We start from the raw sequence: 144179 nt of genomic DNA, 5'->3' as shown, positions 1-144179 counted from the left end.
CCCAAATTCTGCTACCAAAGGTGACTATCAGGATACATTTGTTCTTATAGGCATCAAGTAATAGTGTCGGGGACTTATGCCCAACACGCCTAGCAAAATCTTGATGCCCAGAAATTGCACTTTGGAGGCCCCCCCCCCAATTTTTAGGTAAAAGAAGTTTCCAACTAAGGTCCGCATTAAAGAGCAAAATCAGGTAGGGAAAACCCTTGGCTGGGGGTTAACAGCATTTAGTTTTCCTGGGACCCACCACCGTAGAATGTGATTTTCTAAAATTTGTTGATAGGTCTAGACTACACATAAAATCAACAAATGCATCTACCAAAGGTTGCAGGCTCCTTGCCGTGCAGGCAACTAGAACATTGGAATGTTGGGAGCTCCATTGAAAACAATGGAATGCTCCAGGCTTGTAATGACCGGTAGAATCCCAGAGTTCCAACACTCCAATGTTTGTTGACAGCTCTTTTTCTGTGTACAAAAGGCCTCACAGAGCCCGAGGGGATTTTAATCCCCTTCGGCTCCATGAAACCTTTGTTTTACAAATTAGAACATTCTGCCCCTTAGAGCCCTCTGTAGCAGGCTCTGCCTGCCATTAAAGGCCCACTCCCTTGTTAATTAACACTGGAGTGGGCCTTTAATGGCCGGCTGAGCCAGCAACGTCGGGCTCTAAGGCTATAATAAAACCGCATCGTTGGTGTATAATAAAACTGGTATAGCTGTTCCCCCTGCCTTAGAAACGTCTGCTTTAATATCAATTAAAACCACCTCTAGATGATTAAAGTACATAATAAATAAGAGGGGCAAGAATACAGCCCTGAAAAACACCTTTATTTATTTTAAAGGGCTGAGTACATTCCCGATCTTGACTAAATATAAACACCCCAGTGAGATATCTTGCCCTGACAAGTACTAACACTCCATCAAAAACACAGGAGAAAGGGTGGTTTGTTCGAGCTTGTTCAAAAGCTCTAAGGAATTGCGTAACTCCCTACAAGAACAACCAAAAGACAGGGATCAGATCAATCTGTTTCTTAAGGCATATGCTGTGGCCAAAAAGGACAGCGAAAAGGCTATAAGAGAAGAAGCATGGGAACAATCGGAGATGGCGGCAGCCTCCAAGAATTTGAAAGACTTTTGGAGAGTGATCAACGCTTCTTATTTTTAAAAAAAGTGACCCGTCTCTAGATACTCATATAAGCGAAGATCAATGGATAGCCCATTTTGAATAGATTTTTGACTCATAACATTTCTGGGTCTAATGGTCCTGATCTTGAAAGACCAATAAATGAATATCTGACCTTTTCAGTACTGGAGGTTATTAGGTGTTCGGTAAGTGTACTAGTGGAAAGGCTCCAAGCCTGGATGGCGTCCCCATAGATTTCCTTCTCGACCACCAGGACTTATGGGCCCCTCTAATAACTAATGTTTTTAATGATGTTGCAAAAACTATCCCACTAGCCTCATGGAACACTAGCATTACTGTTTCATTCTATATATAACAAGCTTTGAAAATTCAATAGGGCTCGCCTTTGATTAAGTTAAAGCCATTTGCTTTGCTAATGGTAATGTATAGCAAAGCAAATGGCTTTAACTTAATGAAAGGCGAGACCTATTGCATTTTTAGGGCTCGGGCCTGCCGTACACTGCGTAGCAGTGTGGGCGTGGCCCAGAGTCCTCTTCTGGGCGATCTGGATTTGGACCATGCATTCAAGAAGGCTCGTGCCCTTCTGGAATCCATGGTGCACTTTCATAGGCCTTCCGGTGCGTGCTGTTTTTTAAACAGAACACGCAATAGGCCATAGGTGGTCATGTAGCTCCGCCTAAGGCCTATTGGTGTCTGTTACGCGCACTGGAAGGCCATATGTTTTGTATTATTGCGGCTTGACAGCCGAGATAATTCAAAACATATGCTCGCAGTGGCGCGCGACTGGCACTACTCACGAGCTTCTTTGTTAGGTCTCGTTATCTGCTTGTTTATATAACAGTACTGAGAAGGAGGGGTCCCAGTGTGAATTGGCAATAAACACAAAATTATCAAAAAATTTAGAAATACAATAGATGAATCTGCATTGTTTTTATTCACAATGTAGATATATTTGTCAGATATAGTATCTGGTGGTACAAATTTCAAACGGTTGTACAGTGCCCCAAGGGAAAAGGGGAAGTGATAAGGTGAGGATAGTGTGGCAGGGAAATCGTGACAGTAAAATCAACCAAATATCAAAGATGCATTTGTATGTCAATTTCAATATACAAAACAAAAGACCATAGGTTCAATGCATCACTGGAAACGAATCATGCTTCACAAAATACATTAATGTTGAAATATTGGTGTGAAGCTGATGGACAAGGAGCAATTGTCAACGTTTCGACCCTCAAATTGTTGCAGGAATTAGTGATACCCTTGCTGTGGGGTCTTCATCAGGACAGGGTGCGGAGCAGGCAACCTAGTCAATATTTTTTACAGGGGTTACTTAACGTCGACAATTGCTCCTTGTCCATCAGCTTCACGCCAATATTTCAACATTTCAACAAGGAATTCCAGGGTACCAGCTTCTGCCTGTCTTAGGTTGTGCATCAGGTTAAGATATGAGCCAACGTTGGAGGTTTCATAGTTAATTAAGTTCAGCTCTAGTCTGACCTGTGCTGGCGAGGAGGAACTCGGCAGGTGAAGCAATTTCTTGTAGAGTTTGGTTGTTAGTTTATTTAAGGTATTGTTCATTTTACCCTTAAAGATCTCTATGCCATACGAAAGTGTAGGCCCGATCTTTGCTCTGAGCACTTCCAGTAGAGGCAAGACAGTGGGGCCTGAGAGTCTCCTCGATAGCTTAGCCAAGGATACCATTAACGCTGTAGCCTTGGCTGCAATCACAGTGTTCTGTTTGGTGAAACTGCCCCTGGAGTCCAAATGGACCCCTAAGTATTTGTAAGATTGGCCGATTTAGATGCTTTCTTTATCTATTGTCCAGCCTCCGCCACTGTAGCGTTTTTTGCCGAACGGAACAACCATGGTTTTTTTCATGTTCATTTCTAGCTGAGAGATTTGCAGACTCCCTGTACCCAACCCAGGACCCGCTGCTCTGCGACTACCTGGAAAAAAAATGCAGCTTATCAGCGCTGGGAGCTGTGGCGTGTCTCGGAAGAATGCACAAAAAGCGCAGAATCGAAGTGCGCGTTTAAAATGACTAAACCTGCACCGAGAAAAAAAGACACCCGAATCTGCAATGGGAAGAAAACGTGCTGAAACGGCACCGGAGTAACATGCATCCCAAATACAATGCAATCGATTCTAAACTGGGAATCCATGCAACTGAGTCCGTACCAAGACCAAAATACAACTGAATGGCATGCAAATAAAAAAGCGTCTTCATGTTCACTATCAGTAAACGGCCACTTCATCTGTGCAGGAGGCAAAATGCAACAGAATCAGTGCGGGGAATAAAATGCAACTGGCTCTGTGCGGGGAATAAAAGATATCTGAAACCGTATGTGGGAGTGTGATGTTATGCCGGCCCCAGCTTAACTGGCGAATAAATGTAACTGAATGTGCACTAGGGAACAAAACACTACTGATATTACATGGGATATAGGTACGACTGAATATGAACTGAAAGAGCAATGCAATTGAATATGAAACAAATTAAATACAACATCTACACCACGGATCACCATTGATAAAATGCAAATCACTCTGACAATCACGGTCAGTACAAAAAAGCAACGTAGTTTGCACAAGCAAAGAAGTTCGAGAAAGACTGCACAGAAAGTAAAATGCATCATGATAAGATACAGGGGACGGCATGCTGCACAATCTGTACTGTGTGCTTAGGGCAGGGTGCCAAGAATCCGTGCTGGGGCCAGAATGCACTGCATTTTGGGCATGGGACAAAGTGCACATGGGTTTAGATTGCGGACAGAATGCCAAGGGATCTTGGGGGGCAATAACCTGTGGTGTAAAAAGACTGCAGCAAAATTTGTGCAGCGGACTAAATGAACTGAAATCTGTGAGCCCCCTAAAATGTGTTCTGGGGATAAAATGCACACAACTGCGTAGTCAGGGGACAGAACATACAACAATGTGTGCAGTGTACGGAATGCACTGCAGTGTCTGCTGGATCAGCAGGGCTCAGAATGCACCTCGGTCTGTGCCTGGGATAGAATGCACGGAACCCTGTGCAGGATTCAGACTGCACCACTGTGTGCATGGGACAGAATGCACTGAGATCTGTGCAGGACTCCGACTACGCCCACTCTGCTGACCCCGGAGCAGCATGCTTGGAAGAAGCCTGGCATGCATGCCACCAGTGACGACAGCACCCTTCCCCCCCCCCATCCCCCCTCCAGTGCCATAGGCCCACACCTACCGCTTGTTGGTGGTATGATGGTGGCTGGTGCTGGTGGTCCCGTGAATTGAGGAAGGCCAGGACATGCGCAACTTCTTGAGGCCAGGCCGGTCTGACGTGTCCATGGCGTCTGCCCGCTCCATCTGCTGGTGAGGGTGCCGGTCGGTGTCCGAGTACCCCCTGTGCATGATCTTGATGGGTGTCCGGGGTTGCCTCCACAGGTGTTTGGGGGGGGGCTTGAGGGTGGCCTGGCCCTCCCGGGGCACGGGGAACGAGAGGGAAAGCCTCTTCTTGCAGCATGGCAGTGGTGCTGGGGGTTCCATCATAGTACAAACTTTCCAAAGAAAAGGCAAAATATAGATAAAAGGCCACTAAAAAAAACAGACTAAGATCCTCAAAAATAAGCGATAACTCTATAAGCAATTGACAACACCAGAAGAATATAAACTATATTTCACCTCATGCGCGCCGAAGGTGCGCCAAAGGTAAGCCCGTCTACGCCTGGACCGCGCCCAGCGCCATACCCCCTGGTCCCCGCCTTACCCTGCCCACTCGCCTCTCGTATGACGACGCAACTCTCCTCGCCTTAACCCCGGACACACACCACAATGCTAAGTAGCTGCCATGGGACGTACCCACGGCCCCTTCGCCTGTCGCTCCTGCAAATTTACCAACGATGAGACCCATACCACATCCACTAACCCCAAACACAACTCCGACCCTAACCACCTGAAGTGCATCCTGCTGAACACCCGCTCGGTCCACAGACACGCCACTGAACTCTGGGATCTACTCGACACTACATCACCGGATGTCGCCTTCCTTACTGAAACATGGATGAACGCATCATCAACACCCGACATTGCCATTGCCATCCCTGACAATTAGAAGATCATCCGGAAAGACCGCACCGTCCAAACAGGAGGAGGCATCGCCATCGTCCATAAGAACACCATCAAAATCACGACCAGCTCCGACGATAACCTTACAACCGCCGAACACCTCCACTTCCAGATCCACACCGACCCCAGAACCACACTTAGAAGCACCCTCATCTACAGACCACCTTGAACCCGTAAACAATTCAGCGAAGACATCACTGACTTCATCAGTCCACATGCCCTCGCCTCCGAGAACTACATTCTACTAGGAGACTTCAACTTCCACCTGGAAAAGAAAAACGACAACACCACCACCACCCTTCTGGACAACCTGGCCAATCTCGGCCTCAAACAACTTGTTGAAACCCCCACCCATGTAGCCGGACATACGCTCGACCAAATCTTCACCTCCAGCAAACACATCTCCTTCGATCACACCACAGCTCTCCACTGGACGGACCACTGTTGTGTTCACTTCAGCTACAAAATAACCTCGACCCACAACCCCCCACAACCTATCCCCCGGAGAAAATGGAACAAAATCACCACCGACCAACTCCTCACATCGCTCAACCAGAACCCACCCGCCCTCTCATCGGACCCAAACCAAGCTGCCATCAAATTCAAACAGAGGATCACTCACAGCGCTGACGAATTAGCACCCTTGAAAAACCATCACACCAAACAAGACAACAAAAAGGCCCCCTGGTTCAACGATGACCTCAAGATATCCAAGAAGCTATGCCGTACTCTCGAGAAAACATGGAGAAAAAACCCAACCACCGACAACATGACCACCTTCAAGTCAGCCACCCGCAAACACCACCAGCTGATTCGATCCACCAAGAAATCAGCATTCAAGAATCGACTCGACAACAACGCCCATAACAGCAAGGAACTATTCAACATCGTCAAGGAATTCACCAACCCCACCGCAGCTTCAAACGACATCACTCCCTCCCAAGACCTCTGCGACTCATTATCCTCCTTCTTCTACAACAAAATTGCCGACATACATAACAGCTTCGGAAACAATTCCAACGAACAATCCTCTCCACCGCCCTCAGAACCTAAACCGCCCTCCAACCACCTCAACGTCTGGAACCCAATCACCACTGAAGACACCATCCGTCTAATGAACTCCATCCACTCTGGCTCGCCAACCGACCCATGTCCCCACCACATCTACAACAAAGCAGACTCCATCATCGCACCCCATCTCCGTGACATCTTCAACTGCTCCTTCAACTCTGCTACCTTCCCAGAAAGTTGGAAACATGCCGAAGTCAGCGCCCTCCTGAAGAAACCCACAGCAGACCCCTCTGAACTTAAAAACTACCGCCCCATATCCCTCCTCCCATTCCCGGCCAAAGTCATTGAGAAAGCCGTCAATAGCCAACTCGCCACCTTCCTGGAATCCAACAACTCCCTCGATCCATCACAATCCGACTTTCGAGCCAAACACAGCACCGAAACCGCCCTCATCGCAGCAACAGACGACATCCGAACACTACTGGACAACGGAGAAACAGTGGCCCTCATTCTACTCGACCTCTCCGCCGCCTTCGACACTGTCTGTCACAGCACCCTCACACAACACCTCAGCAACATTGGCATAAAAGGTAAAGCCTTGGACTGGGTCATCTCATTCCTCGCCGGAAGAACCCAGAGAGTACGCCTCCCCCCATTCAAATCAGAGGCCACCGAAGTCATCTGCGGTGTACCACAAGGATCATCACTTAGTCCCACCCTCTTCAACATCTACATGAGTCCACACGCCTCCATCGCGCGCCAACACAACCTCAACATCATCTCCTACGCTGACGACACCCAGCTGATCCTTTCCCTCACCAAAGACTCCAACACCGCCAAAACCAATCTTCACGAAGGCATGAAAGAAGTAGCCATATGGATGAAAAACAGCTGCCTAAATCTTAACTCAGACAAAACGGAGGTGCTCATCCTACGATCATCCCCCTCTGCCTGGGACGACTCATGGTGGCCTTCGGACCTGGGCTCCGCACCCATACCCACAGACCACGCACGCAACCTAGGCTTCATCCTAGACTCCTCCCTCTCGATGACCAGACAAGTCAATGCCGTCTCATCCTCCTGCTTCAACGTACTTCGTATGCTCAAAAAAATCTTCCATTGGATCCCCACCGAGACAAGAAAGACTGTCACCCACGCACTGGTTACGAGTCGACTAGACTACGGAAACACCCTCTACGCCGGAATTACAGCCAAACTACAGAAAACACTCCAACGCATCCAAAACGCATCGGCGAGACTCATTTTGGACATCCCTCGCCAAGATCACATTACCGGCCACCTGAAAGACCTCCACTGGCTTCCCGTCAACAAGAGAATAACATTCCGTCTCCTCACCCACGCACACAAGGCCCTCTACAAACTAGGACCCGAATGCCTCAACACTCGGCTATCCTTCTATACACCCAACCGCCAACTAAGATCCGCCAATCAAGGCCTCGCTGCAGTCCCGCGTATCCAAAGGTCCACCATGGGAGGTAGATCCTTCTCCTACTTAGCGGTCAAGTCCTGGAACTCACTCCCCACTCACCTCCGCCTCACACAGAACCACATCTCCTTCAGAAAAGAACTTAAAACCTGGCTATTCGATAAATAATGAACCCCCTCCCCAAGCGCCTTGAGACCCTCTGGGTGAGTAGCGCGCTATACAAATTCTTGAACTTGAACTTGAACATATATTCCCTAAACAGCGGTAATAAAAAATATGCAAATTGGAGGCATGTGCCACCGAAGTTAGGACAAGCTCACAGTGTTAAAGAAATGCAAGTCTGCAGGGAGGGTCTGAAAAACAGACGCCGGCAGGAAGGGGTCATCGAAGAAGGCAACAGTGAGGCTGCGGGCGTGTCGGGGTCCAAGGTGATCCCGGCAGGTGGGGCAGCCGCCCCCGGGGGACTGCAGCAAGGACGCGCCCTGCGGGTCCCAGCTCCAAATCATTGCCCGGAGCCAAGGCTGGGAGGGTGGGGGATGAGCTCCTTCTCTGCCGCCCCCTCACGAAAGGCTTAAATTATTGCTAATACAAAATAAGGGGAGGGGGTTTCAAGCGAAAGTGGTGGTCAAATCTAGCAATAACAAGTGCAGCCGTGAAAGCGACGCGGCCGTGAAAGTGAAAGGCCACAATAATTAAAACAAGATGGCGTCGGACTGTCCGTACGTACGCATTCATGTTCATCTTTGGCTGAATCGATCGCAAAGGCAATCGCATGGCGAGAGCAGCGCATGCGCCGCTGACGCCAGGCGAGACCTAAAAAGGGCGACAAACGAAAACCACAGAACTACAGACCCATTTCATTATTGGATACTACAGCTAAGCTAATGGGACGCCTACTATTAAATAGGTTAGAAGAGTGGGCTGAGGAGAATAAGATCATGATGCAGGAACTATAGACCAATGCCTCAACCTAGCTATGATAACTGATAAATATAGCAGAGCAAAACAAAGGCAGATCTTTTTGAGTTTAATGGACCTAAGTTCTGCCTTTGATTGCGTAAACCACTCTCGCTTGTGGGAGATAATGGAGGTGGACCCAGAACTCACCCGTTTTATTCAGCAGCTGTATACAAATGCGTCTGCCAGTGTCAGGTATGGGAAGGACGGGAAGTGCACACAAGGGGCATTAGACAGGGGTGCGTTCTCGCTCCCTTCCTCTTTTCTTTATACACAAACGGGATTGGTGGCGCATTGACTGGAGATATATTAGATGTGCCCACTTTTGACTCCCAAACCACACCGATTCTCGCATATGCTGATGACGCGGTATTGATAGCTCGTATGGGGGTGGCTCTTCATATGGCTTCAGTTGGTCTAAAAGTAAATAAAGCAAAGTCTTTTGTTCTTATAGTAGGTTTTCATGTGGTAAAGAGATCGCAATCTTTTGCCCTAGGCCCAAGGAGACTAGAGGTGATTGACTCTTTTTCATATCTTAGGGGTCCATTTTTACAAAAAGCAGTCCTGGTCTATATGGTGGAAAATAGAGCTCTGGGAATGGAAAGGAGCATGGAATCTATAAATTCTTTCGCTAGCAGGCTGGGTACAAAACATATACCAGGCAAAGACACTCTGCAGCCACATACGGGGCACCGATATTGGGAATGGTCCTGGCAGTGCAACTCCAAAATCTAGAGGACTGATTTTTTAAGAAAGTACTTTCTCTCCCCAGATCGTGTTCGAACTAAATTTGCCATACGGAAGCAGGAATACCGTATATAACAGAAGTTATCAAGATCGCCCCAATTCTTTTGTGGCACTCAATATGACGCAGACATACTGTAGATTTAACGCAGCTTATAAGTAAAAATGTATTGCTTTGGAAAATGCATGTAAATTCCCTTGGCTTCAGTATGTGAGTGTAAACCTAGCTGTAAATAAACAAAGAAATGTCTCCACCCAGAATCAAAAAGTGGTAATAAAGTCACTAATAATAAAGTTTTCCCTACTTCAGAAAAAACAATAACAAATAAATATTTATGGAATAAATGGGTTCTTTAATCAATTCTCATATATACAATATAATTAGCACCAAAAAGGACATGAAAGCAAAAAATATATACATTCCCCTACAATGTTCATTCACATTCACACTCAAACACTCAACATATGTTTCGCATTCATGCAGTAACATCCGTCCTGGTCCTAGTGGATCCAGTCAATCACACAAATATACAAATAGAGAATGGCGGCAAACCACATAATTCATGGACGATAATATACTTGTAGAACCAAAATAAACAGTTTCCAAAATTTGTATCAGATCTAATGATCTGGGAGATAGCTGAATGGAATCCAAATAGTTAATCAACTTCAGCGCAATAACAGAATCGAAACATCAATATATACAAGCAGGATGGCTGATTTGGCACAAAAGCAAGTGGTAGGTTCCGCCAAGTTCTTTCAGTAGTAGTGTCAATTGCCGACATACGTTTCGGTGACAGACCTATTACGGGTTTCACCTTCCTCGGGGCTGAGCTCTTGGTAAGGAACAGTGAGGGGAAGATCTGTAGGTGCTAAAGCTGGGACACAAACTAATTCGATGGAAGGAGCCAGCTGAATCTCGATATATGGCTCCACGTCAGTGTACACAGACTGATGAAATGTCAACAAGGATTAGCTCTTAGGAATACCTGTAGGGCACGGTATGGTAAGAGCAGGGTTTCGAATTCCCGGAGAAAATAGGATAGCCGCGTTAGAGTGTGGTCCCCCTGGCAAGATATTTAAGATGGTGCGGGGGACACCCCTAGGAGACTTTGTGTGGGTCCCGGGGATCAGTGGGCCATGGAGAAAAAATCTGTGTCGAGGGTCCGGAGGCTTTGGCCCAGTATGGGCAGTGAGTTTGTTTTTCAGTTCTGCTGAGATACACTTCCTCCAACGCGTTTCGGTAAATGCCTTCTACAGGATTTTCTTTACCAGTAAATACTAGATTTGCAGGTATCACCGTTTCCTACTTCTTGGTTTGCTCCAAAATTGATAGTTGACCATTTAACGGACCCTCCAAGGACCCCTGTTTTTGTATCTTGGCCACGATGTAATGGCGATCTCAGTTGCTACCTCGGACCAGCTTTTCCGTTTGCCAAACGGAAAAGCTGGTCGGAAGTAGCAACTGAGATCGCCATTACATCGTGGCCAGAAGAAATCAGTGATGCTATATCTCCAACTACCACCTATAATTGTAGGGGATTTCTCCTACTTGTATAACATTGGACATAGACAACACAGATTTATTTTGATGAGATTCTGCCTAAACTTATTTACAGTGATGTTAAGTTATCCTTCAAGAAGGTATAGGAGCTCTGGCCTGTTGTTATGCCCATGTGATAAGGAGTCGGTGCAGTTGGACCTTCATATCTTTTTTTCTGTGGGCTCTACAAGAAGGAAAGAGATAGATTAATCCTCTCAATCTTAAAGAAGCTAAAGTTTAGGCAGTGCTGCCCGGTATTATAAAAAAAACTTGAGAATCCAAATACCTGCTTTGTGACAACCTCTTTCTTGCTAGTCTGTCTTAGAATAAGGAAAAATATGTCTCTCACTCAACATGAAACATGCTAAGCTAATTAATTTTAATGGCAAACCATATATGGGCTATTTTACGACCACATGTGAATGATTGATTGTCACGTTGTTCTGATTATTGAAATTGTTATCTAATAAGTTTACTTATCTTTAAGTGGTTTTTAAAGGACTTAGATGATGATGTGATTCTCTTTTAACTTGACTATTTAATTTGTCAGATTCTAACGAAATTAGATTTATTTAATTCAATATGGTTTTAAATGTATTTATATCCTCTTGTACTTTTATGATCTGTAGATTACAAAATAGATATCTTTGTAAATCTCTCATAAACATTTGTTTGAGTCGGGTCCACCCCCAGGGACCCCAGCTCAGCCCATAGCCTGTTTTTATTGACACAGTCAATGGCTGAGCTGATATCTGTGAAGGCCAGATGAACCAAGCCCCCGTTTGCCCTTGTGTACATATGGGCAAAACGAAACATATTTAGATTTTGTTCAACAGTGCCACACCCTGATCTAAAGCCTTTTTGAAGCTCAGAGAGGATCCTTTTCTCATTGGCCCAATTGGAAAGCTTCTCCAAAACTACTTTTCCCTTTTATCTTCACCTAAATATGGATTAACGATGTTGGTCTGTAGCATGTGGGATCTTGCCTATCCCCCTTTTTTTTTAAATAGGATTATTACAGAACACTTCAAGGCGTCTAGGGGGTGGGCCTCTGATAGCCGTATTTATATGTAATGTTGGAACAGGGCGCCGTAGATCCACCAACGATTTCAGCAAGTCATCCAAAACACCATTAGCACCAGGAGCTTTATCCTGAGGGAGCACCAGAATAGCCTCTTTGAATTCTGGCCACTGAAAAATAAGTGTAGCAGAATCGGAGGTGGAGTTTAATCCCAGCTTGTGCTGGCAGAGAAACCGCCTGTTCTGAGAGCAGATGATCCTTAAAGAAGGGATGGTTTAAGACTGCCAAAACTTGGTGCTATCATTGGAGGCACTAGCCTTTACAAGGTCTGACCATTGCTCCTCCTTAATTTGAAGTTTCTTAGTTTCAACTGCTGATTTATTGGCCAGTCTACACGTTTTAATTCCACTACTATCTCTGTGGATACATTTAAGAAAGGACAAAGGCTCTCTCTTTGCCCTTGTACAATTTTTGTCGAGCCACCTACAAGGCTTGGGTCGACCTATGGGTCTGGAGCGAGTGAGGGCCTGCTTGGCATACATTTAAAGCACTTAATATATCCAAATCTAGGGTCTCGTCATCAAGACAAAGCCTAAACTAATCCTGACCGAGCCTTCGCGTATTAACATTAGGTTCCCCCAGAATGATGACCCTTATCTTTATTATAAACTAAAATATGGTACAGAGCACATATACCCCCGGGCTTTCCCCCCTCCACCCTTCCACCCCCAAACACACACAAAAGAGGCAATCAAGGGATTGCAACACTGTGCAGATTCCATTTTGGAGTGTAATCTATCAGGGAGGAAAAAAGCCCCATAGATACTAAAATATAATCAATTAAAGATCTCGGTCCCTGACCTTTGAAAGTAGGGACACCATCCGGCTGCATAAGAGCTTGCAAAGAGAGTAGGTTGCATAGGTTAAAATTAGCAATCAGATCATTTAGGGTAGTCCCTTGGGGGGGGGGTTTAACATGCACCTGGTCAACTAGGAACCCTTCAGAATCCTTAGGATCATATCAACATTGGGGAAAGAGAGAAAGGCATCAAGAAACTTCCCAATTGATTTAGATCTTTATTTCTGTTTCTGCTGATAATGGTTTATGCCTTTCCCATGGAGACTCATTAACATTCACAGCCCCTCCAGATTAGAAGCACAATACCAAAATGTTCAATTTAGGAGCACCCAGCGTCTCTCAAATTTAGGTGAGACTATGGCTCAGATTAACAAACATTTTGCTCTGGGTTTACCTGTGCAAATTGATTTTTTTAATTTACTTGCCAGTACAAAACTTCTTTTTTGCTGGAAAATTATCACAAAGCCTAGTGACTAACACTGATTTGTGTTACTCTGCGTCATGGGGGCGTTCCATGGGTGGTACATGGGTGTTCTCATGCAACCACCCATGGTTTTTGATTCCAAACTCTACCTACTAACAATATTATATAGGGGTTTGCGCCAAAAAATACCACCATGTTGAATCCTGCGTTAAAAGGAGAAATGCTTATATTTCTCTTAACTTTTTTTCACTTTGGATGTGTGCTGCATAGTACAGCACACATCCAAGGAGGAAAACGTTGTAAAATTAGTCTAAGCATCGTATTTTGTCTTGGAAGGATTCCCTTCCAGTTCAAAACCTATGCTATATTCAAACAGACACCCTTGCACTATGGTGCAAAAGTGTGTTTGTGGGGCTTGGCAGCCTGATTGTATGCAGGCACTAGGAAGGGAAGAGATTGCCATATCTCTGTAGATATGAAGCTTTCCTGCTCTCACTTTGTCACACAATGTGCTGCGCTGTGTTGGGTGACATTTTTGATAAACTGGGCCCTGGCCTTCCATGTAGTCCTATCTTTTGGTGGCATCTTGGTCTCATGTTTCTATCTGTTGTAATATTGGAGATGCACGTACAGGTGGAGAACAGAGACGCTAACCCAGTTCATAACATCTCGAGAAGAATTTTAGGCAAACATGAAGAAAGCGTGTTAGAGAAGGGATTATAGTTTGTTCCAGTTCAAAAAACAGATATCCCCCAAGTAAGGGTGGAACTCACACAATTCTGCAAAATGCACCTGCATGAATTCTTTGAGAGAATGGATCCTAGCCCAGGAAGGAGTTGACTGACCTCCACAAAACGTCCTCCTATCCAAAAAATGCTTTTGAAAAGACTGTTTTTAAGGAATTGGATAAACGCCTGAAGATTAGTAAATATACCATGTTCTACCGTCTAAAGCAGAGACAGAACACCACCCCCGTTGTCTAAAATATTCATGCAATATTATCATCAAACCAACTGACTAAGGAGGAGCTATTGTGACCCAAGGTTAGGACAGCTCTGAACAGGAAGTGGAAAGAAAACTGAATTATGTGAAACATTAGAGAAGGATTAGTTATGACTCCAAGAAAGAAATCTTGCTAGAGATTAAAACACTGATTCAGAGTGTGAAGAGTGACTGCTGGCTTTCGAAAAAGAGATAATGTACTTGCTTAAAGAGAATGCATGAACCTCAGTGTTGTACACATTTCCAAAGATATATAAAGATCCTGTAACACCACCTGGTCGACCAATAATTTCAGGGTTCAATTCAATCTTGGAACCTTTGACAAAGTACATTGATGTCTCTTTGAAACAATTCATATTGATGTACCTTCCAATGTCAAAGACACAATGAATACAAGTACCCAGATTCAAGGTTTCGAGTACAAGAGGAATGTAAGACATTGGTAACCATGGATGTAGACAGCCTCTACACCAATATACCACACAATATAGCTTTAAAAACATTGGAGTGGTATTTGGAAAGTAGACCCCACCCGGTACCAACTGACTTTATTTTAATTTGGTGAGGATCTGCTTGTTTTAAAACAAATTAACCATTAATTGTATATTCAAACTAAAAGCACCGCAATAGGATATCCTTTCTTCCTGGAGCTAGCCATACTGTTATGGCTAAGTAAAAAGAAAGGTAGGTCATACCAACCACCCCTTCAAAGAAAAGATCTCAGTCATTATGGCGGCGTTACATTAACAATGCGTTGTTGATTTGGAAAGAGGGCATGAATGAACAAATGTAATTCCATGAATGGTTCAATTGTCATATGGCCAAGATTAATTTTCTAGACTCAACAATCAAATATCATGGGGAAGAGTTTTTTTAGTGTTCAATACAAAATAAGTGAATAAATATTTTCCGTTAAACGGTATTTTTTTATAAGAAATATTGAAATAAATATTATTAGTGTACTTTGATAAATATAGATGAATTAAATATGTAATTCAAAATTAAGTTTATAGTGCTGAAGCATTTTTTTTGTATTTTGTTCTACATTTAAAACAAATATATACATTTACAATATTATTTAACATAACAATTTTTGGGCTAAATCTTTTTAAAGTTTAATACACTTTTTTAAATGTCCCTATACTTTACTAAATGGACATTTCTGCCTGGTGTTTGCAAAGTATACTAAATGGACATTTCTGCCTGGTGTTGGCAAACACTGTCTACATGTGAAACGTTATCAGTAGTAACTTTACGCTATTAATTTAATTTTAAATAAAAATGTTATTCATTTAACCATATTACTTTAAATTCATTTCTTAAAGGTGTATTTAAAAATCCCACCTAAAGTAAAATGTTTGTATGTACTTATTATTTTTCTAAATTACAAAATGTTAAGTATAGAGCTAATTTAAATTAATTGTTTTAAAATATTTTAACATAAAAATATATTTTTTTATTATATATTTCTTTTAGCATGATATTAATTTACATATAGTTTTAAAAGGTTGAAATTAGTAATGTTAACATTACTTGATATTTGGTTCTATTTTAAGTCCCTGCCTCTATTATTTTGTATTGTAGTACTTGTGGTTGGCCGTGTGTGGTTTTGGACTTACTGCAGGTCTTTTTTGACTGTAGTAACTTTACAGGCATACATGTGGCTCCATCCCCTCATCCAGGGGGTGGAGAAATGTAAGTCTACACTTTGTATTAAATGTATACTCCGAATTAGTGAATAGCCAAAATTAGTAAATTTACTACAAAGTGAAAGAGCACATTTACACATGTAGTTTTACTCCAGTGTAAAGTTACATTAGTGAATAGGCCCCACTGTGAGGTGATCACGGTGTATTTCTATGAGCCCACACAATTTTTGTCTTCTCTGTGCACTGCTGTTGCCACCATTACACAACCATTATCCTCCAAACTGTGCAGCTATCTCTCTGTACTATGAACTGAGACACACACATTGATGGCATCAGTGGATTGTGATTTAAGCCTTATTTAGCTTGCATGTGCGCTGTGATATTTCTAAAAACACACTTTGCTCCCACTGGGGCTTACTCCCAGCCTTAATTTTGTAGTATGTTTAGTTGCTTTACAATGGTACAAATAAAATACAACAAAATGCTATACATTTTAATTTACTAAAAATGTAAGTTCAAATGTAATTGTGATGTACAAATCAGGTAAGCAGACAACTTGCACATTTATTCAATGTAAGTGCTTCCGATTCCGGTAGACTTGCTTCCTGGTGTGTGGTGGCACTAAGGCAATATGTGTGCCAACAATTGCTCCAACCACATGTGGTTGGCGACCATAGAAATCGCACTTCACATACGCAAAATCCTCATGTCGTGGAAACTGGATGAAGCTTTTGATGAGTCTCATCATTGATGAAAGAACTTCTTGTATCACACCACTGAAATTTGGTTGTGACATTTCACCAGATACTGCCACAGTGTATTAGAAATTATTGGGTGGCCACAAAATGAAGTACTGCCATGAGTTTGACAATTAGCGTAATAGATGTGGGATTTGTGTTGTGCAGCAGAAGATCTTGGTCCAGCTGCTGACATAAATCCAGTATAATTTGCTTGTTCAATCTGAACTTTTTGATAATATTCCGTGGTGATAAGGTCTGTAAATGGGTGGTACACTTGAGCCTGTTGTGTTGTCACTCTCCCAGGGTTCAAATGTCTCCATTGGAAAAAGTTTAAACATTTTCCACATATTTATTTTTGATTATTAACACAAATGTAATGTTGTGCTAAAAAAATATGGTTTCTCAACCTATTTTAATCTAACATTTTTTTTTCTTCATTTTTACTCCTCATATAATTTTTTGGTGTCAATATTATAAATATGAAAGAATGTGTAAATAATATATTTCTAATGTATTATTTACACATTCTTTTTTTTACGGTCTTTCATCCAAAATACCATCAAAGGAGGTGTAAACAACATCGCACAACTATTGCACTTAACCACAGTAATGCACTCCATATTATTCTTTTTTAAATACATGAATGTCCTTTGAAGTTTGAATATATAGAAAAAATAGCCACCATTTTGAGTCGTGCTGATGCACTTAACAGTCACAAACACACTATGGGGTCGATTCCGATTCGGGGGAAAAAGCGTCCGTACGATTTGTATCCGGAGCCCTCTCTGTACGAATCGTACCCGTCCGTCTGAGTCGCGTGATCCGTATTCCGTGAATCCGTCCGAATCGGCGCGATCCGTACGTATTGCAAGGCTGAAACCGTGAACCGTACGACTCGTACACATGCCGTATGACTCGTACACATGCCGTACGACCCGATGAGTACGATCCGGACCGGGGTATGAGGATGCGATTCGTACGGTCCACGTCCGGTAAGGGCGAGTCGTACGGAAAAGCACACAAACACATACACACCATACGGTCCGTACACCCCATGATCGCAGGGGTACGGTGCGTACCCCTGCGATCATGGGGTGTACGAGCCGTACCCCATGTACGATGGGTGTACGAGCCGTACCCCATGTACGATGGGTGTACGAGCGTACCCCATCGTACATGGGGTACGGCTCGTACACCCCATGATCGCAGGGGTACGCACCGTACCCCTGCGATCATGGGGAGTACGCACCGTACGCGGGGGGCCGTTCCGTACCTGTTTCGGTGCGAACTCTGCTTTTACGGCTGCTTTCAGCTCCCGTAGAAAAAGGGTTGTACCATGCGTACCCGACACGTATCGTACTTGCTGGGTCGTAAAAACCAGCCGCGAACCGCACAGATGTCGCGTACAGCGGATTCCGAGGGAGAATCGTACGGAGATTAGAGTCGTACGGTCTCTGTACGTCTCGTACAGAGTACGGCTCCTGGTACGAATCGTACTTCGTTGTACGTACGGGGGACGCTGCAGGGTACGATTCAAATGGGAAAAACGCTCCGAACGGCTATTCAGAGCGGTTTTTCCCGAATCGGAATCGGCCCCTATGTGTCCTTTTAAAATGGCACAGCCATGGGCTAACGTGTGTGAAAGCAACGTATGAAGGCCAATGGCTGTGTCCGTCTACGCTGTTGACGGTGTACACGGCTGATCGAAAAAAGCTCACTTGCCTCCTAACACTGCAGCCATCAAGACCTCCTTCACTAATGCTGCTGTTTATGACCTATGGGAGGAATGATGCCACTACGAGCTTCGCGCCAGAAGGAGCTGGAGTTGCTGCTAAAGGAGGTCCTTTCCCTGTATATCCAACTCTATGGCTCACCAGAGGAATAGATACATGTTTGAAATGTATATGTAAATCTAACAGTTTTTTCCATTAACACAGGCTACAAAGTCCCTTTAAGTTCCTGAGTGAAGTGTAGTTATTGATGTAAAGTGTCATATATTTTGTTCCTTATATAGAACAATGGTGTTGAGGATTCGGGAGTACTTTACAATTTTAAAAACAACATTAGCATATATTGTGTGTTTCAAGCTCTAGAAACTATTTGGTGTGTATATAGAGATGTAGCTATGTACATGTTTGAATTACAAGTGAATTGTAGAAATCTCACATCATGTAAATTAGAAAACATATTATATAGTCTTTACAACTGTACATATATAGGTTTTCTGTACAAACCAAATGAAAATGATGTTTGCTATGTGTATTGTCCCACAAATCACTCAGCCTAGATCAGGGGTCTCCAAACAGTTGATTGGGAGCTACAATCGTGCTACAATCGTAGCTCTCAGACCCCTTCAGAGTAGCAAACAGCCTTAAGGTCAGTTACTAGATGGGTACAAGGTCATTTTTTCAAATAAAAGTTTAGGGAAGGCTGTGTTCATTTGAAATCATGATTATCAGGCTGCAGGGCCTGACAATGAGCAGTGCTCAGTCAGAATCATAGGTCTGGCTGGGGCTGAGTCACAGGACAAACAACTGAAGCACTGAGGTATATCGTTCATAAAAATATTTTCATGTCAACTCAAATTTGGAGGTGGGCACAAAAATATGCCCCTGAATGTTTTTAAATGGATTACAATTGAAATGGAGAGTTACCCAACTTCATTTCATTTGGCTCCCATTTCAAAGTGTTTCTTTAAGTTCCCCCACATCAAAAGGACATACAATTGTATGTTTGTGTCATCCATGTAACAGTGCCACATATGGCACAAGGTGTGTCCTGTGCTACAAGTACATACCACACAGACTCTGTCACATGGGCAATTAAATCCCATTCATACAAACACATGTTCATATATCCCCAAAGCATACTCTCAGTGTCGTACATGGCAGCCCTTTCATGTATCAAACCACGGTTTCTGGCTCTTTGGACTTTAGACATCAAGTCAATGAAGGAGGTTGTGGGGGTGTCTAGTAACTATGCAAACGTTGTTTATCATCAGTAGCTCACAATGTTTTTGCACTGATCTGAAGTAGTTCACTTCACAGAAAATGGAGGAGCCCCCAGGCTAGATGATGTCACTGGCCAGGATTAATGTGTTTCGGCCATAACAAGGTATGAGGGTAGTCAACAGGGCTCTACAAAAGTGTGTATTAATATATTTGTTTTGGTCAGCATATGAAAATACACATGTTGTATGATAACTAATGAGCCATGCTTGTGATACATATAGTAAAATTGTGTAACCTTAATTCAAACAAACAAAAAGTCACAAAACCATTCTTAGTTTTTTTCATCACTTGTATCTATACAGGTTAACATCCATGAGAAGCGGGATATCTGGAAGGCCATCGACAGGAAGGTGCAGACCTTGGTGGGATACAAGTGACGCAGCCTCCATTGAAGGAAGAAGTGGGAGGACCTGCGATGCTGGACCAGAAAGTCAGCCTAAGACCAGCTCTGGCAATACTCCCAACGTGGGAAGCTGGTGTGCCGTACCCTGCCTTTCCTAATGACCCGCATTCTTGCCGTAGCCTATACCCAGCTTCTTGGGCAGTTGAGAGCCCAACAGCAGCAACAAGGGGTTCTTATTTGTGTTTCGCATGACTAGTTTTTTGTTGAAGCCAGCATTTTTCCCATCAATATTAAGGGTGACTTATGTCCAATCCACAAGAAGAGTTCTTGAAGATGTATGTTTTGCGCAATGTGTATGATAATGTACTTTGTCTATTCATTTGTTGGAAAGAATCCCACCTGATTCCCGTTCAATACCAAAGGACTGTTCTGAGCAGACACATGGCTGCCTAAACTACACATAGACATCTGGTTGTTTGATGTCAAGATGGACAGTTGTACCAAACAGGCCACAAGTCTATGTTGTCATGTATGATGCTCCTTCCCTATTGTGGATGATGTAATGGTAGACCAATTACATGTAACATAACATACTATACACTTATGATACAGTGGATGTTCCAAACGTCATATTGGTAAGTTGGGATTTTACACAAAAGTGAGCATGTGAGCCAAAATCACTAGTCAAATCAGAATTAATGGCTACATTTTTGAGTCTACACATATAGCAATTGTGTTTTGCATCAGATATACTGTTTCATACATGGTAAAAATGACAGATTTGTATGATGTCTTACTCCTTCACAAATGTGTATGTAAGCCACAGTGTGTTTGTACCAATACTTGTGATATGCATACAAGTTTTTATAGAAACTCAGACAGGAATGTGTGCACAAACGTGACAGAGTAGCACAAACCATTTTTCAATGTCCTTTGTTATATCCAGATGAGAACTCGATGACGGAGAAAAATTGGATACTTGAAGAGATTTTGACATATTGCATGTTCCATGACACATTTGTTGGAACATCCCACCTTGAAGACTCAAACTCAGGCCAACACCTGATTCAATTGGAAAAGGGTGTGATCCGTTTCATTTTGTGAATTGGATTTGATTCCTTGATGTGGATATCATATGTGAATCAGTGTATGTTATATTTACTATGATGTGGTAGTACTTTTTGCCCATGGTGAAAGCCACCATATCTCATTAAATAATTTCACAATTGTGAGCCAACCTTCAATTGATTTGAGATATTTCGGAGTTACATTTGAATAAGTAGTTGCTCTGACCTAAGTGGATTCGAATTGTGTCAAGTCCTATGTTTTTACTTAAGCTATAGGGGTCAATTGTCAATTCACATTAACAATATGTATAAACCTATTCAACAGCATAGGAAAATACATAGGGCACAATACATTGATAAGGTACTTCAGTACTGAAACCATATATTGTACATTTGTACTATACTAGAGTTACTTGCGTTAAGTGTTACCATTGTAAAATAGGCAAACACAGGAGACAGGCTTTCAGTTTCTACAAATATTGGTACAACATTACAGTATTTGTTGACACATATTGATTCATGTGCTACTTTTAGTGTATGTCGTTAATGCAGCTTTTTTGACTTTGTACACTCAGTGGCCAAAGTAATTTTTGGTGTACATCCTTATTGGTCACATAAGTTCACTATTCTGGAGAACAAAGGCCAACCATACAGAGTTGTTCAACAGTTCCTTTATAGTAATAAATATGGTTAAGAGACAAGAACATATATGATGTAGTAGCTATCATAGGGAATTACAAAACTGTGACCAATGGTTTCTGAAGATGTTCCCTAAATGCATGAGATGATGTAAAGAACCAAAGTTTGTGAGCCTTGTAGCAGGTGCAATGTGGAAACTAGGAAAATGTTTTGTGTTCAAAGTTATTTCAGTTCTATTCACACAACTTCAATAAAACTATTGTATATGTCTTTTCAGCATCATCCGGTGCAGGTGAAGGAGACGTTGGCCACATAGGCGGGAAAGCAGCTGGGCACTGTATCTCATCCGACCCCGAGGAGCACTTTGCCACAGAGGGTGAGGGAACTAGCATGAAGGCAACCAGATCAACAACTTAGGAGGCCTTCTCCAGTGACCAGCCCCTAGTGCTCCAGTTGCACCGTCATCTTTGTCCTCCCCTAAATATCCACATCCACACCCTCCCTCTTGCTTCCCCCAGTTGGCCAACCCAGCCCCCCTAATAGCTGGGGTCTCCTTTGCCGCAGGTACCTCACCCCCTGATCCCGTCCCCCAGCTGTGCTGAGCTGAGTGAGCAACATTGCTGTAGGCCAGACTGCACTCCTGAATGTCATCCAGGGGCTTAGCTGTCATATGCAACAAATGTTGGGTTAACTGGAAGGCATTCATAGTGGTATGTCTGGCCTACAGTGGTCTTTTCAAGGTCTAGTCTCCTCACTGACCACAGCCTTCCAACCATCCCAGCCTTGTGCCTCACCTCCCACCCCTTCCCCATCCTAGTTCTCTATTCTGAGCCCTGTCTCAAGCACACTCACACCTTTGCATGCACCCACTCCAACACACACAAGCAGTGCACACACACACACATGAACTTAGAGACAGCAAAAAACACAGGCACACACCCAAACATACAGACATGAAGCCCACTACCACGCCCACATGCACCACCACCAGTACACCCACAGACACTGCACCCACACCCACATGCACCATCACCAGCACACCCACAGACCTTGCACCCACCACATGCCCCTCCACCAGTGCACCTGCAGACTCTGCAACCACCACACTCCGGCATGCACCATCACCAGCACACCCAGACACTGCACACTTCACCCATCACCGCACCCACATGCACCACCACCAGCACACCTACAGGCACCACACCCAAATGCACTACTACATCCACATGCACCACCACCACACCCAGGACCTCCACAGCAACCAATCCATACACACACATTAGAGTCCACGCTCACAAAACACAAACGCCCACAATCACCCAAACAACAGATTTATTTATTTTATTTTATTTTAATTTCTTGTATCGCGCAGGAATCAATCCCATAAGGGTATCTCCGCGCTTTGCTAGCCAGGACGTTGTCGTAATCTTCAGGTGTATTAATGGGACTGAAATGCTTCCTGAAAGAGGAGTGTTTTCAGGGCCTTTCTAAAGGCCAGATGATTGGTGTTCAGCCTCATTTCTGTAGGAAGTTTATTCCATAGGGCAGGCCCAACCGACGAAAATGCTCGGTCTCCCTGTCTCGCTCTTTTTGTTGCAGGGGGTTTCAGGAGTGCTTGGTTGCTTGAGCGAAGTGAACGGCTCGGTTGGTATGGTTCAACAGATTGGGAGAGATATTTAGGGCCATCCCCATATAAGCATTTGTGGACCGTGCAGCATATTTTGAAACTGATACGCTGCCGTATCGGGAGCCAGTGTAGCTCCATCAACAAAGGCTTAGAAGGAGTCCTAGCTGGCGCACCCATGACCAGCCTAGCCGCCGTATTCTGGACCACCTGCAAACGACCTACTGCGTCAGCGTTTGCTAGCGTCAGCAGGCCGTTGCAGTAGTCTAGGCGGCTAGTAACCAGAGCCTGCACGAGTGTCTTCCTGTAAGTGTCAGGAAGATAAGGAAATACTCGTCTTAGGAGGCCAATGGTATAAAAGCATAGTCCTGCAATATGATTGGTATGCTCCTTGAGCGTCAGTTTTTGGTCAATCTTAACCCCAAGATTTTTAACATGAGGCTTAGGTGTAGGGACTGGGCCCAAGTCCAGCGGCCACCATTCAGGAGACCAGAGAAGACTCGCTCTGCCGAAGAGCATAACTTCAGTTTTTGCAACGTTACATTGGAGGCAATTTGCGGCCATCCAATGTGACACTGCCCTCATACCCTCAGCAAAATTTGCCTTGACCATAGGATCAAGGGAGCTGAAAGGGTAGAGGAGCTGGGTGTCGTCAGCGTAAGAAACTGGTGTGAACCCATACTTCCGCACAATCTCAGCAAGGGGGGCCACATATACATTAAACAATGTAGGGCTGAGACATGAGCCTTGTGGCACCCCCTTTGTGAGCGCCTTCGAGGTGGAACAATAGGGGCCCAAGCTGACAGATTGCGATCTCCCGGAAAGGAAACTCTCCAGCCAAGACAGTGCTGAGCCTCCAATTCCCACTCCCTGCAAGCGGCTGAGAAGGATATTATGGGACACGGTATCGAAGGCCGCAGACAGGTCCAGCAGCACTAATATCATAGACCCTCCTCTATCCTGTGACATTTTGATCTTATCAGTCACAGATAGGAGGGCTGATTCAGTGCTGTGGTTGGGCCTGAACCCAGATTGTGATTGGTCCAGGCCCCCTGTCGCCTCGATAAATTTGGAAAGGATGGTATTGACGTGTTTCTCAGCCAGCTTGCTAATGAACGGGAGAAGGGAGATAGGGCGAAGGTTGGAGAGTTCTGACCAGGGAAGAGTGGTGTTTTTTCGTATAGGGTTCACTACCGCTTCTTTCCAAGGTTGTGGAAGTTGTCCCTCGGCAAAGGAAAGATTTATAAGTTTCCGAATAGTGGGGCCTAATGATTCCACCAAGGGGGAAGTCATTTTTGCAGGGATCAGGTCAGTGGGGGAGCCTGTTTTCATGTTACCAATAAGGGTAGTTAGATCTTTTAAGGTAATTTTTGGAATTACATGGAGCGTTTTGTCAGGGGTTGTTGGGGGAGAATCCTAGGGGCCAAGATCTCAGCAGGACCTGTAACTTTCATGATTTTCTTGTATATCCCCTCGATTTTTTCTTCAAAGAACTGGGAGATATTATTGCAGAGTTCTTGAGTAAAAGCATCCGGACTCTCACATATAGCAGGATTGGTGAAAGTCTGTATGATTTTAAATAACTCTCGAGTGGAGTTGCCTGCCTCAGTTATTTGGGAGGTGAGACTGACTTTCCTTGCTCTTTTAATATTTTTATAGTAGATGTTCATAGCTGTTAGATAACGATCTTTATCTTCCTCCTTATGTGAGCGTCTCCATAGTTTCTCCAGCTTCCTGCATCCCTGTTTTTCTATTTTAAGGGCCTCTGTGTACCATGCTTCCCTTTTAGCTATGGTAGGTTGTTTGACTGCTTTCTGGGGAGCCAAAACATTAATGGTTTCCATCAGGGAGGAGTCAAATTTTTTAAGAGCTGTTTCGATGTCATCAGAATCTGTAAAGACTGGCTGTTTCCAGACCTGAATAAACCCATCTGGAGTGACTTTGTGCCATGGCCTACGTTTGACAGTTTGCATAATGGGGCGGTTAGTGGGTTCAGGTAGATGGAGGAAAGAAAAATCTAACATTTTGTGGTCCGACCAATAGATATATTTAGGAGGGTGACAATAGACATTAGGGAGAGTGGTAAAAATTAGGTCCAGAGTATGGCCACCTGTATGAGTGGGGCCATTATTACGAAGATGAAGGCCCAACAAGGCAAGATCTGCCAGAAATGTGATAGTGTCAGGATGGTCTGCAACATCAATATGAAAGTTAAAGTCTCCCAGTAGGATAAAATTTTCATTTGTTTTCATGTGTGGGGCTAAAAATTCAGTCAAAGCTAGGGAAAACCCAGCATTAGATCCGGGCGGGCGATACACTAGTGCTCCTTTCCAGTGAACCTTAGGGCTAACTTTTAAATGAAAAATGATTATTTCCATAGTGGGTAACATTGCTTGTTCTAAAACCCTAATGTTCAGACTGTCTTTATAGACAATGGCGATCCCGCCTCCTATTTTCTCCAGTCGATCTTGGCGGAGAATTTTATACCCCATAGGTATTCCCAGGGTGATAGTTGGACTAGTTAGACACCTAAGAAGCAGCACCAACCCAAATGTGCACGTCCTACACCTGACCGAAAGGCACCTGCACCCTCAACAGACACATGCACATCAAACACTGCAACTCCATCTACCTCCCAAACCCAACTCCCTGTCGAACATACTACAATTTTCCCTCTAGATGTTCTTTTTGCCCTTGCCTTAACCCCTTCCAAACCCCAACCCACCCCCACCAAAGGCAAAGCTAACCTTTTCACATCCCAACCCACTCCTCCCAAAACAGAAACCACCCCTATTAAAGCCAAAAGTACCTCTCTCAAGCACCCCCCTTCCAAACCCAAGGCCACCTTTCCCAGACCCAAATCCCCTCTCTCAAGTAAGATCTTTCAGGTGCTTGGTCTGCCAACTAATGCCTAGTCCTGAGGAGGTTCTCCTTGGCAGTGAATTAGGAGACAAGCTTTTTGCCACCTGTAGGAAAGAGGCTTTCTGTTGCAGTCACCCCCCCACACACTTTTTGTCAGACTACCGATGCACTTTCACTTGATGTGCCCTGGGTCCCTGCCGATCAGGTTCCCAGGGCCTGTGTTCTTTCCCCAAAACTAACCCAATTGGCATCTCTGGCCACAGGTCAGCCCCTGGTAAATGGTATCACAGGTACCCAGGGCACTGTGACCAGGCAAGACTGCTAAGGGCAGCAACACGTATTGTGCCACCCTTAGAGGCCCTGTACCTTTATACCTTTACAGGCTGCGTGTTTTGGTGCAGAACAAAGTGAAGTTGACATGGCACACATCCCTGTCTGCCATGCCTACAACCCACTGCCCTGGTATAGATCAGTCACCCGTCTAGCTGGGTGCCTATGCCAGAGATAAGGGTACAGGTGCATGAGCCCTGTACCCCTACAGTGTCTGTCCATTCTTAGACATTGTAAGTGCAGTGCTGCCATTAAGAGTATATGGTGCTGGGAGCTTGTCATTACAAACTCCACAGCGCCACAATGGCCACACTGAAAACAGAAGTTTGGTATCAAACTTCTCAGCACATTAATCCCACACTGATGCCAGTGTGTGATTTAATCAAAAATGCACACAGAGGGCATCTTATAGATGCCCACTGAAAAATTACCAGCTTTTGGTGGGTTCCCTGACTGGTACACACAAGCCTGCAACAACGAGACATGTTTCTGGACCCCTAGGGTGGGAGCCTTCACTCCCTGAGCCCAGAAACCAAGCCTCTCCTGGGCGGAGGTGTTCACACCTCCCACAGTTCAGGAAGAGCCATCTGTGGCAGGGGAGCTTCAAAGGCCTGGCAGCCTTTGTAATACGACCCCCAGCCTCTCCTGCAATCCGGAGCAGGCCCCCTTTCTGTCTCCCCTCCTTTTCGGCGGGAAGACAGGCGGTAAAAACTAGCCAGCCCTCAGGTGGGGGAGGCAAGGTGAAGCCCACTCTTCAGTGCCCGCCATCTTGCAGATGGCACTCACTCCCCAATCAGGATTAGGGATTGTGCTCACTCCCCCACATGGAGTGAGCTCACCAAAGGTGTAGTCACCCTAAGGTCAGTAGCCCATTGGCTACTGACCTGAAGACCCCTAAAACGCCCCCTAAATACCGTATTTTGGGGGCAGCCCTGAACCAAGAAAGGAGATTCCTGCAACCTAAGAAGAAAAAGGATGAAACAAAATGCCCAGCAGAGGAGACTGTAGAGATCAACTGACTTGTCTTGTCCTGCAGCCAGCGACCTCCAGAACCCCTAGGAGGACTGACTGTCTTCAACAAAGACCGGATCTCCTTTGAACAGCAGCTCTGTTCAGTAGAAACTCCAAAGAAAGAATCCGAGTCTGCGGAGGAAAAAGAAACCCGACGCCTGGAACCACCACTGCACCTGTCCCCTACGGCCGAGTTTGAATGGCCCAGGGATCCCAGGGGTCTCACCATCGCTCCAGAGTCCGAGTCCACTGTGGGTTGACCCCTCCAGGCCTTTCTGACGTCACCTGCAGCCTCTGCACAGTAACCCACTCAACCGCGAGTGGCCCGGTAAGGGGAAATACGACCTCAACAGACACTGCTGCATCCAGCTGCCCTGCGCCCTGAAGTAGAGAACCTGAATGCACCTACATCCCCGAGCACTCCAACTTACCTGCCCAACTGTGGGCTCCTCCTGGAAGTGTTCCTGGACCGAGCCTGCCGCTTAAAACCAAAACCGAAAATCCCCATTGAAAACAACAGGGCACCCAATGCCAAACCATCAGCCTGCACCCAGCCGCCCCTCTGCCGCTGCGGGTGCACTTTTTGTGCTAAACAGGTTGCCCTTTTGCCCTGAGCCTAACACCAGGAGCTTGGCTCCCACAGCCTTGTGGCCTGCTCGTCAGCAGCCACCAACCGGAGGCCCACTATCCCCCATTGGATAACAAAGGGCCTCAGCACTCTGCCGCCCTAGTCCCGCTGAAAGTGTAACCAGAGTGCATCCTTGACCCTGAGGGACCCCTGAATCTACCCCCAGAACTTCAACTCCCACTACCAAATACTTACCTCAAAATCGATAACACTATTTTCCTCCATAGGATAACATTGACTGTTTTTCTGTGAAACGTTTCTAAGTGTGGCGTTTGAAAACCTAAAGCAATTCTTTAAAATTGTACTGTTTAACAAAACCGATTTTACTTACCTGTTTACAGGAAATGTCCCAGAGTAGTATCCAGGTATACTACTCTGTGTAAGAAAAGTCAAGCCAAGCAAGATGGCCGCTACATAGGAGCTCCGGTGAGAGCTCCTGGGTCAAGGATAACTATTTCTAGTTTAAATCCTTCTAAACCCAACCAAAAAGTCATCCTTGCCCCCTCCCAACGCCCCCACAACACAAGGAATAAGTAATAAGCGTCAACATACCTCGGGTTGACGGGTGGGGAGAGACGAGTGTCTACCACGATTGACCCCTGCTGGACCGGACCACCAGGGCTGCGACTCGACTGCCTGGACGACCGACCAGACTGCCTTGACGGAGGACCGACGGCCTGGAGGACCGAATGCGGCGCTTCCATGCCCATTGACTCGTGAGGGGAAGTGGACAGGGGGGCACCGACCGACCCCCACACTGGAGCGGTGGTCACGAGGGAGGCAACGTTCAGGGCGCCCTAGCTGCTCGATGTCCCCGGAGGTGGTCGGGAGATGAGGGGCATTGGCGCCGACGAGAGAGCGCCACTGATATCGGAGGTCCGGGACCGGGGGCTGGCTGAGGTGCGAGGCGGTGAGGGGCGGTGACAAGTGAGCACTGCCGGTGCGGCTTGAGACACGGGAGAGGAGCGGGAGCCGGGAGCGGAGGAAGAACGAGTTGAGGAAGCGGAGAGAGCCAGCGGGTGAGCGGCACTACGGGAGGACAAAGGGAAAGAACTTTGCCTAAGAAAACCAACGCGGGAGCATTCAAAGCGGCACGCCTGACCTTAAAATGGCGGCCGCTTGAGACATCGATCCCTGCCCACACTGAAGGAAGTAAACAAACGGAGAACTAGAAACTGAAAAAGGACAAAAGAACAAAGAAACACTAAAGAACACTGAGACATCGAACCTTGCCCATGCAGAAGGAAGTAAACAACCAATAAAACTAGAAATTGAAAAAGGACTAAGAAACACCAAACAACACAGAGAAAGTAACCTGCAGTGTCACCAGAAATTACAACATACAAGGCTCAAGAAATGTATTGGAAGGGGAAGTATCAGCACTGACCCATTGAATAAACTAAAGTTAACCAAAGCCAATTATATTGTCATATTGAAATAACGAAATGGAAATGAAAGTATCACCATTGCCATATTGAAAACACTAAAGTTAATTATACTGACACAACGAAATAACCACAGTCAATATTCAGTCTGGAGTGAGTCACAACAGTGAACTACTCAACCCTAAATAGGCAAAGGGCTGCTGGAGACCCACAACGTGAAGGAGAAGCGGAAATGGAGGGCAGATACCACGGGTCGCCCGGATCGCATGCAAAACATATAGAATATCCTTCCACCCTATCAAAAAATGCAGCCAAAAAATTCAAACACGCAACTCTGAGAAAAAACCCGGACACGTTGTTCGTGGACCCATACTTTGATAGAGTTAAAGGTATCATGATGAATGACCTAATATTCCACACAGACAAAACAGCTAAATGGCGTAATATCATTACAAAAAGACTGTTCATAAAAACGGTAAAAAATATACCACATGGCACGAAAATAACGACCTCAATAACTCAAAGAGGTAATACAGAAGTATGCGTTACTATATACAAAACGGGAATAGTGCTTATACAAGGAACTAACAAAGAACTTGAGAAATTTGAGATAACTTTCCAAGCCTTAAAGGAATCCATAGTAGGACCAAACCGCCTGCAAAATACAGTGAGACCAAGTCACCAACAAAACGTGACCCCTCCTGAGACCACATCTGACAACAACTACCCAGTCAGTAGAGATGTCAATTCAACTGACAATCAAACATCTTACGCCGGAGATCTACCCGGAATTGTGATGACAATACCGGAGAATGGTAATGAAAGGATAACGGTAGATAATATCATTGGAAACGAAGAGAAGAACTTGACAGTCCTAGAAGGACTGCTGATACCATCACGCGTGGCCACTCCAACGGCAGAGGACAACTCTTATCAGAGCGAGCCCCCCGATGACGAGAATTACGAAAGGAACATAGTAGAGAATATATACCTTCCCCTACACCCTTCGAATACGAGACTAGAGGCCCACGGATCCTCACCCACAAAAACACCCCCCAAACTTAACAATATAGAAAATAATGATGCCACCCTTAATAGAATCAGGAAGCACAACCAAATTAAGGATACAACGATAAATTATGGGACACTGAGAACAGACCGATCACGGAGGAGATCCAAATACAGAACGCAAACTGCCAGATCTATCTCACTTAAGAAGATACCCCGAACACAGAAAGAAATGAAAGAGCTTAGAAAACTAATAAGCAACATGGCACAAGACTCAATAAAAGTCTCACAGACAATTGAGAAAATCTGGGAGATGACGATAAACACGAACTCCAAGATCACACACATCCAGAATATAATACTACGACCCAACCGACCGAACAGGACCAACCCCATTCCAAACGAAGAAGCTCATGCCCTACTTCGATCCTACGAACAACAGGCCTCGAAAAAGGAAGAGAGTATTGAAGTTGTACCTATTGACCCTAATAGAAAGGCCTCATCAAAGGATAGGAAAGCAATCCTCCACAACCTACAACCCATCCAGATAAATTCAACCGAAGCTGAAAACGGAAACAACTTCAACTCACTGAAAACATTGAAGTGCCTACTACTTAACTGTCGATCGGCTAATAAACATGCATCCGACATAGCCGCTCTAATAATCAACAAAGAAATCGACCTGGCCATCTTCACGGAAACATGGCTCAATGAATCATCTTCCCCAACCATGGATCTTCTAGTACCACCACAATATAACATTATCAGGTTAGACAGACCAAGGAAAGTGGGAGGAGGTATAGCGTGCATTCACCGCTCAGAGATAAAGGTTAACCAATTCCAATCAGACCCTATAGAATCATGTGAATACCTTGGCCTTAATATAAGATCACCAAATAATCAAAACTACAACCTACATGCGTTCTACCACCCACCTGGAGATAATGCAAAGTTCACAGAGCATCTCATGGAGATCATAACTGCTAATTCTAACCCAGACGCTAACAACATATTCCTAGGTGACTTTAACCTCCACTGGGACGATGGCAATGACAAAATGGTTAAATCGATCAAAGACTTCCTCAATGAGCTAAACCTCACTCAAATATGCACCCAGCCTACTCACTCACAAGGAGCGACTTTAGATTGGATAATTTCTAGAAACAAAGAAATTCTAATTACCGCTATAGACCCATGTGACTGGTCTGATCATCACGCTATAACTTTCATGATACCTACAATGAAAAAGGGCAGGAACATGCAACCGCACAGGGTCAAAAAATTGATACGAGATACTAAAGAAGCTAATATTGAAATGTTGGTTGAAAGATGTGAGAAAGACCTCAAGCCTCCTAACAACTGGCAGAGTGTGAATGAGCTGACTGACCACTATATAACCTCAATCGGTAATATTGTCAATGACACCTTGCCTCAACAAGCATTGGAAATGCAATAGGTCTCGCAGCATTAGAGTTAGTGCTTTTAGAATTGTTTATGGGTTTTTTTGTAAATCTTTAGCATTTTTGTTTCCTGTAGCCAATGCTAAAGAATTTAAAAAAAAAGCCATAAACATTTCTAAAAGCTCTAACTCAAATGCTCCGAGACCTATTGCACTGTGTGAGGGTGAGGGGTTGAGGGTGAGTGAGGGTGAGTGAGGGTGAGGGTGGGTGAGGGTGAGTGAGGGTGAGTGAGGGGTTGAGGGTGAGTGAGGGTGAGGGGTTGAGGGTGAGTGAGGGTGAGTGAGGGTGAGAGTGAGTAAGGGTGAGGGTGAGTGAGGGTGAGGGTGAGTGAGGGTGAGTGAGGGTGAGGGTGAGTGAGGGTGAGTGAGGGTGAGGGTGAGTGAGGGTGAGGGTGAGTGAGGGTGAGTGAGGGTGAGGGTGAGTGAGGGTGAGTGAGGGTGAGTGAGGGTGAGGGTGAGTGAGGGTGAGGGTGAGTGAGGGTGAGGGGTTGATGTTGAGGGGTTGAGGGTGAGAGGGTGAGTGAGGGGTTGAGGGTGAGTGAGGGTGAGTGAGAGTGAGGGGGAGGGGTTGAGGGTGAGTGAGGGTGAGGGGTTGAGGGTGAGGGGTTGAGGGCGAGGGGTTGAGGGCGAGTGAGGGTGAGGGCGAGTGAGGGTGAGGGGTTGAGGGTGAGGGGTTGAGGGTGAGGGTGAGTGAGGGTGAGGGGGTGAGGGGTTGAGGGTGAGGGGTTGAGGGTGAGGGGTTGAGGGTGAGTGAGGGTGAGGGGTTGAGGGTGAGTGAGGGGTTGAGGGTGAGTGAGGGGTTGAGGGTGAGTGATGGTCAGGGTGAGTGAGGGTGAGGGTGAGTGAGGGGTTGAGGGTGAGTGAGGGTGAGTGAGGGTGAGTTTGAGGGGTTGAGGGTGAGTGAGGGTGAGTGAGGGTGAGGGTGAGTGAGGGTGAGGGTGAGGGTGAGTGAGGGTGAGTGAGGGTGAGGGGTTGAGGGTGAGGGGTTGAGGGTGAGTGAGTGAGGGTAAGTGAGTGAGGGTGAGGGGTTGAGGGTGAGTGAGTGAGGGTGAGTGAGTGAGGGTGAGTGAGGGTGAGGGGTTGAGGGTGAGGGGTTGAGGGGGAGGGGTTGAGGGTGAGGGGTTGAGGGTGAGTGAGGGTGAGGGGTTGAGGGTGAGGGCGAGTGAGGGTGAGGGGTTGAGGGTGAGGGGTTGAGGGTGAGGGGTTGAGGGTGAGGGGTTGAGGGTGAGGGTGAGGGGTTGAGGGTGAGTGAGTGAGGGTGAGTGAGGGTGGGTGAGGGGTTGAGGGGGAGGGGTTGAGGGTGAGTGAGGGTGAGGGGTTGAGGGTGAGTGAGGGTGAGGGGTTGAGGGTGAGTGAGGGTGAGGGGTTGAGGGGGAGGGGTTGAGGGTGAGTGAGGATGAGGGGTTGAGGGTGAGGGGTTGAGGGCGAGTGAGGGCGAGTGAGGGTGAGGGGTTGAGGGTGAGGGGTTGAGGGTGAGGGTGAGTGAGGGTGAGTGAGGGGTTGAGGGTGAGGGGTTGAGGGTGAGTGAGGGTGAGGGGTTGAGGGTGAGTGAGGGGTTGAGGGTGAGTGAGGGTGAGGGGTTGAGGGTGAGTGAGTGTGAGTATGGGTGAGGGTGAGGCTGAGGGGTTGAGGGTGAGTGAGAGTGAGTGAGTGAGGGGTTGAGGGTGAGGGGGTGAGGGGTTGAGGGTGAGTGAGCAGGAACAATCAATAAGTACTTGCAAACAGATCAGACTGATCAGTTCAATAAGCACATTCAGGGACAAAATAAAGAAAGAGCGGATACTGAAATGCAACACTTGGCCATATCAACACTTCCATTAAAACACATGCAACAGTTTTGATGACACATGATATTGCACCAGAATCCTTCTCAATTTAGCCCAGCAGTGGCTCCTTGACATATTAAGCATGAAATTCCCTCCTTTGCCACTATAGAGAAGAAATAATGAGTGAAAACATTAAGCAGCTCTCTCAACCAGAATACAAATCTCGGTAGCGAAATTCGGAATCATGGCAATATTATAGGGCGCCTAGCGGTTTTGCTAGCACTTTAAGGTAAGGAATTTAAAGACACCATGGCAATAACTTTTAAACCATTAAAGTTTGGAGTGCAAAGCAAACTCACCACCGTTACGCTTGCGAGGAACGAAACTTTAAATCAAACAACATCCCCTTAATTGGGGAAGGAGGATCCTGTTCCGGGAACCGGTCAGATATATTCATTTATCTGAATGTAATCTGGCCCCACAATTACTGCAGTTGCGAACCAATAATAATATAGTCTCCCTTTTAAATTGAGCTATGGAATGTGATGGCAATTTTGAAACAAAATGAATAAAATATAAAAGGCCAAAACACGAAAGAAAAGTGTAAACCCAGATAAAGAACAGAGCTAGGAATTAGTGTAATCAAATCACTACTCCTAGCAAAAGAGCATTTCAAGACCACTCAATGATAATCTTTTCATGAAACATCAGGGGTATTACAAGAATCACCTTAACTTCAGAAGCACTGAACCACATATCATATATAATTATATAATCTGCTTCCAAGAAACCTAGGCCACAAGCAATAGCTCATTAGTGGGCTATAGCGAACATTTCAAACCTGCTCTCAAACAACGTTGAAAAGGGCATGCAGTAGAAGGTTTATCACTGTGATTAATAACATACCAAGCAATCTGTGAGACTGAAGGATGACCTGGATTCGTAGCCTGATAATCAATTTAGACTTCAGTCAAAATTACGGTTATATCTTTAAAAGTATGATTATTTTAAATATATAGTGAAACTCAAACGAAAAAGTGGCATATTCAAGCCTGGCCCTGCTGTCCCCTGGAGCAGATTGGATCAGTCTGCAAAGACCAGGGTCTGAGGTGAGGCGGAACCGACCAGCGGTGGTGATTTCGCTTCCGTGAGGCTGCACGTAGGCTCTGAGGTGGGTACGGCGACCGGGGCCTCGTCGTGTTGGATGCCACTCATGTTAGGACAACGCGGAAGCCACAGATCCTTCTGCCCTGGAAGCTGCACCCCCTCTGTGAGCAGAGACCAGTGCGGAAACCAAATGGCTGGGGGCAGGCTGCCTTGGAGGCCCTTGGACGCAGTCTTCAGGGATCGCTTCCTTGTCTTACCCTCAGTGGTGGGAGACTCTGCGTTCTAGCAGTGCAGGAAGAGCGGAGCTGCTGAGAGATGCTGGGACTGGTGCTGGGAAACATTTGTGCAGAGCAAGGCTGGCCCATGATGTCCGGGGGCGAAGCGATCCACAGGATGTGACAATCTACTCCTAGCACCGTGCATCGCCTAAAAAACGAGGAAAAAGAATACAGGAAGGGAATACCTGAAAGGAGAGAGACAAACGGAAACAAGCCTTTCACCGTAACACGGCGGGCAGGGGAGGGGGCGGAGAGGGGAGAGGTGCGACACGGCAGGCAGGCAGGGGAGGAGAGGAGGAGGAGGAGGGGGGAGGAGAGTAGGGGAGGCACGGCCTAGCGGCAGGCAGGCAGGGGAGGAGAGGAGGAGGGGGGAGGAGAGTAGGGGAGGCACGGCCTAGCGGCCGTGCAATCAAGTAGTGAGGGGGCGGAGCTGGGGGAGGCTGTGGAAGAGAGTAGGCAAGGCGACACGGCGGGAGGGGGCGGAGCGGGTAAACAAAGACGGACATGCACGCGCCCGTGACTTTTAAGGTCAATGCGCATGCGCATAAGCTTAATGCGCATGCGCATTGACCTTAAAAGTCACGGGCACTGCAAGGAATCGCCACGATTCCTTGCAGTGTAGATAAAGAGTGGATAACTCGCAATACTCTCGCCTTGCTCGATGCGCATGCGCATCGACAGGCGAGACCTAAAAACTGAAAAGAGTCTCCGAAAAACCCAAAAATCCTTGGTTTAATGAGGCTCTGAACGAGGACAGGCGAATACTGAGAATGGCTGAAAGGAAATGGAGACAACATCCCGCCTCCCCTGAACTGAAGGACCTCAGAAAAACGAGGAAACAATATAACTTAAAGATAACCAACGCCAAAAAAGAATTTATAAGGGCTGAACTGGACAATGCCACAAACAGACCCCGAAAACTCTTCGAGATCCTAAAACAACAGTCAAACAAACTAACTAAAACCGCCCAAGAGAACCCAAAAAATCCTATAAGCTGTGAGAAATTCTCATTTTTCACGGACAAATCTAAATTGCTAGAAGCTGAGCTCACAAAATCAGCGGCTAACATCACGACCCTTCCCCCTTCAAAAAAGGAGACGAATGCGCCAGCGATGGATTTTTTCACAAAAAACAAGGCAAGCTGGGACACATTTGAACTATACAACCAAGAAACGATCGCCAAAACGCTAGCGAAACTTAAACCCAACAACCACTACCAAGACCCGCTACCCGCAAAATGTGTAAGAGAAATCAGTCACACTCTAGTTCCAATCTGGACGGAGATAATAAATGCCTCACTAATACAAGGGACCCTTCCGGACTGCCTAAAAACGGGGCAGGTAGTTCCCATTATCAAAAAACCGACAGCTGATGCAACAGACCAGAACAATTATCGACCAGTGACCAACATCCCGTTACTGGCTAAACTTCTTGAGAAATGTGTACAAGGCCAACTGAGTAAACATATCGCTAAGTTCTCACTACTAGACGACTGCCAATCAGGTTTCAGAACAGGTCACAGCACGGAAACTGCGATATTACATATTGTTGATGACGCTCTACAAGCCCTCGACCAAAATCATGCGTGCCTACTGATTCTACTGGACTTGTCATCGGCATTCGACACGGTAAATCATGCGATTCTGATGACCAGACTACAAGACAGGATGGGTTTATCTGGTAACGTACTGAAGTGGTTTAATTCCTTCCTGCAGAACAGGACTCAGCTATTCTTGGTCAACGAGGCAACCTCTTCTCCTCGCCCTAACACAATAGGGGTCCCTCAAGGCTCAACGCTATCCCCTGATCTATTCAACTTGTATGTAGAACCTCTTACAGAGATTCTTCGGATCTCACAGATATCTTACCACATGTACGCAGACGACACCCAAATATACATGAAGATTGCCTGCAGTGAAGACATTGATCTTATGAATGAAACTCTAAAGAGAGCATTGCAGTGGCTTACAGCCAATCACCTGAAACTGAATGCCAATAAAACTGAATTCCTGTTAATCTCACCGACAAGGAGTTACACAGAGGCAAAGGAATGGGCGAAATTGGTGACAGCACTGAACTGCACCCCGACCCTACTTAATTCAGCTAAATCATTAGGAATTACACTAGACAAGAACTTAGACATGAAAGAACACATCAACTTGATGGCCAAGGGCGCCCGCTTCCATTTAAACTATCTAAGGAAACTGAAGCCCTTTATCTCTGAAGCAGACCTAAAACTTGCCATCCAATCGTTAGTTATCTCGAGGATCGAATATGGCTGTACCACATTAGCTGGCCTACCGAAAACATCCACTGCACCACTAAAAGCCTGTCTCAACGCAGCGGCAAGACTCATCACAGGAACTAGGAAATTCGACCACATATCTCCTCACCTGAAGGCTCTAAACTGGTTACCTTATGATGCTAGAATTAAAATGAAGATGGCCTGCATCACACATAAAGCGGTCCACTACAACATGCCGAGGTACCTCGCCAAGAAAATTAAGATATCGGGAGGCAACAGAACAACAAGAAGCTCTAAAGAGCTGCTATTGCGGCCGGCATTCTTCCAGAAAAAAAAGACTTATGACCGAGCTTTTTCAGGAGCGGCCCCCAGAGTCTGGAATTCACTCCCTCCTTACATCAGGAGGATTCAAAATACCGCAGCTTTTAAAAGGGAACTGAAAAGCCACATGATGAGTAAATACCATATATAGAGATGCCCACAGACTTGTGATACGAACATTTCTGCCAAAAAGGACTGGAGTCACCACGAACACTTGGAAGACCAATAAGACAAACGACTGATGCCACTCAAGCATCGGCTCTACAACCTATTACTACCTCACTATTAGGTGATATCTATGCTATACCGTTCACCGGAAGATATCACCCTTACCTTGAACTTGTTAATATTTATGTTCGATGCATCCAACTATTCCCTCACTACTCTTATGGCTTATTACGCCGATATTGACTTGTTAATAATATACAATACTACCTCATAGAACTTGACTGCATGACTATGACACTACCTAAACATAGGCACTCCCTAATACTAACTACTTAGGCGTTAGGAATATATCTTACCTTAATCACCGTAGACAGCACATTACCTCCCACACCTGATTTGTTTTTGCTGCTATAATTGCTATTATAATGTCAACTGTTTAATTCTTCTATGTCCCTAGGTAATCCCCTTTCTAACCTCCCTGATAGCTCTCTGCCCTACCTCTATATATGTTTTGTTGCTATAAATGTTACCACTATGTCAATCTGTTTTCCATATGTTAAGCGCTCTGATACCCACGGGTCATGTCCGCGCTATATAAAACACTATAAATAAATAAATAAATAAATAAATAAATAAATCTCAAAATTAACGTACTAAAAATCCCATTCAAAGTATATGTACGGTATTCTGAAAAAGCATTGCATTATCAGTAACACTACTGTAATCAAATCAAAGTACATTTACAATTGCAATCCAAACTCTGTTACAATCTGTATATTTACTGCAAAAAACTTTTCACTTACCTGTGCCAGGCATGCTTGGTTCAAGGAAATAAAATAACTAAAAGAATACTTTTATACAAAAACAATTGGTCTGAAGTTCAGTGTCGGGATTGGCAGTAGCTCAAGGATAATAAATGCCACTAACCTTAACCTTGTGACCAGCGGAGACGATGTATGAAGTAATGGCTTCCCAGTTCCTCCCTGGCACGATTCCCAACAAAGGAAGATTGAAACCCTCTGCGTGAACTTGTGCCCCGGGGAAAAGGGAAGTGGACAAAATAATAAAAGAGCTGTGATCTCTGTGGTTCCCTCAAGGTCTGGTCAAAAGAACTGCTAGGCACCAGGAAGGACTTCCACTCTGCAGAAGGGGAAGATAATGCAAAATATATAACACCTGTTCTTTCCCTTTTCCTATCAAAACAAAATGTGCTAAACAAGAAGTATAATTGTCCACTCCCAAGGGTTCTTTTGATGGCTCATACAGCGGAAACACAGTATGTGACTTTGTTTGGCAAAAGAAACGTGAAGGATTCCCAATGTCCCTTTAGTGTAATACACAGGAAAAATTCTTGTCCACAAAACAGGCGTTGTTATCAGCACAACGCAATGTACACGTATTGTTCCTCTGAATGTGAGAACTCGATTAACAATGTGCAGGAATCTTCTGTTCCGCGGAGTTCACTACAAATTAATAGAAGCAAAGCTACTTCCCCGGAGTACTAGAAACGATCTTACTCTGAACGCGTCTTAGGTATCAGACGCGTTCAGGGCAATATCGTAGTTCACCCGCTGCCTGCAATGAAAACGCGAAGCAACACGTTTAAAACTGCACAGCGGCTTTTCCTTATAACGCACACAGGAACACGAGGCAAGACACGGAGGAGGCGAGCCTGCACTCCAACCGCTAAAGTACCTGCTACAAGTCTCAAATGAACACGGATCTCCAGTACAAAGTCCCGGACAACAAAAGGCTGCACTCTTCAAGCTGAAATCCGGCGGGTAGCACCATCCGCCATTCCTCGAAGAAACCAGATAAATTGACAAGCACCTTCTCAGCGTGAAGGAGGTGCTTTAGTAAGTTCCGCCCTGAGCCTCATGGTTCCTGCCCCTAGGCATGCTGGTAGTTGCAGTTTTCAGGACGAACACCCTCGTATTAGGTCGACCAGGGAAACAGCGGAACGTCCGTGAATGGTATGGTAATAGCCCTGTCGGCAACGTGATCGCTACATTCAGTCTTTGAGTGTGTGAATTGATTTGCTGACTGAGTGTGTACAACAAATGCTTAACACTGTCCCCTGATACTGTCTTATTGCTCGACCACACTACCACAAATTGAGAATGAGGTGCTATCGAACTTTACCTACCCCTAACTATGGGGGGTTCCACTGGACTCTGTGCACACTACACCTCACTTTGGTATAGTATATACAGAGCCAACTTCCTACACCACCGCACAACAGGGCACAGCACTTTGTAGAAATGTTATGGACAGCCATTTTGCTTTTGAAGTATATTGAGAGATTTAACTCATTGTTTGGAATAAATACATAATTTTGATTTCACCAAGGTAGTCCTGGCATTAATTTTTCTTTGCAATTGTTTCTTTCCTAGCATTTTTTCTGACTAAAATGTGAAGTGCTTATTTTTCTTTACTATGATGTCGGGTAATACAACAGATTTTTTTTTCTACTTTGTTAAGTGCATATACTGGTTAACATTGTATGTGATGGTCATTTTAATTTAGGTGCAGTCATTCCTCATAGTAATGCCCACTTGCACCAACTAATTGATGTTTAACACCATCGATGCTAGTGTTATTTTCCTCCTGTGCTGGCACTTGAGATACCCCATTGTTCATGACGAGCTCAGCTCGTCATGAGTGTATGGAGGTGTACATCATGACGAGCTGAGCTCGTCATGAGCGTCCAAGGAGTTAAAAAAATGTTGGGATGTGTTACTACAGGTATGTTTGTTTTACCTTGATTATTGATCAGTATGAGCATATATGCATTACACCTTATAAAATATTGTGACTATTTAAGTTGCACTAGGCAAGGGGAAATGTTAAATGTATGTATAGGTAAAATACTTCAAATTTGGGACTGACATTGATTTTACTGGTAATTTATAATGTAAATGTTATGCCTTGTTTAGCGCAATTTCTGCATCATGTTACATTGCACTGTTTCCAATGATGTGTGTTGCATGTTTTTAATGTGGCAATTTTCTATATGTACGTTTTGATTTGATACCCTTTGTTGTGCAAGTGTCCATTTTTTTAAGTCAGCTTGCACCAAATTTATACATACAATGTGACAAATATAGCACATAGGATACTAGTGGCCTGAAATCACACCAAGTGCTAAAGTGTAAATTGTAGTGGGTATACAGTAATCAATAAATGCACAAAACGTATTTTGGGGTGGTGCATTTACGCTTATTCCACACCCTACTACTCAAGGTGTAATATCACGTTGGATCAAAGACGCAATGTGTCAGCATAGCAGAAAGGAAAACCATAGCACTCAATGCATTATGACCAAGAAACAAGTGAGGTCTAAACCGTGTTAAATTGAAAGTTTTCTTTAATGCAGAAAAACGTAGTTTGAGTTTTCCTCAGTACATTCTTGTTTCACTAATTCATGTTCTTCAATTTTCAATATATTGATGACAGCAAACACATGTTTCGTCACATAGTGACTTTTTCAAGGCTTAAATGGTATTAGGATTCCTGGCGCTGGGAGAATATCGTACAAATCTCAACAGGTGTGAACTAAGGAATATTCAAACTATGTTTTCACTTGTTTTTTAGTAAAAACTCATTCAGTGCCATGGTTTTTCTTTCTGTTGTACAATGTGACAATACAGGTGTGTTTTTTTAAATTTATTTAACATTACATACTTATGCATTGCACATTGGTATGCTTTCTGCTTGTAAGAGAGATTTAAAAATGCACTTGTCCAGTGCAAATGTTAACAGACAAGTCAAAAGGTAACAGGCAAAAGTGGAGCTCTCTGTTGATTCCATCCATGATGATGTAGATTTTGTGCGTCTTTAAGCAGCAGTGGCAGGACTTGGAAGATCGGGTCCATGGTGGAAAAGGAAGTGTAAAGGCGAGAAAAGGTGAGTTTCTGCCTTCGATCGGTTCCAGTCGAGCAGCTCTGGTGTGGAGGTTTTGCCGCCACAGTCACGTCGGTGGGATGGCACATCGTGATTGGCCTGGGGGATAAAATGGTGGTCCTCCCTCCGACAGCTGCTTTTGCCCATTGCGCTGTAGAAGCAGGTGAACATAGCTGGTGGAGTCGGTGGCATGCCAACGGTCTTTTGTCCAGCGAACTGCTAGCATCTAAATAGAGCGGGTGGGCGGAGAAGGCGTTGAAAAAGCGATGCCGGGACCAGGTCCACCAAGATCTAAATCTGGCCCATAGTATTAAATATTAGTGGGATATATTTAATTTACAATATATCAAATTTATATATTAAAGTATTTTACATTGACTACTTTAAACTCTTTATTAAACATTCTAAAGAATTCTCTATTTTTGAACAATATTACTGTCAACAATATTTTGTTTACAAACTTTTGTACTTACCATTTTAAGTATAGGAGCATGATATTTTGTAAGCAATATTTTCAACACAATCTTTTTATCAACGATATTGTTTACGACAGTATTGTGTCAGTCATCCGTTTTTGTCGCTGTGAGTTTTCATCAGTCAAACCAATGAGGACGATTCAGCTAGGATCCTAGATCTAGCCGTTAATATTGAGCAGGATCCGGATCTTATTTACACTCCCAGCTGAGCCAAACACAAAGAAGTCACTTACAGGGCCATCAGACCTCCTTTTGTTAGAATCTGATCCTGTGTTGGAGCTAGCCAAAGCCAAATACTGAGGTGACAGTGGAACAGAGGGAAACAAAGGTACTTAGCTTGTTATCGCTTCACAAGTGCTTAAGAGAAAGTATGATTTGGAGGCAGATTTTTGGCTTTGTTCAACGCATGTGTGTAAGAGCTATGAATAGCCTGTATAAATGTCAGCTCTATCTTACTGTATAAGTATTGACATTAATAACAATGTAAATTACTCTAATTATTTGTTTATTTAATTTCTCTCAGAGCAATACTCATCCCAATGTAAAATGTAATGTAATGGTGTATTTGTACCGCTCAACAGTCGCTCCAAGTAGCATCTAGGCGCCGCTACTGACCGTAAAGATCTAAACACTGGTCATACTGCTTATGGTGGTTCTTATGGTGGTTCATCCAGGCTATCACACTAGTGCTCTGACACAGGTATCCGGTAAGTTAAAAATCCACGTTTTCAGTGCATTTCGGAAATCTACTTCCCGCTCCAGGGTCCGGAGATAAGGGGGAAGAGTATTCCAGGCTTTTGACCCTAGGACTGGTAGAGATTTACCACCTCTCGTACTTAGTCTGAAAACAGGGACAGACAGAAGGTTAGCTTTTGAGGACCGCAAAGTACGTGTGGAATGATACCTGGAAAACTTCCCCCATAGATACTTTGGCCCTCGAGAGTGGAATGCTCTAAAGGTAATAATCAGGACCTTAAAAAGGACCCTTTTGGTTATTGGGAGCCAGTGCAGGGTGTTTAATGCTGCTGATGCTGAGGATTTCTTCGGCCATTTCAGCACCAGCCTGGCTGCTGCATGTTGCACCATCTGGAGTTTATGTGTGACCCCTTTATTAGTCCCTGCATAGAGACTGTTACAATAATCTATCCTTGATGTCATGAGGGCGACTGTTACCATTTTCCTAGCCGCCAAAGGAAGCGGGTCCAAAAATGTCCCAAGTCCCTTGATGATATTGAAACAGGTCCCGGCTACTGTCAGTGCCTGCTGTTTGAATGACAGAGCGGTATCAAACTTTATACCCAAATTACGAGCCGTATTGGTGGTGTGGAGCGGTATCTCAGCATTCTCCAGCCACCATAGTTTAGGGACAAAGTCATTATGTGGACCCATTGGCATAATCTCTGTTTTGCCCGTATTACATTTCAAATGGTTCTTCCCCATCCATTCAAATGTTGCCGTCAAGCAGCATTTAAGATTTTCTTCCCAGTCCTTAGTGTCTTTATCAAGGACTAGGATCAGTTGAGTATCATCGGAGTATGCTACCACATCGATGCCGAAAGACAATATCAACCTGATGAGAGGGGTGGTGTACACTTTGAAAAGTGTCGGGCTTAGACAAGACCCTTGCGGTACTCCAGTCATAAGAGATTTTTCCTTTGAACAGAATTCACCCAAAGTGACCACTTGCCGCCTGCCACTCAAAAAGTTCTTAATCCATTCTAGGACCCTTCCAGTAATGCCAGATGTTATTAGCCGGTCAATCAGGATGGTATGTGAGACCGTGTCGAAGGCTGCCGACAAATCTAATAAGATTAGGACAGCCTTCTTACCCTGGTCCAGGGCCATTCGGATGGTGTTGGTCGTAAATAGGAGAGCTGACTCGGTGGAATGTTGTGCTCTAAAACCTGATTGGTTTGGGTGCCATGCCTCGCTATCCTCAAGAAACTTAGTAATTTGTTTATTTACAAAAGACTCTGTTATCTTACATAATGCAGGGAGCAATGAGATTGGTCGAAGGTTGGATAGAATGGTGGGGTCAGGCAGCTGTTTCTTCTGCAGTGGTTTGACCGCCGCCAGTTTCCATTCTGAGGGGATGTTAGCCGTGGCCAATGATGCATTAGTAATATTATTAATTGCAGGATTGACAACGTCGACGATCATATGTAGGAGCGTGGGGGGGCACGGATCAAACGGTGATCCCGATTTGATCGCCAGTATTGCCCGATGAGTCTCCTCCAGACTAATCGGCTGAAAGAGCGCCAAATGGTCCACAGGACAATACCCCATACTGCCACCTTCTCCTGGCTCTATGATAGGTACTGCAAAGTCTTTTGTAAGGCCCTGTACTTTTTACTCAAAGAAGTCTGCAATTGTGTTACAGAGATTCTCCGAGGGTGGAATTTCCTGCACTAGTATTTTAGGGTTGTTAAAGCCATTTACGATCTTAAAGATCGCTTTTTGTTTGTTATTCGCATTTTCTATTGCTGCAGTGTAGAATTTAATTTTTGCTTGTTTAATAAGTGCATGATATGAGCTCCTGGCTATTTTATAGTTACAGCGGTCCTCCTCACAATATTCTTTCCGCCATCTACGTTCGGCTCTCCGTACTTCCCCTTGTTTTGCTTTCAATGTCTGGTCGAACCAGGGGGCAGACAATCTCTTATGGCATGGCCTGTTTCTGATTGTAACAGGTCCTGCTTTGATTTTAAGCTGAGACATCCACTCCCTGAAGGTGTTATTGTCCGATTCAGGATTTCCTATCATAAGGGGCCTACAGTCACTGGCCATTGCGATCAATTCCGGGTGGCTCATGATTGCTTTCCATTCCTTATTTCTGGCCGGAGTGCTTTTACCAGACCACTTGCCTTTCACACTCCCATCCAGTGAGAGGTTGAAAGGCACCAGTGCATAATCTGTCCATGTCTGGGTTCTGGGGAGATTGACCTTAAATGTGGCGAGATTAGAGCAGATGCAGTCTAGAGTGTGGCCTGCACTATGAGTGAAGTTAATGGTGAGTATTGCTAGACCTAATACATCCATAGTGTCTCTAAATGCGTTGGCTGCTGTGTCTATGGGGGAGTCCAAGTGTATGTTAATATCTTCAAGTACCGTGAAATTCAAGAATCGGAGTGCCAGAATGCTAAGTGCTTCCCCAATGCACTCCAGAAAGTCTTTATGTGGGCCCGGGGGGCGATAGATCAGAGCACCCGCAAACGTGAAGGTGTCATTGACCTTGATGTGAAAACTCACCCCTTACGCCCCTTTGAGATCATGCAATTGAGCTACAACTCAGTTGAGCGAGTCCTTATAAATAATTGCCACGCCTACCCCCCCCCCCGTTTATCCCCTCTGTCAGCCCTTTGGATACGATAGCCTGGCGGCAGGGCATGCACTATGTCGGGGTTGCACCATGATTTGAGCCACGTTTCCGTGATAAAGAGACAATCTAGATCGTCTTCAGTTATTAAATCATGGATATGTAATGCGTGTTTAGGCATAGATCTTGCATTGATTAGCCCCCCCTTCAGAATATTACTGCCAACTGTAAGTGCGGCAATATATGAGAGAGCAAAAGTTTTCTTACATTACCGACAGCTAACGGGGCCCTTCCAAAGAGATACGTCTAATCGATGCGGGCAAGTTTGGGAGATGGTTTTTAGTGATAGGAGCTCCTCCCTACTAAACTTCCTGATGGTAGCTGGACACGCAGCGTTTCTAGCCCTGCGCCCGGCCAGAGCGCAGACAGGCGCAGACGGGCTTACCTTTGGCGCGCCATTGGTGCGCCCGCTGCGCGTCGACTCCATATGCGCTTTAAATAGGAGGCTGGGTTCGGTCCTGTCAAAAACTGGACCGTCAGCCTCAGCCAAGATGGCCGCGTATGGTGTGCCCCGGAAGTGAGGATCTCGCTTCCTCTATGCCGTGCTGTCTCCCTCCACACAATCAGCACTTGCTGCGGTGGAACGGGGAGCAATGCGGCGGTGAAACGGTGGTAGTTGAAAAGGTGTGCACAAGAAACAGGTATACAAAGTATTAATACAATTTAAAACTTAAAGTCACAATATTAAAAAGAGTGCTCGCTGCCACGAATCTATCTCATTCATGCAGCGCCCTCCACGCTATGTGTCAAAGGTCTTTACATCAAATACCCATTATAAAGACAATGGATCATACAAGTGCATAAATCAATGTACAGGAAATGTTACATAACCCAATGAAGGGCTCCCGGTGTAGCAATCAAATATAATCCATATGGAAGGCATTATAAGAGTGCTTTGTCTGCAGAAACACTAAGGCAAGATTTAAAATGTAGCTCAATGTTGGGTTAGTATGTACTAATATGGCCTTCTTGCTGTTCAAAGAAACCCTTTTAGCAACTTTAGAATACCAAAATATTGAGAAAAACATTAAGGTGCTAGACAGCTGTTCAGAGGGCCACGGGGCATGATGGGATTACTGGGCTGAACTGTGGGTGCTGAGGCCTTTTACTCCTTATGCCTCAGGCCACCCTACTAGGGATCCTGAGTAACTGGGCCAAGTACCTCTTCTCAAATTCACTCTCAGTGGTAGCTATGGTTGAGCAGTCCGATGCACCGGGGGGAGGGGGCGGGGGTCCAGATTAGTGAACATGACTCATAAATCAAAGGGTGCACAGCACTGTTAATAAACTAATGTTCATTGAAATACTTATTGTTATATTAAAAAGCAGCTTTTTACTTCTAACTACACATTGAAAGGAGTATTACGACACTCATGAGCAAATACACAATCCGCTTGAAGTCGGGGGCTCTAGTGGTTCACTGGCAAATCCCTGCACCGCCTGCTCTAGGGAGTGCTCACTAGTAGGTTGTACTCAAGAGTCCACTCCGACTCTTAGAAAGTAGTTGAAAGTGTCTTTGGCATTGCAGTGGCTTTAGCAGCGATTCCCCCAGAGCCCGGTAGGCCCGTAACAAGTCTTGCCCGCTCCAGCACAGAGGAAGCCTTCAGCATCCCCGGCCGTCATACATCACAGTGGGCTTGTGCGGAGGACGGCTGGGAGCCTTCCGAATCCCGCCCACTATTTAAATCGCCCTCACAGGGCGAAAATGTGCGCAGCACCGAAGGGGTTAATCTGAGTGAGTCTGTAGGCTTTACTCCAGTGGCACAGCTTTAAACTGACCTGTTCACTTCTGCTGATCACTATTCCGTATGCTGCCATCACCATGCCCATGTTTCTTCACTCTTGATGAAGGCAGTAGCATTCACCACTATGAGGGTAGTGCTTTGGTCACCCCACCTGTCCAATAAGACTGCAATCCGTGAGACAGGCCTACGTCATGGCGCACATGCATTATCTATATTTGACTATGAGAACAAAAATTATCATTAGAGATCCAGACAACAATACAGTTGGGCACACAAGGCAGGGGTGCACATCTATTACCATACAGAGGACCTTTCCGTCCCAATACATATGTCTTCCAATGTGCATGTACCTCATTGATACTGTGCTATATTGCAAGGATTGTAATTTATGAACAGCAAGTAACAAAATGAAATCTGGGACAAAAGCACGAGTCCATTGAACTAGCTACATAAAATACAAATCTGAGATCTACATAGCTGCTACGTTTTCAGTGTGTATATAAGTGACATTTTCAGGATTTCGGTGCACTCAAGTGTGACATTTCAAGGCTTATGTCCAACATTGTGAGTGACACGTTGAGTACACCAAAATATGTATGTTCTGGTAATGAGAAAAACAAAAGGGAATTCCTTTTGGGTATATAAATACATAAAAACTGCATTGAAACAGCTACATAGATTCAAAAGTGAGTATGGCATCTAGGGTACCTAGTTTACTACTGTTGGTGGATAGTCCTAGGTCATGATTTAAAAGTGAGATGTAACCAAAAATCATCTAATTTCTGCAGGAAATGCTAACACTGGAGGAGACTGGGCCATTGGAATTTCCTATATTGCTGGAAACTTCAGTGATTTTTGTTTCAGATTTAGCATATCTATAAATTGGAGTATCCTTTATAATTACCCACTTCTAATTCAGGCCCCTAGACTGGTAGGAAACATGACATGACATGATTCTCAGATTACAGATCTGAAAATTCCTGACCACTTATCTCTCTCCTCTTCACCCTTTGGCAATTCTTCTCTTTCTATCTATGTCTTCCTCCTCTACATTTCACTTTCCATGCTCTCCTTCTAATCTTTTTCCCCTTTTCTCGTTCTCTTTCCTCTCCATCTTCCATCTCGTTTTATCGCCATTTATCTTCCGTTTCCTCTCTCTGCTCCTAATCTACACTACTCCTTTTTGATAATCTCTGCTCTTTCCCCTTCTGTTTTCTCTCCAACTCCTTTTGGCTCTCTCATCCAATTATGTCCCATTTCTCTTTCCCTTCTTTTGGTTCCCCTAAACTGCAAAACCCTGTCTAAACTTTCAGGTGAAACACTTAGAAACAGAAGAAGCGTTCAAGATCAATGATGACAAAAAAGATTTAAAGTGCACAAGTGACATTTGACCAATTAAGAAAGCAAGTATGTATACTTGATTATTATTAGCAAAAGAGACTAACCTCCGTAAGCAGGTGTGGCTGTGGCAAGATGCACAGCCGAGGTTAGGTGGTTAGTTGGAGCTGCCCAAGTCTCAGACTCAATATCCACTGCTGACTGTCTGCTTTGACTGTTGATAAAAGCTGAAGCCTTCCAGGACTGGCCTTTTAAGGTGCTCTTTATTAGTGCAGCTCTCTCGTTGCTGCTCTCATCAGAGACGTTGCCTTTATCTGTGCTTGGTGGGACTGGGTGTTCCGATATCATCTTGAGGCTGTGCTACTGCCCAGTCCAGGATTGAACTGTTCTGGGGCTGGAACAGGTGAACAGGAGGCGCCGTAAGATGAGGATTGAGCCCGGAGTTTGTTTCCTTTGTATTTTTATGGAACCATAGCGGGCGTGGAGACCACACCTTCACTGAGAAAGTTTAAAAATTAATTGGGAAGTGAACAACAACAACAAACTGGCTGGGGCCCATACCGCTTCTCACCATAGCAATGAGGGGCCTCTCCTGACCCGGCTCATAGTGGCCACATTTCCTCGAATAGCAGTGATTGGTGTCCTGGCTGCTTTAATTGCTATAATACACAGAAGAACCTGCAGCGCCTCGTGGACCATAAGTGCTACTGAATGCATGATATCAGCATCTTAGTGTGGTGTTGCGGAGGGTGAGGAGGAGTGCTATGTGGACTCCTTAAGTGCTCATGTATGTGGGGCCGGCCGTCTCAGGCCAATCAAAACACATGCACACTTATGTTTCTCTATATTGAACTGCTGGGTTAGAGAAACCCTTCAGAGTCCCTGAGCGGAGCGTCTTTCCAGCCTGCTCAGGCCATTCCCCGTGCTGCAGAGACAGGGAATCTGTGATGTAGTCACAGTGTCTGCTGGGACAAGGAAGTCCCAGCACAGAGGCGCGACCCGGATGGCTTCCAGAAGCAGGTAAGTTTAACTTTTTAATTTGTATTATGATTTCTTAATTATTATTTTATACAGTCCTGTGCCTCCCCCACACCAGCGCACCCTCCTGCGCTCCTCCTGTGCCTGAACCCACCCACCTCACCACTTTTTAGGTTGAGCCTAGCGGCAGCACGCATGCACTGCTCTCTCTACTAGGCATGCTGTAGTAAGGTATTCTGTGGAAGCCTCGTCCACCTTCCGCCCATATTTGTCATTGGCTCTGTGTCATTGTCCTTCTTAAATGCTGGCTTCTGATTGGTACATATAGGCGTTTTAGTCCATCCTTGGTACCGCCTTGCCTCCATTTGTTACCGCCCATAAGGCCTAGACCTTTTACTGGTCATGCTACACGGTCTGCTTTATCATGGCTAAGAGCACTATTTTGTTCATTTTATCAGCCGCACTTGTTTATTTCATTAATTTGCAGCGTGGTCCGCTCACTTTAGCGGCCGTGCATGGTTATTTAATTAATTCGCGGTTTTCTTCTGCATGTACTTTGTTTTGACTGCTTCACTTCAAAATGGCCTCTTTTGTGTTGTTCTGTCGTACTCGCTCTCTGCCTCAGAAACACACACTCCTATAAAATCCTAAGTACAACCCGCACATAAGTGACCTTCGCTCTGTGTCTGGAGAGAGGCTGGGTACTGGATGTGCATGAATTAAGGTCACTCTGTGTCCCAAACAGCAACACTGCACAGGCTCTGCCTCTGCAGCTTCCACAACCCAAACCCCCAGCCTCAAAGTTCAGATGAGGGCACAGGCTGGTGTAGAGCCAGGCACATCACATGAGGCTTGGTTCTGTTGTAGTGAAAGGTAGGCACTTTTACCTAAACAAACATTTGCAATGCAATAGGTCTTGCATTTACGTGAGTTTGAGCTATTGACAGTGCAAATGACAATGCCTTTTATTTTTGTTATCATTTTTAAAATATAAATATACCGCATTGTTATTTACAATGCCAACAGCTTAAATTCGCGTAAATGCGAGACCTATTGCATTAGATTTTTTTTAGCAGCCAAAAATATCTGAACTATGTTACCACAATGCAATGATTTGTGGAAGGAATTGTGAGGGCTGTGTGGCTTACAACCATGTGTGTGCTGACTCCAGAGAGGGCTGTGCTCTGCAAGTCACTGTATAGAACAGCAGTTCCCAAACTGTGCGCCGCGGCACCCCAGCGCGCCAGCAAAACTAGCCAGTGGCGGCGGGAACAGATGCACATGTAGTGTCAAAAATGAGACGATTTTCAAATTAGGAAGTGGCAGGCGTTTCATTTCACTTCAATCTTTTAAAAACATGCACGATTATTAGGAGCACAGAATGGAGAACAGAACTAAGCGAAGCAGATTCTAAAAAGAAAAGGGATTAACAGAAGAAACACCTACCTCCTTGCAGGAAAGGAGCAGAGGCATAAAAATACAATAGCGTAATTTGAATGAAACATCATCTCCTGCCACAAAACAGCTACAACGTACTACCCGGAAAAAAGGACGAGGTAAATAGAAGCGCCAGCAGCAGATGATGAGATTTAAGGGTAGTCAATGCCGCTCGATGAACTAAAATGCTATGTTAAAATACCACACTCCTTCTGATTTAGAAAGGTCACTCTTTACTGGTGATCATAAACACTGCCTGCAACCCGAGAATATTAAAACTATTATAGTGAGTAAGAAAAAGTTCATTAAAAAAATGGATTGGGGCATAGCAGGTTTCAATAACTCAGTCAGCCATGCACCTGACCAGGTGCAGATCTCCCCACAGGACCTACGCTGAGCTTCACCTTTCAAGCGCTGATAAACATGTGCTTTGTTGCAAAACTGGACAGAGGCCTTGGAATGCATGAGAGTCCTTTGAAGAGCTGAGGTGCATGCTTGCAAGATTCGCACACCTGGAACTGCAGGATACACAGTGCCTGGAAGCTGTCAGGCTGGTGTAGCTTGGCAGTGGGTTCAAGGTGCGGACTGCTGATGAGTCCCCACTGGGGGGTGGGAGTGCAAGACTGCCATTTGACGATTGGCTGGGCATGCATGTGCTGACCACCTAGCTGGCCTCACAGTACCACTCACCTTGCTGCCAGCGACTGACTGCACATGGATACATGGCAAGAGTATGCTGTTAGCTGCCCCATATGAAAGTGAGCTTCCAGTTTCGAGAAGCTGTGTGTAAAATATAGTGAAATCAGGCTTTGGTGTGATAATAATGCAGACATAGATGTGGTTAGCCTGTCAGTTTTGGCTCCTCTTAAAGCAGCATAGAGGGTTAATGCGCCTGCTGCGTAGCACAACGTGTAATATGCAGAACACAGATTTTATTTTGTGTTGCAAGATCAGTGCATTTGTCAAAGAAATACTCCTGTTACTTCAAGTTCATAAGCAGTAGTCATCTTTATGTAGCGCAATGAGCTGTAAACTTGCATCAATGAGCTGCTTTCACACTTCAAGGTGCATTTAGAATGTTTTTGCTTTTTCCCCTCTTTGTTTTGTTGTTCTGTGGTTGCTAAAAAGCATTGGCATCATGTAGGTGTCGCTATTGCGACCCCTGGCTTGCCCATTGCTACCCCTAGCATTGTTCTTGCGGCTCCTGGTCATAAACGCTTTGAAAACTGTGGAAAATGATTGTCATTTTAACATATTCCCCACAGTTAGTTTCAAAAACATCAGCTCGCTATATTTCTTCCAAGAATGCCCCCTGCTTTGTTAAAATAAATGAAATATGTTTATTTATTCGGCTCTTTAACTCTACTGAAATATTTTTTAAACGTGTTTTTAGCATTTTAGGACATTAGGTATTTTTTAGGTCTCGTAGCGAAAACAGCGCGTCAGCGCTGTGTCTCGCTAGAGATCTTTTGTTAGCGACTGTGCTTCCCAGGAGACAGTCCCGGCTGCGCGCATCCTTGGAGCCGATTTGAAACGGGAACGCGCGCTGTGGCCAGGCGCTGTCTCCTGGGAAGCTCAAGCACCACACACGCATGCGCATACATACACACAAGCGCCCATGCACGCACGCACATACATACATACAAAGACACCCCCCCTGCCACATACACACACGCGCGCACACACACAGGTGCACGAGGCCCCCCTCCCCCGCCGTCACCGTCGCACACATACATACACACACAAGCATACACGCACACACACACACACAAGTGCACCAAGCCCCCCCAGCCTTTGGAACTTACCTGGCCAATGTCGGGGACTCTTCTCTCAGCACGCGGCGCCCAACCTCCTGCTAGCGCGGCCCCGGGGCTCCACACCGCTCACAGGAGCCCCGGGCCGTGAGACGCATTGACTTCGCCTGCCTCCGCCTGCCTCCTCTTCCGGTCTGGACGTGGCCCCGCCCCGTCACAGGCGACCGTGCCTGACTTCCGGGGTGGCCTCGGCGGGATTCCGGGGTGTACGGAGAGGTTTTCTGTGAGCGCGGCTCGCGAGCAGCTGCCAATCAAGAGAGAATTTAGCAGAGAGGCGCAAACTTGCATTGCCTCATTAAGGCCGACAGGCCGCCGAGCCCGCGCCGGCCGCACGCTTTGTGCGCTAATTTGCGGGAAGGAGGGAGCGGGGATGGCCGGGAAGGAGGACAAGAAAGGGAGGAAAGCGCCGGGCCCTGGGGGAGGCTGCGGAGTGGTTAGCGCGCACAAAGGGCCCTGATTGGAAGCGCTGGGCATTATCAACCCAGTATTTCTGGCCCGGGATGAGCGCCACTTGTCAGCGTAAAGGGCCATTAAAAGAAACACCGGATTTAATTGGAGGCGCGCGCTGTGGGCCCAGGTGAGGCGAGGAGGCCTCGCCCCTTGCGCCCTGAACACGGGATTCCTGACTTTATCTTCAGGTGCCCCTTGAAAAGTGGGGTGGGAGACCCCACGACCTCCGGACAGGGGGTCTGGAACAGCGGGCAGAGTGGAGTGCTACACTGCAGCGATCAGTGTTACATCACTGAAGGCATGGGGTTATTAAACACCCAAGTGCGACACAATTAGGTAAGCGCTATATAAATACAATCAGAAAGCGCAAGTGTCCCCATGAGCCACGCCCATTCCACAGGAGAGAGCTATGGGTGACGTATGCAGCCATGCTGCACTTTGGCGGTAGCCTCGGCAAAGGAGCAAAGGGCGAGCAGGCGGCACATCTTAATTTAATTTACTCTCCCTTTGCAACGCCCTCCCTCTTGCAAAATTGGGTTTCTAGTGTTTCCTTAATGTAATATGAGTTTGGTGCTTTCGCTCTTGCTGCCCAGTATAAACCGCCGGTTCTTTGTCAACATGTTTCATGTCAGGATTTTTAAATCTCTATGTGTGAACCAGATTACAACAGCATCGAGCAGGAGAACAACTTTGAAAGAACATTTTCGGTCATAAGAGTATGTATGTATTCCTAATTTTAGTTAAAAAATGATAAAGTAACCGTTTAATAAACACCCCTGTCGCTTTTGTATGCTCATAGCATGAAGTCCTCCTGAATGACAAATCCTCATACAGTAATATTTGGAGCTTACAAATGACGCGCCTGTCATTAGTATGTGCCATAAAGATAGGTTCTCACTTCAACCCTGCATCAAGACAAAGTGTATGTGGAATTAGCGTCACAAACACAGCGCTATCTGTGTAGAGTGTGTTATCTATTTCTCTACACACTAGAGGTAAAGCCCAAAGGCATTCTAAACACACCTTCGAGATCCTGCTGCGTGTTAGCGTGTTAAAGGTAGACTATCATGACACCCCGGTGCAACTTCTTTAAAACAAGCATTTGCAATGCAATAGGTCTCGCATTAGGAAAGTTTGAGCTATTGGTATTGTAAATGACACATTTTTTATTTATGTGTTGGTTTTGAAAGTCAAGAAATTAATAACTTTGTCATTTACAAAGCCAATAGTCATAACTTTCACAATCGTGACACCTATAGCATTTGTAATGCAATATGTGTTGTATTTACGTGACTTAGATATATTGATATTACAAATAACAATTGTTTTTTTTTATAATTAACACTTAAATTAAAGTAGGGAGTGCGTTCCATCCGGTTAAAGATATGTCCGTGACGTCGGCCTTCGTAATCTGTGGGTGGGTGGCTGCACCTGTGTAACTTCTTAGAAGCCGCTGTCCGCGTGCGCGCGTAAAGCGTAATCTGGGAAGCGGAAGTGGTATCACGTTCAGTGCTGCGTCTTCCAAGCAGAATACTTGCTGCTACATGCAGAAATGAGCCGATGCATTTCCCTTCTGGGGAACAGGGGGTGAAGTCCTCCGTGCCAGCTGTGAATTTATCACAATGTCACATTCTCCTACGTATTTCTAATTTATGTTGTGCAACATCTTAGTTGGTTGTCATATCGCAGGATTTCATGTCTGGCAGGCTCAAAGAAGCCCTGACTTTTTGGCCAGCGGCCATTTCATGCGGAAACGTGTAAAGCTGCACGATAGTATGCAAAGTTAGACTTGCAAGCTGAAGAATGCAAAAATGCAAATGCCTAGAAGCCAGGGCTGTCTTAATCTTAAGGGGCTACAAATGAAACGGGACCACTTGGCATCTGATTGCATTTTGACCTGTGTGGTTTTAATTTTCCCATACTTAACACGTTTTTAAAAATGCAAACAAAAAGTGGTGAATAAAGATGTTGTAGGACTGTTCCAGTGCTTCATTGGTAATTAAAAGAAAAACGAAGGTCCCCAAAATTCTTTTGAGGCCTGAATAAGAAGCAATTGCCTCAAGTTACCGCCTCCGCTGGAGGACCCAAACACCTCTGCTAAATGAGGAACTACAAGAGAGATCAAACCCAGAGTTACCCATTTCCTGGTAATTCTTCATTTCTTGGTGGACTTTCAGGATCCAACTTGTAATGGGCTTGTTTATCCCCACCACTGCCTGTACGCCTAGCCCAGGTATCGGTAACACCCCAGAGCTGCCTATACATGCTTTTTTCTAACTCTTGAGGGAGAACTTCAGCTGGGGTGGGGAGGGGGGTCGGGTCGAAAATCTAGGCCATTTAGCAGGCCACTCATAATGAGAGCTTAAGAAATGAGGAATTCCCACAGGAATCAGTGAATCTGGGTGTCTTTTCCATGGTAAATTCTCATTTTGGTTGGACTTTCACCAGGCTTGTTGGCTCCTTTTAGCAACTCAAAACTCTGGGTGACATAAAAACGTGATTCAAATGAAGCCGGTACCGGCCCCATAGGAATTAAGAGGCCTCTTATACTGAGGACCTTTGTTTGGAGTCTGCCACCCTTGAATTTAGCAGTCATAGCAGACAATAAAAACCACAACGGAGGTTTTCAGTATTTATAGGGTGTGGTAATTACTCGGCGACACCACCACTTCACTCGGGGACACCACCCCACCACTCTGGGTCACCACCACATCACTCAGGGGCACCACTCGTCACTCGGGGACACCACCACATCACTCGGGGGCATCACTCGGGGACACCACCACATCACTCGGGACACCACGACATCACTCGGGGACACGACCCACTTCACCCTTCCACCAACTCAATTACAATAACTTTTATTTAAGTATTAAAAAAATGAAAAACCATTGTTATTTGTAATATCAATACATCTAAGTCATGTAAATACAACTCATATTGCATTACAAATGCTATAGGTGTCACATTTGCAAATGTTATAGCTATTGGCATTGTCATACACAATGCCAATAACTCAAACTTTAATGCTGCGAGACCTATTGCATTGCAAATGCTTGTCTTTCTTATGTTTTAGTAATGCATTTTTTATTATTCCTCCCCATCACAATGGAAAATAAGTATTGGCATCTTACTGCTACCAGGGTCCCAAAGACACTTTGTTCCCGGTTTCTGATGGACTTAGCCTGGTTTTGCACAACTTTTAAAGTTGTATTCATTCAAGGCTGTGCCTACTCCCACTAAGGATGAGTAACATTGGTCAGATGTGAGTCCCGTGCTCTCCATGCCACTGGAATCAAGCTATCCAGGCTGATGAGGGTTGAAAGCTGAAAGCCCGAAACCGGTCCTTGGATGCTTGTTTCCAGTCCAGGGAGGACCTGGCTTTGCAGTTCGGGCTGGACTGTTCCCATGGGGCACAGGGTCAAAACTGATTTGCATATGGCTGGGTTCAAACTGGAATGGCATGGTGACAAAAAAACGATGGATTTAGGCCCAGATCTCTGTACTGGGGTGAATGTATGACATTGTTCTGCATTCTTTCCATCAACTGTTGTTTTTGCATTTGTCACCCCGAGTGGGACGGGTATGCTAAGACGTGAGTCCCGTGCTTTCCATGCCACTGTAATCAAGCTATCCAAGCTGATGAGGGCTGAAAGCCCGAAACCGGTCCTTGGATGCTTGTTTCCAGTCCATGGAGGACCTGGCTTTGCAGTTCGGGCTGGACTGTTCCCATGGGGCACAGGGTCAAGACTGATTTGCATATGGCTGGGTTCAAACTGGAATGGCATGGTGAGTAAAAAAACGATGGATTTAGCCCCAGATCTCTGTACTGGGGTGAATGTATGACATAGTTCTGCATTCTGTCCATCAAACTGTTGTTTTTGCATTTAACATTGCTAAAAAACCATATACCAATCTAAAACATTAATGCAAATAGGCAGAGATTATCAATGCATTTACATCCACATACATAGCCATCTACAATGTTCGTCCATGCACACATTCAAAAACGCACCCACTTCGAACATCCATACTCAGAACCATGAACAGCGAGAGGCATATCTAGAACATTTATACACAAGCCCACAAAATAACACATTGTGATTATAATACCTACATCTGCTTCATGCTAATTATTTTCAGGGTGAAAAACTGAAGTACTCCTGAGGCCGGGTTTACACCCCTCCCACCCGCCAAAACGAAGTAACATAATGGGGAGCCACGGCCAATGGAAAATAGGTTAAGGGAGCCACAGGATGAAAACGTTTGGGAACCACTGGTATAGAAGACAGCCATGGAAGAGTCATGTGTTTGACACTTCATTCTTATATGGAGGGGAGCCTTCCAAAAAACAAGGGATTGGATGGGGATTGAACCTCAATTATTCCGTCACACAGGAGACCTCCAAGGAGCGTCACGGCTGCTAGCTCCTCAAGGACGGAACAATGCTCAAATGGGGTCCACCTCCTGACGTCCCTGCACTCTGACTAGCAGAACACATCCAGAGCACAAAGGCAGTCAAGCGAGAGATAGGTAGGGGTAGGGGCAGCAGGGATACGGAAACCTGTAACAAAAGAGGACACACGTTAGTACACACCTCTTTTCTATCTACTCTCTTGTACTGTTAACTTGACTCAAAAACAGTACCTGATAATGCTCAGGAGATGACCCCTTCCCTCCTCTGAGATTCTTCTCTCCTCTGATATATATATATATATATATATATATATAATAACTGAGCTAAAAGAGAGAAGAACGATAACCATATTATTCTTAGAGCAACCTCACCATAGGCCCCGTACTCCTCCACCCCACAAGTATCATACGTACCAAAAGCAAACTCAATAGTTCTTTGAAGAAAATTGGATACTTGAAACACTCAGTTCTCCATGAAAAAAATGGCTTCCTTCCCCCTAAGGTTCCAACAGGTATACACGATGGTAGACTGAAGTGCGCTACCTCCGTGATTGGCGAACAAAGCAAAACCCAGTGGATTCCGAAAAACGAAATGTTAATAGAAGAAAACAAAGATAGCCTTACCGGCAAGTCCCAAGTTCTTTGGATGTCCTCTCACTGCTTCTAAGCAAGTAAAACATAGTTCGCATCCAGTCTCTAGATTAACACGAGAGTTCCAGGAGGGGGCAATCCGGCGTCTCCTGACTCTCTGAATTCAATAATCCCCCTAATGAGCAGTTTACTTGATGCGGCCGAGGAGGGGGAAATCCTGCGTCTCCCAGACCGAAATCTCAAGTAACTCACTCAAAACACCCGGTCACAGCGCTATACCCTCAGCCGAGCGTACTGCTGCAACCGTTTCCAAATGAGGACGCGGAGGGGGCAATCCGGCGTCTCCCAGCGCCTCACCTCAGCAATGGTGGCAAAAGAATCTGTAAGGACGCGGAGGGGGCAATCCGGCGTCTCCCAGCGCCTCACCTCAGCAATGGTGGCAAAAGAATCTGTGAGGACGCGGAGGGGGCAATCCGGCGTCTCCCAGCGCCTCACCTCAACAATGCCAACACCAGCTGGTAATTGCCTCAAACGTGCTAGCTCATCCGAGCAGGCACGCAACTTGCTTCTCAGCCACGAAGCTTGAACGGCTACGCGAAGTTAACCACAGAACTCCGTAGCGGTTCCGCGGGGACAGGGCGTCTGCAACCAGTAACTCCCAAGGACGAATCACGTGCAATGATCTCTGCCTCCCATAGTGCTATATGCCTTCCTGGTCCGTCCCTCTACTACCGCTAGGCATTATGGGAGATGTAGTCCTCCTTCATTATCCTTTCGGTAGGCACATCTGTCAGACCCTGACAAGGAGAGGCCAATGATCGAATGGGTATTTCCACTTTACTCTTTCTCTCCTTTGATCCCCTTTGCAGAGGAGAAAAAGCTCAGACTTGCATCTCCCCGGTACTGGGTTTTTATCAAAGCGTCAGTTTGTCTAATTATTCATGTCTGCCCAATCATACATATGTGTGTGTCCCATGTACATGGGTGGTTGGATGAATATTGATCTGTTTACAGAGATGTCTACTGATCTGTTTTCATGGCCGCTTGAATGCATCCGTCTTTTGTCCTGCGTACATTCGTGCCTTTGTATGATGGACTGTGTGCATGTATGTTGTATGTCTGCACTGTACAGTAGCCAAACCTTTTCACTTTGCCAGGGTTCCTTTATGGACTGGAAGCCAGATTCCCCCCTTTCAGGTCTTTGGGGCCTGTTCTAATTCGGTCACCACTGCTAATAGGTGGAAGGTGCCATGGGAGGGATGACAATCAGTAAATGGCCATAATGAATGAATGAATGAATGAATTGTATCTTGTACCGCGCTAACTTAGCCCAATGGGCGTCAAGGCGCCTAAATCAAATACAAAGACAAACCGGGTCAGACAGCAGTATCTCATTTGTACGCTCTGGTGAAATACCAGGTTTTTAAGGCTTTTTTAAACAAGTCGATAGAGGGTAAGATTTTTATTTCCATCGGAAGAGAGTTCCAGAGCTGAGGAGCGACAACAGAAAAAGCTCTTGCTCCCCATCTGGTCAATCTAGCACGAGGCACTACCAATTGATGTAACCCGGCTGATCGAAGGCATCTTGTGGGTACATAACGGGTGAGCAAGAAACCAAGTGCGTCTACAGGGCCAGCCGCAAGTGCTCTATATGTGAGACATAGGAGCTTAAAGGAAATTCTAAACTGGACAGGAAGCCAGTGGAGATCTCTCCTAGCAGTGGTGGCCGAAGATGCTATAGGAAGGGCCAAGACAAAGCGCGCTGCGGCGTTCTGTACAGTTTGCAATCGATGGATAAGGCCCTTGTTGGACTCCACATACAGAGAATTACAATAATCGAGTCTGGATCCAACAAGAGCAATTGCAATCTGTTTGCGCGCCTGGAAGGAGAGATAATGGAGGATTCTCTTTAAGATCTTGATAACACCCCAGCAGGTGGCCACGGTCCTATTCACTTGGAGTGTCATGGAAAGTGAGGTGTCAAAAATGACGCCGAGGTTTCTGGCCGATTGGGAGGGAGTGGGGCAGATGCCAAGAGATGAAGGCCACCACTCGCTCGACCACGTCTTGGTCTTTACCAAAGACCAAGACCTCTGTCTTGTCGCCATTCAGCTTTAGGGAGTTGAGAATCATCCACTCCGCCACACGTTGCATGCATGACCTAAAGCTGAATGCGGATGTACTGACAGAGTGAGCCAGTGACACCATGATCTGGGTGTCATCGGCGTAAGACACCACCTCCATCCCCTGCGATCTTACTAGTCTAGCAAGGGGGGCCACATAAATGTTAAATAGGGTCGGACTAAGAGCCGACCCCTGTGGCACCCCACATTGCAATGACTTGGCAGGGGAGAGGAAATCTCCAAGATGACCAGTGTGCACGGGGGCAAGGGTGCTCTACTGACAGCCAGTGTGATCTGTGTCCGGCAAAAGGGGAGATGATGGCACTCTGCAGCCAGCGACACGTGTTCATTCCATCTGCACGAGCTGCCGCACAGTAAGTTACTGTTCTTGTCTCACGTCTTCCTGCTCGGTATCTTGACATCTCCCACCCCCAGCCCAGTCCAGTGTGACGTAATTTCAATTCGATTTCGTAACAGCTAGTTTGCTGCTTCTCTCTCAGTAATCTCTGCTCTATAGCGCTGGGACACTTCCGGGTATCCATGCGCTTTATAAATATGTTTTCATGTTATTTCATTCATTCATTTCTTTCTTCCATGAGTGTCTTTTGTGGCCTTTGTACAGACTGACCTGTGACCTTTTTGCCTCCCTGCAGCGGGTTGAGAGGAAGGGAGCTCTATTGTTGACAAATGCAAGTTTATGTAGCGCCTAGTGCCATTCTTGTGATGTGTCTAAGCTCCTACCGTATTATGCAATTATGGGAACAGGTTGCACACATCTTTTTGAGGGAGTGGGGCTGATTGAGGCAACAGGGTGCTGTTTTTTGATGGAAAGTTCTGGAAAGGGTTTTAGCAGCCATAGACCACATCAATCCTTTAAAAAGCATTTGCAATGCAATAGGTCTCGCATTTACGCAAGTTTAAGCTATTGGGATTGTAAATGACAATGCCATTTATTTATGTTTTGGTTTTAAAACATAAATAAAAGGCATTGTCATTTACAATGCCAATAGCTTAAATTCGCGTTAATGCGAGACCTAGTGCATTACAAATGCTTGTTGTATGTGGTGGCTGCCACTGGATGTGAGAGATAGAAACGCAGTTTACGGTTTTCAGTAACCTAGACCTTTGAGCAGCTCTGAAATATAGATCTTTTCAAGTGTATTAAACACCAAAGTTATCTTACTATTATTATCCATTGAAAAATGATGGGCACCTTCAGAAGGTGCATTAACCGTGTGAGATACTTTAAAATGCAGCTTGTTTATGATAAACTCACCCAGTATAGATTTACTGTCACATCTGTCCTTGATGCGATTTCTTTGTGGCAGAATTTTTTTTAAAGAATAACTGTGTGAGTTGACTCACTCGTATTCCACTGCCTTTTTATGCTGCATCGTGACCCCCATTTTATCGGATCTCGAAGAATTGTTTCCCATTTTAGACCAAAGCCCCAACCTGCTCACTTTGCTGTAACCTGTGAAATAATCGAGCAACGCTGCTCTCTTATTGCTTTGCAGAGTCACTGCGACATAAACTCTGTACCCTGCGATTCCATGGGTTTCTAATCTGTATGTTCTGGTGAAGCTCCCCACGCACTGCGTGGGTGAAAGGAAGCACTTATAGAGCCGTCACTGGGAGATGAGGACGTAGGAGATTTTCGCACTGTTCTTGGCTGCACGATCTCAGAGCACGGCGCGCTGGGATCCCGTGTGGTCACACCCCCTGCGTGTCTCTCCTCCCTCCCCTCAGCCTGGTTTGTTTTCGGTTTCTTTTCGCGCGGGCAGCCTGGTCCCTGCAGCTGCTGCTGCGCCCAATGCATGGAGGAGAGAGCGCGGCGCCGGGCTGCACGGAGCCAGGACCCAGCGGAGGGGCGCACTCGGGCCAGGGTCCGGGACTCCAGTGGCCCCTCGTCTAGGGAGGCGGGTAGGAGCCCGAGGAAAGGCCGCGCAGGAGCTAGGGACTCGAGTGACCCCTTCTCGAAGAAAGGAAACAGGGGCAGGAGTCCCAGGAAAGGCAGCGCCCGAGGGAGGGAGTCGAGTGACCCCGTCCCCACCGGGGGAGACAGGGGACCAGAGGAGGGCCGCCCCAGGGACTCGAGTGATCCCTACCCCAGGGCAGGGGACAGAGGCCCCGGGGAGAGCCGCCCCGCGGCCCGGCACCCGCTCGAGTCATTCAGGGAGGTCGGTCGGACCGGGGCTCGTAATGAGCCCTTATCCCGGGTCTGTGGCAGTGTCCCGGGGGCAGGCCGCGCTGGGGCCCTCAGTGACCCACTCTTCAGAGAAGGATGGAGGGCCCCTGTTGGAGGCCGTGCAGAGACTACCGGTGAACCCCTCTCCAAGGCAGGAGGCTATGCTGGGGCCCCCACTGATTCCCTCTTTAGAGAGGGAGCCAGAGTCCCCAGGGATGGGAGCAGGGCCCCCGAAAGTGGGCGTCCAGGGGCATCCGCTGATCCCATGCCTGGGGAGGGAAGCCGGGCCCCCGGGGTAGGGCATAGAGTAAGTCGGCCTATAGACCCCCCTGAACATTTCCATGGGGAGGACGATCGAACACCCGGTGCTGGCCAGGCTGGAGAGAGAGGGGACAGTCCTCCAGGACCGCAACTGGACGTGAGTTCAGATCGTTTTGATCCCCTCTTAGTGCTTTACTCCCCAAAGGTGCCGTTGCCTTTTCCTGAGGTACGTGCCTTCAACAACTTGGCTGAATACGAAAGTTTTCAGCGCCGGGGTGGGGTACCTAGGGCCCGGGCAACAGGGACTGTCAAGACGCGCAAAGGCAAGAAACCTCCTCCGGATCCTGAGCGAGTCCAGCGCCTCAAGAACCTGATTGTCTGCGAGGACACGAAGCCCCGGCCCCCCAGAAAGGGACACCGGGGCCCCAAGAATGTGCTCACCAGGATGCCATGTGAGTGTTTGGTTTTTTAATATGTGGGAGCACTTAATCTCCCTTAATTGTATTTTCTTTCCTGACGTCAGAACGTGCCTATAATAAGAAAATGACCCACCTAGTCGTTTGTAATTATCTATTACATACGACTCGTGATGTCACTGTGCTCAAGGGACACACCGACCTTCACTCAGCAAGGAAGTTTGTGTGTGTGAGCCTAAGCACTTTGTATGTGTAGAATCAGTTTTTGGCCGAGACAGCACCTGCTTCTGAGACATTTTGTTAGGTTAAAAGGGGCTTGGAGCTTACCCATTGCTTACCTTTGGTTGACTTAAGCGTCACTCATTTTCTGGCTGCTGTTAAGTCAGTGCAAGCCAGTGTCACTTTCTCTTCATGTATTTCTGTAGCTTGGACCAATTACTGCTTCCTTTCGTTGTGAGTGTCCTTCTACTGCTCACGCTTTCTGGCCCAGGCTATTTTTTTCCTTCTAATTGCAGCACTTATTAAGAGTGCATGTGTTTTTATATGTTGTCTCTCTCCTTACCCCGCTGTTAGCTGTTGCCATAACCTGCTCCTTTACTGTGTTTGTTCACTTCCACCGTCTTCACTTCCACCCTTCTGTTTCTCTCCATGTTGTAGCATGCTCAACCCTGTTTCTCTCCATGTTGTAGCATGCTCAACCCTGTTTCTCTCCATGTTGTAGCATGCTCAATCCTGTTTCTCTCCATGTTGTAGCATGCTCAGTCCTGTTTCTCTCCATGTTGTAGCATGCTCAGTCCTGTTTCTCTGTGTTGTTGCGTGCTCTGTCCTGTTTCTCTCTCTGTTCTTTTGTGATCCGCCGTGTTCCTCTCACTGTTGTTACCTGCACTGTCCTGTTTCTATCCTTGTTGTGTGCTCCGTCCTGTTTTTCTATGTTGTTGCATGCTGCCCCCTGTTTCTCCTTGTTGAGTGCTCTGTCCCTCCATGTTGCTGCTTCCAGCCTACCATCCCTCTGCAGGCATTGAAAAATCAACTTGTCCACTTACAATGGCGAGACAGATTTGATCAGGTATAGCTATTGTCTGGCCCCCGCTAGTCCTTCTGGCAGTGAACCTAAGCTGGAAAGGAACAGGTGTTATGTTCTTTCAGAAAGCGAATGAGCAATAAAGATGCCATGTTTTTATCTTGAAACACTTGCTATCTGTTCAAGGAAAGAGGTCAAATGTCAGTTTGTCTTTTTACTAATTGCTGCTTGGAAATTGGGATTTATTTTTCTTTCTCTTATTACAGTTAGGACTTTTTGTCAAGTGTGCTGTCTGAAGATGTCAGTTTTTTTTCTAACATAACATTTAAATAGCCTGTAAGTTAAGAGTACAAATATTTTAAACTCTATTAGGAAAGCACATTTATTTTGTAATTAAGAAGTGTGTTGCAAAAAAAGATTTAAATAGGAGCAAAACAATTCAGAACACTTTACTTGGTGATGCACCAATAACATATTTGCAGAAACCTGATTTCCAAATATTATTGTTTGTAATCTATATAATTTTATCAGTAAAACTGCATGCTAGTGGGAAATTTTGTTATCATTTCAATGTAAAAACTTCTGATTGGCGGTGTGCTACCACTTCATGCTTTAGATACGTATTTATTAAGTGATCATTTTTAACCCCTTGTGTGCTAATGACGAAAACCAGGCCGTCTGGAGTCACAGTTGAGCTGTGCTCATGACGGCCTGGTCTCGTCATAACGGAGCCGCTCCGCCCACGCGCGGTTATTTCCCTGCCTGTGCGGGCGAATTAATCAGTGGGCGGGGTCGTGACGAGACCAGGCCGTCATGAGCACAGCTCCACCGTGACTCATGACGGCCTGGTCGTCATGAGCGGCGCCACGCTCACCCCCTGCCCCTCCCCCACGGTGGGGGAATTAGCCCCTCAGCGAAGGGGTTAAACATGATTTGAGAAACATTTCTGCCCCGCCCTGATGCCTCTTAGTTCATTAACAGCATTGTCAAGACAGGGGTCATGTGTATCCTAATGTGGCTAGATTCGTATTACATATGGTGCAGAAATTTAGTCTATTAAATCAAATATGTTTTTTGTACAGAATGCATGCTGAACTTGCATGTTTTGAAGGTGCTCTCATATGTGATAACGAAGAAAATGGCAGCTCAGTGAATTTAAAATATTTCCCCAAGACCACATCATTTGAATCCAGTTTATGAGCATTACAGTTAGGCTGAGTAGATCATAAACATTTAACTAGACCTGCAGGTCTAGTAAATTAAATATATTTTCGAGGCCTGCTCTGTTGCATGATCCCTCCCAGCCTCCTGTCTCTACTTGTTGTTGTGTGCTCTCTCCCATCCTCTGTGTTGTTGCTTGTGCCTTTCTGTCTCTCTGTGCTGTTGCTTGCATCCTTCCGTCCCTCCATGTTGCCTTTAAAAAATATATATATTTTTATTAGCATTTCAGGAATATACATTTCCAGATAGTCCTCAGCAGCTATGCACAGCATATTATAATCCAATGAAACATTCCTTCCTAACGATGCCATCAACATTGGATGGGCGATCAGCGCATCTGTCTTTGTTCTACAATTTCACATGTCTTTGAGTCTATTGAAACATAACACAACCATTGAACAACCAAGTTTTTATTTTATCCCCCCCGCAGTGCACATCTTTACCATCATATCTGGCCTGTTCGGAAGCCTCAAGGTGGGAAGAGTAGCTTCCTCAATACTTGCCATATTCTGATTAATCCTTTCGATAACATTCCCTAGCACTTTGTTCCTTCACCATGCCTGTGTTTCACAAGTTCTGGGAGTCCCCCCCCCCCCCCCCCCCCCCCCCCTCACGATACATATCCGCCACAACTAAGGAGGCTGGGAATCTGTCATTAGTCAGGTCACAAGTCATTGCACCCCAGGTAAGCAGGTCACCCGCCGGTCCATTGTCCCATCTCACCCTTTTCATATAGATTGCCTTCACCTGGCCCATTCTGTCCTCTCACAGTCAGTCAACCATCGGAGGTGGGGGTCTTGGAATCCACCATCTAATAGCGATGCGTCTTTTGGACAGTGTGAACCCAAGGATTGCAACTCTTCTACTGAATTTCCTGTTTTTCTTAGTAGGCACCAACCCCAGCAGGCAGTATTTTAGCTCACTAGGGATCGCCCAGCCTGTGGCCCTATTCAAATGTCCCATGACACTGCTGTACCACATGTAATATGTAAATTCCGTGGTAGCGACTGCTGTTCATTTTCCATGGTAAACCAACTTCAGGGAGTCGTGTGATCTCCACCCCCTTCAGCTGCCTCCCAGGACACAATACAGACTTCAGTTGATTCACATGCAAATCCAGAGAGCTCTTTGAATTCCCTCATCACATTCAAAAGGATCGTAGTCGATATGTCTGGTTGACGTAAATAAACCATAGCGTCATCTGCATATTATGACACAACATAGCTCGTCAGTCCCACCTGAATTTCCCCACCTGTCTCAGTCTGTACACCACTGGCTCCATCGCCACAGCAAACACGAAGGGAGTTTGGAGGCACCTGTTCCCAGTACCCAGCTGTAAATGGATCACCTCAGACACCAGGCACCCGCTCGTACCTGCACCAGTGGCTCCATATATAGCAACTTTATCCAAGCGACAAATTTGGGACCCAGCCCGCTCGGCCTAACACTTGCCACATAAATTCCCAGATGACAGAATCCAGCGCCTTTCCTATGTCTAAAAAGGGAAGTGCATTGGTCACGTTTTAGACAAGGCACATGGAGTATGTGCTACAGCCAGCACAAGTTGCAAAGGAGTATAGGTTGTTTTTTCACTTACCCGCTCACTCTGCACGCGCCGCCTGTTTCTGCAGCAGCGCACTCCAAGTTTGCCAACTTTTCCTCCTGTGTTGTCTGGTCCCATTCTAGCATTTGTCGGATGCTTAAAGTTGTTGCCATGCCTACTCCCCTGTGCACCACCTTCATTGCGCCCGACTCTGTCGCTCTATTCTATGTTGGGTGCTCTCCCGGTTATGAGTGCAGTAGTCAGTCCAAGCTTCTGCAGTCGTCCCCCTGTAGATCGGGTCAGTAAGGGCCTCCGACTTCATTCACTATAATGGGACTCGGAATATCTGTCTGTCCAAAGAGCATGTCAGGAGTAGAGACAAGTGGTCAAAAATGTATCTGGCTAAGTAGGTAGTATCCGTCACTGTATCGTTTCTGTCTGCGTGAGGAAGTAGTCCAGCCTCCTGTGCTTGTCCGCAGCTGGTTTGTACCAAGAGTAGACGCAGATTTTGGGCCCTCCAGATGTCTATTAACCCCATTGTCTTCATTATCTGCTTCAGTCATTATCTGCTTCTGTGATATTAGGCTTAGTACCCAGCTGTGGGGTGGGGTGAAGGGGGGAGCCTATCTACTTCACCATCTAGCACACAGTTACAATTCCCGGCCACAATCATTCCAGCAGGCAAAAATCTCTGTGCCCCTGCCAGCATTTCCCCCAAAAAGGCTCTGTCACCTATATTGGGAGCTTAGACGTTCACCAGACAGAGATCATGTGCGGCTAGAGTCCCATGCAGAATATCATATCTCCCTTTTGAGTCCACACATACTAATGATTTGTGGAAGAGGACTCCTGGGGCCACACATATGTGTCTCTCTTGCGAAACCAGAGGGAGAGTTGGTATAAATTTGCCCTATCTACTTCTGCCGCATTGTTGGTACACAGTCACCCGATAAATGAGTTTCCTGTAGGCACACAATCGATATCCGATAGCGTTTCAGGTAAGTGTATAATCTATGGTGCTTCTCGGGCCTGGTCTGCCCTCGAACTTTCAATGTGAACAATTCTAGTAAGCGTCCTGATGTAGAGTGAAACTTTAACTTGGCTAAGGAAGCCTTACAAACATACAGCTACAAGCACTTCTCTCTCACCATACTAGGTGTCTTGCCTGTACAGTTATGGGACTATTCGGAGCGATAACTTAACACTTCTCAGTAAGTTACGCATGTAAGTTTAGTCTTACGCTTGTGAGTAACTTTACTACTTATGGCTGTAAAGTTACATAAAAGTGTAGACTTGCATGTCTCCACCCTCTGAAAATGAGTGAAAAGAACAGCGAGATCTTGGGTAGAACTGGGAGTGATCCCCCCACCTAAAGAAAAGAATGTTATAGGCACCGAAAAATCCAAGACCTGTGAGTTTTCACACCAGCTGACCAATGTGCTATATCTGCTGTGACGTCTGTTGCAGACTATCTATGCTGTCAGAACAAACCTCTGTAATGGGCTTATGGTAGAGTGGGGGCTCTATTAGTAAAACAGGCATGGTTTTGAGGTCCTTTTTAGGTCTCGACTAGACTGTGCATGGGTTGTCTCGAAGAGAATTGTTGTATTCAATATGTGGGCTTCAGCCTGCCCATAGGCTTCCCATTGGCTGGCTCCATTGTCTCTCTCATGTTCTTTCTCCCCATTTGTCCAGTATTTAGCCCCCACTGAGAGCATTGGCCAAGTACCACTATCCATCCAATGCTCCTATTTTAGGACTGTTTTAGGAACTACTTTTTTCGTTGTTTAAGAGCATTTCACACGAGCGCTCGTGTTTTCACTCGCTCTGCTTCTGTACACAGGCTCATAAATCTTGTTCATATCTCATCACATTTGCTGTACATCAAAGACCTGAGGTTAAATGTCAGACGACGTTTTCCGAGGGTGCCTCTTTACTTTTCTTTCTTTGACTTCAAAGTGAGAGGATTTTATTTTAATGTCCTGTGTTTCTTGCCCGTTCCCAAACCCCCTCCCACTTTGCTGCTTTACACGCCATCATATTGGAAAATCTATTTGGCTGCCTTCTCAAGTGCAAATAGTAAGAAATCCAAATTACAGCATGCGGAATAAACAGCTGCTTCGTGGCGCATTTCCAGGCCGAGCAGAATGGCGCTTACTATAATAACATTCTAGCCCTGTTAATCACGTTCAAAGTGTTCCAAATATTGAGCCAATGACAAAAAGTGAACACAACAGAACTGCATAATTGTAGTTGTGCAGGTTATTGGGGATTTAAAATCGAGCATGGTCCCTAATGTGACTCTAGGAGTTGCATTCCGTTCGCTGTGAGCTGGCACATCTGTGGGTCTAGCATCAGGTATCAGCGCAGACAGTGTGGCACCAGGGCTTAATGATACAGATCATTTCGAACTACGGGAAGTAAAACATTACTCTTATAAGCGTGCATTTCATGCATAATGATTGTTTTCAGAACCTCAACAGAACGTTAATGTCCTTCCTTCTTTTTAATTATTTTTTTTTAGTTTTTTTTTTTTTTACGTATGCTAAAATTGGACATTTGCCACATATCCAAAATCGTTTAAAGCACAGACTGAATTTACAGCAATGTAGTGGGAAAAAATATACCTGTGTTTTAAATCAAAATACATGATGCTTGATTTCGTTCCAAAAAAACCTCTTGGTTTTGCTAAAGATGTTTCACAACAGTTAAGCTGGAAATAAAGCAAGCATCTGCATCACCAATTGGCGAGCATTTGATACTTTTTTCTTTCTTTTGTTTGGTGAACATTTGCAATAGCTGTTTAATATATGTAACATTATTAAACAGAAACTGTCTGAGGGTGATGTGTGTGTGTGTGCGTGTGTGTGTGTGTATGTATATATATATATATATATATATATATATATATTTTGCACAAATCACCCATCGCAAAAATAAAGGTTACATGAAATGAAAGCTGTGATTGGACTACCAGCCCTGACACTGCATTTAACTGCTTTCTATGCAGATGTTTGCACGTGCTAGAAAAACAAGCATTTACAATGCAACGGTCTCGCCTTTGAAAAAGTTAGAGCTATTGGCATTGTAAATGACAACATTTTTATTTATGTGTTGGTTTTGAAAACATAAATAAATACCATTGTCATTTACAATGCCAATAGCTTAATCTCCCGCAAACGCCACACACAAACCCACACAGTCCCACACACATACATACCTACAGAGCCACACACACAGTCACATACACACACACACAGCCACAGACACACTATCTATCCTACTACCGCACCTCCCAACACACATGCATTCAAAACATGCACGTGTTCATGTGCTTCCTCGTACTTGCAATATTTTTTATATTTTATATAGCTATATGAGTTTGTGCAGGTAGTAGCTTGATATCACATACATATATCAGATATATAATGTGCACTTTCATGAAATATCGCAAACGGATACTTTTGTAAAGACATGCTGCATGTTATACCTAGAGTAACCCACAGCTGCCTATATTTGTGTGCGAGTTTGTGTGTAGTAACCACCCTTAGTGTGTGTTTTTACAAACGTGACTAAAGGTATATACACAAATAATGAAATTTAAATACGGGAATAATGTTGCAGCATTATATACAAGGCGTAGTAGCCATGTGTGTGACCGTTTATAGTGGTACATGCACTTGACATACATATTTACGTACTCTGGATTACACTTAAGGCATGCTTTAAACATGCAATGTTGTATAAGTGTTAAAGTTCGTGTAATGAAGGCAACCAATGCATGAACCAAGAGAATTTCGCAGCTCTGTTCGTATCCCACATTATGTTAATTCTGGGACTCACTCGTAGCACTATAAACCACTGTCTGGTGTGCCAGTATGCAGAGGAGCAAAAAGCCAATACTGTGAAACGTGTCAGACAGGACATGGGTCTACTTGCCAGATATGCTCGAGTCCCTTCAGTACGCGCCCGTATTAACCGCTCACCTGCCCCTTAGGTGCAGGAGTTACTCAATTTGAATACAACGTACGCCACATACTGAGCTCAGCGCATGTGAACTCTTTCTGGTGCATCCGTTAACCACCACCTCCCTCTCGCTTTGGAAGGTAGCTTATTCCCTTTTCCATGAAGGGACCCGATATTCTCGTCCTGGGCTGACTGACTCGTGTACGAACTGCTGAGAGCTCTTTCTCTAAAGGCACTTGCACCATAAAAGGTCCCCAATCCAACTTTTTTACGTCTTCACCGGCCACTTTTGGCACCCCAGGTGCCCATCGTTAACCATACTTCCGGTCTTGACCTGCTAACTTCCGGTTTCTGTGCCGCCACGGCGGGCAATTTGCCACAAATACTTCCCTGCAGCAGATACTAGCTGTAGTCGACTCAGGCGCGGCTCCGCCAACCGAAACCGCCCGTGTTCGTTTCACAAGCCGATTCCACCAATTGGAAGAAACGTCACGTTGAACTCCAAGAATTGTGACAAATAATAGATCGCCATGCATCAGGAAAGCTGGCCATATACCAATCAGCAGATCTACTAGCTGAAGGGGGCGGGCCGATGCCTGAGCAGGGATTTACGTCCGTTCGTCTGAGAAACATCCCTCTTGAAATGGGTCCTTTTACCGGCGTTCGTAGAGAAGCAGAGCAGCGAGCGCCATCTTCCAACTGTTCTAGTGGTCCTATTTATTGCAGTATGCGTTTAAATACAGCGCTGACCTCACCGACTTACTCTCAAGTTTAATCTCGAATAACACTTTTTTTTGCCTGGTTCTACTTCATTGTTATCGGCCCAAAAATAATTCTACATACAGTGGACTATTTGTCACAAGTGACTATTTTACGTATGAGAAGTACATTACAACCAAGTCCCTCAACCCACACATTAAGAAACATCGTTTTAGTCTATTCTGCTTAGTTGCCAAGTTTTCAGATTGCTTACTTGTGACATTTCCATGCTTGCAGTCTACTTATGAGTGACATTCAAGGACCAAAATGTATGATACTTTCTCGCGAGTAAAACCGAGCAAATAAAGTGCATGGAAACGGATCAATATCAGAAATTACAACATTTTGAGTAATAAGAAGCACCCGTGGGAGCACAGGGAGGAGGCTGCGAGCGAGCGGCGGAGTTGGCACAGACTGACGAAAAACAGCCCTGAAAAAAAAAAAAGGAAACTCCCACAATGGCCCTCCTCTGAATGATGAAACAAACGGGCAGGGCATAAAAAAAACACAGAAACGCCCACGAATCTGCTCCCAGAATGATTGCCACACCTCTCTTCCAATGGCTAGCCTCCATTTATGGAGCTAGCCAATGGAAGAGGGAGGCGGGTTCAACCCAGTATTGGAAAACAAAATTTCTCGAGCTGCACGACACTGCTGCGCAGTGTACACCAGTCGACACCTAAAAAACGCTCTTTCTGGCAAAATGGAAAACCATTGGCTGAAGTGGCTTGACCCACTGCCCCCCGCTGTAGGCTGTGCTGTGGTGGACAGGAGCAAGCTGTGGGTGACTCCTCAAGAGCCCAGTAATCAAAAATAGTTGACCAAAAGCCCCTTTGTGGAACGTACATTTATGTATTTTTAGTATGCATGCGCTGTCTTGAAGAGACTGTTGTATTCAATATGTGGGATTCAGCCCGTACATAGGCTTCCCATTTGCTGGCTCCATTGTCGCTGGAATATTCTTTCTTCCCATTTGTCGATGGCATGCATGCATCATGCTTTTTGTGTTTAGTCCTCCCCAAGAGCATGGACCAAGTACTAGTATCCTTCCACTGCTCCCATTTTAGGACCTACCTCATTATTGAGCACTTCATATAAGCACTTGTGTTTTAACTCTCTCCGTTCTTCTTTTGCTCTTGCCTTTTTTAAGTATTCTTCCAGAGCTCCGTTTCTGTAAACAGGCCTGTAAATATTGTTCTCATTTAATATTATTCTCATTTCATCACATTTGCTGTTCATTCAAAGACTGAGGTCAAATGTCAGACGCTGTTTTCCGAGCGCGCATTTAAAAATGTTTTAATTAAATGTCCCGGTAATGCTTGCACGTCCCCCAAACTCTTCTCGCTTTGTTGCTTAAGTGTCCTCAAAACCACCTACATCATCGCTGCTTGCTCCTTCTATTCACCATTGCTTGTCCCGTCTTGGTATTGCAATAGTGCCAGATATCAACAATGTCTTCCAGCAGCGGCGACCGGAACTCTTTAGCAAGAATGAGGGAGAACGCTCGGTCTACAAGTAATTACAGTCAGCCCGCTAAAGGTGCACTTTTTACCCATCCATAGCTGCCAAGGTTTCAGATTGGACATTTTCATAATTTCAGTGTAATTCTGAGTGACACTTCACTGACTATGAGGGATACTTATAAAGCCTGTGCGGTGGGGGGACCAGAGGCTAGCGTGGATCTGTCTCTCTCTGCTACAGACCTGGAAAATGAGATGAGGCGTGGCTGTGGTGAAATGAAATAAACTTGAGAGCACTGTTTTCCATATTTAGTGGTAAATTATCTTTGCAGGCACTTTCTATGGAGAATCTGTTCTCTGACTGCTTTCGATGTGGCACTTTGAGAAACCTTAGGTGATTTAGTGCGATTTGAAACCACCTTTCAACATAACCAAAGAGGTTGTGACCATTACCAGAAGTAAAGTGAATAACCAACATCCTTTTGCAACCGCGGAGGTCACAATCTGGAATAAACTGCACAATAACCCAGACTAGCAAACTTTACATCTTTAGTATGGCAGGTGTTAATTATAGTGAGTCAACAGGTTAGCTGCCTCGCGGACTAGGCGGCACTGACCAGCATTGGGCATGCCTCACAGGAAAGTCTATGAGTAGTCTGGCTGACTGAGGCACACACTGGTGACAGAGCCAGGTAGGCTGTTGAGGCATGAGTACATTAACCCCTTGCGTGCGGCAGGAATTCCCCGCCCATGCTGACCCCGCATTGCGCGGGCGGAGTCATGACGGAACGGTTCCGTCATCCGCACAGCTCACCCGTAGCTGATGACGGAACCGTTCTGTCATCAGCATGCAAGGGGTTAAAAGGGCCCTGCCAATAAACAATATCCTACACTTAGAAAGAGGTGGGAGCACACCGCTTCACCTCCGAGCACAGTTCGCCCCTTAGCATTATGGTAAATGCAGTTCATGGAAAATGCTCACTTGAATATTTACTGGAGTGTTCCACCAAAGGTGGTGCAGGTTAGTGCTGTAAATTTCAAGACACGTGTTTCTGGATGTCATCAGTAGAGATAAAAACTAATTTAATCTGGGGGTGCTGGGTAGGCTGCAACAATCCTTTTAGGTCTCAGTACCTTTCACAGACTCATCCCCACAAGGTCGTCAGCTCAATGGTTCAAGGGAGCCCTTTCAAACAGAAAGGGGTGGGAGCACACCGCTTCACCTCCCAGCACAGTTCGCCCCTCAGCATTATGGTAAATGCAGTTCATGGAAAAACAACAGGTGATGGACAGAATGCAGAACAATGTCATACATTCACCCCAGTACAGAGATCTGGGCCTAAATCCATCGTTTTTCTGCACTCCACACCACCCCAGTTCAGACATGGCCATATGCACATCAGCCTTGACCCTGTGCCTCATGGGAACAGTCCAGCCTGAACTGCCAAGCCATGTCTTTCCTGGACCAGAATCAAGGATCCTAGGACCGGTTTCTGGCTATCAACCGTCTTCAGCCAGGATAGCTTGACTCCAGTGTTGTGGAGAGCATGGGCCTCACGTCTGAGCATACCCATCCAAATCGGGGTGACAAATGCAAAAACAACAGGTGATGGACAGAATGCAGAACAGGTACATGCTTACTTGAATATTTACTACAGTGTTTCACCAAAGTTGGTGCAGGTTAGTGCTGTAAATCTCTAGACATGTGTTTCTGGATATATCCTACAGTTACCAGACGCATATACAGTGTGATTCATTTCTCACTGCTTACAGTCCCTAAGCCTTTTTATTTCATCATCAATCTTATTGTTGTGAGTGTGTGACTGGGAAGAATGGCCTCAGGGGAATTTTTGCTAATCGGCACGCAGCGTGCTATTTATTTTTCATTAGAATTAAAAACAAAAGCAGAGAATACCTCACTCTTTGCTATAAGGTTGGCAAGTGAGTGCTGCGATTCGGTAAACGGGCTTCAATCAGCACGGCTCATACACTCTCGCGGACCGTAGTCTCACACAAGGCATTCAGGGCGTCTCAGCTGCACAGACTTGAATGTGGTGACCGTGTGCTGCTCGGTGGGCTATTGAGCATTGAAGCATTCCGACCGATTTCATTCACCTTCAACTGGTGGCTGCCAGTGGGATGATGGGTCTAGTCCAGATCATTCATTTGATTTACGGAGCAGAGGCGACCTGCCTGCCGCTACGCTGCACTGCCAGCAGCCAACAGCCGCTCGTGCCGAGGCTGCCTATTAATTAACAAGCATTTGCAATGCAATAGGTCTCGCATTTACCGAGTTTGAGCTATTGGCATTGCAAATGAAAATGCCTTTTATTTATGCTTTATTTTTTAAAACATAAATAAAAGGTACTGTCATTCGCAATGCCAATAGCTCAAACTCGTGTAAATGCGAGACCTATTGCATTGCAAATGCTTGTTTACAATCTGTTGTGCTTATGTAGGAAGTCTACACCTCCTTTCACAATGTTCACATTTTATTGCCTTGTAACTGGAATTGACAGACATTACATATTTTTACTCGTCTCTCCAACATACCTCACGATTCCCTCGCTTCACTTATACTGTCAATTTGGTAGGCGCTATTGAAAGACAACTGGTTAAACTTGAGGTACTCCAAGATTAACTGTCCCCTAATGTACACTGGCATTATTAGCATGATTTAAGGACATATTCAGCATTCCACTCCGGTCTCCCCTGTTGGGTAGTGCTTTTAAATGCAAAGACTCAGCAATAACCACCACAAAACCTACACATGATCCAACTATCCCCCCAAACTGAATATGCAAAGTAGAGACGGATCAGAGAGGCTAGCGACAGGCCAACGGTAACTCACATAACATTAATATCATTATTCAAGAACGTGCCTCTGTACACCATCATTTACAGCATGTTCAATACCGTGCACACCATTTCAATTTTAGGACTGCGTTAAGTGTTTTGATGCTGCTCCTAGTGCATTCTCAGCCACTTGCTATTCTCTCCATCAACCCCTCATATGAGCGGCCAGACAGCAGAGCTGCAAAGAACACGATGGGCACCACCTTGCTTTCATAGACTTGCTGGATCATACGTTGCCACCATAATGACACGCAATACGCTTCCGTCCGCCAATAACTCCATTTGGTTGCCTGAATTCAAAAGTTGTCCATTTCAAACCTTCTTTTGCAAATTAATTGAAAAAAAGTTCAGTGAATAAAACGCACAACCCTGAAGATATATTTTTTCAAGCTATATTAAGTGTTCCCTATACTGGTAGGTAAATTGACTATTGTACAAAAGGGCATAAAAAGATAGCACAAGAAATAAGACAAAGATAAACTTAGGAGAAATAAGAATAACATTTTCATACATACATTACACCAGTAGAGTTGCAGGTAAACAACTATACTAAAAACAAGTTCATGTTATAGGGTGCCGCCGCGCTGCCCGCGGCGACCCGGAAGCTCTTAGCCGGCCGGCCGACCGGAAGTCCCGCCTCCCGAGGTCCGCGAGCTGCCGGCGCATGGAGCGCCCTGCCGGTCCGAGGTAGCCGGGTCCCCAGGAGGGGGCCGGGGAGAAGGAGGAGTGTGGCGCCTGTTGCGGGGCTCCTCGGACCTGAGGGAGCCCCGATTGAGAAGAGGAGACGAGACGCGCCGCGCCGCGCCGTGAGGAGCGGAGCGCGAGAGGAGCCCCGCCGGAAGAGCGCAGTCGGTGAGTGGGGCCCAGGGCTGATGTGAAGTGCGTGCGCGCCTGTGTGTATGCCTAGGAGGGGAGGGGGGGGGGAGTGTGTGTGTGCGCGCGTGTGTGCGTGTGTGTGCGTGTGTGCGCGAGGGAATGTGTGTGCGCATGCGTGACTATGTGTGATTGAGAGAGAATGCGAGGTAGAGGATAGTGTGCCTGTATGTGTGCCGTATGCCTGCGTGTGCATGCGCGCCTGTGTGTGTGTGTGTGTGCGTGCGTGCATGCAGGGGGGTGGGGGCTGCCTGTGTCTGTGTGTGAGCAAGGGCTTTGCTTCGCGCATGCGCAGCTATCAGACGCTCGCTCCCGAGGTGAAATCTGACCTCGTCAAAGCACGCGTCTGATAGCTGTCCACATTCCTAAATACGGGCCACAATAGGTCTGAAGCAGACACCTTCAATGCTCACGCATTGAGGGTAGGTCTGCTCGACCTAAAAAAGTGTGTGACAAACTTGTTCTCCAAGGCTTACCCTCACTGAACTTATCTCGGTACTAGCTATTGGATGCACCGACTTCTGCCTTCAGGTGTCAGGTGTCTCGGGTGAAGAATATCATTATGTATTGTTCCCAGAGGAGCTAAAGCTGCCTGCGAGCAGCTGGAGCCAGCCCCCAATCCTGCCGGGATGCCAATCCAGACTGTTTAATGGAAAATTTTGCAGCGCTCGGCTTGACAGCTGAGGAGACGCTATAATCCATGACAATGCATTTCAGTGCAGTGATGCGGACCACCACACTGATATGCGTTGGTCTGACGCCTGGTGCGTGGTACTTGGGAAGGCTGCCGATAGACAGTTGTATTTGCGTGCTCCCCCCCCCCCCCCCCCCCCCCCGCCCCACACGCCCTCTTCACTGCTTGAACCGTCCTCCCAACCCCTCTCTCATAGGGATGAGGGATAAAAACCCTCAACACACACTTGCGCTGTTCTGTACAAAATATAATTATCCCAACAAAAAAAAGCATTAGCTTGTACATTTAATGTGATACAGGGTCAAATGAAGTGTGACACTAGAGCAGCGCGTTCTGTTTTTTCCACGTAGTGTGCTCTGAATCATTTAAAAATCCCCAACTCAGATTTTCCACTGCATTTTTGGGACTATTGTTAATATAAGTGTGGTATACCGTGCATGTCAGACGTACTAGAGTGTCTATCCAGACTCTGTAAAATTAGAAGCTCTCCCTAATTCATACATCTAGGTAATCCATCGTATAACTGCACTCAACGTTCTATATATCTGATTTACTGGCATTGTGTTATTGACTGCAATTCTTTTTAAATGTTCATGCATTTCCACGTGTAATGTATGGTTTCTGCCTGCAAATGTAAATGACTGCAAGATTTTGCACAATGTGTATCAAAGTAGACACATTTCAATCTGATATTGATTATTTACAAAATTAGTAATGCCTGCAGCTTTCTTCCTCCCTCCCCCAGGAGGAAGGAAGCAGGCCTACTACTAAATTTTTGTTTTTATTTAGGAGCGCTGACCACGTCCTAGCACTTTTTTCCATGACTTTCAACCAATGCTGAACAGCAGCCATGCTGCTATAGCACATGGCTAAAAAACATTGTCAACGCCAATCGCTCTTGCATTGGCGAGACCTGTTGGCGTTGCCAATGCTTGTTTTTTTTGCCCTTAGAGAAGATTTTTAGGTCTCGCCTGTCGATGCGCATCGAGCTTGCGAGACTATGGGGGCTTATCCACTCTTTAACCAACTTGCAAGGAATCGTGGCGATTCCTTGCAGTGCACGAGAAATTTAAGCTCAATGCGCATGCGCATTGAGCTTAAAAGCGCGTGCACATGCCCCCAGCCGCCTGCCTTGCCTACTCTCTCTCTCACAGCCTCCCCCAGCTCCGCCCCCTCACTTCTTGATTGCACGGCCGCTAGGCCGTGCCTCCCCTTCTCTCCTCCCCCCCTCCTCCTACTCTCCTCCCCTGCCTGCCGTGTCGCACCTCTCCCCGCTCCGCCCCCTCACTTCTTGATTGCACGGCCGCTAGGCCGTGCCTCCCCTACTCTCCCCCCCCCTCCTCCTACTCTCCTCCCCTGCCTGCCGTGTCGCCCCTCTCCCCGCTCCGCCCCCTCACTTGATTACACGGCCGCTAGGCCGTGCCTCCCCTACTCTCCTCCCCCCTCCTCCTACTCTCCTCCCCTGCCTGCCGTGTCGCACCTCTCCCCTCTCCCCGCTCCGCCCCCTCCCCTGCCCGCCGTGTTACGGTCTTTGCAGCTCCCCAGCCATATGTTGCTTTGTTTTCGCTGCTTTACACGATAAGATCAAAGAGCTGTGAATAACGCGAAGAAAAACGCGTCGTGTTCTCATAGTAACGTTTTCCGGATTGGACGTTTTTCCGCCAATCAAAAAGCATATTAGACCTCCACCAACGCTTGTATAAAGGCGGAAGAAGTCGCTGAACTGCGCCCTTCTTCGCAAATATAAACAATGTGGACAATATAACCTTTAAAACATTCCATGATATGGGTAATAAATTCTTTGTTGTTGTGTCGCCCCACATCCGACTCTCACCGCACCGACGCCACCTCGCCTCAGACGGCCCCCCCCCCCTCATCCGCACGTCGCATTTCTCCTCCCCCCTCGCCCCTCCCCTGCCCACTGTGTCGCATTTCTCCTCCCCCCTCCCCTTATCTTCCTTCCCTCCGTCTTGTTAACAGTTTGATACCATAACACGGATTCATTTCGCCACGCAGCTTGCATGATTGCAAACGGCCATTCTTTCAATGTGGTAAAAAAATGTGAACATATTTTTTCTCTTTTCTGTTGCTGGTTAAAGGTTTAAAACAAATCGTATGACGTGTTCCCAAAATGAAATAAATAATAAAAAAACACCCGCACTAAAAGCCTCTCTTATTTGTGCACTAGTGAATGCTAGAATCCCCCCTTGTTCCTGCATACATATGGCAATCTGATCCCCCTCCCCTCCCCCAGCCGATCTGCTCTCTCCAAGCATTGACAGCCTACAGACGGGTCAGGCCAGACGATCACTAAGAGGGTGGAGAATCCCGGACCGAACTAGTTTCAATTTACAGAGCAAACAACTTTTTTTGTTTACGGCAATTGCTTGGCCAGAGGCTGTTGCCCATTATTTAATAAATCCATTAGATTTTTCCAACACTCTTAGCAATATCTAGGTGAACTTGCACGTTATCGCTTCAGCAAATTGCTCATAAAAATCAATAAAACGATTTGTAAATAAATATACATTAGTGCATGTTTTTTTGGGGCAAATAAAACCGCGCCATGTCGACAGCAGCGTCTGTCTTCAGCACTGAGGGCCATGCTGTTAGTACACGTACTGAGTATCCCCTGAGAATAAACCTCACTTCCTGTAATGGACAATGTTATTTTGCACTGACACTGCAGATGGCTTGTTGGTGAGGGAAAGAGGGTTTGCTTTCACTTTACATGAACCTGTGTGTGTAAAGCCGGCCTAGGCATTAATAAACCATCACGTGCCCCATCTATACCCAGGACCACTAGAATTATGCGATTTTGAAGCCGTGGCAGTTCCCGCGTTACTTTGGACTTGCCGTATTTACCACATAATCGGTCATCTGCTATCTAATGCGGCGATTTCAGACAAAAAGTGTGGATCAAAAGTAACAAAAAAAGTTGCAACACCCTCACCCACCCTCACCCTCACCCACCCTCACCCTCACCCACCCTCAACCCCTCACCCTCACTCACCCTCACCCTCACTCACCCTCAACCCCTCAGCCTCACCCTCACTCACCCTCAACCCCTCACCCTCAACCCCTCACCCTCACTCACCCTCAACCCCTCACCCTCGACCTCAACCCCTCACTCACTCACCCTCACTCACCCTCACTCACCCTCAACCCCTCACTCACCCTCACCCTCACTCACCCTCACTCAGCGCAACCACAGCATCTTCACTAAATATATTTAATAAACTTTAAGCTATTGGCAATATAAAATAAAATCCATTTTATTTACGTATTAATTATTAATTGTTTTTTAAAGCAACACACTAACATCACTCAGCAACACACCAACATCACTCTACACCACCACAACAGCATCATTCATCTACAAAAGACTATCACACTACAACCACACACAAACACTTACCATCACAGCATCACTCATCACCATTACAGCATTACTCAGCAGACAAACGTCATACAATCAAAACATGTACGCTTTTAACAGGCACACACACCAACAGCTATCAATGGACGCTTTCACCAGGCGTACACACACAACAGTCATCAGTACTGCAGTAGTATGTATGAATGAGACTGTTGGTGTGCTAAATACGGCTGTGGTGGTGCAGACTGATGCTGTGTTGTTGCTCAATGGTACTGTGGGGGTGCAGAATGATAAGGTGGTATTGCTGCGTGTTGCATTGGTGCACATCAGTGATGCCGTTGTTGGGAGAAGTGCAACTGTTGTGGTGCTGAGTTATGCTGTGGTGGTAATCATTAAACACCAACACAGCACCACTCATCACCAGCACAGAACAACACATCACAACAACAGCATTACTAAGCGCCACACTAACATCACTCAGCAACACACAAACATCACTCTACACCACCACACCAGCATCATTCAACAACAACACACTATCACACTACAACCACACACAAACACTTACCACCACAGCACCACTCATCACCACTACAGCATTACTCTGCAGACAAACGTCATACAATCAAAACATGTACGCTTTTAACAGGCACACACACCAACAGCTATCAATGGACGCTTTCACCAGGCGTACACACACAACAGTCATCAGTACTGCAGTAGTATGTATGAATGAGACTGTTGGTGTGCTAAATACGGCTGTGGTGGTGCAGAGTGATGCTGTGTTGTTGCTCAATGGTACTGTGGGGGTGCAGAATGATAAGGTGGTATTGCTGCGTGTTGCATTGGTGGACATCAGTGATGCCGTTGTTGGGAGAAGTGCAACTGTTGTGGTGCTGAGTTATGCTGTGGTGGTAATCATTGAACACCAACACAGCACCACTCATCACCAGCACAGAACAACACATCACAACAACAGCATTACTAAGCGCCACACTAACATCACTCAGCAACACACAAACATCACTCTACACCACCACAACAGCATCATTCAACAACACACTATCACACTACAACCACACACAAACACTTACCACCACAGCACCACTCATCACCACTACAGCATTACTCAGCAGACAAACGTCATACAATCAAAACATGTACGCTTTTAACAGGCACACACACCAACAGCTATCAATGGACGCTTTCACCAGGCGTACATACACAACAGTCATCAGTGCATCCTTTCACCAGGCATACACCCACACAAACAGGCATCAGTCCACGCTTTCAACAGTCACACACACACCACCGGCCGTAAGTGCACGCTTTCTAACCATTTTTTAACGTAGCACACACAATTACAGCTATACAAGCATGCTTTGGTGCTGTACAGTACTGCAGTAGTATGTATCAATGAGACTGTGGGTGTGCTAAATACGGCTCTAGTGGGGCAGAGTGATGATCTGATGTTGCTCAATGGTACAGTGGGGGTGCAGAATGATAATGTGCTATTGCTGCGTGTTGCATTAATGGACCTCAGTGATGCCGTTGTTAGGATCAGTGCTACTGTTGTGGTGCAGAGTTATACTGTGGTGGTAATCATTGGACAACACTCTACAACGACACTGCACCACTCATCCCCAACACTCATCAGCACTACAACATTACTCAACAGACAAACGTCACAGAAACAGAACATAAACAGTGCATACATACTACCAATAAAAATACTTCAATGTGAACAACAAAAGGACAATGCAAAGCGGCGAAACAAAACACGTACGGCGAAACGCAAAACAAAAATAGCCAACAGCAACATAAAAATGTTTTTTTACAGGAGGCGAGTTCAGACGGAAGTACACTACAGGACCCGCATACCAAAACGACACGCGCAAACATAACTCAATGCATGGCAAAAAAACGAACTAAATAGCAGCCATTGATAACATGAAAAAACACACTCTTAAGAAAGGAGCCGGACAGAAACCAAGTGCGAGCAAAGCAAGACCCCAAACAATAATTAGATTCATATTACAAAAAGCAAATTCATAGACAAAAGTGTAACAACTCACAAAGGCACTCTTTAATAATATGAAAATAAAATAGTAATTACCTGTCGATCGTAGCAGCTCATTCACTGAAATGTAGAGAAAAAAAATACAACACACAAAGAGAACATAAACAGTGCATACATAATACGTTTAACTAAAACAATAAAAAAACAAAAGGCCAAAGCATAGCAGCGAAACAAGTCACATACGGGTCAAAACGACACAAAAAACAAGCCACGTCGGAGAAAAAATAAACATCAGAGTGCGAGCTCAGACGAAACGAAACTACAGGAACTGCATACCAGGAAGACACTAGCAAACATTAGTCAATGCATGGCGAACAATCAACTTAAAGACGAGCCAGTAATAGCATAAATAACAAGAAAAATGCCAGACACAAGGCAAGTGCGACCGAAAAACACGTACGGCGAAACGGAACTCAATGCATGGGAAAAAAAAAACTAAATAGCAGCCATTGATAACAAAAAACACACTCTAAAGAAAGGAGCCGGACAGAAACCAAGTGCGAGCAAAGCAAGACCCCAAACAATAATTAGATTCACATCACAAAAAGCAAAATCATAGACAAAAGTGTAACAACTCACAAAGGCACTCTTTAATAATATGAAAATAAAATAGTAATTACCTGTCGATCGTAGCAGCTCATTCACTGAAATGTAGAGAATAAAAAAAACAACACACAAAGAGAACATAAACAGTGCATACATAATACGTTTAACTAAAACAATAAAAAAACAAAAAGGCCAAAGCATAGCCGCGAAACAAGTCACATACGGGTCAAAACCACACAAAAACAAGCCAAGTCGGAGAAACAATAAACATCAGAGTGCGAGCTCAGGCGAAATGAAACTACAGGAACTACATACCAGGAAGACACTAGCAAACATTAGTCAATGCATGGCGAACAATCAACTTAAAGACGAGCCAGTAATAGCATAAATAACAAGAAAAATGCCAGCCACAAGGCAAGTGCGACCAAAATAATTGGGAAATCCAAAATTACATTACAATCACAGAAATAAAAAATTATACAATTTTAAGGACCAAATAACAAAGTCACTCTTTATATATATTTTTACTAAAAAGGGAATTAGCTGTCGCGCGTAGCACATCAGTGACTAAAGTATAGAAATCCAACAAACTACACACAAACAGCCACAGTGCTCACTCACCCTCAACCACTCACCCTCAACCACTCATCCTCACTCACTCACCCTCACTCACCCTCACTCACCCTCACTCACCCTCACTCACCCTCACTCACCCTCACTCACCCTCAACCCCTCACTCACCCTCAACCCCTCACTCACCCTCACTCATCCTCAACCCCTCACCCTCACTCACCCTCACCCACCCTCAACACCTCACCCTAACTCACCCTCACTCTCACTCACCCTCAACCCCTCACCCTCAACCTCAACCCCTCACCCTCAACCCCTCACCCTCACCCTCACTCACCCTCACCCTCACTCACCCTCAACCTCACTCACCCTCACTCACCCTCAACCTCACTCACCCTCACTCACCCTCAACCTCACTCACCCTCAACTCCCCATCCTCACTCACCCTCACCCTCACTCACCCTCAACCCCTCACCCTCAATCACCCTCAACCCCTCACCCTCACCTTCACTCACCCTCACTCACCCTCAACACCTCACTCACCCTCAACCCCTCACCCTCACTCACCCTCACCCTCACTCACCCTCACCCTCACTCACCCTCACCCTCACTCACCCTCAACCCCTCACCCTCACTCACCCTCAACCCCTCACCCTCACTCACCCACAACACCTCACCCTCACTCACCCTCAACCCCTCACCCTCACTCACCCTCAACCCCTCACCCTCACTCACCCACAACACCTCACCCTCACTCACCCTCACCCTCACTCACCCTCACTCACCCTCAACCACACTCACCCTCACCCTCACTCACCCTCAACCACACTCACCCTCACCCTCACTCACCCTCAACCACACTCACCCTCACTCACCCTCACTCACCCTCAACCACACTCACCCTCAGCCACCCTCAACACCTCATCCTCACTCACCCTCACCCATCCTCAACCCCTAACACTCACACACAATCAACACCTCACCCTCACCCTCACTCACCCTCACTCTCACTCACCCTCAACACCTCACCCACACTCACCCTCAACACATCACCCTCACTCACCCTCAATCCCACACCCTCACCATCATTCACCCTCACTCGCCCTCACTCGCCCTCACTCGCCCTCACTCACCCTCACTCACCCTCACTCACCCTCAACACCTCACCCTCACCCTCACTCACCCTCACTCACCCTCAACACCTCACCCTCACCTTCACTCACCCTCACCCTCACTCACCCTCACTCACCCTCAACACCTCACCCACCCTCACCCTCACCCTCACTCACCCGCACTCACCCTCAACCACTCACCCTCACTCACCCTCACCCTCACTTACCCTCAACCCTTCACCCTCAACCCCTCACTCACCCTCACTCTCACTCACCCTCACTCACCCTCAACCCCTCAGCATCACCCTCACTCACCCTCACCCTCACTCACCCTCAACCCCTCACCTACCCTCACCCTCACTCACCCTCAACTCCTCACCCTCACTCACCCTCAACTCCTCACTCACCCTCAACTCCTCACCCTCACTCACCCTCAACCCCTCACCCTCAACCCCTCACCCTCAACCCCTCACCCTCAACCCCTCACCCTCACTCACCCTCACCCTCACCCACCCTCACCCTCACTCACCCTCAACCCCTCACCCACCCTCAACCCCTCACCCTCAACCCTTCACTCTCAACCCCTCACTCACCCTCAACACCTCAGCCTCACCCTCACTCACCCTCACCCTCACACACCCTCAACCCCTCACACTCACTCACCCTCAACCCCTCACCCTCACTCACCCTCACCCACACTCACCCTCACTCACCCTCAACCCCTCACCCTCACTCACCCTCACTCACCCTCACCCACCCTCAACCCCTCACCCTCACTCACCCTCAACCCCTCACCCTCACTCACCCTCAACACCTCACCCTCAACCATTCACCCTCAACCCCTCACTCACCCTCACTCCCCCTCACTCACCCTCAACCCCTCCCCCTCCCCCTCACTCACCCTCACCCACCCTCAACACCTCACCCTCACTAACCCTCAACCCCTCACACCCTCAACCCCTCACCCTCACACCCTCAACCCTTCACCCTCAACCCCTCACTCACCCTCACTCTCACTCACCCTCACTCACCCTCAACACCTCAGCCTCACCCTCACTCACCCTCACTCACCCACCCTCACCCTCAACACCTCACCCTCACTCACCCTCACTCACCCTCACTCACCCTCACTCACCCTCACACTCACCCACCCTCACTCACCCTCACTCACCCTCACTCACCCTCACTCACCCTCAACACCTCAGCCTCACCCTCACTCACCCTCACTCACCCACCCTCACCCTCAACACCTCACCCTCACTCACCCTCACTCACCCTCACTCACCCTCACTCACCCTCACACTCACCCACCCTCACTCACCCTCACTCACCCTCACTCACCCTCAACCCCTCACCCTCACTCACCCTCAACCCTTCACCCTCAACCCTTCACCCTCAACCCCTCACTCTCCCTCACCCTCCCTCACTCTCACTCACTCTCACTCACCCTCACTCACCCTCACTCACCCTCACTCACCCTCAACCCCTCACCCTCACTCACCCTCAACCCTTCACCCTCAACCCCTCACTCACCCTCAACCCTTCACCCTCAACCCCTCACTCACCCTCACTCACTCTCACTCACCCTCACTCACCCTCACCCTCACTCACCCTCAACGCCTCACCCTCACTCACCCTCAACACCTCACCCTCACCCTCACCCTCGGAGTAGTGCATCAGATACGTTACACACAAAATATACTTCCCAAAAGTGAGCTACAGCATGCAAGGATGTTGATCAGGCTTCAGGCCAAAAAGCAAAAAACATTCGTACAATATTACACCAATATTACACCAACAAAACAAAGAGAAATATGTGGCAGGAAGCGAGGACAAGGATGTACAAAGACAAAAGTGAAACAGCCAACTTTTGATTGGGGCAATAAACAAGCACTATTCATCCGGGGAATGGGACGGATTAAAGACAATGGTCAAGAGTTACACAAAAAGCCGTACGCATATAACAATAGCAGTTATTCACACGGAATTACATCTAATATAAGAAACATATTACGAAAATAAAACTATTCTTTCAAACAACGCAAAAAAAAAACACATTACATCACTGTACATCCTCTTAATACATTGCTAGGGGTAATAAAGTCAGCAAATACACAAAGTTTCCTTTCATACATCAAGTACGTCAATAACATATAATCCGGCTACTTCAGCATCACAAGAAAAAAAAAATGCAAACACAACATACATAAATATATTATAAAATAAATAGCACTTTAAAGTTCTAATAACAGCTCTTGTACGTCAAATAACAAAAAACAGCAAAAAATACATTACATTACAGTTTAATAAAACATATGCATTACATATCAACAATTAAAAACAAAACTTTAATTTACATTACAAACATTTACAAATATTACGATCGAAAAAAATACATTTCTCAAGTTATAAAAACACCCTCCTATTCAGTCTTTAACTTAAACATAGTATATATACTACATTACATTACATAAAAAAAACACTTTGGAATACATTCTTACCTGTCAAACGACGCAGCAACAGCACAGGAACAAGAACACGCCTTCCGCGCACCAACATTCTCGATCTCTGGGGAATTCCACCGTTGACGTAAGCAAATCGGAACGCAACGTCAAAAACTTCGCGCTCCGATTGGCTAGAATAAACGTCAAAAACCGTAAACACTCACAACACAAAAAAAACTAGACCGCTAACGTAGCCAACGTCAAGGTGACGCATTGCGTCGGCCATTTTAAAAAAAAATAATAATAATACGGGACTCCACAAACACGTAAAACACACATAACACCACACTGTTAGTACAAAACATACACAGTTAGATTACATACAAATATACACATAAGACAGGACAATTACAAAGGGAACATCTATCACATTTTTTTTACACAACACATATTAAATAATTAATATTAACATACACACACTCATAACATCACCCTCACACACCAAAACTATCACACTCCTTCACACACCCTCAATAACCCTAACACATCTCCCTCAAACACCATCACACACCTTCAGCCTCACACCCACTCACTCACACTCACCCTCACACACACTCACACCCCCTCACACTCGCACACACTCACACACCCTCACTCCCCTCAAAAAATAACACCCCTCACAACAAGCTCACACTCACTACACCGGACAGCCGCACCCACTCACATCCCTCACACTCTATCACCATCAACACCCCTCAGCCTCACACAGCCTTACCCTCATCCCCTCACCCTCACACACGCACAATCACCCTCACACTATCACCTCACACACGCTAACTCTCAGCCGCAACAACTCACACACACTCACACTCCCTCGCTCACCCTCACACACACACACCCTCACCCCCATCACCCTCACACCCCCTCACTCACACTCACTCACACTCACTCCCAATAACTCACACTCAGCCTCACACACCCTCACGCTCACACACCCTCTGCCTAACAACACCTCTCACCCTCAATCACCCTCACACACACTCACACACCGTCACACCCCCTCACTCACCCTCACACACACCCCCTCATCCTCAAACACCTTACCCTCACACACACGCTCCCCTAAAACTCATCACAACACTCTCACACTCACTACACCTCACACACTCTCAGACGCAAACAACATCACTCATCCTCACCCTCACACACACTCACACCCCCTCACCCTCACACCCCATCACACACGCTCACTCCCCTCACACTCACAACAACACCGTCACACCCCCTCACTCACTCACACTCACTCCCAATGACTCACCCTCACACACCCTCACCCTCACACACCGTCACACACCCTCTGTGTAACAACACCTCGCACACCCTCACTCACACTCACACACCCTCACCCTCACCCACCCTAACGCTCACACCCCCTAACGCTCACACCCCCTAACACTCACACCCCCTAACACTCACACCCCCTAACACTCACCCCCTCACCCTCACTCCCTCAACACCCCACCCTCACCCCCCCTCATTCACCCTAACACACCCTCACCTTCTCACACACCTTCTCACACACCTTCTCACACACCCCCTCACACACCCCCTCACTGACCCTCTCACACCCGCTCACCCTCACCCTCACCCCCTCACACTCCCTCACCCCCTCACCCTCCCTCACCCTCCCTCACCCTCCCTCACCCTCCCTCACCCTCCCTCCCCTCCCCTCACCCCCCTCACCCTCACCCCACTCATCCTCACCCCCCCTCACACTCACCCTCGCCCTCACCCCCCTCACCCCCCTCACCCTCACCCCCCTCACCCTCACACCCCTCACCCCCCTCACCCTCACACCCCTCACCCTCACACCCCTCACCCTCACACCCCTCACCCTCACACCCCTCACCCTCACACCCCTCACCCTCACACCCCTCACCCTCACACCCCTCACCCTCACACCCTTCACCCTCACACCCTTCACCCTCACACCCTTCACCCTCACACCCCTCACCCTCACACCCCTCACCCTCACACCCCTCACCCTCACACCCCTCACACCCCTCACCCCTCACCCTCACACCCCTCACCCTCACACCCCTCACCCTCACACCCCTCACCCTCACACCCCTCACCCTCACACCCCTCACCCTCACACCCCTCACCCTCACACCCCTCACCCTCACACCCCTCACCCTCACACCCCTCACCCTCACACCCCTCACCCTCACACCCCTCACCCTCACACCCCTCACCCTCACACCCCTCACCCTCACACCCCTCACCCTCACACCCCTCACCCTCACACCCTTCACCCTCACACCCTTCACCCTCACACCCTTCACCCTCACACCCTTCACCCTCACACCACTCACCCTCACACCACTCAGTGCTACAACACATATTGTGTTACAATAGGTGTCACATTTGCGAAACATAAAACTATTGGCATTGTAAATAACAAAGCAATTATTTTCCCTATTTTAAAAACAAGCACATAAATAAAAAAGTGCCCTTTACAATACCAATAGCTCAAACTTTCCTAATGCAACACCTATTGCAGTACTATGCTTCTCTCCCCTGCTGCACTCTCCTGCTCTCTAGAGATGTGGCCTAACGACAAGAGCTGCCATCTAAGTCACGTAAATACAAAACATGGTGCATTCCAAATGCTATAGGTGTCACATTCGCAAAAGTTATAACTATTGGCATTGTAAATGACAAAGATATCAATTTAGCTACTTTAAAAAGCAACAAATACATAAAACATTTGTCATTTACAAGACCAATAGCTCCAACTTTTCTAATGCGAGACCTATTGCATTTCCAATGCTTGTTAATGTCTACCTTTATCACTCCGGTTAACCCTTGCATGACCTCTTTCTTAGGCTGTGTGAGTCATAAAGACGACTCCACCCTTTCTCTTCTAGTGTACTGTTGATTCCAGGTACAGTACCCCGTCGAATTACATCCGTGCATTCTTCAACTAGTCAAGAATTTTGTTCCAATATTAGCTTATTGTATCATACTTAACCCCCATAAACACATCGCACCAAATCTCCTGACATGCCATGCAACAAATGTGTGGTTAAATTAAAAATGTAAACTAAGTACCGGTAATAGCGAGAAAAAAACAGCAGCGTTAGTTCTAAAACAGGACCTTATCTTTCATGAATATGAATATAGTTGTATAAAATCATGTTTCCTAGAGTAAGAGAGACCTTACTAAACAAAAGAATTGCTAAGGCACGTGTATATTTTCTCACGAGAACTAATCGTGATTATTGTTCGGCTAATAGTACTGGCCCACCTAAGTAAAACAGGAGAAACTATTTTGCAGGTTCATTGAACTCCGTCATTAGCAAAATGTTGATGGCCTAGATAACTAGAGGTGTGTTGATTCTTTAATTTACTCCAGGGTAAACGGGGTGCAAAAATTGGGATTCACGCACTTGTCTTTGAAACCCAATATATTGCTGGTTTCTGCCTCCCAAATGGCGACACCCATAAGCCATTGGAAGAGAGGAAATGTAGGTAGTTGCTGGAGGTTCGTTCCCTTTAGTTCTGCAATGATTTATTATTGGAGCGAAAAGAAATATAGCCAAGAGATATTGAGTGTTAGACAATAAATAATCCCTTTATTGTCTTGTACGCACAGGTTAATGATGCAAAAGAAAACAATATCATTAACCTAATTCATTGCAGAACTAAAGTTTACGAACCTCCAGTAACTACCTACATTTCCTCTCTTTAATTTACTGGCTAGTAGATGGCATCTGTTGAGCTTTTAGGAACGATGCGAGAACGGTTTTTGAAATGACAAAATTCTTGATTGAATTGTAATCCTTACTAAAGACTATCCTTACTGCTTGCGAACCATCCGTCAACTACCCTTCTGGGTAGCTGACCAACTATGCTGTATATTTTGATGCCATTAATGCTGTCATTGCTTGGATGTGGTTAATGTGGGGGCAATAACTCAAATCACCTCGGGGCGGTGGTCATGGCCATATGCTTTTTAGGTTTTGCCTCGCCAAAAAGATGCGCTCTGCGCATCTTTTTTGCGCAGCAAAAACCTAATGAGAACTGTAGTGTGGCTTTGGGTCGGCCCTCGTCATTCATTGGCTGGCTCCATAAATGGAGCCTAGCCATTGGATGAGGGGCCTGTCCGTCAATGCCGGACCAGACACGGGGGCGTTCCCGAGATTCTTTGGCTTTTGCCGACGTCACGCGACGTCAGGCGAAAGCCGGGAACGCCCCCGAATCTGGTCCGGCATTGCCGGCACTTCTGCGTCTCTCCTCCCCCGTTTACCGCCGCGTGACTGGCCGGCCGGCCAATCCTAGCGCGGCCGGCCGGAAGTGCCCGCCCCCCGCAGCCCGGGGGAAGAAGGAAGACGGCAAGAAGTATGGCGGCGCCCGCGGGGCTCCCGTGGCCTGGAGGGAACCCCGGGAGATGCGGAGGACGTTGCCGGTCTCCCATGCCGAAGAGGGAGACCGGAGAAGGGCCAGAGAGATTGCCGCCGTCGACGTTGCCGGTCTCCCATGCCGAAGAGGGAGACCGGAGAAGTGCCGCCGTCGCAAGGTGCAGGTGAGTCGATTTGTTTTTTTTTTTTATTTGGTAGCCTGCTGCGAGATGAGTTTTTGTAAAACGGCACTGGAGAGGAGGAACGCCACGGTGCTCTGGGGTCATAGCTGAGGCGAGCCGTGTACTGATGACACTCGCGGTACACTGATGCCCATCATACACTCGTGCAGGGGCGATCCACACTGAAAAATGGGAGGCATCGACCACTCCTCTTTATGGTCCATTTAGGACTGGGTACTTGTACTCAATCACTCGTGTATTGAGAAAATCGCAGCCCAATTAGGGAAACTTGAGGGGCATCGGGTCTCAATTCAGCTCCATCAGACTATCTGCCAAGCAGAGGCACTCCAGACGGGTGTCCAAGCAGCTTGGGCGGCTCTGTAAGGTAATCTACCCGAGGAGGTGCAATAGAAGCGTCAAGTAACACCAGAAATGCACAACATTCCAATAAAGCATTGCTTCGGATCAGGGCACCACGACTTCGATTCAATGCTTGCAAAGTTTAACTTTGGCGCACCTGTGCAAATGTAGCCGTCGCTTGGAGAAATTGCCCCTTTCCAAAGGCGTGGTCAAATGTTAGCAATTTTATAAAAGACATAAGTACTTGAAGACATAAGTACTTGTTCAAAGTTGAAAAAAGAAGCCGAACCCCATGTTGAGGGTTCAGTATCATACTTGAAGACTGCAATATAGCTCTAACATGACCTGCCGCGCACAGGCAAGACTGAAACAACACGTGCAGACTACAGCCATCTCATTATTCAAAGCTGCTGACTGTCCACATAGCATAACATGTCTCCTATGAGCGGACACCCACAGCTATGGCCTCACAGAGGTACAGACATCTAAAATACGAGCGGTCATCTACAGCCATTGACCAGCACCGTCTAAGAACGGGATGACGCCGTCTAAGAACGAGACGGCACCAATGAGCTATTCACCATACCAGGACCCTTCACCACATTTACCGACGACAAGACATCTGGAGCATGGACTGTTCCATTCAGTGATGGCCCAACACAAGGAACTGTAAAACAGCGAAAATATAACCCAGCACCCTCTGTTAAGCGAACACATCTACAGAATACTAGATATCTCTACTACCTGCTGCTGTCCACGGCAAAGACCCAACACTATATCCACAAACTACAAGTCATCTCTGGTACGAGCGTTTGTCCACTGCCAGGTCGAACAATCACATTTCCAGGGTGTACAAAGGCCAAGAAGCCTGGTGCGGGCGTTCCCAAAACATGCTATTGTTACGGTCTAATACTTTAGTATCCCTGATATGCACTAGTTATGGTTAGCTACTGTTCACACTAACGTCATCAGAAATTACATCAATGTCATCAGTGCTGAGGCACGGATGTCGAATTGCTGTGTACAAAGGAGAGCTCAACTTAGTGCCTTACAACTCCTGAAAGGAAGATGAATTCTAACTACAGGTAGAGGTTGGTGTTTGAAAGGGGTCCTATTCTTGTCACCAGGTCGTGAGTCTAATGAAGGACAGGCAGTAGTTGAGAATCATGAAACCTCTTGAAAATGTGTTACTTGGTATGTACAGGGTCAGTTGTCATCAAGGGGACGGGACGGTCCTTCAATTGCGCTGTCAGTTGGTTGTGTCCGCGTACATGGTATCAGTTGGTTGGTGGGGCCAACTATTTGAGGCTGGTATGCACTGATATATATTTAATCAAATAATGGGCAGATTTGAGACATGGAGTCCTGTGTTCATAGAACAGGGTAGGCAGGTTATTTTTTTTCCAGCTATGTTGAAGCTTGCCTGCTTGTGCCTCCGTGTGCCCCTGTTGCCTGCCTGTGCTTCCGTTTTCGTGCCCCTGTTGCCTGCTTGTGCCTCCGTTTTCGTGCCCCTGTTGCCTGCTTGTGCCTCCGTTTTCGTGCCCCTGTTGCCTGCTTGTGCCTCCGTTTTCGTGCCCCTGTTGCCCGCTTGTGCCTCCGTTTTCGTGCCCCTGTTGCGTGTGCCCCTGTTGTCTGCTTGTGCCTCTGTGTGCCCCTGTTGCCTGCTTGTGCCTCTGTGTGCCCCTGTTGCCTGCTTGTGCCTCTGTGTGCCCCTGTTGCCTGCTTGTGCCTCTGTGTGCCCCTGTTGCCTGCTTGTGCCTCTGTGTGCCCCTGTTGCCTGCTTCTGCCTCTGTGTGCCCCTGTTGCCTGCTTCTGCCTCTGTGTGCCCCTGTTGCCTGCTTCTGCCTCTGTGTGCCCCTGTTGCCTGCTTCTGCCTCCGTGTGCCCCTGTTGCCTGCTTGTGCCTCCGTGTGCCCCTGTTGCCTGCTTGTGCTGTGTTGGTGTGTGTGGAGGGCTCTGTGTGGCTGTGTGTGTAGGAAGCTTTGTGTGGCTGTGTGTTTTTGGGGGGCTCTGTGTGGCTGTGTGTGGGGGGCTCTGTGTGTGTTTGTGTGTGTCATTTGCGATAGATAAAGCTAGTGGCATTGTAAATGACAATGCCATTTATTTATGTTAAAAAAACAAACCATAAATAAAAATAATGTCAAGAGCAATGCCAATAGCTCTAACTTTAACAAAGGCAAAACCATTGCATTGTAAATGCTTGTTGGTTCTGGTTTCCATGGCCTAGCTGCCTCACTGGCTGGAGCGCAGATTGCTTGGCATTGGTCATTGTTGGATGAAGTACTTCTTGCCAGTGATATTCAGGTTTCGTCTTAGCTGTTTGCCATTGGATGGTGGTGGGAGTGCTTTAACCACATTATCCTTTTAAAAAGGGTGACATAGGTTTATGCCTTCCGAATACACAGTCTAGTTGAAAAACTTAAGTACCTCCTGTTGCTTCTTTGGGAAAGTGTGGCTCGCTTTCGGAGATGCTGGTGAGGGGTTTGTAGGCAGTATTGTTGATGTGCTCCTTCACATCTTATGATGCAAGTAATTCATTCTTCTTGACCTCCAGTACTGCATGGAGCTTTCTGCAGCCGTTATCTGCGACAATGTTTTTTTTCCGCAGTGTACGCATGATCAAAAGGGGGTTCTTATTATACTGGTGCTTATGCTGTTGCACCTGGTTGCTTGTGAGCTGTCCAGCACACATTAGGTATCCATACTGGGCTGTCAGGAGGGCCAGAAGGTTTTTTTTGGCAAACCACTGTCTTTAACCCGTATTCTTTACTACTGCCTGCAAAAATGTTGGATTTCAGTAAAGGATTGATTAGAAACCTAAACTTCCTGAAATTTCTAGCATTTGTTGTTTTCTGAAAAGATGCAGTTACAATGCTGTGATCCAGGCCATCTTCAAGTGAGGCTGGGTAGAGGGTTCAGACGGCGATAAAACTGTACACAGACCAGGAGATTGAAGTGTATACAAATATTGCATCCCGTTGAAAGCAGAATGATTTCTCAAGAGTTACACTGAGGGGTTTAACACTACTTTATTGGGCAGATTAATGTTCCTGAGGCAAGCAAGGCTTTATTATGAGTTGCTCAATGGATATGTTTGTAGAGTTTGCATGAACTAAGGAATAACACTTAAAATGTAAAAACACAAGGAGTGTAGAGATGAGCCCTGGATGATACAGACTGAAGGTGCAAGTATGAAGCTACCCTAGGAGCCCCGGTTGTATGCGGGTTCCTGCTAGGGAAGTCATTGATTGATGCCTGGCGACAAGTGGTTGCCAGAGCTTATTGCAATGGACATGCATTTGATTTGAGAAGAGGGATTCTTAAGGGTTACTGCAATGAGCATTCAGACATGCAATTTAAATTTGTAAGCAATATAGGACATTTTGTGAATCAAACAGTGACTGCGCTTTTCTCCCCAGTGAATGATGGGAGTCCTCTTGGAGAACTTCACCGCTGTGTCAAGGATCGAGTGAAGGTCAACATCCACGTTCGTACATACAAGGGGCTTCGAGGCGTGTGTTCTGGTTTTCTTGTGGCCTTCGACAAATTCTGGAACATGGTAACTATCAAGCATGCAGCCATACTGTGTCGCTCACTTAAAAGGACCCAAGCAGTACGTGGCAGGTGTTAACAGTATTCCCCTGCTCTTTCTCCTGATGCCTCCAAGGTATAAATAAAATGCTTTGGTAGTGATTCAATTAGAGGGTTTGTCCGGGAATGTTCATAAGTTTGAATAGTAAGGGGGAGTCGTTATTTTACAGTAGCATTACATAAAAGTTTGCCAGAACAAAATACTTCCCAAACATATTTAATTTCAGTTGTTTTAATACATTTCTAGTGAAGGATTTCGAATATAAACTTCAGCGTGACGAAACTTGTTAAAACTGTTTTTAAAAAAAAAATAGTTACACACCCATTATTAAATAACTTTTTTTATCTATCAGGAACAGTAACTCAGTAAAACCTGGTTTTACCTCCAATGTACAAAGTGGGCAAAAGTGAATATTAAAGAGAACGAGACAGAGGGAGAAATGCAGGATAAAACTTGCTTTAGAGTTATGGCTCATCCTTAACTAGATCAATCATTATGGACGGGTTGTATGATAGAGGCACACAAGGCTCAACCATGTGTGTCTCTGTCTTGCAGCCCGAACCACGAATGCGACTAACCACGCATTTCTTTACCACACAATTTTGTGGTAAAGGCTTGAATGTTAAGGGTGTGTGTGGCTAAGTTCCCCACTACTCTGAGCCACCATACCCTCCTGCCCTAATCCCTGAATTACAAACCCCCTACCAGCCCCGCCATGATCCCTAAATTACAAGCACCCTACCTGCGCCTTGCCCTAAGCCCTGAATTACAAAGCCCCTACCTGCCCCCCTCCCTAAGCCCTAAACTACAAACCCCTACCTGCCCCTGCCATGAGCCCTTAAAAACTGCCCATTTCTTAACTACTGCTCCCCCCCAAACCCAGCCCTTAAAGCTACCCCAACCCCCTCCGTCCCCAGACCCCAGACATGGCCCGAGTCCGCTTCCCGTTCCGACGCTCCTGTTCAAAGTTCCCGCCCATCCCGAACACTAGACCACATTTGCCTTAACCATGCAGAGCACAGGTGGTGGTAGGGATGAGAACATGGAGGATGTGGCGGTGAGAAGAAGCACATGAGTGTGAGGCGACCACGAAAGTGACAGCAACCCAAGGGAGCAGGAGTAACACACGAGCGAGAACCGCATGGAGCACCAGGAGGGGCTTAGGAGGAGAATACAAGAAAAAAGCAGAGCCCTGGGTGAGGGCACACAGGGGAGAGAAAGCGAGAGCTGTATAACGCATGCATTTCTGGAGTGCTTTACCAGAATGAAATTTAAAAGTTCCCTAAAAGAGGGCAGTAGATGGATAGAAGCCAGCCCGTCAGATGGTAAAGAAGCAATGCTCCATGAACAAACACATGGTCAAGCTGGGACACAGAAAGCCATGAGATAAGAAGCAAGCAAATTGGTGACAATAAAGCAAACCAACGTTAAGCAGTGAGCAGGTTGCAAACCCCCATAAACCAATTTGGCCACAAACTCCTTAAAGGGACCCCCAACTCTTATGAGCAGACTCTTTTCAAAGAAGGGACTTTTAAAGTATTTCTGATCACTCTGTAATAAAGTCAGTTCCATTGACAAAATCACTTCTCCTTTGGAAGTACAGTAGTTACGCCAGGACGAGGGTCCCCTGAAGACTGCTCGTTGGATTGACTTTAGTACTGGACGAAGGGACTTTCAAGCCATGAACTCTTGGATGTGCGGATAAAATCTATTATTTGACCAACTTAAGAAACTTTAAAAAAAAAACATTTACGATTAATACCTCTCAAAATGTATCTGTTGAAGTCAGTACATGATTATGTAATTATTTAATCGTTACATATGCATAAATCACTAATTTGTGTACAAGTATGTAATATCAGATAATGAGGGACCCTCGCCCTGTTCATTACAGAAATTAAACCAAAATTAGTCATCGGCTCCCTTATTATTACTGTTCCCACCCATAATGCTCAAACATGAACCTACAGATTCTTAGATGGTGTTAAAGTTACCATTCAGAACACACTACATTATGGGACCGCAGCTAAGGAGAGATTAAATGCTTCATTAACAGAAGCCATCCACCTTCCTCAAGAACAGAGGGTTGAAATGTCTTGCCTAAAACCAATTGGAGCAGGCCAGAGACAGCGCAAACGTAAAAGGGAGTTGTTGTCAAGACCACATTGGTCCTGCAGAGGTTGTTTGCGTTCATAATTTTTCACCTACTCCTAACCCCTTTATATTGTATTTTGGAACCCGAATCTCTACCTCATAACAGGACGCAAAACACCTTGTGAATAACACTTTAGAGCGACTTCGGTGTAAGATGACAATCATGTCGACCCACTTTCAAAGCTGCTGCAAACAATATGTTCGAGGCCTGTGGGCTTCTGAATTCATATCTGTGCATAGATCGCCGCCTACTGTTGGGTCCGGATGATTGCACATTGTTGTCCTGGAAGAGTCTTTGAAGTATCACGAGATAGGTGGCTCCTCCCCCGGACTACAGTGCGCATGGGCATCCTCTCCATCCTCCGATTGTTTTTTTTTTTTTCCTCCATTGGGTTCGGATGTATTTTTCTTTACTTCAGTTCGGAAACTTTTCTAAAGGCCAAAAGGCCTTCGGGGTCGTCTGTATTGTTTTGATCGGTGCCGAGTTCTTGTTCCAGTTATTCTCAAGCAGCACGTCGAAGAGAGCCGCGTGGCCTTTTCGACACCAGAGGCCCAATCGTCGATGGAACGGAGCCCGTTCAAACAATGCCCCCTTTGTAACTCCAAGTACCCGCACATCGATGTACACCCGGTGTGCAACAAGTGCTTATCACCAGAGCACAATGAGGACAACTGTCTAGCTTGTGCTCGATTCAGGTCAAAGAAGACGCTTAGACTCCAATGCGCAGTGAGGCAAACTATGTTGAAGCCAGCGCCCGACCCGATGAATATCTTCGAGGACGATGAAGTCGTAGAGACTGAGGATCCAGAACAGCAGTCGGATCCCGGATCGGAGCATGGCTCTAACTATTATGAAGACAACTAAGAGAACGTCGAAGATGAAAACGTCGTCGAGGTAAGGGACAACGTATCCCCCATCGGAGCCGTCGATGACGACTCGAGCGATTGAACCAGGCCCAACAGTGGTACTGGGCCTGAAACAGACACTGAAAGACTCCCAAGGGCTCAGGTCGAGGCCTCGCCAGAAGGCCTTAGCCAAGATCATGTCGAACATTCTATAGCCCCGCGTCTCGGCCCGGCTAAGAATATATCAAACGAGCCATCTGTCGAACTACTTAAAGCGAAACCGAAAGTCGTCGATTCAAAACCGGAACTGCTGAAAACAGTCTTCTGATTGAATAGTTCAAACACATCGGATTTGACAAAGAAACGAAGTGTCGACGACCCGGCGGGGTAAAAAATAAGGGGTGTCGAACCGAAGATCGGGGTGCTAAAGTCCACCACTAAAGCCAAGCATGTCGAACCGACAAGGTCGTCGTCGACGGACAGCGACACAAACAAGGGACTCAAGTCTCGGAAGGTTCTCGATTCAAAGCAACGAGTCGACAGGCCACAGCTTGTCAAAGGCCTCGAGCCGAAATCCAAATGCGCCTCGAAGGAGCACGTCGAGTCGAGGCAGAAGAGCGCGCCTCCAACGCAACAACCACCGAAGTTGACGCAGGGCCAAAAACATATTGGCGAAAAAGCAAAGTCAGTCGGAACTACATCGACACCAGCCCCGAAGAAGGTTAGTCTTTGGCCAGACTAATGTGCCACCGATAAAATTCGGACTGCCCCCGACTGCACGCCCTAAGGCCCTCGATCCGAAGGCTGGGGTCGAAACACCCAAGAAGGTGTCGATGGGAAAGAGGAGTTATCCTCTGGAAGAGGACGTTGTGTACCAAGAGCCCTCATATGATGACCGAAGCTGCATATCGACTCCGAATCTGGCAGACTTACCATTTATCAACGGAAGATTAGGTCGGAAAATCCTCTGGAATCATACAAAATTCCACCCAAAAAGAAAAGGGATTCTTCAGCATCGCCTGTCCTTTTTGAGACTGTGAGGTACCATGGCCAGGACACTTCTGCATACTCACCCACACCCACTAATGAGGATATGGGGTATGACAATGATGAACAATACAATTACCCTGCGGACACGGATCAGGATGACCAGACTCGAGCCTGGACAGACCCTGTTGATCAGGGGGAGTCACAGACTATTCCTGACACTCCTTCTTATCCTGTTAAAACTTCGCCAACCGAAGATACAGCTGCGTTTAACACTTTAATTGAAAGGGCAGAATATGCAAACAAAACAGGTGATGGACCGAATGTGGATCAATGTCACACACTCACCCCAGTCCGAAGATCTGGGCCCAAATCCATCGTTTTTTTGCACTCCACACCATTGAAAGGGCAGCACAAAATCATGATGTAGAATGCATGCTGACCCAGTTGAAGAAGACTTCCTGTTTGACACTTTCTCCACTTCAGAGAAATCAGTCAAGACTTTGCCAATGTTAAAAGGTGTCCTTAAACACACAGGAGACATTTTCAAAGAGACCACAAGAGCAAGGGTTGTTAACCCCAGAATTGAAACAAAATACAGACCGGCGCCTGTGGACCCTACATATATTAAGGGACAGCTGCCATTAGACTCTTTGGTGGTATCAAATGCTCGTAAGCGTGCAAACTCACAAACTACTGGTGATGCTCCTCCTCCAGACAAGGAATCTAAAGTATTAGAAGCTTCTGGTAAAAGGGTGGCTGCTCAAGCAGCTAATATCTGGAGAATTTCTAATACACAGGCCCTATTAGCCAGATACGATAGGGCGCATTATGACACACTAGAGCAACTGCTACAACATTTGCCTGATGCCTACAAGGAGGGAGCGGAAACACTGATACAAGAAGGGAAACTCATATCCAACGCATCCATTAAATGTGCGCTAGACGCAGCAGACACCGCAGCCAGGGCCATCAACACAAGTGTCATGCTGAGGAGACCTGCTTGGTTCCGCATCTCTGGGTTCAAACCTGAGATTCAAACCACATTATTAAATCAGCCCGTTAACCCTGATTTTTTTTATTTGGTCCTGATGTGGACACAATATTGGAAAAAATTAAAAAAGACACAGAGCCAGCCAAGTCTACGGGTGCCTTGCGGTCCCAACAATTCAGAGGAGGCTCCTTTCGTCGCTCCGGTAACGGAGGAGCTGCGCAAGGCCAGGCATCCCAGCAGACTCCATACAAAAAAGGGAGCACCCAGACCACCTATAATAAGAACAATAGAGGTGGATACCGTGGCAATAGCAGCAAAGGCAGAGGACGAGGGAATAACACCAGATCCTCTGCCAATACCAAACAGTGATGCCTTGTCACTGCCCCCGGACCATGTAACACCGGTCGGGGGAAGTTAACACAACAGTTCCTGCCAGTCTGAGAGAGCATTACCACAGACAGGTGGGTGAGACCACTTATTCAGTACGGCTATTGTCTAGAGCTTACATCCACTCCACCCAACATGCCCCCAAGACACCGTCCTATGTCCGCAGAGCACATAGACTTAGTGCAGCAAGAAGTCATCAGCATGCTGCAAAAAGGGGCCATAGAACTCGTCCCCATACAGGAACCGGGTACAGGGGTATACTCGCTGTACTTCCTAATCCCCAAAAAGGACGGGTCTCTCAGGCCAATACTGGATCTCAGGCCCCTAAACCAATACATCTTGTCAGAACATTTTCACATGCTTACTTTACAGCAGGTTCTACCATTGCTCACTCAGGGAGACTTACTCGCAACACTAGACCTAAAGGATGCGTATTTCCACATACCAATACATCTAGCACACAGGAAGTACCTCAGATTTACCATACAGAATCAGCACTACCAGTTCAAGGTCCTGCCTTTCGGGATAACAACAGCCCCCAGGGTGTTTACCAAGTGCCTAGCGACAGTAGCGGCGCACCTAAGGAGAAACCATGTCCACGTCTACCCCTATCTGGACGACTAGCTTATCCAAGCAAAGTCAGCCCAGCAATGTGCCAGCCACATGTCTCGCACTATTCACCTCCTACACAGCCTCGGATTCTCATTAAATTACACAAAGTCTCATCTCCAACCTGCTCACGTTCAGCAGTACCTAGGAGCGACAATAGACACTCTAGCAGCAAAGGCAAAGCTAAACTCAGCAAGAATCAACCGCATTTAATTGCTGATTCAGAAATTCAGACCCCAACACTCGCTCCCAGCACGGGTGTTTATGAAGTTGATAGGCATGATGGCCTCCTGTATCTTCATAGTCCCTCCCACCAGGCTACACATGCGTCCGCTTCAGGAGTGCTTAGCACGGCAGTGGAACCAGGCTCAAGGACAATTAAAAGACCTAGTGTTGGTGAGCGGTCGCGCATACAACTCTCTGCATTGGTGGAACCCACAAAACCTTTGCAAGGGACGACCGTTCCAAGAGCCTGTTCCACAAATAGTGCTGACAACGGACGCAACTCTCCTGGGATGGGGAGCGCATGTCCTCCATTATACGGTGCAGGGACTATGGACGCCACAGCAGAAAAAGATGCACATCAATCTGCTGGAACTGATGGCGATCTTCATGGCGATGAAGGCGTTCAAGGTTCATTTGTGCAACAAAGTTGTGTTGATCCGGACGGACAACATGACTGCCATGTACTACATACAAAAGCAGGGAGGGACACACTCTCCATAGTTGTCACATCTAGCTCGGAGCATGTGGAAGTGGGCCATTCGAAGGAACATATTCCTCATGGCGGAACACCTCCCAGGCAAGGACAACCAGATGGCGGATCTGCTCAGCAGAAACAGCCACCAGATGCACGAGTGGGAGTTACATCCCTCAGTGCTACAACCGTACTTCCAGCTGTGGGGTCACCCAGAGATAGACCTGTTCGCCACAAAGGAAAACGCAAAATGCCAAAGCTTCGCCGCCAGGTTTCCACATCCACAGTCTCAGGGCAATGCGATATGGTTGAACTGGTCAGGCAGGTTTGCGTACGCTTTTCCCCCAGCCCGCTCCTACCACTAGTGGCACGCAAACTGCGACAACACTCCATGACACTCATCCTAGTTGCTCCAACGTGAGTGAGGCAACCGTGGTACACCACGTTCCTAGAACTTTCCGTGGTGCCTCATCAAAGGCTGCGATTAACACCCAGTCTTTTAACGCAGAGCCGTGGAGACATTCAGCACCCAGATCCGCAACAGTTGAACCTTGCGATCTGGCTCCTGAAGTCGTAGAGTTTGGTTACCTGAACTTGCCTCCTGGCTGTATGGATATTATCAAAGAGGCAAGAAGACCTACAACCAGAGCATGCTATGCGGTGAAGTGGAAATGATTTGTCATCTATTGTACCAATAGTTACATAAATCCGCTAGATGCATCTTCTCAAAACATCATATGTTACCTGTTACATTCACACAGATGCAATCTAGCCTACAGTTCCATACGTATACATTTAGCTGCGGTGGCAGCTTATCTTCAGAACAGGCAACACCTTTCACGCTTCAGAGTACCTGCTATTAAAGCTTTTATGGAGGGACTCAAGCGGGTGACTCGTCCAAGACACCCACCTTCACCTGTCTGGAACCTGAACGTGGTTCTAACCAGACTGATGGGACCACCTTTCGAACCTCTACACTCATGTGAGATACAATTCCTAACGTGGAAAGTGGCTTTTTTAGTGGCAATTACATCACTTAGAAGAGTTAGTGAGCTGCAAGCCCTAACTATTCAGGATTTACAAAAGGGGGTGGTGATGAACAGAGTGTCTGAGTTAAACAGACCACTCTTACCCAGTCCAAAGATCAGGGCTTGATCCATCACCGTTATTTATCTCACTGCCCCATCCCAGCTCAGAACCTGGCTATATGCAAATCAGTCTGTCCCTGGCCCAGTGCATCATGGGAACAGGGCAGACTAAACTACCTAGCCAATTCTTCACCAGAAAGGAGACAAGCTACCGGGGACCGGTTTCTGGCATTTCAGCCTTCTTCGGCCCGGCTTGCTTGAATCCTGATGGAGCAGTGAGAAAGGGACTCATGTCTGAGTATACCCTGCCACACCTATAGTGGCCAAAAGGGGGTGGTGATGAACAGAGTGTCTGAGTTAAACAGACCACTCTTACCCAGTCCAAAGATCAGGGCTTGATCCATCACCGTTATTTATCTCACTGCCCCATCCCAGCTCAGAACCTGGCTATATGCAAATCAGTCTGTCCCTGGCCCAGTGCATCATGGGAACAGGGCAGACTAAACTACCTAGCCAATTCTTCACCAGAAAGGAGACAAGCTACCGGGGACCGGTTTCTGGCATTTCAGCCTTCTTCGGCCCGGCTTGCTTGAATCCTGATGGAGCAGTGAGAAAGGGACTCATGTCTGAGTATACCCTGCCACACCTATAGTGGCCAAAAACGATTTACAAAAGGGGGTGGTGATGAACAGAGTGTCTGAGTTAAACAGACCACTCTTACCCAGTCCAAAGATCAGGGCTTGATCCATCACCGTTATTTATCTCACTGCCCCATCCCAGCTCAGAACCTGGCTATATGCAAATCAGTCTGTCCCTGGCCCAGTGCATCATGGGAACAGGGCAGACTAAACTACCTAGCCAATTCTTCACCAGAAAGGAGACAAGCTACCGGGGACCGGTTTCTGGCATTTCAGCCTTCTTCGGCCCGGCTTGCTTGAATCCTGATGGAGCAGTGAGAAAGGGACTCATGTCTGAGTATACCCTGCCACACCTATAGTGGCCAAAAACGATTTACAAAAGGGGGTGGTGATGAACAGAGTGTCTGAGTTAAACAGACCACTCTTACCCAGTCCAAAGATCAGGGCTTGATCCATCACCGTTATTTATCTCACTGCCCCATCCCAGCTCAGAACCTGGCTATATGCAAATCAGTCTGTCCCTGGCCCAGTGCATCATGGGAACAGGGCAGACTAAACTACCTAGCTAACTATTCAGGAGCCATTCATACAAATTCATGCCAATAGGGTAGTGCTACGTACAAACCCTAAATTTATGCCAAATGTGGTATCCCAGTTTCACATCAATCAAACTATAGAACTGCGAGTGTTCTTCCCAAATCCAGATTCCGTGGCAGAAAGAGCTCTACATACCCTAGACGTTAAAAGAGCTCTCCTGTACTATATAGACAGGACAAAACTTTTCAGAAAAACTAAGCAACTGTTTGTTGCCTTTTCACCACAGCACAAAGGCAACCCCATTTCCAAATCCGATATAGCCAGATGGATTGTTAAGTGCATACAAATTTGTTATCAGAAAGCTAAACGCACATTAACAGTTCCCCCAAGAGTGCATTCAACACGCAAGTTAGGGGCATCCATGGCTTTCCTAGGAAACATTCCTCTAGAAGACATATGTAGAGCAGCCACATGGACTACCATACATACATTTACCAGACACTACTGCGTAGATGTACACTCCAAACAGCAAGCTGCAGTAGGACAGGCTGTACTCAAGACTCCTTTTCAGACTGCTGCAGCTGGCATGGGCAACCACTGCTAAAGGGGAGACTGCTATACATTCTATGCACAGATATGAATTCAGCAGCCCACATGCCTCGAACGGAATATGCTACTTACCAGTATGCATCTGTTCTTGGCATGTAGGGCTGCTGACATTCATATCGCCCTCCCTCCTCCCTGGTGCCTGTAGCAGCTGTAGCACTCAGAATTATTCTATAGCATGGACATCACTTACTGTATCATACTCCATCCCTGCCACAATGGCGAAAAACAATCTGAGGATGGAGAGGATGCCCATGCGCACTGTAGTCCGGGGGAGGAGCCACCTATCTCGTGATACTTCGAAGACTCTTCCAGGACAACAATGTGAAATCATCCGGACCTAACACTAGGCGGCGATCTATGCACAGATATGAATGTCAGCAGCCCTACATGCCAAGAACAGATGCATACTGGTAAGTAGCATATTCCTTATATTTGAGGATGACGACCCTTTAGGATGTAGTGCTATCTCAGTCCACAGCAGAGTCCATATGAAATGCTAACTGTTGAGGTAGTCTCTCCAAGCCCCAATTGGTACTTTAGGAAGCCTCGCCAGCTTTCATTGACCTTGCAGTTTTGCTGAATTATAACCTCAGACTTACGTGCGGTGTAGTTTGCGTTGAATTAAACTTTTCTCTGTTTGTTTTTTCTCCAGCAGATTTAGTACTGTATCTGCAAATGTAAGAGACCATCTCACGGCCCCCAAATTGGAGTGTTTTTTTATTGGTGATTCCCTTCATAAGACCCCATCCTTCACAATGCCAGTGCAGTTACCATTCATTTCCTAGACTGGGTTGATATTCGTGGTAGTGCTGCTCTGTGCTAGCAACAGTGCCTCTTATTTGCAGGTTTATTGTGTTCTTGTTTTCTTCCCTAGGCACTGACAGATGTGGATGAAACCTACCGCAAACCTGTGCTCGGAAAGGCCTTCTACCATGAGCCTCAGCTGACTCTTACTAGGGTATGTCAAGATAAAGACCTGGTGCATCTTATGGTCATTTTATATGATCTCTGCATAGATTGGAGTTGAGGCATCCAGGCAGGTACATGTGACGTGATCGAGTGGACAGTGGGCACCGTAGCTGCATGGTAGGGGTATGCAGGTTTCACCAACAAGACAAAAGGTGGTGCAAGTCCAGGATGAGAGGTGACAGTTTCCGCATGACTGGGGCTACTAGTTTATGCAGGGATGGTGTAACATCAGGACACCGCAAAACTGACAGTAGAGCATAATGGTCTGAGGAAGAACTGGGTTTGTGTGGCCCAGGAGGGTGCAATGGACAGGACGCAAGGACTTCTGGGAAGGAGTGATGATGCTGGAGCTGAGTCTGTAATGTTAAAAGGTGATGCTCCAGTACTGAAATAGTGGAGCACTGTAGAACAGAAGTGAGGTGCATTGACAGTGCTGTGTTGAGGCTTACATGTGGAATTAACATGCAGGTGCTGAGGGTCAGTACTGATGAGCCTTGGCAGATGTGTGCCTGCGATGGTGATGGCTGGCCTAAATGTCCCCTCTTGCTTTATACTTTAACTTCCAAACTGCACCTTAAGTGGCTGAGATGGACAAAGCATCCCCCTTTATATATTGGTCTATACACATTTGTTTTAAGTTACATACTTTTTAAGTAGCACAGTAGTTATCTGTGGGTTTAAAGGAATCTGGAACATAAACCCGGCTTTCCAATATAAAAACACCCAAGAGATAAAAGGAAATATAGGCATTGCATCTTTAAAGTCCGACCACCTTTAAACATCCCTAATTTAATGGTCCAAAATGACCCTGTGGTCCAACTTGATGGCATAAATAGGTGGCTCCGAAGATCCAGATGAAAATGCACCCTAATAGCCCCACTAGGACTAGATTAGGTACATGGGAAGGTAGGAGGCAAAGGTGCAATCAGCAGGATCAGTTGATGTTAGGTTATCGTTGTTGTTAAAGAGAATCGGATTTCAGGCTTGAAATCTAGGGAGTATGCAGTCTCAAGTAGCAGGTGAACTGGGTTGGGACTAATAATAGACATGTCTGCAATATTTATTGCACTACTATGGGCGAGCCCCTATGGAATACACGTATTGAAATCTGGTTTTTTGGGGGGGGAATAATGAAAGTACTGACGTAATTCTTGGTGGTTTCTTGTTATTTGTATGCTGTAATACAACCTTGTATTGTGGACAGTTTATTGTTCTCACAAAGTCTGTGGAATAAGTATTATTTAATTGTTCAAAAACCTTTAATATATATATTTTTTTAAGTCCACAATGTCCAACTTGAGGAATGGGAAGAAAACATTTTTTGCAGTGCTGCGTGCCCATATTGTTTTACGGGGTAAAACTGTTAATTCCTATCTAGGATCCGAATGCTTTTAATTTCTTATCCGGCTGGTTTAAACTAGGATCAGGTTTGTCCTTTTCAAAGAATCGTGGGTGGGGGAGGAACTACAGGGCAAGGGAAGGCTTGGGTTGGGGGTTGTCTGTGGGAATAGGGTACGGTGGGCACAATCTCTCAATTGGATATATGTATGGAATGTTTTCATAATGCCATGGCTAATATCAGGATAGCATCTATAAATATTTGTGGACTAAATGAGTCTGCTAAACGGCGCCGGATCATGTGCGTTTCCTGCGGGCAGATATCATCTGCCTTCAAGAAACTCACATCAAAGCTAGTCGGCATAAGCTCTTAGAGCTTGAGGGTTTTCAGTTGATTTCATGGACCAAATTGGAGGCTAAGACCAAAGGGGTTGCCATTCTGGCGCGGCGGGGAACGGTGATTATAATCCACTCTTCTGCTGATGTTTACGGCAGATGGGTCATCATTCATGGTAAATTTCAGAAAAAAGCCCTTACAGTTTGTTCAGTTTATGGCCCAGTATTTGATGATCCAGAATTATACAATTGGTTAAACTTGAGCTGGTTGGGTGGCCTGCCCCGTTTATATTATGTGGCGATTTTAATATAAACATTAATTGGGAACCTGCTAATCAACCAGGTCTAGCATATGCTGGTCGAAAACCTAAAGTTTATAGGGCTTTGCGGCAGATGATGGAAATGCATGGTTTGATTGATGTACGGACCTCTTTTAGAAGGGATGATTCTGGGTTTACCTTTTTTTCTGCACCACACAAAACCCATTCTAGGCTAGATTACTTTTTTATTTAATCAATTCTGGCTCAAGGCTCTAGTATTATTAGATATCCAAGAGTAATGTCGGACCATAATCCGCTTGTATTATTTATTTAAACTTATAACGCGCACAGCTACCCACCGTGGGTTTCCCGGTGCTAGGGACAGACTCGAGAAAGAAAAGCAGGTAATAAAGGTGGAACTGGTACATCAGACAAAACTCAAAAAGCAAAGTTTTGAGTCCCTTCTGGAAACGAAGCAGGTTTGTCTCCAACTTTAAAGTCACCGGTAAAGCATTCCAGAGCTTAGGGCCCAGGTGGGAAAAAGACCGATCACCCATTTTTACAAGCTTGAACCTTGGAATGATGAAATTACCATTCTCGGATGATCTCCGCATACGGTGAGGTTTATAGGGTTGCACCAAATTCTGCAAATATTTAGGCGCCGAGCCTTGCCTAATCTTAAACAGATAGCACAAGGCTTTAAATTTAATGCGACTCGGAACTCTGAGCCAGTGGAGATCGCACAAGGCGTGGGTAGCAGAAGTTCTTCTTGGGACATTACGGAGGAGACGGGCAGACGCATTTTGCACCACTTGAAGAATTTTGGTTGTTGCTACGTCAGCTCCGAGATAGAGAACATTACCGTAATCCAGGCGGGAAACGACCAACGCCTGGACAACAGTTCTCTGGAAAGGTATGGGCAGCATCCATAAAATTTTCTGGAGCCATCTTAGAGTAACAAAACAGGTGGCGGCCACCTTTGTAGCCTGCTGTCTCATGGATAGTTTTTCATCCACAAGGAATCCAAGATTGCGAACTACCGCCGCTGGTTGTGGGAGCGGCCCCATATCACTAGGCCAATGCTGGGGGCCACAGAGGTCTTTATTCTTGCCCAATATCACCACTTCCGTCTTCTCCCCGTTTAGCTTAAGACAATTCCTCTGCATCCACTCGGCTACAAGAGATAAACCGAGCTTCAAAGCAGAGAGGTTGTTCCCGTCTTTGCCTGATAAGGAGAAGACGATTTGGGTGTCATCGGCGTAGGAAAATAGCGTCAACCCCGCATCCTCCACGATAGTAGCCAGGCGTTTGATATAGATGTTAAACAGTAGAGGGCTGAGTATAGACCCCTGGGGGACGCCGTGTGCCGATGGACAGATGGCAGATGCTGCTGTTGCTGAAAAGACCTGGAAAGTACGCCCACTAAGAAAGGAGGCAATCCAGTCTAGTGGCGAGCCTGCCACTCCTAGGGACCGGAGAGAATTTGAAAGAATGGAGTGGGACACGGTATCGAACGCGGCGCTCAAATCCAACAGGATGAGTGCAGACGTTTCCCCACGATCGATACTGTGTCGCAGACTTTCCGTAACTCTAAGGAGAGCAGTCTCGGTCTCACTCTCAGTCTCGGTCGAGTGATGAGCTCGAAAGCCGGACTGGGATGGGTGCAAAAATCCCGAACTCTCCACAAGATGATTTAACTGAGTGTTAATGTGTCTTTCCAGAATCTTCGATAGAATGGGCAGCAAGGAGATAGGTCTAAAATTAGACAAGTTGGAAGCATCCGCACCTGCCTTCTTTAAAAGGGGCACCACCATCGCATGTTTCCAGTCCTGGGGTACATAAGATTCAATTAAAGAAGCATTTAGCAGTTTCATAAGTACCTGATGGGAATTGGAATCCAGTAGCTTCAGAATTCTAACAGGTAACAGGTCGCGAGGAGAGCCCGATCTTACACTGTTCAAACAGGTGAGGAAAGAGACCTCAGCTAGCAGTTGCCATTCCGTGAGCTTCACTGTGGCGAAGGAGCATTTCACTGGTAATGTAGATTCTGTCTGGAATTCCTCCACCACAGAAGGAGAACCTAGCGAGGCATAGATGCGTTCAACCTTAGCAATGAAAAACTCAGCCAAAGCTTTACATTGAGCCTCATCTAATGCAGGGGGGAGCTGGGGTAGTGTCTGCTCCGGTCAATTTCTTGACTACAGAGAAGAGGACTCGAGAACTATACTGTGCGTGCGTCACCATATTCACAGTATAAGCCGCTCTCGCAGTTTTACATTGCTTATGGTATCCTTTTAAGGCCTCTCTGTAGGCCACTTTCCGGGAGACAGAATATGTACGTCTCCACTGCCTTTCAAGGGCCTTACATTTTGCCCGCAGAAGTTTCAGATCATCAGAGAACCATGGCACAGGTGGACGATGAGACCCGGAGTGCTTGGATGTCAAAGGAAGCAGAGTATCCACCGCATTATTTAGCCATTGAAGTACCACGGTATTTAACTCAGTGGCGGGCAAATCCGTATCAGGAAGAGTCCCAGATAGGTGTTGGTTAAACTTTGTTACATCAAGCTTGCCCCACCGGCGTACATGCCCATCCTTTCCGATTCTGACCCCGGGCTTGATTTTATTGCGAGGTAAGGAGAAGTGAACCGCATAGTGATCTGACCACTCCAATGGACGAGCACTCTGTGCACAGTCAAATTGAAGATTAGAAAAGATTGGATCCAGCAAATGACCAGCAGAGTGAGTGGGACCTGAGTTACACAGCAGAATATTAAAAACCTCAAGGTCAGAAATAAGATGTTTACTGGAAATGCACGAAGAATCTTCAAGGTGAAGATTTAAATCACCAAGAATGGTGAAGTACTTGAGGTTAATATACAACCTACGGCTAGGAAACCAGACGTATGGACTTTTAATCGGGGTTTGTTCAGAAATAGCAAGTATATTGATTGTATGGCACCTTGGATAACAAGATTCCTAAACGAAAATATAGGTAGTACTAGTATACAAAATGTCTGGGACACACTTAAAGCTGGTATAAGGGGGGGAGACTACTCGATATGGATGGGAGAGCCAGAAAAGGGAAAGAGGTAAACTGTTGGAGCTATACAGAGCTCTTGAAGAGGCAGAGCATAATCTGGCCAGGGCTGTTTTGGTGGGTGGGGATGGTGATGCCGCTCAAACTCAGATTATAATCGCTAAATCAGCTATAACAGAAATCTCACAGGCCAAAGCTGCAAGTAAATGTCTGGCTTGGCGCTCGAAAATGTTTGAGAATAGTGAAAGAGCTGGACATATGTTAGCGGTCAGAACCCAAGAAAAGGAATCTGCTATGCGTATTGAGAGCATTATGGACTCTGAAGTAAGACTAGTAACTGAAGAAGGCACTATAGCTCTAGCATTCCAGATATTTTACCAAAAGCTACATAATGAAGATATTTGTGATAATGAGGTGGTTCAGGCTGAAATCCAAGGATACCTCCAGGAAATTGAGGTAGGAGCTGGATATGCTAGATGTGGAAATAAAAATTGAAGAGCTATGGCTAGCTCTAGATTATCTTCCTAGTGGTAAGGCTGTTGGCCCTGATTTTATACCGGGGGAATTTTATACGTTTTTTTCGCTCTCAGCTTACCCCAGTAATGATAGAGATGTTTCGAGGGGTCCAAAATGGGGATAAGCCTCCTGAATCATGGTGGAGAGCCTGGATTGTTACATTTAAAAAAAAGGCAAGATACCTTCAGATACTGGGTCTTACCGACCAATAACGCTAATTAACAGCAATATTAAAACGTACTAAAAAATTCCGGCAAATCGGTTAGCAGGCGTGATTTAAGAAGCTTGTGTCGCCCCCAACAACATGGTTTTGTGCCTGGGCGCAAAACAATCGAACATATACGCTGTACAATTGCACTGTTCGACTACACCAAGGTTACAGGAGACCCTATGGCTTTAATCCTGCTTGATGTGGAGAAAGCTTTCTAAAATGTCTCCTGGCCTTTTTTATGGGCTGTATTGAGGCATTACGGTCTTGGTGTGAGGTTTATTCGTGCGATTCAGAGTATGTATATACACCCAACCGCTCAAATTTCGGTTATGGGTATTCAGTCTGATTCAATAAACCTACTGAGAGGTACAAGGCAGGGGTGTCCCTGCTCCCCTTTATTATTTGCAATTTATATCGACCCTTTGATTAAAAATATTTTTTCTAATGTATTAATTCATCCGGTTCAGGCTAAGGGCGGGGACACGAAAATCCTTGGCTATGCGGATGATCTAGCTATTTTGACTGACTCCCCGTGGGTAGCTTTGCAAGAAATTCAAATAATTACGTCGCAGTTTGGTGCGATATCTGGGTATCACCTAAATGATGAAAAAACACAAATAATCTGCAATGATAAAAACATTTTGGCTGACCCGCGGGTAGTTAGTAAATCTAAATACCTAGGGATAGAGATCCGTTCCAAACCTGAGGAGATGGTTGAGATTAATTTGAACCCTTTGATGTGTAAATTCGAGGCTGATGCTCGTCGAATAAATAACTTAGAGTGAACGTTGATGGGCAGATGCAACGTGATAAAAATTATTTTTTGGCCCAAGATTTTATATTTTCTTAGAGCCATTCCTTTGCTAATTGATCAAATCTGGTTTAAAAAGTTAGACCGGATTATTTCTTGGTTTTTATGGGCTGGCAAACGCCCTAGGGAAAGGGGAGGCTGGACGGAACCTAACTTTCATGTTTACTACTGGTCGATAACGTTGAGACAAATTGCTGATTTACTAGATGTAGGAGATGTAGATTATTTTGATACTTCAATTTATCATTTAATTTACGGGGAAGAGGCTCTGGATTATTGTTTAGACATATTGATTTTGCCTATTTTAAACGGGTGAGGTTTAAACTTCTGCTTGGTGCTTTTGAGGTTTGGACGATGGTTCGGAAAATGTTTAATATTGGTAGAATTCATGTATACTCTCCCTTTGCAGGGAATACTCTTTTTCCAGAAATTTTTCGGGATGGGTATTTTAAGGACTGGTCTGCAGGAGGGGTTAATACAATAGGGGACATTTTTTTCTGAATCTGGGCTCCTGACTTTTGAACCTATCAAACAGAAATTTGGGATACAGAATGGGCAATTTTTCAAATTCCTTCAGATTCGAGATTTTTTCTCTAAAAAAAACTGTTAGCTGGGTTTGTATCCCATTGGTAGAATCAATTAATGGGAATCAATCGACTTTATCCTCTATGTACAAACTGGTTAATGATAAAAGGAGTGATGATTTAGCTAAAAGCATTTTAGTCGGTGGCAGGCCGGACTACATGTGGAACAAGGTCTTTGTGAGGATTCTTTAGCTTATAGTCAAACTGCCACTATTTCTGCTAATCTCCAGGTCCAATGTTTTAAGACTTGGCTCAACCTGTATATAACTCCTTTCCGTATACATCAATGGGGTGGGGTAGTGGGGGTAAACTGTCCTCGTTGCGGGGATCTTGCGGTTGACAGCATTCACATGTTCGCCTCTCGCCCCTCTCTGGTTCCCTTGGTATGTAAAATAGAACAATGTTTAGAACAAGTGTTTGGGTATCGGATATCAGTAGCACCCCAGGTTATTATGTTGGGTATTGCTACCCAAAATATGGCTGAATCGGATAGGAAGCTACTTTTCATTGCCATGGCTGTGCTGAGATTATGTCTAGCTACTGTCTGGTTGGACCCCGTTCCCCCGACTTCACATGAATGGTTTAGCAAATTTTTAAATGTGTGTAAATGGGAACTCTCTGTGTTTAAGAGAAGAGGATATAGGGCCTGGAGGATGGGCGAACAGATCTGGGGTCCATTAACGAGTTGGCTGAATACTGAACATTAAGGTTCAAGCTATCCAGATGTCTGTGAAATGTAAATTATGTTTATGCATTTTTTTCTCCCTTTTTTTTTTCTTCTCATTCTTCTTTATTTGCCCTGTAGTGAACCACCGGGGGTGGGAGGGGCGGTGGGGGGCGCATAAACTTGAAAAAAGGACTTATGACATGGATGTATGTTTTCTGTATTATTCCTTGTACATGTCATATCTCCTAATAAAAAATAAAATCAAAGAATCGAGGGCTTTCCATTATTTACACATATGTAACAATGACAGTGTGTAAATATGCACGTTACTTTTATTTAACCACTTGAGATGCGTTTAGAACTTTTACGACTTCCTTAGTTTGCCTAGAGAACCAGTTACATTTGAGGAGAGCATTTCACCTGAAGACTAGGGGAGTTATTTATTATTGTAAAGACAGAAGGCCATAGAACACATAATTAAGGGCCCCTGTTGAGCAATTTGTGAACACCTCAATCCTGGATCACCACCCGGTTCATCCAGAATAGGCTGAGGTGCATCTCCAGAGCTGTCTGTGAAGACCTCGGTGCTGGAATTGCATGGGTTACCTCCGATGTTTGCTTTTTTGAGCTTTGTGTGGGTTCTAGTACTACAGTGCTTTGAGCAGCTGCAGAGCAGAATAATGGTGAGGCAAAAGATGTATGTGGCAAAAGCAGAAGTACTGCAGGTCATGTTTGAGGTACTGGCAATGCTGTGACCAGGAAATCCCCAGAGTATGCGTAATGGTACCCTTAGTGTAATGAGACGCGTGATCTGGAGAGCATACTCTGTGTAACCAAATCTTTGCTCATGTATTTTTCTTGCAGCTCTTTGACCGATTGAAGCTGCAGGAATCCTGCAGGACCACCGCTGAGGAATCAACTGAGCATCAAGCCTTCAAGTCGTCTACATCCAAGGCCGAGAAAGACAAGGATGGGACTGTGCCTGGAAGGTACGACACTGCCAGGCGAAGCAGTAGAAGGCAAGGGACCAGAAACAAAGACGAAGAGTTGCACACACTGCCTGAAAAACCAACCATCTCAATACCACTGGTGAAGCAGAGTGAGAGCAAGAGCAGTACAGCTGTGAAAGGGCAAACACTGACTAGGCCACACCGGCCCAAGGTGGACTATCAGAAAGTGCACACTCGACACATAAACCAGATGTTTATCAGGGGCGAGAATATCTTGTTGGTCCATTTGGCAAAGTGATGGGCACAGCTAGATAAGGGACTCTTTGCATCCTCTTCCGGAGGACCTGTGGCGTGACTAGCGCCCTCATGAAACCCGAAGACAACTGTTGATTGTATGGGAGAGTTTACTCTGCCTCTCCTCTCAATGTGCCAACAAACCTACTGCCTACACTTACTCCCACCTGTACCAGTGCCCAGAATGGAAGTGTTCTGTTCTTTCCTGCATGTACAGAGAAAGTGAGTGTGTGGCCCTGCCACCTCTGCACACAGAGCACGAGCCCATTGTGCATGTAGAGAAAGATCCAGATTTGCTCCTGCATGCATAGATTAGATGCAAGTTAACTATTGCATACCCTGAGTCCTATCTATGCTCTTGCACGGAGGTCGGGCCCCTTCCTGCATGTGTAATAGAGTGGAGTTTCCACAGAGGTCTTGTATCAAACATGTGCAGCAATAGACCTATATTGAATCCTGCCACCCCTTACACCTGCATGCTCACTAGATGCTCGCTTGAATCACTTACATACACATAGGAGCTCGGATAGTTTACATGGTGAAAGAGATTGGCATCATATGAGCTTGGATAGCTATTATCTATAGAGGAAGAGCCCGGATAGCTTAACATGCAGAGGGATTTGATAGGTTATCGGAACTTGGCTTCCTTGTGTACAGGAAAGAATCATAGATGACACACAGAGGAAAAGGAGGTTTAATTCCACATACAAGTACAGAAAGGTTGAATCTCATTTGCATTCTCTTTCTGCCTCTCTTTCTTACTATCGCTATCTGCACCAGCTCATCGCCTCCCTCTGAGAAAGGAAAGGTGCTTAGTTCCAATGGTTGAAAAGTAAAACAAGTCTACTTACTTGCATATGCAGGGAAGAAGTGTAGATCACAAGATGGTGTAGACTTCCTTTGCGCTTCATCGAAAATGAGTATGTGCACATTGCCCCTTTTGTCAGGATGGGGCTCTGCTCCTTGGCACCTGCAGGGGACACTTTTCCTGCTTTTTTCCAGGGTATTGCTAATATTTTCCTGCAAGTGCTTAGAGATGTGTTTTCTTTTTGCACAGCAATAAAGACCAGGCTCGATTACTTGCCTATTGCTCTTCCCCTTTGATAGCAAGGGGATATTGCTCAGCCTCTTCACGCTTGCGAGGTACTTTTGCAAGGCACTCAAGAGGGCGCTAACTCTCAGTATGATTAAATAGACCAGATACCTCATGACCTCTCTCATTGAGCCATCTACATTTCGAGGGGTACCTGCTATGTTGCATAGTGACCTCAGAACAAGTGTGCCCTTTAGAATACTTGTTCCATAATAAAGCTTCAGGGTTCGCTGCTGGTGCTGAGGACCTGTCAAGTTGAAGCTCCCTTGCACTGTATCTTTGGGGAGGCCGTCCTATCTGGATAGTTTAACTGAACATTTGTCTCGCTCTCAGTCTACAAAACTCAGTTGGGATGACCAGAACCAGAATATCTTGAGCAGCGAACCCGCTTCAATAAATCCTGTGTGGAAGCTATGTGCTTTGATGGCTGTTGTGTGACTTCATTTTTATGGTGTGCACTCATTTTGCTCATGGTGTGCTCAGGGTGATCCTGCTGGTTGCCACTAGCAGTGCTCTCTGCCTGTTGACCGTTAGTAGCTCTGTTTTTTAGGTCTTGCGCCTAGCGTTGCAGTGCACAGCATTGCTCGCGCAGCACAAGACCTCTTGTACGGGGTTCTGAAAGCTGACCACACGCTTGTGCGTGTGATCAGGCTTTCCCCCGCTGCCATTGGCTTGTCTGATAATGGTGTGGCTTTTTCTACGTTTCTTTGTCTTGAATGCAATGCTGACCGGCTGCTGAAGACCCCAGCAATTGACTTGGTGCAGAGAGTGTTGGCGGTTCTAAAACACAGAATCTTTATTTATATATATATATATATATATCTTTATATACGCATAACCATTAAATGTCTCCATTTTTTAGTAGGAGGAGCCCAGAACATGAGTTAAAATTCCAATTTGAATTGAAAATGAAGCTTAATAGACAACTGGGCTAAACTATTTTTATTTGTTCTTGTTGAAAAGGAAGTAAAACTTCAAGAAATTGAGGCAACTAGTCTGCAGTCTATAAGAGGGAAACATTGCCACATTTGGTATTTAAAGATGATTTGTTTTCCTCTTCCTTTCCCCAATTCACCGTAGTGCTGCTGTAATCTCTTCCTGCATGGATAAATATCCAAACCAGATGCCTATGCTCTGGCCTTGGTTTAGAGAAGGATGATAACATATAGTCCTCTTAAAGGCACTGCAGCAGTTTTCCTCCAGCCCCAATGCCCTCCTTTATTGAGAAAATAACGTATCCACTGCTTTTTTGATGATTTTATGTTACCAGCATCTTCTCAGGTAGGCATATAATTCGGACAGGATAAAATCACAGGTTCTGAAAATGTCAATAATTAATGAATATCCGTGCTGGGCAGACATGATTATAGACCTTCTAAAAAACAATAATTGCATTGTGTGTATAAACACTGCTGTCGTCCCCTGTCCTGTTAATTAAGGCTAATTTGTTCAGTTTGTCAAACTGTGTGCATAACGCGTCTTCAGTATTGTTTAAATCGACCCTATCTGCCTTTCGGGTAGGAGCGTTTATTACCATCCAGCAAACTTCCCTCCTGTGAACCCTGCAAATCTTCGATCTTGGACACAAAAGATGTGTCATTAAAGGAACCCATTGGGATTAACCACTATAAAACGCCCTAGTACAAGGGACAGAAAAACTGAAGACCTGCAAGAATGACTATCAATTGGCACTGCCATCCAAGAGGATGAGGTCAGCTGTACCGTGCCCAAGTCTCTAAATAAAAGTAGGATGGATGTCTGTTCTAGGCAGTTTAATTAATATATATTATGTATAATGGTCAATGCTGAGATGTGATGCCAGTGATATTCCTGGTAATGCCAATGATTATGTCCCAATTTTAAATCTGAACTTCACAGCCAGATTCTGCTGCCCACTGGAGACCTGCACTTCAAACCTGTATTTGTCACCCTGCCTTGATTGTGGAACGCATGTGGATATTTCCACTGTGGAGTTTGCTGCTTGTATGATGTTGTTTACTGTTGGGAAGTCAAAGTAAGACTCCGTATTGGCCCATCTTTTCCAATCAGTACAATAGTATGCCTGTTTCTTTCTTTATAAAGTTTTATATAGCGCAAACCTGATCCCGAAGGATATCAGAGCGCTTTACAATTTGAGGCAAAGGTAACAAATCAGAACATTAGTCCAACATGGGGACTGTTATTTCAGTATCTAATATTAGTCTGAAAAAGCTCATTTGCCAGTTATTATTTTTTTAGTAATAAACCTCAGAGCATCTCCATCAACACTGTTCTTGTGCATCAAATGTCAATACAAAAACAGTGTAGGGAAATTCAGCACTTTGTACATTTGTTACCGCATACATTGAGTTCACCCTACTGAGTCTAAACATGTAGGAGGGTGGCACAGGTCCCATGAACCAGGCAGGCATAATGAACGTGCACAACCCAAAAATGAGTTTGTAAGTCAGGGACACAGGACTCTAGGGATAGTCGAGTTCTCATGATGTACTTGGTTAGATTTGACATACTAGATTACTGCACCAGGACCTCCGCTTACAGAAGTGAAGCTGTGTAGATTGCTATAAATAACTATAAGCACTTTGGGAAGATGGAGATGGAGACCTCGCAAATTCATTAAAATGGAAAAGCATTCCTTTGGCTCACCATGTTATTTCTTTCCGATAGTAACCCTTGATGGCTATCCTGTACAAGTGAGAGCCAGAGCTCCTCAATTTGACTCCCACTTTAATTCCTTGGGCCACCTTTTTGGGGGGGAGGGGTGGTGCCGATGTTTAGTCTGTGAGGTGGTATAGCTCTGACCTAAGTCAGCTGCATTACCAATACCCGCAGCTAAAAGGGATGACCACAGATTAAATTTCGAACATGACTATTGCAAAATGAATGACTGTTTTAGGACTGGTGAAGAACGCATTCTGCCAATTGCCACTACTCGCAGCAGGGACAGGAACATTAAATAGAGTGCTTCTCTCGAGTGTTTTCTGTTCATCAAATGATCTATTTGCTTTTACCAAATCGGGGATAAAGCCTGGAAATAAAACTGAGCCTGACTTGTTTGTATTGGACCATGCCAAGTGATCTGCTCAGTCTCAGGATCACATTTCAGTGGTAACAGTTTAGGAGTCTTGTAGTGAACATCGGTTGGAGAAGAGCTTACCCATTGATCTGTGGTCCATATCGGCCATGAAATCTGACAAAAGATCCCGCTCACTGTGTACTGAGCCAAAAGACTCAGCCTGTCTATTCATTCTTCCACTTTCTCACACTCTGCTCCTTCCTTATGGACAATAATTCTGTGGCATGTAATTTCCTGATCTGATTTTTAGGTGAAGTTGGAAACTGGCTGCATACTGATAAATTTCAATGTTCCTGTTGCCCGGGAGAACACCTAGGTTTTTACACATATAGGTTGATGATGACTGGTAATAATATGTATCATTGTGGCACTCTGAAGGTCAAAGGTATTTGGAGGTGTTTACCTGGAAGGCTGCGATCTGTTGTTCGATTAAGAAGAAACCACTAAAATATAGTGCCATCACATCAAATTCTTGCAGTGAGGATTTTAGAGTTCGATGATCAACCGAGTTGAAGAATGCAGAGAGGTCCAACAAGTGGAGTAGATGCAGGTTGCCATTTACACTGATTTGGAGAGGAGTGTTGACTACTTGGATTGTGGTTTTCTTGGTGCTGCATTTTCGTCTGCTTTCTCACTGGTAACCTTAGTAACCATGGAAGAGAGTGGTCTTGATTTTTCCAAGAATGATCTTACTCAGCAGTGGGAGGTGTGAGATTTGTCCGTAGTAGGCAAGCTCTGATGGAGAGCCAAAGATGATATTTCTGCGGATGATGTACCAGCAAAGTCACCATCTACAACAAGATAAAGCTCATCAAGTCCATACAACTTAGGCCTGGTTATTCAACATGTTAACTAGCCAATTTGTGCAGTCGTTTGGTTGGTGCAATATATGAAAAACGCACAGAACTCCCATACCAGGAAGTCTGAGAATCTGGGTCTCCTGTTTCACCAGAGGTACTGATTTTCCAGCTCTTCCTAACTTTGCTTAACTCGAGAGCCTACTTTTTGAAAATTAAGTCTTGGGCATATCAGAATTGGGTGTTACTCCATCAAAGGACTTCATTTGATAGTAATATAAAAGCAAATGCCTCCAACTCCACCATAGGCTCTTCAAAATAACCAAAATCATGTACAGACTTTAATGTGTTGTCTTTTATGACACTTCTTAAAAATGAGAAATCCTTGTAGGCTTCTTAAAACACTCCTCCGCTACAACCATCTATTTTCTTTACGAAAAGTTTACAAGTTCTTATAGGGATATTGTGAATGTCCTGTACATAACAGTGGAGCTTCAAGTAAGTATTCCGTTTGGTTTCCTCCCTTAAGACTGAGTTCTAGTACAGTGATTTTTACATTTTTCATGTCTTACCTTAAGTATTTTCCATATTTTTATAAGTTGTTGATCATTAACAGTGAATAGTAACAAAGTATGTGTTCATCGCTTTTTCAACCATTTAGCTCCGATACTGATGGGTCTGTATATGCCAAATCTATGAAATATTGTAGACTTTGTCCAGGGTCTGTTCTTTGGCTCACCTGATTCTTTATATATGTCTTTTTTTCATATATGTCTGTTCTATTGGGAACGGATGTTGTTTACCAGTCATTGTAGTGAGAGGGCACTTGGAATCCTCTCCTGAGTCTTCCAACAACTGTGTCAAAGTATTAAAATCCAGTCCATTTGGTTATCTCTTTGATTTGTGTTATTTTCTTCATCCAGAATGTTTTGGCTTCAGTGCACAGATGTGTATTAGTGCCTTTTACCCCACATCCCTTCCAGCACACATCAGGTGTTCCGAACATTGGGTGTAGACTTCCAGGAGTTGGGTGCCATCACATTAGTAATTTAAAGAGATTTTCTGTATGGTGTCTACATATGGCCTTATTGCCTTCATTCTGTGAAAGAATTTGAAGCTCAGTCCTTTTTTCTAAAGCTCCCCTTTTCATGAGAGCTGTGCAGTGAAATTGTAATGGGTATGGGGTACAATTGTCGGCATGTGATGCTGGCTAATAAATGGGTTTCTCGTAGAAAGGCGATTGCGGCTTCCTAAGTCCAACCATGTTAACATTGCATTTTGTTTCATTGGTAAATTCAGCCTGTGTTTTTATTGTAATTATATTTCTTTGGTGGCTTTGTTGAGATTCTCCAACATGATGTGTAGGGTGGAAAGTATTACATCCTTGTTAGCGGTATTACAACATTTCACAAATTCCGTTTATATCTATTATAATTTCATCAATCAAATACATCAAAATGATAGTTTAATTGTAAACGGCCTGGTGAATATATGAATCATATTATTGATTATCAAAAAGGACATGTAGTTATTTCAATTACACGTCCTCCTATGTCCCTTTCTTGCTTTGTACTTTTCGTTGCCGTCACACTTCTTTCTTCTTGTTAGGGAATTTTATTTTTTCTGTGCCCGGCTTTCGTGTGTGTTGTACCTCCTTTTCTGTCTTCCGCCTCTCTGTGGTTTAGATTTAGGAGAGAAAGCTTTGTCTATTGTATGCATTGGTTGGTGTTTGTTGTGCTGTTCAAGGTAAATGTCCAGCGAAAGGGTTAGCCACAACCATATATTTTTTTGTGTTTGTATGTATTGTCACTTTTCTTGATGCCATGGATATAACTTCTTTAATGCTGAAGAAATTGACTCTGGTCAAAATGTCCTAATTCAGGTTCCTTTTCTGCTGAAATGTATTGCGTGTATGATTTTAGTAGTATTTCGGTGTCTTCAGAAACCACAAGTTGCAGAGTAGTTTTTGGACTTGTGTCATTAGTACCTTTTTGGGTCTTGTTTCTTCTGATGTGCAGGATGTTATCTCTTGAATAGTTTTCATGATCACCTATTTTGTCCTGTAGCATCTGATGTGATTGGTAGGGCTACCATTTTGAAGAGTGTGTCTTGTTCTTTTGACCGATCAGTTGCTGACATTTCTAAGTGATCTTCTCTGTTTCCACTTTTTTGATAAGATCCATTTCTGAAAGTGATTTTGAGAAGTCTTGACCGCAAGAAACCGTATGTTTTTAAGATCTGAATGAGCAATTGGATAGCCCCTTCGTTGCCTGGGGCTTGCATGTCACTGAAGATAATTTGTGCATGTTTTGCGTCTGCTGATAGGTTTGTAGCTGAGGTTCTGCTGTTCTTGTCCAGTTTTTGCACCTGGAACACCTCATTGGCTGCAGAAGTCTTCAGAGCTCAATTATTATTTGATGCCATGGTTAATCTTTAGTATTGTTGAGCCATACGCTTTTCTTTTCTTTCAGAGAGATGGCTATTTGGATTGTTTGGCTTTACAATCAGCCGCGCCCCAGTTCACTTTTCTCCTGTTACTGATTTTGAAACCGAATCTTGTTCGGTGTATATTTATTTTCTGTGGGCCCTGTAGGTGTATGTAACTGTCCTTTCTGTTTGAGAGACCCTTTGTGGTCTTTTCTTTTCATTCCTGGAGTTGACAACTGGGCCTTCTTTAGAGTTTTTTTTTTTCGTTTTTAAACTTTCTTTTTAATTTTTCATCAATAAAAACATATTGTCAACGATACAGCACATGGGTTCCACCTTTGTTTTCGTTGTTGATACTTGGTACAGGAGGCAGCAGTGGAGATAGACAATCTCAATAGGGGTACATAATCATCCTCATATATAACACAGTGAGGAACAAACATGGGATATACCAAATACAGATCAGGGGTACACTTCTAGTTTTAATGCTCCCGGCCTCCATTAGCAAGTTGGCCTTCCTCCTCCGACCTGCATCTGCCTCCGTCAACCCCGAAGTACACAGTTCTCGCCCTTCCATCAGATCAGCCTGTAGTTTTTCGTCCCTAAGGATAAGTTTCATATATGCTTCTTCGGCTAGTGTCCTCATCCTGAAGCCAGACCAGCAAATCCGGGCCACTCTGTAGCTAGCATTAGTTGTAGTCATTTATAAGGCAGTTTCCGTTTCTTGGGCCTCCATACAAATGCTAATAGGTAAGACAAAGGCTCCAGTCTCAACTGCAGGCCTGTAGCTTCTCTAATCCTACAGACCACTCCCATCCGGAACTGCCTGACCACTGGACACTCCCATGCAAGGTGAAGATAATCAGCATTTTCTGCGGCGCACCTCACACTTCTACCATCCCAGTCACTTGAAATACGTTACAAAGTTACCGGGGTTACGTAAGTGCGATGTAAGAAATTAAAATGCATTAATTTGAACCTAGCATTGCAGGAGATGGTGCGTGTGAGTGCGCCTATGTATGCCCACTGTTTCTCTTCCAACTGGGCGCCTAGCTCTTTCTCCCAGGCTCCTGGATAGTGGCCCCAGGTGCGAGGAGTCCTGTTTCATAGCTTTTACATAGCAGGGAGATCATTTTACGACCAGTACCGCACGTGAGTAGGATATCTAATGTTTATGTCGGGTGGGGAATGTCTGGGTATTGTGACCAGGTGACCTTTACCACCTCCAGGATACCTCTGTAGTGTAGAACATGTCACTGCCCCAGGCCAAAGCTCTCCTTTGCTTGTTCATAGGTTATAAATGTCTCATTGGGGAAATGGTCTGCAAGTACCTCACAGCCACCATCCCTCCAGGTCTGAAACAACATATGCGTTCCCATTTCTTTAAAGGGGGCCAATATCCAGATCTGTAACTCCCTATGGAATGGTGCATTCCCTAAGACCCTTTCAACGAACCGCTGCCACATGGCAGCCTTGTGCCTCACTACGTAGGGGAGAGTCTACTCCGCCCCCCTGCCCATGAGCGCAGTCTGAAGTGTCCGAGTATCTGCCCTGCCAATCAGTTGGTGTTTTTTTCCCAATTGTCTGCGTCTGTCAGCCGTTGGGCCGCCATTTGCAATTGAGCGGCGTAGTAATACAAGTCAAAGCGTGGAGCCTCCAAACCACCCTCATCATAGCTGCTTATAATAGTGTTTAAGGCTACTCTACTCCTCCTTCCGTCCCAGAGCAGTGACATAAGAATCATATTCAGTGTTTTGAAAACTTGTGTTCGAGGCATATGAACTGCAGATCGTACACTTAGCAATAGATCGCCACCTGGTGTTGGGCTTGGATGATTGCAGGTTGTTGTCTTCTTGGAAGAAGTCTTTGTAGTCACGAGATAGGTGACTCCTCCCTTGGACTATACTGTGCATGGTCATCGACTCCATCCTCAGATTGTTTTTTTCCGCCACTGGGTTCGGATGAAAGTTTTCCGCTCCGGCTAGAAAATACTTTTTCTGCAATTTCGAAGCGTGAAACTTTATATATACTTTTTTCGACATCTAATAGACTTTTCGACATCACCAGCTACATTCCGGTGCGTCGACGCGGGCCGTTGGGCCTATCGGCGCCGTACGGCCTACGCCTCATGGACAGAACTCCATTCAAGAGATACCCGGTATGTCGAGCAAAATTCCCTCACAGCGACCATCACGAGGTCTGCAACCTCTGTCTATCGCCAGAACACGACAAGTCGACCTGCACAGCCTGTGCCTCCTTCCGATCGAAGAAGACCATTCGGGATCGGAGGGCCCGTCGACACGAGATGAGGAGATCAGCGCCAGCACCGGAGGCCATCTTTGAGGTGGAGATCGTCGGAGAGGACGTCTCCGGGGACGAAGATCCACTCGAAGATATCTCCGAGGACGAGGCTCCACTCGTCGCCGAGGAAGACTCGCCGGATCTCCAGATCTTTTCAGGGGGAGAGGACTCGGACGATTCGATTCCATCTCGGCAGCCCGTGAGTACCCCTGTCCCTGCACAACATACACTACCCAAGCCATCGGTCGGCACTCCGACCATGGGGCCCAGTCGAGACTGAAATTTACCCTCAGACGCGCCTTCGGGCTCGGCTCCGAGGAAAAAGACTACGCCTTCTGGTGCCTCGGTGCCGAAAAATCCACATGTGCCAATCCCACCTCCTCCATTGGCACCGAAACATCCTTCGACACCGAAAGACTCTTCGACACCGAAGCCAAAACGCCCTTCGGTGCCCAAAGAGAAAGACCCTTCGGCACCCGAACCAAAAGACACATCGGTGCTGAAGCCAAGAACTGTACCGGATCCGAAAGCTTCGACTCCGAAACCTTCCTGTTCCAAGAATAAAGAACTGACGAGGAGTATGATCTAGGTGGGGGGAATGATGTACCAGAGCCACATGCATACCCTTTAGATGAGGATGTCAATCCAGAATATCCCAAGGATGACGATATATATAGTTTTCCACCACACAATGTGCCAGACATTCCTGATCCTCAGTACTACCCAACAAAACCTTCCCCTCCAGAGGATAGTATTGGGTTTAATCATCTATTAAATAGAGCTGCCCTTTACCATGGAGTTTCAATGCACTCTGATGCCATTGAGGAGGATTTTTTACTGGACACATTTGAGCAGTCACAAAGGTCTACTCAAATACTACCCATGATCAAAGGAATCATTAAACATTCTCCAGACATATTTAAAGACCCGGTACGATGTAGGGTGTTAAATCCTAGAATAGAAAAAAGGTATAGACCAGCACCATCTGATCCAGTCTACATTAAGGGACATCTGCCACTAGACTCTTTGGTAGTGTCTAATGCACGTAAAAGAGCCAATTCTCAGACCTCTGGTGACACGCCCCCGCCTGACAAAGAATCTAAAGTTATTGATGCGTCAATGAAACAGATTGCTGCGCAAGCAACAAACATATGGCGCATAGAAAACACACAAGCCTTACTCTCACGCTATGACAGGGCTCACTACGACCAACTAGAAAAAATAATGGAACACCTCCCAGATCAATACAAAGATCAGGCAGCAGAGCTCTTACAAGAAGGCAAATTAATATCTAATGTCTCAATTAAATGTGCACTAGATGTAGCTGACACAGCATCCAGAGCAGTTAATACTAGTGTTATTCTCCGACGTCATGCGTGGTTACGCATTTCAGGTTTCAAACCAGAGGTACAGACTACCATCCTGAACCAGCCCTTCAATCAGAACCAGTTATTCTGGCCGGAAGTAGAAAAACACTAGAAAAGATGAAGAAAGACACGGACACAGCTAAGTCTATGGGTGCCTTACAATCCACGCAGACTAGAAGTTCTTTTCGCCGCTCCTTTTATAGAGGAGGCTCCAAGCAGACCTGCACAGATACAACATCATCTTTTAAGACGCACACACAGACCTCCTCTAACAAAGGCTACTTTAGATGAGGATACAGAGGCAACAACAATAAGGGAAGAGGTAGAGGCAATAACGACAACCGCTCCTCCTCCACTCCCAAACAGTGACTTCCCTCTGCCTCCCCTACAGCATTTCACTCTTGTGGGGGGCAGACTATCACAGCTCCTACCTGTCTGGAATTCCATCACAATAGACAGGTGAGTAAGACAGATTATCCAACATGGCTGCTGCCTAGAACTCACAGCAACCTCCCCCCCCCCCCCCAAACATACCACCCAGGCAGTGTCCAATGTCCACAGAACACATAACTCTGCTTCAACAGGAAGTTCTAGCACTTCTGCAAAAAGATGCTATTCAAGTAGTTCCTTTAGAGGAACGGGGAACAGGAGTTTACTCCCTGTACTTCCTAATTCCCAAGAAGGACGGGACATTAAGACCAATTCTCGACCTCAGGCCCCTCAACCACTACATACAATTGGATCATTTTCACATGATCACTTTACAACAAGTACTCCCATCACTACAACAGGGAGACTTTCTTTCGACACTAGACTTAAAGGACGCCTATTTTCATGTTCCTATACATCCTGCACACAGGAAATATCTGAGGTTTGTCATACAAGGACAACACTATCAGTTCAAAGTCCTTCCATTCGGGGTCACAACAGCACCACAAGTGTTTACAAAGTGCTTGGCAGTAGTAGCAGCACATCTCAGAAGACAACAGATACTTGTCTTCCCTTACCTCGACGATTGGCTCATAAAAGCAAAATTGTTCAACCAGTTTGTACAACACACAAACAAACAATTCAGACATTGCATGACTTAGGGTTTACAATAAACTACACCAAGTCGCACCTAGAACCTTCGCACGTTCATCAATATCTAGGAGCTACCATAGACACATCTACAGCTCTAGCGTATCCCAGTCAAGCCAGGATTCAGAGCATTCAGAACTTAGTCTCCCTTTTTCAACACCAGCACTCTCTCCAAGCCAGAGTGTTCATGAGACAAGTACGAAACAAAGCTGTCCTAATCCGGAAGGACAATATGACAGCCATGTATTATATACAAAAACAGGGGGGGGGGACACACTCTCTGCAACTGTCCCAGCTTGCACAGAACATTTGGAGATGGGCCATCCCTCAAAACATACACCTGACAGTAGAACACCTTCCAGGAATTCAGAATCAGATAGCAGATCTGTTGAGTCATCAGTCACAACAGATTCACGAATGGGAGTTACACCCACAAGTTCTTCAACCATTCTTCCAAATGTGGGGGCATCCACGGATAGACCTGTTTGCCACCCACAAAAATGCAAAATGCCCTACCTTCGCCGCCAGGTTTCCACACCTACGGTCGGAGGGGAATGCGATATGGATGAACTGGTCAGGCAGATTTTCGTACGCTTTTCCGGCTCTCCCACTCATTCCACTAGTAGTACGCAAGCTCAGACAACAGTCTCTCAAACTAATACTAGTGGCTCCCACATGGGCACGTCAGCCGTGGTTCACCACACTACTAGATCTCTCACTGGTTCCACATCAGAAATTACAGCTCATGCCATCCCTGTTAACACAGAACCATGGAGAAATAAGACACCCAGAACCAAGCCAACTGAACTTGGCGATCTGGCTCTTGAAGTCTTAGAGTTCGGCTACTTAAACCTTCCACCAGACTGTATGAACATAATTAAAGAAGCTAGGAGACCCACTACCAGAGCATTTTATGCTGCTTAGTGGAAAAGATTTACAATATATTGTAACAACAATCACATTGATCTACTGGATGTTTTCATCCGAAATATTATTTGCTACCTTCTACACCTACAAAGGTCCAATTTGGCTTATTCTTCCATACGCCTGCATCTGGCAGCAATTGCAGCCTATTTACAAAGTAGGCAACATCTATCTCTTTTTAGAGTAACTGCAATAAAAGCATTTATGGAAGGATTCAAACTAATAATCCCACCTAGGTTACCACCTGCTCCAGTATGGAACCTAAATGTGGTCCTTACAAGAGTTATGGGACCCCCTTTCGAGCTTTTACATAAGTGTGAATTGCAATTCCTAACATGGAAAACTGCCTTCCTTGTTGCCATCACCTCTCAGAAGAGTTAGTGAAATAATAGAAGAACCATTTTTTCAGATACATCCTAACAAAGTGGTTCTTAGGCCCAATCCTAGATTCCTGCCAAAAGTTATTACTCCTTTTCACCTTAACCAATCAGTAGAGCTACCAGTATTTTTTCAAAAACCGGACTCTGTTGCAGAAAGGGCTTTACACACCTAAGATGTTAGAAGAGCTCTATTATACTACACAGACAGGACTAAATCCTTCAGAAAGACAAAACAACTATTTGTATCTTTCTCTCCCCCACACAAGGGCAATCCCATCTCTAAAGGAAGAATTGCCAGATGGATTGTAAAGTGTATTCACATATGCTATCAAAAAGCTAAACGTACACTAACGGTTCCTCCTACAGCGCACTCCACTTGCAAACTTGGAGCCTCTATGGCTTTCCTAGGAAATATACCACTAGAGGACATATGCAAGGCAGCAACATGGTCTACAATACACACCTTCACCAAACACTATTGTGTTGATGTGCAAGCCAAGCAGCAAGCTGTGGTAGGCCAAGCTGTCCTTAAAACACTATTTCAGTATGCTGCAAAGGATACAAGCGACCACCGCTAGGGGAGACACTGCTGCACAATCAATGCGAAGTGTACGATCTGCAGCTCATATGCCTCGAACGGAAAATGCTACTTACCAGTATGCATCTGTTCTCGGCATGTAGAGCTGCAGAGTCGTACACGCCCTCCCGCCTCCCCGGGACTTGTATCCGTTCCAGTACTCATCTTACTTAGATGCACACGCATGGACATCCTTTGTCTTTACTTCTACTAACTCCATAATTTCCCATCATGGCGAAAAACAATCTGAGGATGGAGTCGATGACCATGGGCAGTATTGTCCAAGGGAGGAGTCACCTATCTCGTGACTACAAAGACTTCTTCCAAGAAGACAACAACCCGCAATCATCCGAGCCCAACACCAGGTGGCGATCTATTGCTCAGTGTAAGACTCTGCAGCTCTACATGCCAAGAACAGATGCATACCGGTAAGTAGCATTTTCCTTCGGTAGCGGGCATAGTGAGTTCTGTAATACATATAGTGTCCTTGAGAGCATCACCATCTTGGAGATGGCAAGCATGCCCATCAATGACAGTGGAAGGGTATTCCAAAATGTCACTGAGTGCTGTGAGGACGTGAGTACCCGATCTATATTCATAGTCAGCGCTTGTATATCTGACGGCGCAACCTGTTAACCCAAGTATCGGAAACCCACCCGCTCCCATCGAAGTCCCAGGTCCGGGAGATCTACCAGGGACACAGAGGCTAGTCCTGCCAATGGAAAGACCAGGGATTTATTATGGTTAAATCTCAACCCAGATACTTCTCCAAACCTAACCAAAAGACGGAACAGTTCAGGTACTGCTTCCCGAGGGGAGGCCAAATAAAAAAATGCATTGTCCGCATCTAGGGAAATGGCATGACTCGTCTCACCCACTCTGATGCCCCAGTGATCCAACTTCTCTCTTACCCGAACCGCCAGTGGTTCTATGGCTAGGGCAAACAATAGGGGCAAAAGTGGGCAACCCCGAATGCCTTGGCTAGATCAATAGAAACCAGTACCATCTGTTCCTCCCGATTGCATAATATGGTTAAGTTGTTGTGAATTCATGGCCGTGTTCCGGCCCGGAATGAACCCACATTGGTCCCCTCATGCACCAAATGCGGCATATAGGGCCCTAGGCGGGAGGACAACAGGTTACACAGAATATTTGCATCCGTGGTAATCTTAGTATTTGGCCGGTATGACTAGGGCTCATGGGCATCCCCTCCCGGCTTCAGAGTCATACAGATCTCCCCCTGCTTCATGCTGGGTGGAGGGTCACCACGTTCGAAGGCCTCTAGATATACCTGTAAGAGATGGGGCAGCGGGCCCGCAAAGGCCTGATGAAACTCAGGGGGGTACCCGTCACTCCCTGGGGACTTAGCCCTCGGCTAATGCTGGAGCGCAGAGTGCACGTCATCCAGCGTTAATAGCGCTTCCAACTCCCGTACTGATTCAGGGATGGGCCATAGGGTCAAAGCGTGCAAGTAGGGGAGATGAGCTGTCTCACTAACCGCTGGGTCCGCCGTATATACCGTCTGCAAATGGGACTTCAGGACTCGTAGCGCCACCTCGGAGTGAATCAGGCCATCATCAGGGTCCCACAATGCCACTATTGTGGCAGGGGTATGTTCTCGTCAGAGAATCCAGGCCAACAAGCGACTTGATTGGTCCCCTTCCCTGTGGGGGCGTTGTCTATATTGTGTGAGGGTATACTTGTCGAGCCTGTTCCAAACGCCATGGAGGTGTGCTCGAATGGCTCACTCCCTAGTCCCGTCCACTGTGTCCGGACCCTCTTGAGTCTGCGTCTTCAGAAGGTTTCGTTTCTCTGTGTGCAGTTCCCGTTGGAGCTGCTTGCGAACCCCACATGTTCGGCTTAAGCAAGCACCCCTCACCACCACTTTCAAGGCCTCCCACTTCGTGGCCCTCAGCAAGTCCGGCCCCTCCCAGGTTAGGTCTATATTTTCTGTTATTGCAGTCTCTATATGTTGCTAGCCGGGGCACCCCAGTGGACCACACAGGTCACAGGGGCGTGATCAGATAGGAAACGTACCGGATGTGTCACCTCGAAGGACATAGCAATGTCCGGGTTCGCCACTACAATTCTATCCAACCTACTGTGAGTGTTGTGAGTGGGAGAGAAGCAAGTGTACAATTTCTGGCTGGGGTGTCTCTTGACGCCAATTGTCTTGGGCCCCTATATTCCTCATAACTTCCCGGAGCTTCTCTGTCATCCTTCGTTTTGTGCCCCTGCAAGGAGGGAACCTGTCGATCAGTGTCAAGTACACAATCAAAATCTTCCACCCAGAGCAGTGGAACTTCAAGCTCCAACACCAGAACCTCCTTGAGGCCCTGGAAAAAGTCTGGGTCATCCGTTTTGGGGGCGTAAGCAATATAGCGATGTCACGTCCATCTAACTTAACTCTGAGGAGTATGTCTCTCCTGTGAACGTAGGCTTCCATATACTGTAGGGCAAATGGGATCCCCGGAGCCACTCGCACAAGAACTCCCCTGGCGTAAGTAGAGAGTGAGGAGTGGAAAACCTGTCACGCCATTTTTTCGCCAACCTTTGAGCTCCCTCGTCATTGAGGTGGGTTTCCTCCTCCGGAGACCTGGTGTCTCCGGAAGAAGGACAGAACCCTGTATCTTTTGGTAGACCTACCCAGCCCTCTCACATTCCAGCTCAATAATTTAATCCCCATAGATGGTGTAACAATCTGCCTAGCTACATTCGACCTGTCTCCCACATGCTGTATAAACAAGACACAGATGAACAATAAAAATAACTCCCTACGAGCAATGTGTGTACAACTATACATGCATAAATGCTCTTCCATGCTGGTGCCAGGACGTGTACAGCTGCCCCATCCGACCAACAGGGGCTGAAAACTTCCTTCAAAGAGAAAAATAGGTCTGACTCCCGACCCAGTCCAGTCGCCATTTATCATGTTTCCAACACAGCAAGACTAGCCCGCCACCCAAGGCTAGCAGAGTATATGGGGTATCTGACAAATTGCCTATCCTGCTCCATTCCTCCCTTAAAGGTTTCCTCCCAGAGGCACATATCGTAGAACACATCACTGAAGTCCCCGAAGGTCAGGTGCCACCAGGCTATCAAACTGGAACCCCCAAACTGGAACCCCCATGCCTAAAAAAAAAAAAAAACATTACTGTCATTCCAGATCAGGAGTGGATGTAGGAGGATCCATAACAGTCTCCGGGACCACATGATTAGTCGAGCTCCGGGTCTCCGGCACTAGTCCCAGCCTTCTTTAAAGTTACTTTATTTTCGTCTTTTGCCATAACCTTTACACTTTATGTAGCCCTTTTCTTTGGAGGTAACCCTGCCCTCTTCTGGCTCCCCATGACTGTCGTTCACATTCTGCCTGGCTTCAGAGTCCCATTAGCAAAGTGGTGCTGCGTCCATATTATAGTAATTCTGCCATTTGTTTTACACCCATGGCTGCACTCCTCTTCTCCCAACCTTTTGATTCTTGTGTCATTGTGTTTTTTGAAAGCCTGCAAGCTCCGTTCGTTGTTTGCGGCCTCACAAACAGCAGAAGCCATCTTCTGAAGATGGTATTGGAATTTCATTTCAAGCAATAAATAATTCTTAAGCCTTCCAACCAAAACGCCATTCTTCCTCAGTGCATCTGATTCTTACCGGGCCTATAAATAATATCTGGAATGAATAATTACTCTTTTGACTAACTGAAATTAGTTCATTGCCTGTGGTCCCCTCATACTAGCCAATTAAGAAAAAAGTAAATTGGGACTGGTGGGGATGGTTGTTGATTCATGCTTAGAGGTCAGTCCTATGTTTGAGCAGAGCGTGATTGGTTGCAGGTGATTGGCCTTTCTCAATCAGTTGAGAAGGAGGGAGGTAAAGGACTAAGAGAACTGGTCACAGCAAAACTTCCCCTTTTTTTCAAGTTCTTCATGGATAGATCTTGGCCTTCGTCATGCCCTAGAAAGCCTGGAGGTCTCAATGAGTTATCTTTTTTTCTTTCTGGTAGGCTAACACTTTAAGATCAAGCAAGTCTTGGTCAGTCACCATTTCTTAGGAGGTGGGTGGAGGTTCCTATTGTCCATATGACTTCGGACAATTTAGAATCCTTATAAAATGTCTGGATGTCTGGGTTTTGACTTGCGGTGAACAACCAATACTACTTTGAGTAGAAAATATCAAGTTTTCTCTTTTGTGTGTTTCCACCCTGTTTCTATCTATGGAATATTCTAGCAATTTGATTCCCATCAGATAAGTCATCATCTGCATAATTGTTTCTTTACTTGAGGCACTCAGGGCGACCACTGGAGTTATGTGATTCTGCAGCTGCAAGATTTTCTGCATCATTTCTGATCTACCACATTTGCCACATAATTCACTACATGCTATATTATTGGCAGATTTCAACAAAAGGTTTTTATATCAAATTCAGAAGTTACAAAAAAAAGAGTTCCACGTCTGGTAGCAAATGTTAACTAGCCACCTTTTAGTGCTGATTGGTGAAATCAGGTGTTAAACTGGTACTATTACCTTCCTTAACCCTCCAGATCATTCAAGTCTCTCTCTGCATAGTATCTAAGAATATTTATTTTTCTTGAGCCCACTAGATTTTTCTTGCATGAAGTGAGAGGCAGCAATAGCTCATTCTCTGATCACTCTGTTTTTGTTCCTCATCAATTTATCGACCCCAAAAATTAAGCTATTTCATGGAAGCTTGTGGTGTGTTCCTCTTAATGACACTGCATATCAGTGGCTCTCTCAAAGAGAATAGTGTTAGTCTTTGCTTGAAGTGTGCATGTGACAAGGATTCCTTAGACATTTGGGGTTGATGTAGGTAATCCCAGATTACCGATTCTTAAATACCGAATCATACCGATTCGGTATTTAAGAACAGGCAAATGGGATGTAGGTAATTTTACCGAAAAAATTACCGAATCGGTAATGTTTCGGTAATTACTTAATCGGTAAATACCGATTCTGTAATTGCCATTCATTCCTATGGGCCTGAAGGCCCCCATAGGAATGAATGCCCATTACCGAATCGGTATTTACCGATTCGGTAAAAGGGGGAAACATTGAAGGGTGGCAGTGTGTCACTTTGACACCCTGTTGTACCCCTCAATTGTGTATGGGTGCACATGTTGCAGACATACATGCCCTACGGGCATGCCCTTAGGGCATGTATGTCTGCAACATGGCACTGTTGGAAAAGCAAAAAAAATGCTTTTTCCAAGGTTTTCATTATTTACCACCAACTTGTAGTTGGTGGTAAATAACGACTCCTAAAAGGGGAAACGCCCTCATTTAAGTGCTCCCTACATAGCAAAATCGGTAATTTACCGATTTGGTATTATCAAGGAATCAGTAATTTACCGATTCCTTAAAATACCGATTCGGTAAATTACTGATTCAGTAAAATGCCCACCTACATCTCATTTTCCAAATACCGGTCGGTAACAGCCGAAATGACCGAATGTCGGCCGTTACCGACCGGTATTTGCCTACCTACATGTGGCCCTTGGAAACGTGTTTGCTAGCATTTCTTAGAGTAGATTGTTCTGTATGGGTCTCATTTGGACACTTGCGAAGATTCCTACATATATCCTTTTACCAGTTATGATGACCGTTTGATGTTTTCTATAAACCTACGTCTATAACTCGTTATACAATTTGGAGAAAATGTGTTACACATCTCGCTATCATTGATGAACTTTCCCTTCTGTAACTGATGCATTGATTTATCTGTTTTGTTCTCTTGCTCAGAGGACAGCTATTTTATTCAACAGAAGTACAAGTTTGCTATTCATATAACGCTATGTTGTTAAAGGAGAATGTAGGATCTTTGGCACTTGGAGAGGAGGACAGTTGCTACCCAACATGCACCACTCCTGGGTTTCGCTTCCGCGGGAGAGGCCCCACTATTCATCACCATGCTGAGACCGGTGAGGAAACCCTCCATTACCTCCTCGTCAGACCTCCCCGTCACAGTCCTTACACACATGAGCGATAGCTCCTCCCACAGATATCACAAGCTGAAACTCCTTAGCTCCCATTCCTACCCTTCAGGCCACGCCTACATCCTGTTGCACATTACCCCTGACCCTAACGTCAACATCCTGTACCATCAAGCACAAGAAGCCGAAACATGGAGGGAGGGAGGGGGGGAGGGATGGATTGATGGATGGGAACCAGGACTTTTAAGGGGACATCTACGACGCAGAGTAATTAATATTACAGATAAGTTACCAGTCATCACAGCTCTCCATTGCGGCTGCAGATGCATGTTTGTTCATCCCAAGGGACCGCTGAAGCTGCAACATTAATTTGGGGGGTCACACAATGGGGAAGCTCAGAAGTCCTAAAAGAGTGCTGGTTCCATTTTAATGCTGTACAGGTTCTGTCACTGTGTCGCACTCCTGAAAGGACCTGACTGCACTTTGGTGACAGCCTTCCCATCAAACCTTTTTTCAAAAAGTCACTGCAGCTGAACAGCCTCATCTGACACTTAGACCCAGATTTGTGAACATTTTACAATGTGTTTGCATCACTTTTCTGACACAAACCAGCGCAAAAGGTTTTTCCGTTTTTTTGTATTTACTTTCCAGCGCAAATGATGTTTTGCACTGGAAATCTGCCGAAAGTGCTGCATTGCTTTAATGTGCGTCAAGGGTGCATTCCATGGGTGGTACATGCGCGTTCCCATTCAACCATGAATGTTTTTTTTTTTTTACGCAAAACCCTACCTACTAATAAATAGTAGACAGGGTTTTTCACCAACAAATGTTGCCACTTTGAAACAGCCGCTAAAAAAGAAATGCTTTAATTTCTCCTGACATTTCCCACTTTCCATGTGTGCTGCACTGTACAGCACGCATCCGATGTGGGAAAAGTTGTAAAGTTAGTCTAAGCATTGTATTTTGACTGGAATGGCACACTACCAATACACAATCTATGCAAGACTCACGCAGACACCCTTGCACCATGGTGCAAATGTGTTTGTGGCACTCTGGTGCCTGATTTTGCACTACAGTGATTGTAGAAGTGTCATATCTCTTTATATATGGCGTTTTCCTGCTCTCTCCCTATCACACAACGCAGCACAGGATCTTCGGGGGCTGTGATTCGTTCTATGACATCTTTGTAAATCTGGACCTAAGTATTACCAGTTCCCAGCAGGAGACGCCCAGTGGAACTGACCAGCTGGATTCAGGATCTTGAGGTGCCACGGATTTCAAGAAGTTGGTTTGGGCGACAACACTCCTGGGTCTCTCTCTTCCTTTTGGGTTCAGACCGTAGATACAGCTTGCCAAAGTCTGGGCTGCCTTAGTGCCTAGAAGTTCTGTTGACCCGTCCATCTACTTAAGTTGCTAGCCCTCCCAGCAATAACATGAAAAGAATACCTTGCAGGGCTTTTATTATTACACCTTAGCTCACAAAGCCAAGTACAATCCTGAATCTCAAATTAAAAAAAAACAAAGTTCCGGCTTACCGAATCAACTTGCTCCCGAGGAATTAGTTCAAAAGAGAGCTCCACCTTTTAATCAGCAGGCAGGATACTCTACCCTTAATTCTGACACATGAGAAGCAATGAAGGTAACTAACTGTATACACTCCTTCTACTGCCATAGCAAATATTTCAACCTTTAGACCCTTATAGCTCAGGCAGGACTTTGTATTCTCTTGATATCATTCCAGTATCATATTCTACTATAGTGACCAAGTCACTGCCAGAACCCAGTAGCTGTCATATGAGCCCCTCGTTCACCAGTTTGTGGTGTTTAGGGGCCATTCTGTGACAAGTGGATGCAGGGGTCACTTGTATCAGAACAGTCACTTGTTGGGTCATCACGCCCAGCAAACTCTTGATGTTGCAACTTCAGTATATGAGAACAACACTTTTACAATAACTACTTTGATTGCCGCCTCTGCTCCGTGGCATCAACTTGAACGTACCACTATCGGCTTCAATACCTCACCAACCAAGGATATCTAGAGTTCTAGGGATGCTGTATAAACTTAAAAAAAATGTCCAATCCATTGTCTTCAAGCCAACTTTTAGAGATGGTTTTGGTGGAAATTAGAGAAATGAAGTAATCCCAGCCCCAAGTCATTTCTCTACGTAAGTAAGATTGACAAGTTTACCGAAACGTAATGATATAGGTCAGAGGATATCGGGCTTTGAAGATAGCCTACTTCCTCGTCAGATTATAAGAAGGAAAACTGTTCTGAAGAATGAGAGGTTTTAGAAAATCATTCACTTAATTCAAATCTATGATTCTTGGGTGCTCAGGAGGAAAAAGAGAATGGTCCAATTCTGTAGATAAAGAATGTATTTAAGCAATAGATGCTCAATGACATCTTCCAGATCTTTTAATAATGCATTGAATCCCACATGCTAGATTTTCACACGCTATTTTAGTGATTTATTTTTTTAATAAAAGAGAAAAGTCTTTCTATAACCCTCCTTCCAAATCTTTTGGGTTACCTAATGATTTCAAGTTTCAGGTCTACTGTTATTTCAGCTCAACAGATAGAGGAGTTTTGCACATGCTTGATTCTTTCAAAGCTGTTTGCATTCAAACTTCTCTTTTCCAGTGATCCAAGCTTAAAAGGCATAAAAAGGTAGTTTCTAGGTATTTTCCTCAGTAACTGGGGCACAGGACTTTTTAAAACAAGTACAGAAAAAAATAGGCTTATTTAGGGAAATCAACTTCTTGAGCAATATAATCAGTCTTGTAAAGCTTTGAACTATTTGCCGTCTATGATCATTAATCTCCATTTATCGATTTTTTTCTGTTTTCTACTTGCTACTTTTTTGTTCGTTGGGGATAGTGGTGGTGTATTTTGATTGACTATATGGCCCCTTTTCACTAGACAGGCCCTTTAAGCTGGCTACTATAAATCAAAAACTAAACCCAATACGGATCATTGGGTTTTTTCTCACTATCTTGCTCGGGAGGTATAGCATTGAGAATTGCTTTTTCTTCTGATCTAAAGTGTTTAGGTGTAGGAATTTTCAGGCATTTTGAATGCAGAAAATGTGTTTTCTAAGGCTATTTTATTAATTGTAGGGGATTTTAATGCTAAAATATTTTCATGTCTCTGTTAGAGGTATAGCTTTTCAGAGCTCGATACACTCCGAGACCTAGCAGATCCAGTTCTTTCAAATGGGGATGATAAACCGGCCCCTTTATTACTTGAATGGACGCTAGAACTAAATGTAGCGTTAATAAATGGCAGGTTTAATTACCTCTAGTCTAAAAACTTTTCTTGGCTGCATGGTGTGCTTAGGTCCCTAATAGATTATGCCTTCGTTCGTTATCTGGATTCTAAACTAATTTCCAGTATCTCATTTGTTCCCAATTTTTGGAGCGATCCTCACCAGTTAACAATTGATCTTAACTCTGCAATTAATCTTCTAAAAATTGGCTCTAATGAAAGAAGGATTATAAAATCTCACCTGAATATGATTTATGCAAATAATCCAGTGTTGAATGATAGTTTAAGGATGTATCTTCAATCTATGGTTGTCTCTTCCACGAACAATGTACACATTCCCTCCCATAATATTAATATTAACTGAATTTATAAAGCCCCTTGTTACACTAGGCTAGTGTCTCCGCGCTGCGATCCGGCTATGGCAAGAGCACCTCTGTACTAATATTTCACCCCACCCACTACCCAGCCCAGCCCAGGCCTGCTCCTTGGGAAAGAGGTGAGTTTTCAGCTCTTTGTGGTACGCCATCTCTGAAGTCTCCAGCCGGAGCCTCGGAGGGAGTCTGTTCCACTGTTGAGCTGCCAGAACGCGAAATGAGCGCCCTCCCATCCTCGCTCTTCTGAACTTCGGAACCTTGACCTGCCCCATCCCGTTAGATCTCAGTTGCCGGGTTGGATTGTATAGGGTTAGCAGGTTATGGAGATAGATGGGCCCTTTCCCCTGTGTGATTCGGTGACTAACGCATAGGGCTTTAAAAGCACCCGTTCCCTGATCGGAAGCCAGTGTAGCTTTTCCAGCGCCTTCTTAGAAGAGGCTCTCTTAGTCAACATCAGAACCAAGCGGGCCGCTGCGTTCTGTATACGCTGCAGCCTCTGAATACACTTAGCATTTGATCCCAAATAAAGGACATTTCCATAGTCCAGCCTTGATGTTACTAAAGCATGGACCATTGTTTTCCTGGCTGTCGTTGGTAATTGGTCCAGTGTCTTCCTAAGACTCCTCAGGATGCCAAAACAAGTGCCTGCCACCCGTCTTGTGTGGTGCTGAAACGAGATCTTTGTATCAAGCCATACCCCCAAATCCCTAACTTGTTCGCTAGGTGAGGGTAGAGGGCCCAGCGCTTGAGGCCACCAAGCCGAAGTCCACACCAATGGAGCCTTTCCGACAATCAGCACCTCAGTTTTGTTTCCATTTAATTTGAGGCTATTGTTGGCCATCCAAAACGCCAGTTCTTGCAGACATATAGTAAAATTGATGACTGCCTTCTCCTCTGGTTGTGTCAAAGCCACAACCAGTTGAGTGTTGTCTGCATAGGACACGACATCCACCCCAAATTTTTCTGTGATCTCCGCCACTGGCGCTACATAAAGATTAAAAAGAGTTAGACTGGACCCTTGTGGCACCCCCTGTTTCAGGCTGATGTCTTTGGACCGATATGGTCCCTGTGCCACTTAGAACCTGTGGTTTTGTAAAAAGGACTCCAGCCATTCCCACCCTTTACCCGCCACTCCTCCCCTTTTTAGACGCTGCAGCAACGTATGGTGTGCTACAGTGTCAAATGCTGCACTTAAATCAAAAAGAATTAGCGCCGCCGTCTGACCCTCGTCCACAAATTTCCTTAAAGTGTCTGTGGACAGGAGCAGCGCTGACTCTGTCGAATGGAGTGCACGGAAACCTGATTGGGTGGGATGGAGCAGCTTATGAGTATCAATATGGGCTGTCAGCTGAATATTAACAACCTTCTCTGCGATCTAAGCGAAGTAAGGTAGGAGCGAAATGGGGCGCAAGTTGTCTAATTGCTCCATACTGACATTAGGCTTTTTTTTCAAGGGGAGCACCACTGCCTCCTTCCAGGTTTTCGGCACCTTTCCTGAGCTAAATGATAGCTCTAATAGGTGTCTGATGTAAGGCTCTAAGATCTCCATGCTACCTCTCAATACTTTAGGCGATGCAGGATCCTTAGGAGAGCCAGATTTAATTTTAGTAGCTATTTTGCCTAAAGAGTCCCGAGAAGGGACCCTGAAGGCCACTAGACACTCCTTCCCCTTTAAGTTAATAGAGGCCTCCTCTACCACGATTCCTTCTCTGGCCGCAGCTGGGAAGGAGGAGTAAATCCTCTCCACCTTATCCGCAAATAACTCTGCCACCCGATTATAGGATTCCTCTGACCCTGTCACTGGTGCTACAGTGATGGATAGGTCGGATATTTCTTTGAAGACTGAGAACAGCTCCTTCACCGAGTTATCTGCTCCCTCTATTCTCCCTCTGTAGTAGGAAGCCACAGTCTTTCTAATTAGGGCATGATATCCCTTAAGACTGTTTTTATATTTGCTCCTGTCTGTTGCTGAAAAACCTCTCCTCTAGCATCTCTCAAGGCGCTTGCATGCCGCCTTCTCCTTCCGAAGTTCGACCCGCACCACAGAGCGGATTTTGTTGGTCTCCTTGGTCCTTTAATCGACCAGGGTGCAGTGCTATCAAGTGCCTCCATAATGCGTCTATCCAGAACCTCACAAGCTAACTCTATCTCCAGACCACCCGGAGGCCCACTCTGACCAAGGGCCTTGTTGAACATCTCTGAGGAGAAGCCTGCCCACCTCCTACATTTCTCCTTGATCATTTACTGTCCTTTTCTGGGATTGTCCGCATGCGCCATGAGACTCCCTCTGGGGATGTGATATGTCTGCGCAATACAAATATCCAGACTAGACTAGACTAGACTTGATTTCCACCTTCCCTTGCATTTTTGCGGCTGATACCTCCACCTTGAAGGAGATCAGATAATGATCTGACCAGACCATGGGTTTTGGGGGTTCAATTGTAAGCGTCTCCCAATTTGCAAAAATTGGGTCAAGTAGATGGCCACGGCAGTGTGTTGGCAACTCTGATTTTAAGGTCATATGGAGTGCTGCTAATTCCTGACGGATCTCTTGCGCCTCAGCATTAGAGGCCTCATCAAAGTGAAGATTCAAATCCCCCAGTAGTAGTAACTTCTCGTACCTGAGGGCCGGCTGAATTAAGCAATTGATCAGACTTGAAGAAAACCGCGCCCCTGATCCCGGTGATCTGTACACTAAAAACCCCTTTAAGATATGATTGTCAGATGCTGAGATCGAAAAGAACCCAGCTTCTCTGACTGTAATTTCAGTAGTCTCGAGGTTGCACTGAATCTCATGCTTGTAAATTATGGCAATCCCCCTCGCCGCCCCTTGGGTCAGTCTACCCTACTGATTCTGTAGCCGTGGGGGAGGGCCTCTATAATTTCTGGCGCCGAGTTTTCGTCAAGCCACGTTTCTGTGAGGAAGAGTACGTCCACCTGCCCATCTAGCAAGTGGTTGTGTATTTCTACTCTATGCTTCCTTAGAGAGCTGCGGTTAATCAAGGCAAAACTCAGCGACTGCCCACAGTCCCTGAACTTCAACTGGTGACTTACAGAGAAGAAACAGTAGTTGCATCTCCTGCTGTAACTATCGAACTCCATGCTATGTTTGCATTTTTCCCCCCAACGTCGGGCATAGTGCATACAGCTGCTGATAGTTGTCCTGCCTCCTTGAGTAAAAACCGGCAGGGGTTCTGGCCGCGGACGGGCACAGACGGGCTTGCCTTTGGCGCGCCTTCCTTTATGCCCAGTCTCGCCCTGCAACTAGAGCGCTAACCGCCGTAAGCGGAAGTGCCTGGCTCTACCTACTCCGCGCAACGGTACTAGCTACCGCGTCGGACCAGGGCGGGAAGGACAGTACACTGAGCTCAGGCCTCCGCGATCAGGTAAGTGAGGGAACAGCAGCCCCCCTAGCCTTCTTCCAATTAAAAAGTGGCATTCCTGTGCGCAAAATAACCCAAAGCCAGCAATGTCATAAAATAAAACTCTTCGAGAGTGCTAAAAATACCAACAGGAGTATCTGTTGCAGCCGTACCGCAAACGGGTCAGGGGGACACTGCCACCGCCCTCCTTCGCCGAAAATGAAAACATAGGCTGTGAAATATATGCAGCACTGGCCAAACCTATCCACCTTTCTTTTCAAGCTAGCTTCCACTCTGGCAAATAACTTATTCAATCTAAATAAAATAAAAAAATAAAAAATAGCTCTTGTTTTGAGAAATACCAGTAAGTTCTGGTTCATAATTGCAAAGTGCTTGGGTGAAAACCACTCGAAAAACAACCAAGTCTTTTGGAGTAATTTTTTTGACAACCCCACATTGAGCAATTGTATGCAGAGACCGGAAAACAGTATCCTTAATAAACTGGGAGGACCTGTCTGCGGAAGAAATGATTAAAGTAATAAATTTGAAAAATCCAGAGGTAGCTGGCTTGGATAAAATCATTGCGAGTATATTAAAATCATGCCTCAATTCATGGGCACTTTATTTGAAACACTCCTTTGACCATTGGATCAATTCAGAATGTACCCAATCCTCCTGGAAGGGTAGTATTAATATTCCCCTGTATAAAAAAGGGCGATCAGTATGACCTTAAAAGCTACAGACGGATTGCCCTTGTGAATGTAATAGGCAACATTTTTGTCAAATACCTCCTACAAATGTTTTCTGATTGGGTCAACTTGAAGCATCTCCTTCCGATGGAGCATTGTGGTTTTAGATAGGGCTGCTCTACTATAGATAATATTTTAGCCTTACTAATGACTGCTGAATATTATATAAGGGTGAGAAAGTCTAGACTTTATGTGGCATTTGTTGATTTTAGAAATGCTTTCAACAAAGTTGACCATCCCTTATTATGGCAAAAATTAATACACTGGGGCATTCCAGGTATGCTATTGAGAACTTTGACCTGTTTATACTCCTAGAACTGATTAAACATTTTACTCGGTTCTGGGTCAGAATATAGCACCAATATTGCAGTCCTTAATGGGTTAAAACAGGGCGGTTTTGTTGCCCTTGTTATTCTACCTATATCTGGCTGATTTTCCTGACCCCATAAACAATTTAAATGTGCACTCTCCAAAACT

The 144179-nt window shown here is 45.7% G+C and overlaps 1 protein-coding gene across 1 annotated transcript; it reads left to right on the top strand.

The window, feature by feature from the left end:
• The first annotated feature begins 62273 nt into the window (after nucleotides 1–62273).
• Nucleotides 62274–117492, top strand: LSM11 (LSM11, U7 small nuclear RNA associated). Its single transcript, XM_086931222.1, has 4 exons — nucleotides 62274–63439; nucleotides 96291–96430; nucleotides 106884–106967; nucleotides 115606–117492. Exons 1-4 carry the CDS (start codon nucleotides 62356–62358, stop codon nucleotides 115987–115989), a joined length of 1692 nt encoding a protein of 563 aa, XP_086787348.1. The 5' UTR covers nucleotides 62274–62355; the 3' UTR covers nucleotides 115990–117492.
• The last annotated feature ends 26687 nt before the right edge of the window (nucleotides 117493–144179 follow it).

Source organism: Lissotriton vulgaris, chromosome 7, assembly GCF_964263255.1.
Source record: "Lissotriton vulgaris chromosome 7, aLisVul1.2, whole genome shotgun sequence".
Lineage (NCBI taxonomy): Eukaryota > Metazoa > Chordata > Amphibia > Caudata > Salamandridae > Lissotriton > Lissotriton vulgaris.
Note: the sequence above shows the minus strand (reverse complement) of the source record. Positions and strands in the feature narration are given on the sequence as shown.

What these genes read in the sequence shown, in the direction of transcription:
- LSM11 (XM_086931222.1), top strand. Translation starts at nt 62,356, where the DNA reads ATGGAGGAGAGAGCGCGGCGCCGGGCTGCACGGAGCCAGGACCCAGCG. An exon ending in TGTGCTCACCAGGATGCCAT is followed by an intron (nt 63,440 to 96,290) that starts GTGAGTGTTTGG and finishes TTTTCTCCCCAG; the next exon opens with TGAATGATGGGAGTCCTCTT. An exon ending in TCGACAAATTCTGGAACATG is followed by an intron (nt 96,431 to 106,883) that starts GTAACTATCAAG and finishes TTTCTTCCCTAG; the next exon opens with GCACTGACAGATGTGGATGA.